Source organism: Podarcis muralis, chromosome 9, assembly GCF_964188315.1.
Source record: "Podarcis muralis chromosome 9, rPodMur119.hap1.1, whole genome shotgun sequence".
NCBI classification, from domain to species: domain Eukaryota; kingdom Metazoa; phylum Chordata; class Lepidosauria; order Squamata; family Lacertidae; genus Podarcis; species Podarcis muralis.
In genome coordinates this window covers 54,972,997-55,082,571 of record NC_135663.1, presented here as the reverse complement: position 1 = coordinate 55,082,571, position 109,575 = coordinate 54,972,997, and the positions used below count along the sequence as shown (strand labels likewise).

The following is a 109,575-nucleotide window of genomic DNA, read 5'->3' as shown; positions in this document are numbered from 1 at the left end:
CGGGACAGCGGAGACTTCTCCGCTGTCCCGGGGCGATCTTAAAATGCTGGCGGGCGGCAGCGAAGCCGGGGGCTTTTAAAATGCTGGCGGGCGGCAGCGAAGCCTCCGCTGTCCCGGGGCGATCTTAAAATGCTGGCGGGCGGCAGCAAAGCCCTCCTGTCCCCGGAGCTTGCGCAGCGCGCTTCCCTGCTATCCCGGACCGCTTTTAAAATGCTGGTGGTGGGGAGCAAAGCCTTTCGGCCCCCGCCGGCCTTCCTGGACCTCTTCTGAAGGCCGGAGGGGGGCGAAAGGCTTTGCTCCCCACCGCCAGCATTTAAAAGAGGTCCTGGGTGATTTCCCTATGGGCTTTCTTCTTGCGAAGCAAGCCCATAGGGAAATTCGTCTTGCGGAACGACTCAAATACGGAAAACTCTTTCGTCTTGCGAGTTTTTCGTTTTGCGAGGCGTTCGTCTTGCGAGGCACCACTGTACCTCTCAGTTTAAAATCTTGTAGCACCATAAAGGTAAAGGGACCCCTGACCATTAGGTCCAGTCATGAACGACTCTGGGGTTGCAGCGCTCATCTCACTTTATTGGCCGAGAGAGCCAGCATACAGCTTCCGGGTCATGTGGCCAGCATGACTAAGCCGCTTCTGGCAAACCAGAGCAGCACACAGAAATGCTGTTTACTTTCCCGCCAGAGCGGTTCCTATATATCTACTTGCACTTCGTGCTTTCAAACTGCTAGGTTGGCAGGAGCAGGCAGCAAGCAACGGGAACTCACCCCATCACGGGGATTCGAACCACCGACCTTTAACCCACAGTGCCACCCGCGTCCCTCAAGCACCTTAAAGGCAAACCCTTTTATTGGTACAGAAATGGATTCTAGCCCACAAATTTTATGTCGTGGAACTTTATTGATCTTCAAGCAACTAAGAAATTCTTTTGTTATTTTTGCTGCAACAGACTGGCCTCCCCAAACCGTACATTTAAAGCACATGGGGCCCCCAAAAAATCCTAGGAGCTGCAGTTTGTTAAGGCTGCTGTTAAGTGGGGGGGGGGGTGACCTACAGTTCCCAGCATTCTTTGCAGGAAGCCATTACTGTTACTAAGTGCTATAAATGTGCGTGTGGGATGTTGAGAATAAACAACCACAGAAAGACCACTCCCTCCATGCTGTTCTTGTGAGCTTCCAGAGGTATTTATCCTCCTGCTGGACTGAGCAAATCTTGCTAGCAGGGCAGATGCTTTGTTCTTCACTATACTTCCAATTGCATGACCGAATGAGTAAAATGTACCCAATTCTGGCAGTGCTTAAGAGCATATAGAGAGACTGCTGAATAGCTCATCTGGTCCAGCACCCTGTTCTTACAGCCAGATGACTGTGGAAAGCCTGGAAGCAGGACATGACCAGAACATCACTCTGCCTGCCTGCAGTTCCTAGCAACTGGTATTCGGAAGCATACGCTTCTTTAGATGCCCTGCCAGTGAAAGGTCATGGCAACATTTCTAGATTTTCTCTTCTATCTCTCACTTTTTATACAATTGTGAGTCACAACGAAAGCCAAAAGAATGTAAGTAGGTGAGTTTGGGTTAACAGCATGGGGATGGCAATGACTAACCTTTAGTCCTCCTTTTTATATCCCCAAGGACAAAAACAAAAAGAAGCCATTTAGGCAAACCAAAATTGATTGTCCACCCAAGTTAAAACATCATTGTGTTATCAGGTTTTCCATTACAGTGGTACCTAGGTTCCCAAACTTTTTTTAAAAAAAAATTTATTCATTTTTCTTTTTCATTCATTACATACATCTCAATTGCTTAACATTCGCTATATATTCCTCCCTCCCTCCCCTCCAGGGTTTCCCCCAACTTCCGCTTCTGGTTTGTTTTTCTTTTCACCCACTTTGCTATCTTCTAACAGAAAAAGTTATTAATAACATAACCATACTTAATCCTGTTCCAAAACCAAAGCGTTCTAAAACCAAGGCATGCTTTCCCATAGAAAGTAATGCAAAATGGATTAATCTGTTCCAGGCTTTAAAAAACAATCCCTAAAACAGCAATTTAACATGAATTTTACTATCTAACGAGACCATTGATCCATAAAATGAAAGCAATCATCAATGTACTGCACTACAAAATAAATAAGACAGTATTTTAGATGATAAAAAAAAATTAAAAAATTCTTACATGCACTGATGATAGTCATTGTTTGGATGGGGGGCTTTTATCCATCAGTCAGTAGCTGAACTGGGTTCCACACAGTCACAAAAACAAAGTCACAAGCCACAGTCACAAGTCAGTCCCATAAAACAAAGAACAAGTCACAGTAAAAAAAAAACAACACAAAAAAGCCACACAAACCAAAATGCAAAAAAATAGCAAAAACAAAAGCTCCAAATATCACCTCTGTGTTACATGGGTGCTTGGGACTCAACAGCCAACAGACTCAACAGGAAGCCTCTGATTAGCAGCAGGAAACTCAAATTACAAATGGAACATGTTCTGCTTCCAAGGCAAAGTTCACAAACCGGAACACCTACTTCTGGGTTTGCAGCGTTCTATTTCCAAGTTGTTCATAAGCTAAGCTGTTCTAAAACCAAGGTACCACTGTAGAAGCATTAATGCATCATCCTATATTGGGAAATATGTACTTGTTGTACTTGTTATATATTTATACAGAAGTAAGGATCAGCATGACTTACTTCCTGGTAATTATGCCTAAGATTGCAATCTTAGTTTTATTTATAGACCATCCTGCCCCAAGGATTTAGAGCAGTCGGCAACTATTTCATATAAAATCAGAAGGATACTAGACATAAAATCAAACACACAGAACTTCTGACAAGTTTAATGTGGGGTGGAGGGAGGGAAATACTAGGTTTATGCATTATATGTCCTCTTCCAGAACTATCTGGCTCTCCTTCGACGTCTAAACCACTCCACCAATTTCTTTCTTTTATCCACAGCATGCAGTCAATATTTAGCTTAGCTTTACATAAGGTTTGTTCATGTTAATCTATTGCTCCATTTCCATTAAGCAATCAGTGGTGTGGTTCAAAGCTCGAAAGGCCATCTGTGGCATCAGCTGAGCATGTGCATGATGGCTAATTCTAGGGTGTTTGCTGTCTCTTATTCCATTCATAGCTCCATTCAGTTTCAGCAGAAGCAAAAAATGACCCTGTAGATGTGTCCAACACTGTGTTAAGCTACATACTGGACTGCAGTGAGGGCAGGGATCGGGTGAGAGCTCTGTTCCCCGAAAACTCTGTAGCTCAATGTCAGAAAGCAACTCAACTTCTCTCGCATGTTAAGGTGAAACAAAGCCGCACAAAGCCATTGGGTTAATTTGTTGCAATGATGCGGGTCCTCAAGTTGGGGGCTACAAAAATGTTCTTTCATAGGCCCAGTTTCTCCTAAATTTGAATACAGCAGTTGCATTAGCTTTGCACTGAGCGGCACACAAGTTCTGTAGGGTAGCACGATGTCAGGATTTATTTATTTTCTACTTTGCACAAGGCAGCCAGGAGGTAGCTGTTCCAGCCCAACCACTTATTAATCTGTTACTTTGCCAGACACAGGACACCAAAGAAAGGCAGCCCAGAAGGTTTACTAAAATGACATAATTCAACCCAAGCTAAGCACATTTAAGTGTAATTGATTTTAGCAGGAGAAAATTAAGCACGGAGCTTCACTTTGGCAAAAAGTGATGTTGCATGCATGCAACACACAACAGCCCCCCCCCCCAGTATTGCAACCAATATCAAGGGGGCCTGAAGACATCTCGGCCCCCTAGGGTTGGCACACCTGATACACATCTTTTTCTTCTTGGCTTCTTTGGGGAAGACTGTAAAGGTAGTGCTACCAGTAATGTAGATCATTAGAAAACCACTATCAAATTCCAGAAAGGGTAGCAATAAAATTCACAGCTTGCATCTGAAACACACACACACACAAAGAGACCCATTCTATCAATATTTCATTATTCGGGATTTTATAGTTCAAATATGGAAGAAATTCATATTGGCAAGCACAAGAGGTACTCCTGGTTTAGAAACCAGCCAAATTGCAGTCAAATAGGTCCAGGCACTTTTGTGCTAGGCACTGTTAAAGTTGTTTTGGCGGGGGTAGGGGGAGAGAGCTGAAAGGAATTTGTTTTCCAGGTAACATCATTCCCTCGGATTAGAAGCTTGGCCCATGGAGCTCTCTGTGTCCCCACTCTGGTGGTTTTTCTCCATTCCACCATCAACCCACCCTGGTATTATGGTAAGTTTAGAGCAATGGTAAGAAGAAGTTGTGGGACACGGGTGGCGCTGTGGGTAAAAGCCTCAGCACCTAGGGCTTGCTGATCAAAAGGTCGGCGGTTCGAATCCCTGTGGTGGGGTGCGCTCCCGTTGCTCGGTCCCAGCGCCTGCCAACCTAGCAGTTCGAAAGCACCCCTGGGTGCAAGTAGATAAATAGGGACCTCTTACTAGCGGGAAGGTAAACGGCGTTTCCGTGCGCTGCACTGGCTCACCAGATGCAGCTTTGTCACGCTGGCTACGTGACCCAGAAGTGTCTGCAGACAGCGCTGGCCCCCGGCCTCTAGAGTGAGATGAGCGCACAACCCTAGAGTCTGTCAAGACTGGCCCGTACGGGCAGGGGTACCTTTACCTTTACCTTTAAGAAGAAGTTAGATGAGTATCTCTGAGTGGGTGATCTGCCATAGATCAGCAAGGGCTTCTGACACCCAAGTATCTAACAACAGCAATAATAACAACAACAACAATAACAACAACAACAACAACAACAATATATTTATACCCCACCCATCTGGCTAGGTTTCCCCAGCCACTCTGGGCGGCTCCCAACAGAATATTAAAACCACAATAAAGCATCATACATTAAAAAACTTCCCTAAACAGAGCTGCACCCGCTGGAGTTTCTGGCTCAGTCTCAAGGGCAGCCCCACGTAGAGTGAGTTACAATAATCAAGCCTGGAGGTGACCGTCGCGTGGATCACAATGGCTAGGTCAGGGCTAGGTCTACAGGGAGATGCCGCCAACTCTGGCTCTTGGATGTGCCAATTGTACACCTTTCCAAATCTGTTTATCTGACTTATGCATAGAGCTAAAATATATAAAAGGCAAGGTGGGCCTTGGCTCCAAACAATGATGTTTTGCGCTTACAGCTAAGAGCCACATATGTCCCAAATCCAAAGCAGTTGAGGTCAAAACTTTTAAAAATAGCAGGAGACATCATCAACAGTTTATGTAAGATAGAAGCAAATAGAAGTTTCAAATCTGTGGTATGACCTTCATCACCATGGGATGAGAAGTATAAAACACCACTCCGTGCTGGAATGTCAGCAAAACACAATTGGACTCAGAATTTATTTCTCCTGTATTCTATATTTGCCAACCCTCCTGCATGCAGGTACGACCATCCAGGTTCATTTAAAGACCATAAATGAATATATATGTGGCAATTTACAAATCGAGCTCCTGAAAGCATGCATTATTCATGCATCAGACGGTACTGAGTCATGCCCGGTATAAACTGGAAAACCGAAATGAGAAATAGGGCACGGAAGGAGTTTTCAGACACCCAGAGTTATTTTTAAATTTAATCCTGGCCTCAGGGGTTTGCAGTCTTATTTTATGTTTTACGTCAGAGCAGAAGCATTTCACGCAGGAGAAATGGCTTCTTGCTGACTTACTTTGAGAATTGTCCTCTGCCTGGCTTGCAACGCTGACATTGTAGCAAATGAACGGCAAGGGGAATGGATTCTGCTTTTTTAATGATGCTGTGCCTGCATATTATCAGGTCAGGATGGCAAATGAATTTTTATTTTGGGTGGGGTGGGAGGGAGAATGGCATATGGCTCTCGGGAGTGCAGTGCAATAAGAAGAAAAATGCATTTTAGATGTATGCAACTGAACCAGAATTTTGCAAAGCCCCTTTAGCTTATGCAACCAAAGAAGGAGCAAGGTGGCAGGGGGACCTTTTTAAAATTTGCATTGTATTGATTTTTAATTATTAAATATTTTATTGTGCTATTAATTTGTATATTTCTCCAAGCCCCATTTGTAGAAGACTACAAATGTAAGAAATTAATAAATCTGATAGATATATGTATGAACTTTTGTGCAACTTTCTTTTGAAATGTCTTTATATTTTCAGCTACAGTCTTTTTTTGCAGGCTAATGTGAGACCGACTTTGAAATAACAGTATATAAAGCAATAAACAAACATCAGGAGAAGGTAGATCAATAAGGCATAAGAACAAACAGCACAAAAATATCTGTTTGAGTACACATATTTTTAAAAACCCCAGTAACAAATTCACATCTTGAAATCAATAACATCTGTGTGGCATTTTGAATCATCAATAAGCCATTTAGAAACCAGCAACATTTTTTTTAAAATATCATCATTGAATATTGGATTGGCTGTCAGTTGATTAAAAAAAAACCTTATCCATGGATAATGTTTCCCAGAGCTTAATGTATCATTATTTGACAGTAAGTTGTCTATTTTTCTATTTAGCTACCTTTTTGAATTTAACCACTATTACAATTTGTAATCATCAAAAGGCACTCAGGATTCTGTGATTTTCTTAATGTGAGCAAATATCTTACTTACCGTATTTTGCGCCCCATAGGACGCACCGGCCCATAAGGCGCACCTAGTTTTTTTTGGGGGGGGGAATAAAGAAAAAAATTATTTCCCCCCGACCCCAGCCCCCAGAACAGGCTGCTCTGCGCAAGCTGCGGGAGCCCTCCCGCAGCTTGCGGGAGCTACCCGAAGCCACGGCGTGACTGCTGAGCGCGCCAGGGCTTCGGGATAAGAGGCAGCTCTGAGCAAGCCGGGGGAGCCCTCCCGTGGCTTGCGCGGAGCTACCCGAAGCCACGGCGTGACTGCTGAGCGCGCCAGGGCTTCGGGATAAGAGGCAGCTCTGAGCAAGCCGGGGCAGCCCTCCCGCGGCTTGCGCAGAGTTTCCTGAAGCCTGGAGAGCGAGAGGGGTCGGTGCTCACCAACCCCTCTCGCTCTCCAGGCTTCAGCGAAAGCCTGCATTCGCCCCATTGGACGCACACACATTTCCCCTTCATTTTTGGAGGGGGAAAAGTGCGTCCTATAGGGCGAAAAATACGGTAATATCTTTGAATTTTAGTTCACCCCCAGCAACATTCATTTATTACTTTATATCTAAGGAGCTCCAGGTAGTATTCAGTGTTTCCCAACCTTGTGCCTCCAGATGTTTTTGGCCTACAACTCCCATCATCCCTGACTAGCAAGACCAGTGGCAAGGGATGATGGGAATTGTAGGCCAAAAACAGCTGGAGGCACAAGGTTGGGAAACACATGATCCCAACACCAGCATTTTATCCTGACAACAGCCCAGTGAAGTTCGTTAGGCTTGAGAAACAGCCATTTGGCTCTAAAGCTGCAAACCTATACACAATGTACACTTGTTGAGCTTATTTCAGAGCAGGCATGATTAGAATTGCGCTACCAGAGGGCTTTGTGGCCGAGTAGGATTTGAATCAGAGCCTTGCCACGCCTTAAATAAATTTATTGTGCCATAAGCTTTTGAGGACTCAAGCACGTTTGTCAGATGCACCACTCTGTAGGATGTTGTAGTTGCATCCTGGACTGAGCTGAGACTCTTCCAAAAGTTTTCTTCAACCTTGGGGGTTGGACTGCAACTCCCATCATCCCCAGCAAGCATGGCCAATGGTGGGATGATGGGAGTTGTAGTCCAACACAATCTGGGGACCCTAGCTTGAAAAACGCTAGAGGGCCGCCAAGCCAACATCCCTTCATACTTTCATTATTTTATACCAGGAAGTAGAACATGTTTTAAGATAAGTCGTGCCCCTTACATCTCTTTCTACATATAGCTTTCAAGAGAGGATTATAAATCAATATAATCCTTAGCCCCAATCTTGTTATCTGAATGGAAACAGAAGGCCCCTTTCCACATTTTTAAAGACCTGGCTATATTCATACAAATTTCTTGAGTGTCTAAAAATGTATTATGGGAAGATAGGAGTATACAAAGCTGATCATTGGGGGTGGGGTTTGTTTCACAGTTTATGAGTGTAGGACAGTTCCTGTTATTCTTCTACTGCATCCCATACCACACAAAAAAAGATGTGCTCTGATGCAGCTGGCTCCAGCTAGAAGGATAATAAACAATCAGCAGCATTAAATGGATCTTGACTAATGTTTGAATTGCTGAGAGACTCATTTGGAGTAGCTCCATATCGTGAATATGCCAGCCGTGTGGCTAAGAAAACAGCTGACTGCCTCTGAGATTATAAAAATCTGTTTGACCCATTTTATTTTTAAAAAATCAATGTAATCCCAACCAGAGCAAAAATAAAAATCAAATTTATTTTTGTGACTTTGGCACTTCTGCAAACCCTGTACATAAAATAGTACTTTTAAATCAGTCAGCACATATATAATACCTTCTCACATGACTTGGGGCAGGGGACCACCCATGAGCTACATGGGAGGTGGTCTTTAAGCCACCAAGATTGATAGTAGTGGGGAACATGCAACACTTTCCCACAAAACTTCATGTCTGTTTCAGTTATAGTAACTAGCAGGAGTCATAGAAGCTTCATTGTCTGAGTCATAGAATCACAGAGTTGAAAGTGACCCTGAGGATCATCTAGTCCAACCCAGGAATATGCAGCTGGGATCGAACCTGCAACCTTGGAGTTATCAGCACCACACTCTAATGGTTAACCAACTGAGCTATCTCAGCTTTGATACTGGCTCATTCTATGTTATTAGGTCAGACTTCTTGGAAGAATTCTGAAATGTCAGGCTAAGAGATTCTGATGCTCCCAGGACTGGATGAGACCCAGGTATGTCCAAAGTCCGTTTCGGGGGCCTAATTCGGCCCGCTGGCCCCCGTGGCAGTTTATTTCCTGGGGTAAAATCCTAAAAAAACCTCAATCCTAAAAAAAGCTCAACAACTTAAATCCTTAAAAAAGGTCAACAATGGTTGGCCCTTTGGTCAGCCCTCACGGCCCTTCATGTCATAAAATCTGACCCTCTGAAAAAAGTTTGGACACCACTGGTACTATGCAAATTACCATCACCTGATGAACAAACATGCAACTATTCTTCATTTCTCTATCAAGCTTTTTTGTCTCCAGATATTATACATTTTGACAAGATGGGGGCCTGTATCCAAGCGGAAGTCTTCCAGATGGAGGAAGAACTTGTGTAAAGCCTAAATTCGTTGCATTTGAAAGTACGGGGCACAATCCTATCAGCACAGCACTTTTTAAATCCACATCGTTCTCAATTGTAGATTTAAGAATGCTTTTAAATCCCTCCTGCTGAGAATCAGTAGGACTTGAAAAAATATTTTGGCTGGACATCTTCCCAAGGTGGTGAGAAATTTTAAGCCCCAGTCAAGTCTTACTTTATAATTTGAGAAAGTGGAATATATACCAATGGCAGGCTGGGAAAATTGAAAGGGTAAAGGGAAATGGATTTCCAAATACACTGAGACAGAATCATAGAATTGTAGAGTTGGAAGGGACCACAAATGTCATCTAGTCCAACCCCTTGCAATGCACAAATCTTGCCCAACATGGGTCTCAAACTATCCCAGAAGGCATCTTTTCAACCTTACAGAGAATTGGGGTCAGTGTGTGAAGCCAACGGCCACAATGCCATTCACACATATCCCTTGTATTCCCAAAGATCTTTATAGGACTAGGAAGAACCATATTGGTCCTTTGTATCACACTGAGCTGGTAGCTTCTTTCAGTTATGGTTCCCTGTTTGAGACCCCTGATTCTTTACATCAGCATATATGGCGTACCCATTGCTTACAGAAACCATTCTCGGCAGGAATTCATTCTTGCACTGCATCCAACCACCAAAGGAGAAGCTCCCTGATTCATCTACCCTGAGTCAACTTATAAGGATCATAAGCATTCTGAACCGTTAAGTGGTTTTTAACTAACGCTTTAATAACAGCACCAGATCGTGCATATGCCAACAGCATGACTCATAAAATGCCTGGGGGATGTTTAATATTCGACATGGCCCATTTAAATTCACAGCCCAGCCCAAAGCAGAGCAGAACAGAACAGACAAAATTGGTTTTGTACAGCTAATTTTGTATATCCTTTACTTATCACACTCATGAGAACGTATAGCTAGCTTTGGACGGTCACAGATCAGCTGCCTGAATAGTTTGGATCTCCTTTTCTGGAAGAATCATTTGTATAGTCTTTGTTCCAGTAATTCAGCTTTGGAGGAGAGCATAACTCATCACCCACATGCTGTACTGTAGTTCACATGGAGTGTATAATAAACAAGCTATAGCTTTCCAGAAATTGCCTAACATTTCCGCTTACCAAAACATTTGATTAACCACACATGTCAGATGTCCTTCAAGGATGAAATCCCCCGGGGCAGCGATGGACAAGCAGCCCCTCATTTCAGATCAGGTGGTGTTTTTTCCAATGTTTCTGGTCAATTCACTGGTTCTACACAATGAGTAACTATTGCTATGAACCATTACATTGTTCAATCAATGCACATGCTTGAGAGGCACAACTCCCTTTGGTTAAAAAACAAACCACACACCCCAAATGTTTACCTTGAACTGATACGATTTCTATTGTTTTTATATAAGCGTGGTGATTTATGCAGCATAGAAGGCAGGAAATGCATCATTCAGGAAGGTGGAGCACAAAAGATGACAGATTTGCATATGTTCATAGCGTTGGAAGGGACCCTGAGGGAGATGTGCTAATTTATATGTATGGAAACATAGTGAGGAAGACTGACGTGTAAGCCTGCAAAGTCTGCTATCCAGGCACAGTTGATGAGCAACTTCAAGTCCCCTGCTCCATCTTTTGTTCCTTTAAACTGGACTTGGACTCGCCATCCCTTCAAATAGAGAATGCCTATTGTTATGCACTGAGTTGAATAGGATCCAAAAGGCAGCAGTCTGATTGGTCCTAGAACAATAGGATTCAGAATGCAGCAGTCTGATTGGTCCACAGGAGCCACCCAATCCAGCTCCAGGTGGAAGGGAATCCGCAACCTGATTGGCTTACAGGAGAATCCCGGAATTAGCCAATCATGTGGGGTCCATTGTGTAAATAATGTCTATAAAGCAGACATTCCGGGGGAACTTCCATTCCACCTCACCACTATGAGCTGAATAAAGAGCATGAAATCCACTCTCAACTCCAAGTATATTTCACCTATAAACAGAGCAGGGGTGGCAGACTTGAGGCTTGCCTGATCTACTTTGTTTTTTACTAGAACCCCAGCAGATCAGATTCCGTTCCAAGATGGCGGCGTGTTCATACGCTGCAGCTCTGAGCTCCTAATGTGTCATCTCACTGTATACATGTTGTACAAGTGACAATAAAGTATTTCAATCTACCAACCAGACCACGTGCAAAGGGCATGCAGTTAGAATTTAAAACAACAGGGTGCCTCTTGTACACTGAGCGTAGGAATTTGTCTCCAGCGTCGGAACCAAACTGAGCTTAGTTCCTTCATGCAAAAGTCCACTCCTTCTTAGCTTTCAGCAGCCTAATTTGGATCATTTTGGCTGTGTACACACAGAAATTTAGTGGGTTCAGTGCATCCCACATGTGCCTGTTTTGCATGTTGACCACGCAACATTGTCCTCATCCAAGTGGGTGTCCACACTCCTCCCCCATTTATTTAGGATTTTCCCAATCCATGGATAAAGCAGAAAGTGGGGAAATCCAACATAAAATCACATGCTACTGTGTACTTTGAAGTGCATTGTGTAGGTGGTTTCCCCCCCCCCCCATGTGTGGTGATGTTTTGCTGAGTGAGATCCACCACCACGTCCCCTACTTCTGCTGCCAACGTGCTCCTTGGTGGGCTGATGGTGAGGGCAGGAGGGACACACGCTTTTTGTTTTTTAACCAGCTGTTTCATGCATATGTGGTACATTGGGAAACGTGCACCTCTAAAATAAAATAACCTGACCACAGGCACAGGTAATCAGACACCTGTGTACAGTGGTTTTTTTTCTGGGGGGATGCAGAGGTACGCATACCCCTAAACATTTTGTGAATCTTTGTACTTTTGTCCATTTACTGTATTTATTTTCCCCTGATTTGAACTATAAAATGGTGATTTTTTGAGTCAAAATGAGAGTACCCAAACATTTTTTTTAGAAAAAAAGCACTGTATGTGTACATGCCCACATGCACTGGTGGAGGAAGAGGAGGGGGGAGTGCACCGCCCCGGCAGCGCGATCCTGGCAGGGGGCCGTCGCAGCTGCCCCCCTGCCACGCCCCCAGGATGCGTGCCAGACCCGCCCCTCCTGCTCTCTGTCCCCCACCCCCCGGTGCCGGAGCATGAAGCTCCGCCACTGCACGCATGGACAATGTGGAAGTACCACATGGAGGATGATGGCAGGGTGGTGAGGCCCCCTAGATTTAGAGGCCCGAGTTGCCCTGCCCTCACATGAAGTATTGGGTTTGCAATTTTGGGAGAGGGGAGGTTGCCTGCTGGGGAGCGGGCAGGCTGGCGAGGCCCCCTAGGCTTCAGCCTACTTAGCCTATACATAAATCCAGCACTGGGTAGCAGCTATCAAGCCTGTGCTTTTTAAAAAGAAAAGAACATTTTCCCAATAGAACTGAAGCACCACTAGGTGTCAGCACTTACACAAAGATAATGAAGTAACTCAGAGCTAGGGCAGAAAATGAAAAAACAGGAGCAACTTAAACACTGACTGCATTGAGAAAGATCAATACTGAGGAGGTTTTGAGGAGGTATTGATAAGATTATGAATAATATGTTGGCAAATAGATTAAATCAATTCATTTCTGGGGAAATACGTCAAAGATGATCAGGCCGGATTTGTGAAAAGGAGAGTCTTAAGAATCAAAATAGTGGTTAATATAATTTATGAAAACCATTTTTTAAAAAAATCAACCAGCCATTTTGGCATTGTTAAAAGTGGAGAAGGCAAATGACAGAAGTGGTCTCAAAGTAGTAAAGAATTAAATTAAGAGATTTGTGCATATAAACATCCTGGGAACAATAATTCTGCTATTATGGCACATCCATACCGCGTATTTAAAGCACTATTACACCACTTTCACATCCATAGCTTCTCCCAAAGAATCCTGGGGACTGTAATTTGTTAAGGGTGCTGAGAGTTTTTAGGAAACTCTTATTTTCCTCAGCAAGCAAGAGTGGATTAACAATGAATCAGCTTTTGTTGTTGTTGTTTCATTACCTACTCAGACTGTGGTGATCAGTTAAAGGGTAAAAGGGACCCCTGGCCATTAGGTCCAGTCGTGACCGACTCTGGGTTGTGGTGCTCATCTCACTTTATTGGCCAAGGGAGCCGGCGTACAGCTTCCGGGTCATGTGGCCAGCATGACTAAGCCGCTTCTGGCGAACCAGAGCAGCGCACAGAAACGCCATTTACCTTCCCGCCGGAGCGGTACCTATTTATCTACTTGCACTTTGACGTGCTTTCAAACTGCTAGTTTGGCAGGAACTGGGACCGAGCAACGGGAGCTTCGAACCACCAACCTTCTGATCGGCAAGTCCTAGGCTCTGTGGTTTAACCCACAGCACCACCCGCCCCCTTCATGGTGATCAGTTAGGAGCTTTTAATTGTGGTGGAACCAAAACTTCCAATTCTGGGTAACTCAAGTTGGGCAATATATTAGGATCATTTTCAATCTGTAGTTACTGTGTTCCAGAGATTCTTCAGAAAGATTAGACAGAGGAGATGGATTTACTCATAGTTTACACAAGCCAAATTGACAACAGAGCCCAAACTGCTCCCTCGCGTGTTCCTAAGGCATTGTATCAGATGTTAACTTTTCAGAAACTTTGGCTGCAATCCTAAACACCTTTGCCTCTGCTGAACACAATATGAAATATTTCTGAACAAACATGTAGAGAAGTGCATTGCACAAGGTGGTGTTGTAGAGCTATTATTTCATGTGGTAGAAATAGCTCTGATTAAAATGGCTTCCCAAGCTTCGCCTGCTATCTGATCAAGGCAATTTATCATTATCATCATTTTGTAATCCACCTCTCCAAAAGTAAAGGCAATTTACAATATAAAATAAAATAAAATTGCACAATTCGCTCTAAATAAACCTAACGTTTAAACAGACCTAAACAATAAGCTGGTGAAAACATCTCAGCAAATCAAGGTACCCACATAATTCAGAACAGTTTCTAGCAAAAAAATAATAATCTTGGAAATTTAATCTTGATCCCAACAAAAATTCTTAAACACCCCAATCTGATAGTGTCTAGACATCCTGAGCAGCAGGTTTTTCTGGATTAAAAGCAAGATGGTCAGCAGTAGTAGACTCATTCGTCACCCTCGCAGGCGGAAATAGGTGGAAATAGGCCAGTAGAGTCATAGGTAACAGAGACGGTTTTAGGGTAGTGTGACCAGTTTGGCTGCACTGAGCGCCACCCTGCAGGGCACTCCACAACAATGCTGTAGAACTGAGCATGAGAAGCACGGGGTGACGAATTTTAGCGTGACACAGGGCACTGCTGAAATTTGAGAGTCCAAAGTCCACCACTGCAGGTGAGATGGTTTCTAACCACTCAGTTGGCTTTTATAGAACTTGGGCGGCAGATGGGAATGGCTGCAGTTAGGAATTAACAAAAAGGCCGTTTGTCTAGAACTGGGTTTCCCAAACTTGGTTCTCCAGCTGTTGTTGGACTACAACTCCCATCATCCCTTGCTAGCATGACCAGTGGTCAGGGATGATGGGAACTGTAGTCCAAAAGCAGCTGGAGACTAGGGCTGGGCGATAACTGGTTTTCAGTATCGTAATATATCACCAGCTAAACATCGCAATATATTGATATATCACAATATCTGAAATAAAGAAGGAACTACGCAGAGGCGAACAGGACAGTGTCCTGGCAACTGCTGCTACTTAAGGGTCTAAAACTGCTAAATGATGGCATTATCAATCACCTCACGGTCACTTTCAGCAGCAGGCAAGCCAAAATGCATCCGGATTAAGACTTTTGGTTTGGAGCTTGGCTACCATATGGTGGTATTCTGGCTAATCCAAAGTACGGTGATAAATCATAGTGAATACAAATAATCTGCGACTGCCAGAGTGTCAGCCAGTGGCGTAGCGTGGGGGGTGCAGGGGGGGCCGGCCGCACCGGGCGCAACATCTGGGGTTAGGGCAAATCCACAGGTTAGGGGGCACGAATCCACGGGTTAGGGGGCGCAAATTACTTGCCTTGCCCCGGGTGCTGACAACCCACGCTACGCCACTGCTGTCAGCAGGCCTACTAGGTGGCAGAAGCGGCGGGAGCCTGGTGGCGGCAGAATCAACAGGGGGTGGGGCAAAAGCAGTAGGATGAACTCGTGAGCAGGATTCGAGCTATGAGCAACAGAAGTAATTAGATTATAATATTGTGGTTATGATTTGATAAGAGATAGGGTGCAGCAGAAGGGAAAAAAGAACGACTCCATGGGAAAGGGGGTGAGAAGTCAAAAAAATAAGAGAAAATATTAAATTGTGTTTTGACTGTACAGTGGTACCTCGGGTTACATACGCTTCAGGTTACAAACCCCGCTAACCCAGAAATATTACCTTGAGTTAAAAACTTTGCTTCAGGATGAGAAGAGAAATTGTGCAGTGGCGGCGCGGTGGCAGCAGGAGGCCCCATTAGCTAAAGTGGTGCTTCAGGTTAAGAACAGTTTCAGGTTCAGAACAGACCTCCGGAACGAATTAAGTACTTAACCTGAGGTACTACTGTATGTCAAAACTGTTGAAACTTAATAAAATATAATTTAAAAAAATAAAATAAGTAAGTTGTTTCTGTACCGTGGTCCAATCAGTGTCCTCTTCAATTTACAGCAGGAACCTCCTTGTCCCCCTCAAAAGCCTATCCCAGTATCTCTGGAACCACACCCTAGGACAGATGAGTGGTGCCCACATAAAATATCCTCCTCAAAACAAAAATGTGCTGTGTGTAAGCTGGCCTGGTTTCACCCAGTAATGCACTTTATGACCTAAAACTTGAGATGAATACTTCTTCTGTTTTTATTGTTCTTCCCCGAACCATATAAATATCTGGTTTATTCTAGTGGTTGCTATGAAAAGAGCAAAACAGCACAATAAAATGGGGGTGGGGGTGGTTTTCCACAGGATTGCGAAGTAAACCTTGCTGCAAAAAAAAAAAAAACATTGTGCAAAGATAAATACGTCGCTGCCAACATGTGGCGACAGAACTGGCATTCTGCAGAATTGGGACGCAAGGCCTGTGCTTCATATTTTAAAAGTTTGGCAGGAACACAGCAAAGAGTTGGATAAGGACTCCGGCAAGAGCCTCACAAACATAACAAGTTTAAACAGGATTCAAGCAGGCTGGTGGTTTGCATTGCATAAGCATATTTTATAACCACGAGCAGAAATTGTTTAGACTCGAGGACGACAAATAACACAGGCCTTCTGTGAAGCTGGAGATACAAACGGTGATTCATTTATACCTTGGCAAAACAATAACGTCTTAACGGTGGACTAAAGGTAAAGGTAAAGGGACCCCTGACCGTTAGGTCCAGTCGCAGACGACTCTGGGGTTGTGGCACTCATCTTCCTTTATTGGCCGAGGGAGCCGGCGTACAACTTCCTGGTCATGTGGCCAGCATGACTAAGCCGCTTCTGGCGAACCAGAGCAGCGCACAGAAACGCTGTTTACCTTCCCGCCGGAGCGGTTCCTATTTATCTACTTGCACTTTGACGTTCTTTCAAACTGCTAGGTGGGCAGGAGCTGGGACTGAGCAATGGGAGCTCATCCTGTTGCGGGGATTCAAACCACCGACCTAGATTCTGTGGCTTAGACCACAGCGCCACCCATGTCCCGTTAACGGTGGTCTACTCATCATTAAATATGAATATAACTGGATGAGGCTTCAAAAATAGCTACATAATCACAGTGCTTGACAAGGAAGTAGCCTTTTCAGATTAATGAATTGGGAAATTAAGCCAGTTTAGCTGATTTGAAGAGAGGAAGAGGAGATTTTCTTCACCAAGGTCCTATCTTCTTTAGCCCTGTTACTGCACCAGGTACACTGATGGCACAAGTCAATGCTTAAAAAACTACCAGTTTAAGACCAGCGTTAAGGCTATCTTATGATGGCTCAAGCCCCACAAAGCAAGGAAATTGGAAGATAAGGCTAATGGCTTAAGAGACATGCCCCATGATCAACAAGGATGTTGTGTGATGTAATGTGCTTACAGTTTACTGTGGTCTAAACCACTGAGCCTCTTGGACTTGCCAATCAGAAGGTCAACGGTTTGTATCCGCATGATGGGGTGAGCTCCCGTTGCTCTGTCCCAGCTCCTGCCAACCTAGCAGCTTGAAAGCACAACAGTGCAAATAGATAAATAGGTACCACTGTGGCGGGAAGGTAAACGGTGTTTCCGTGTGCTCTGGCTTCCATCATGGTGTTTGGTTGTGCCAGAAGCAGTTTAGTCATGCTGGCCACATGAACTGGAAATCTGTCTGTGGACAAACGCTGGCTCCCTCAGCCTGAAAGTGAGATGAGCACCTCAACCCCATAGTCGCCTTTGACTGGAATTAACTCATAGCTGTCAAGTTACAGATTTGAAAATAAGTGACCAGCAGCCTTGAAAAAAAGGGACCAGCAGCCAAAATAAGGGACCTGCAGCCTCACCTGTTCCAGGCACTCCAGTCTTCCTGTCCTCCTGCAGTCTGGTCAAACTCATGCTGGTAGCTTCGAGAACACTGTCCAACCAACTTTGTAACCAGAGGTTCAACTGAATAGAATCTGAATCACATGCACCACAAGGCCTATGCAGCCTCAACTTAAGATGGCTCCCCAGCCTGGCTTTGCACTGCAAAGTTTGCAGCAGCACGTGCAACAAAATGGCGTCCAGCATTCAAAAAACCCCTCAGCTTGCATTAACTAGCCACACACACACAGCCTCCCCCCCCCTCCCACGAGATCTCCTTTCCTTTCCCCCCACCATGTGCCCCTGCTCCAGACAGACCTTTTCACAGGCAAGGGTGAGTGGGCCTTCGATGACGTATCCATCCAATTCTGATCCGAGCACTCAGCACAGGTATGTTCAACTTCTGAGCCCCTCTGAGCCAAAGGCAGAAAGCCCAGCCAGCAGCCAAATGAAGCCTCAAGGAAAACAACCATCACCTCTCCGCTGGGAAGCGCTTAGCAAAGGCCGGCAGGGAGGGAGGGAGAGGAGCTGCTTCCTTTGAAATTTAAGGGACATCATTTAAGGGACATTTAAGGGACATCCACCAATAAGGGACAGCAGTGTGACATGGCGCTGGAATAAGGGACTGTCCCTTCAAATAAGGGACACTTGACAGCTATGAATTAACTGTCCAGGGGTCCTTTACCCTTTTTTTTACCTTCCATGCACCCACACTTTTCCTTGGTCTTTCAGGCCCAAATCCTGGTGGGGAGGATGAGGGTGCCTGAGACCAGCCAAGATGCCCCTTGTTGTCTTTCTCCTGTATTGCCTTAGGAAGTACCTTAGCCCTACTGTACTGCAAGAGAAATCTGCCCGTGAGTTGACCCAGGTCTGTAGGCTCCTTATGTAAGTTAAATGTGTTATTTCTGAGTTGTGGTTTGTGTGCGTCTGGGTATATAGGGTTAGGGGTGTGGGAGTTGTCAGAGCATGTGAAGTTAGTGTGTGTTGGGGTGTGAGGTTGCAGGGGAGTATTGGGGTTGTGGGTGTACATGTGTCAGGGTATGGGGGGCAGAGGAACGGTGTGTCAGAATGTGTGGGTCTGTTTCCTGGAGAGTGTAGAGTTGCAGGAGGTTCTGTATCAGGGGGTGGGGTGGCTGGGAGTGTATGTTGGGGTGTGGGGTTGTAGGGTGGAGCAGGGGGTGTGGGGTTGCACTGGGAGGGGTTGCAGGGACATAAGGTGTTAGAATTCCTGCTCCGTGATTGCAATCATGGGATTTTTGTCTATCACATGACGGTGTATATTTTGACTCCACAAAGTGGGAAGTGACGGGAGACAGGATGTTTGTGTTACTGTGTTCCGTGAAGTGGGACTATTGTCCTTTGTTCTCTCTCTTTGCTGTCTGATGCTAAAGAGAGAGGGAGCCATGTTGCAGTACTCCGTGTGTGTTTATATGTAAATAAAGTAGATTAGCCAAAATGCTGAGTTGCTGAGGTCTGTTACGCAAGCTGCGAAGACTCTGCAGATCCCTAAGTGTGCCGATGTCTGTTGGCATCGGTCGCTGTGATATTCAGGCTGAAGAAAGCTTTTGTAGCTCCTGAACGATCGACCAGGAGGGAGGGAACATGCCAGTGTCTCTGCCAGGGTCCTACTCGAGAGTAGGATGAGCTCCTGACATAAGGGGCATGTGGGGCTGTGGCAGGCACCCCCTCCCACAAGTTTTCTCAGGTTTCCACATATGCCCATGGGCCCAAAAAGGTTGGCACCCCTTCATCTAACCACTGTACCACATAGTTATAGTATTTCATAACTAAAGAAATAGGCAATGCCTCTGCGACCATTGAAATACTGGCAAGAATCATACCATAATACTGTGTATGCACCATATTATTTGTCCTTGCTGCCATAACTTTAATGGATAATAAATTGGCAGTTTTGCCGTCCCTGCCAAGTGGATGGCACTACCTTTCAGCTTTTCTTTCTTCATCTCAGTGTCGGCCTTGTAGCATTCAACGAGGAGGAAGATGGGGACAAAATTAGAATTAACTGGCTCCATCTCTCATTAGGTTATGCCTGTCTTTGGCTCCATCTTCACCACTGCTGCAGGTTTTGCATTCGAAGAAAGAATGATAGTTTCTCTGCCCAAAACTATTTCAGTTCTAGGGACTGGGAAATGTGATGCTCATCAGTGCAAAGCAATTGCTTGTAGGAAAGAATCTGGATGTGACACAGCCAACGAGTAACAACTGCAACATGCTTCTGTTGCATGTAAAATTGCTCAAGTGGTTAAAGGCTAGCCTCTCCGCATACCAAAATAACAGCTCCCTCCATGGCTCTGTTTCCGTTTCTGTAGCCTCTGACTTTATCAGCCAGTCCACTTTTTGCATGCTTAGCGTGTGGAAAGGATTATACCAATAAACCAATTAAAGGATTGGAAGTGAAGGAGCAATGCAGAATGAGCTAAATTGGTAGTTAACGGAGTAGCAGGCTTTTTATACACTGCAGGAAACATCTAGGAATAAGATTCTCTAATCTAGTACATCGGCATTATGCAAGAGATGTGAACTAGTTCTCTCCCTTTGGTGGTGGCAAATCAAACTCAGATGCACTGCAGCTTTCAGGTTCTCCATTCACACAGAGTGAGACCATCTGCAAGATGTGACCTTGTTGTAGCAGGCATGCCGAAATAAAATAATTTACTAAAGCATCCTCCTAAATGTTACAGTGTTCAGAATTCCAGACACTCTGTTCCATTCCTCCCTCGCAACAATCAACAGCATGCTCTGAACTCACTGAACTGCTTTGCAAGCCTTGCAGCTGAGGTTCTCTCTCTCTCTCTCTCTCTCTCTCTCTCTCTCTCTCTCTCTCTCTCTCTCTGTTGCACATCTTGGGGTCCCCCTCTCCAATGCCTGCTGCTGGTAATGCTGTTTTGGCTTAATCAAGAACAGCATGCAGAGAACTGAAAACACCATTAGTGTACAGAATGATGCCGTAAAACAGCAGCATTGATATTTTTCTAATCAGTCTGAAAGCCTTTGGTCTGCTGTCTGGAAACTTATCAGACTAAGGGCGGATCTACACTCACGGTTTTTAACATTAAGGAATGGTTTTGATAACGCAGATGGACACATGACGTCCTACTTTTTACTTTCATAATGTGTTATTACCGTGTCTTTTTTACCGCTTGATTTTTAATCGTTTTATGCTGCTATATTGGTGAAACACTGCTCATATGTCCCTATGTAGTGTTTTACCTTTGTTTAGTTTTTTTACTGCATTCAAACGCCAACTCCCCTCCAATGCTATTTGAAGGGTGATGTTCCTTCTTCAGGAAGGAAGAATTAAAATGTGACACCAAGAGGGTGGAACGGAGCAACCCGCGATCAGCTGCAAGGAAAGAAATAGCATTTTGAAAAATGGTGTGGCCAGGTATTACTTTACATTTGATGGGAAGGGAAAACCAAAGTAAAAAAACATTTTAATTAACAAGTATGCCCTGTGATGTTTTAGAACGATATATCTAATATCATTCTAATACAGTGGTACCTTGGGTTACATACACTTCAGGTTACATACGCTTCAGGTTACATACGCTTCAGGTTACACACTGCACTAAGCCAGAAATAGTGCTTCAGGTTAAGAACTTTGCTTCAGGATAAGAACAGAAATCGGGCTCCGGTGGCGTGGTGGCAGCAGGAGGCCCCATTAGCTAAAGTGGTGCTTCAGGTTAAGAACAGTTTCAGGTTAAGCACGGACCTCCGGAACGAATTAAGTATTTAACCTGAGGTACCACTGTAGGGGGAAATAATGTTAAACAGTCGGTGTAGAACCAGACTAAGTTACAAATGAGCAACCCTTGCGAGAGCATTCAGTAGTCATGATGCCATTACTTTAAAAACCCTTTTCTCTGGTTGCTATCCATAGAATCTTTGACAGTGCAGACTATAAATTATTTTATAATTCGGAATGTCTTTAATGTGGCCTTTATTGGATTGTTAAATTGGAATACTTAATAAAAAATTTTTTTAAAAGACAGTGCAGACTCGCAGAGAAAGGACTCTGGTTATTATCTTAATGTAGTTTCAAATGGGAGGTCATATAACTTTTTAAAAATGTATTTGTTTATTTTCTTGCTTGCTCGTCATTAAAAATAATCACAGAGTTGGTTAGCAAAGATTAGAAATAGCCAGCATTTACTGACCATTGCCACCTGATTAAACAAGCCGATTTTATAAGCCTGAGTCTGAGCAAAAGGACCAGGTTACCGTTGTCCAATTAGATAGACTTACATGTTTCAGAGAGGGATCTGTGGTGCAGTCCTCTGTGTGTCTACATCAGGCATCCCCAACCTGCGGCTCTCCAGATGTTTTGGCTTACAACTCTCATGATCCCTAGCTAACAGAACCAATGGTCAGGGATGATGGGAATTGTAGTCCAAAACATATGGAGGACCAAAGGCTGGGGATGCCTGGTCTACATGGACGTAAACCCCACTGAATTCCATGGGAAAGAAAGTGCATATATGAATGCAGCCACAATCCACTGAGATGTTCTCCTGTGCAAACCTCAGTAAAGGTAAAGGGACCCCTGACCATTAGGTCCAGTCGTGGCCGACTCTGGGGTTGCGGCACTCATCTCGCTTTATTGGTCGAGGGAGCTGGCGTACAGCTTCCGGGTCATGTGGCCAGCATGACTAAGCCGCTTCTGGCGAACCAGAGCAGCGCACGGAAATGCCGTTTACCTTCCTGCCGCAGCGGTACCCATTTATCTACTTGCACTTTGATGTGCTTTTGAACTGCTAGGTTGGCAGGAGCAGGGACCGAGCAACGGGAGCTCACCCCGTTGTGGGGATTTGAACCACCGACCTTCTAATCGACAAGTCCTAGGCTCTGTGGTTTAACCCACAGCGCCACCCGCGTCCCTCAGTAAATGAGAGCAAACCAAGAGCATGGTTGTGTTGATGTGTGGAGAAATTTTGAGCAGTGTTATGGAGCCCAAAGGAAGGCGGTGCTTTGAACCACTGAAAGAGTACACAAAAGTCAGTTTAGAAGCATGGCTAAGGAAGTGAAACGCATTCTGAGAATGGAATCTGTCCGCATCTGTCGGAGATTGCTCGGGGCATTTCGGTGCTTGGAGAAAATCCATGGCAATGAAAATATGATAATAAGGTGAATTAAAGGATGGCCAACTTTCTGTCCTAAAGGCAGGGTGGGGCCCTGGTTTCAGGTTTCTCAGGAGTCCTCAGATGACTTTACCACCCAAAGAAGAAATCAACATTGATCGGCAAGTTTTAATCCTTTGTTGTTATTTTACATTTAAAGTTCTCAAACGTTCACAACATTAGTGCCATTCAGATGTTCTAATGCACACACATCGAATAGCCATGGAGAGGGATGTGATCATGACTGCAAGTGGTACCTCTGCTCTGCACAAAAGGCAGGACTCCCCCCACCCCCATCACATGTACGAACCTGTACAGTGCAGTGTGTAAGCACACAAGCAGGCTGCAGATGTGCAAATTAATACCTTAGGATGGTGATCTTGCCAAAGCAATTCCGCTCCTCCCTACACTGTGCATTGTCTATTGTAATCTTCATCCGGGACAGTTCTAAAAGCACTTCTACTGAGGTGTTGCAATACGTAAATTTGATTGGTGCACTTGGTGGCCTTCAGAGAAATCTGGGCGGGGAAGGGGGACCACTGGAAGCTTAGCGACAAAATCAGAAGTGGCAGATAAGCTTCCCTGAAAGAAAACGTTGCCTACTGAAGTGTAGGTGAGTTCCCATGAGGCAAGACACAGCAAGAACTTTTACTGAACAAACAGAACTAGACAACAGGGGCAAAGCAACTGCTTATATACATTTCTGAAGGCCTGGGCCACTCCCACTCCCAACGTGATTGGCTATCTAAACTTCCACGCTGCGAATCATAACTCAGAGTTTAAGGGCCAATGGCAGAGGCCCAAATCCTGGACTGGATATCATGTATCGAATCAGAACACAGGGGCTCAGAATCCTTAGTCCAGACTCAAGCGGCGGCAAACACAGACTACAGTCATACCTCGAGTTGAATGTGCTTCGGGTTGAGCGCGTTTGAGTTGCGCTCCACGGCAACCCGGAAGTAACGGAGTGCGTTACTTGCGGGTTTCGCCGCTCGCACATGCGCAGACGCTCAAAATGATGTCGCGCGCATGCGCGGAAGCAGCGAAACACAACCCGTGCACGTGCAGACACGCCGTCGCGTCTTGCGTTCTGTTTGGGATGCGAACGGGGCTCCGGAACGGATCCCATTCCCATCCCAAGGTACCACTATACAGTGGTACCTCAGGTTACATACGCTTCAGGTTACATACGCTTCAGGTTACAGACTCCACTAACCCAGAAATAGTGCTTCAGGTTAAGAACTTTGCTTCAGGATGAGAACAGAAATCGTGCTCTGGCGGCGCGGCGGCAGCGGGAGGCCCCCATTAGCTAAAGTGGTGCTTCAGGTTAAGAACAGTTTCAGGTTAAGAACAGACCTCCAGAACGAATTAAGTACTTAACCCGAGGTACCACTGTACTGAATACATGCCTACCACCACCAAAGGTTTCCTAAAATGCAAGGAGTTACGGGGAAGCGTTAGGTTGGGCTTTAGGGTGAACTTCATGTGGAGCAAAGTCAACCCCAGAAGGCCAGACTATGTGTAAACTCAAAACACATCCTAAACAGGTAACACTCCTTCTTAAAAGATACCTGATCTGGTGAGTGGAAAGGAGGGAGCAGTGCTATTTTTCTGGAAAAAAGAGGTACCTGACCTCACCATGAACATCTCCCTTGGTCTCTTAGAATGGCAATGGCACCCACCTGAGAGGGACCAGAAGTGAGTTCCAGGGACTTCGAGCTGTAAAAAAAGCCCTGGGAAGGAGTGATTTCAGTAGAATAGTACTGACGGCTAGGACTACAACACCCATCGCGCCTAACCATTGGCTATGCTGGCAGGGAATAACAAGAGTTATAATCTGAAACAAGAGGCATGAGGCAAGGGAAGGCTGATATACACACTTACTTGAGAGTAAGTACAATTAAACTTAGTGGGATTTACTTCTGAGTAGACGCCCAAAGGATTGTTCTGTAGGGCTGAAATTGTAAACATACTTATTAGGGAGCCAGGCTAGTAAGACAGAGTGGAATTTACTTCCAAGTAAAAATACATTGGATTGCACTGTAAGCAGTGGCGTAGCGTGGGTTGTCAGCACCCGGGGCAAGGCAAGTAATTTGCGCCCCCTAACCCGTGGATTTGCGCCCCCTAACCTGTGGATTTGCCCTAACCCCAGATGTTGCGCCCGGTGCGGCCAGCCCCCCCTGCACCCCCCACGCTACGCCACTGACTGTAAGGCTGCAATCCTATGCATTTCTGCTTTGGACAGTTGGACTTACTTCCAAGTAGATATGTATAGGATTGGACAGAATATAATATTAGTAGTCTATGGCAAGATTGCCCTTACTAGCTTCTAATATATTTTCCTTCCCGTGTCTTATAAAACATATTGCATAAAGAGTTTTGCAACTGTGTGTGTTATTCAATGAACTGGAACAATCAGAGTACAGAAAATTACACCACAGTTATGGCCTAAAATGTTGTTAAAAACAGGATTTTTTTTATTGATGACAGTGACAGTACGTAAAGGAGGTCTGGGAAATCACCTAAAGAAGGTAATGATCCCAAGAATGTTTAAAAAAAAAAAAGCAGAAAAGTTTAGTCAATTGTTGAGAGGGCAGGACTCACTCACTCAGCAGAGAAATCTGCAAAACAAATCCTTTACAAGTGAACAACAAGAACATTACGTCCAGTAATGTGCTTCAAGGCTACACCTCCTGAGCAATGTTGCAAACGTCGTAACAATGAAATTTATTGTTTACTTTTTAGTAGGGATCTGAGAGAAAAGATGCCTTCCAGTAGAGCGTAAGTAGAGTTTATCAAACAGATTTGTCACAAGGACAAGAGGTAGAAAGAAAACATAGTGCCTAGAACTTAAGGGAAAGTAAAGTGTTGTTCAGCTATTCAAGACAGTACACGCAATCGTTTATTTTTAACTTGGTCAAATAGTACATGCTATCGTTCATTTTTTACTTGGCCCTTGTGATAAAATTTCTCTTCTTGGTTATGTAACCTGTTCATATGTACGATTCTTTTTTCCTCTTTTTATTATTATTTTAAACAAAAGTGTAACCACAGAACAATACTGATGGCCCAGTGATTCACCAACCCTCCTCCTCACCTGAAATGGGAAGGTTTGGAGCACTATGAGGCCACCACTTTTCTGAAGCAAAGCAGGCCTGTGCCTAGGCTGTGCCTGGGTAAGCAACTGCCTGGGTACCACATCTCTGTCACCCAGGGTTCCCTCCAATCGTTGCTAGACTCCAACTCCCATATTCCCCAATTATTGGCCATGTTGGCTAGGGCTGATGGGAGTTGGAGTCCAGCAACATCCAGAGGGAAACACATTGGCTGCCTCTAAAATAAATTAAAGGCCAGGGAAGGAAGGAAGGAAGGAAGGAAGGAAGGAAGGAAGGAAGGAAGGAAGGAAGGAAGGAAGGAAGGAAGGAAGGAAGGAAGGAAGGAAGGAACTGCAACAGCAAAGTAATCCAAGTAACAATGGAGTCACCGCTCAAAGAGACAGCTAAAATCATGCCATATATAACCAGGAAGATGGCATTGATTATAAGCAACCATGTCCTTAGAGTTTTTTTGACATCTGTCTGCCTCAAGAGACAATAGAGTGTGCCTCCGTGGGTGAGGTGACCTCCTCAGGGCACAAGCCTCAGCAGTGTGTATGGAAGTCCTGGGCTGTCGAGATGACAAGACATCCACTCACTGATGGGGTCCAAAGGAAAGCGGAGCAATACGTTTGGCATCAGTTCAGGAGTTGCCAGAAGGAGACATACAAGGTGCCATCTAACCATCTTAGGGATTCCACTCCAGACTTGTGTAGGGTTTATTCCTTAGCCTCTTCTTCTCCTGAAGATATCTTGCAAGGCAGTGGATGCCCAGATTGGAGTTTTCCTTCTCCTAGATGGGCAACCTTTGCAGGTTGATGTCTGTCCTCACTTCCTCTTCTGTCCTCACTTCCCTCTAAAGCATGTGCAGAAACTGCCTTCTTGACCATTGGACCCACTATTGGTCTTGTCGACTCAATCCTCTGGAGCCTTTCTTCACATGCAGGGGAAGTCCCTAATCAGCTACCCTTACCTGGTTTAGCTGGCCAGTAGAAGCCATTCCCGAGGTGTGGCCACTGCCGTATGCTTCTAGGAGCCACTGGTGAGAACTGAGTGCAGGCTGGACAAACTGCCCCAGAAGGAGCACAACATGTCCCTCACCAAAGTTACTACCCATCCCCTAACATCCCACACATCCTTAAATCTTTAGCATACCACTAACCTAGAGGTCCACTGAGGGGACTACATGTTCCAATACAGTGGACGCTCAGGTTGCGAACGTGATCCATGCGGGAGGCACGTTCGCAACTCACAACCCACGAACACGCAGGTCACGATTATGCACTTCTGCGCATGCGCAAGCGCTGAAACCCAGAAGTAACCCGTTCTGGTACTTCCAGGTTCGGCGTGGTGCACAACCCAAAATCGTGCAACCTGAAGCGTCTGTAACCTGAGGTATGACTGTACTGTGAAGACAATCCTTTTTGGCCACCAAAGCAGATGATGTTAAGGGTGTGGCCAAATAACAGGTATCATATCACAGGATTAAAGTATTAACTTGGTGGTTTAGTGAAGAAAATGATTATTTTTATCATTGACATCCTCAGGATTCAGACTTTGTGCAAGTGAGCCTCCCTGGATCAAAACAGGAAAAGGTCAAAATGAGGAGTGAAGGTAGGCAGAAATATCCGTTGATGTTGTTTGTTTTATATTTCCTGTCTGGGAACAGAAAAGGAAGATCCAGCATGCAGATGGAAAGAAAAAATACTTGGAGCAATGAAGCTGAGGGAAGCATTGGGTCAGGTGAGGAAATATCATTCCCACTCACCCATGTGCACCTTTTGTTAGGTTTTCTATGTTAATCAGGTTGGAAAAATGTGGCTTCCCCACATAATGTTTAATATGACCCTCAATTTTTTTTTCCATTTTAGAAGTGAAAGCAGCCAGTAGTAGAAATGCTCACCTACATTTTCTGTGGTGTCGTGAAAGGCTGCGAAGTAGTCACCTGACACCTGTCTAACCTTTAGCAGAACTTGCCCTGCTTGTCAAAACTGCACAGAAGCCGAAAGTGTATAAGGAGCTCTGCTTTCATCCAGAAGCAAACCTTTCTGCAGAGAAGCTTCTGGGTTCGGCAGTGGCCACACCTCGGTCCACGTTTAATTGGGTTTGTTTGCTTTGTGGCGAAACTTTTTTTTTTGCATAGCTTAACTTGCAGAAGAAGTCTGTAAATGGGCTTTGTTTGGAACTTAGCAAGCCTGCAATTTGCAGTGTTTATTTGCACTGCCCTATGTTTATTGATTTTATTGATTGTATTGATGGAGCGCCTTACCAAGATGTGATATAAAGCAAAAAAAACCTAGGAATACACAAACCAGGGAGGTTCAAAAACTATGTCTTGCCATAGACTTATGGATGGCTTAGAAATATGCTCTTGCCTTCTCTCTACATTCAGATCTGTCTGGTAGCCTTTTCTCTCTTCTCCTCCTTAGGGCAAGATGGTTCTTGATTTGCCACTGGGAGGGGAGGGGCTGCCCCACCTAGAAATAATAGTGAACCTCAATAAAGAAATAAACAGGGGCTTTTGATTCAACTGTTGGAGAGGTGACCCAATGCAGAGCTGGAACAGATCAAATCAAAGTAGCAAGGTAGTAAGTCTTAAACACACACACGCAAGTGTACATATTGCATAGCGGTTGAGTGTTACGCAAAAACAGTACAATGGTACCTCGGGTTAAGTACTTAATTCATTCCGGAGGTCCGTTCTTAACCTGAAACTGTTCTTAACCTGAAGCACCACTTTAGCTAATGGGGCCTCCCGCTGCCGCTGCGCTGCCGGAGCACAATTTCTGTTCTCATCCTGAAGCAAAGTTCTTAACCCGAGGTACTATTTCTGGGTTAGCGGAGTCTGTAACCTGAAGCGTATGTAACCTGCAGCATATGTAACCCGAGGTACCACTGTACTAGATCATGTGGAACACACTGTCCTCTCTGCATCCTGGACATACAAGTCATAAGATAGGGATGAGGTCACACCTAGTCTCCCATCTACCCATACAACCTTATATAGGCTCATAAAAAGTATGTGGTACTGATGGTGATGGTGTTTAATACTCACCGTTAATCAAAGGGGCCCAGGGCACATAGTTCTCTGTCCCCATTTTATCCTCACAACTGCCCTATGAGATATCCCAAAAGAGATAGTGGCAGACACCATTAAACATAATGGCTGAGTAGAAATCCGAACCTGGGTTTCCCTTCTCCTAGTCTGAGTTTGGGGGAATCATACAGCTGAAAATTCCCACGTTTAAAAACAACAACAACAAACCACTTCACACACACAAAAACCCTAGCATGCTATGGGTTAAACTAAGGAAGAAGCTTCCACCTGACATTCTAGTTTTCCACACTGATGTTGGAAAACATTGAATCATGTGATCCCTCACATGCATTATGAAGCAGCCATAATCCCCAGAGGGCTGTACCATGTGGTTGTTTTTGTTTTTTTCCAAATCGGCAGATCAGCTGTAGTAACAATGCTTTTAAAACCATGGCTCTTAATGGTATGCTTAACAGCCTTGTTCCTAAACCAATGAATCCAAAATATTCAGATTTCCTGGAATATACTTGCCCTTTTTTCAGAGGTTGCTTAAGAGGCTAGCCAATCTGCCAGTCGGTGATAAATGAATGGATTTACAACGTAGGATTACATTTTTAAATACTTTGGGAATCAGGGTGGCTATTCAAGAACATTTCTTAAAACGTCGAGGCAGGAAGCAAAAACAAGCATGTTTTCTACATGGGGGCAGGGGGGAAATGCTTCTGTGTAGCCTTTAATCATTGATACAAAGGTTATCAAAGGTTGTTTTGAGTTTAATCCGGGCAGCCAGAAGATCACAGCAAAAACAAAAGTCTCATTTTTTATTATTATTACTTCCTTATGTAAGTGAATGGCAGAGATCCAGCTCTTCCTTTCTAATACATTCCTGAGTCAACAGCGCATCAGATGCTTTGGAGAAATTATAAGAAAAGAAATGTGCAGTCATCTTCAAAAAAAAAAAATTATGGGAGGGAGATACTTTGCTTCTTATAGTGGGGGGTGCAAGGAGGAGGGAACAGGACATTTTCCATAGCAGGCCAATTTATACGTTCTCTCTCTCTCTCTCTCTCTCTCTCTCTCTCTCTCTCACACACACACACACTTTCAAAACAGGATGTTTCCCCCCAATGATCCATTCAGAGACTGATTTTAATGCCAAATGGCAGTAAAAATATATATATTGGGGTGGGGGAAGAGATGGAATCTGAGAATGATGGGAAGAATTTGGATAAAAAGGATAGAAAAGAAGAAGCAAGAACTGCTAGCGGGGGAAATCTTTGGCAGTGAATTCAGGCTCTGGAATAACAAACTTGCGAGAGTTCTGCATCAAGAAGATAAAAACATACTGGTATTATTATTGTAGAGTAGAAACAGCTTAGGCATGCATCTCATCTAAGTAATTCTATTACTGAGACACTGACAACATCAGATTGTGTACCATACAGTGTGGCAGAGAGGACACGGTTTATCTCCAAAAAATAAATAAAATTGTCTAGAACAAAATATGGAGCACATATGCAACAGCTTCATTTAGAAACACTCAACAAATCTCTTGACCATATCCCTATAGTGAAAAGGTTTCCAAATTTGAGAAACTATCATGGGTACACACTACTTCCTGCCCAAAAAAACAGGTTGGAGCCCAGTAAGATATGTAGGGTATAAATAGTAAAATTATCATTATGGAACGGGACGTCCCTATTTTCACCAGAGAAATGTAGGAGGGTATGCACTCCCACAGACATAACCAGGCAATTTCCCCCCACCCAAACATGACCAAGCAATATGCATCCCAAAGGACAAAACCCACACAAATACACTCGGATAATTCTATAGATCCAAAAGCCACACTACTAAACAGGCAACACACTTCAGTGCTTCCCAGGCTTCCACCAGCCTAGGCACCAGAGGATCCTTTTTTAATTTCCCCTTCCCCTTCATGCTCTTAAAAACCACCCCCAGGAATTTATCTGGGCTGCTATACAGTGGTACATTGGGTTACAGACGCTTCAGGCAACAGACTCCGCTAACCCAGAAATAGTACCTCAGGTTAAGAACTTTGCTCCAGGATGGGAACAGAAATTGTGCAGCAGCGGCGCAGCGGCAGCAGGAGGCCCCATTACCTAAAGTGGTACATCAGGTTAAGAACAGTTTCAGGTTAAGAACGGACCTCCAGAACGAATTAAGTTCTTAACCAGAGGTACCACTGCACTATGGTTACCAGACGCCCCCTTTCCCAGGGACAGTCCCCGGATTTACAAATCTGTCCCCAGACAAAATCCATCCCCAGAATGTCCCCGGATTTCATTTAATGTCCCGAGATTTATATTTTAAGTGTTGTAGAGGGAGGCAGTGGAAGACAGGAGTGCCTGGTGTGCTCTGGTCCATGGGGTCACGAAGAGTCGGACACCACTAAACGACTAAACAACAACAACAACTCTCAGACAAAACTACAGCTCCCAGAATTATTTATGGGAAGACATGACTGTTTAAAGTGGTGTCATAATGCTTTAAATGTACAGTGGTACCTCAGGTTACATACGCTTCAGATTACATATGCTTCAGGTTACAGACTCCGCTAACCGAGAAATAGTACCTTAGGTTAAGAACTTTGCTTCAGGATGAGAACAGAAATTGTGCTCCGGCGGCGTGGCAGCAGCAGGAGGCCCCATTAGCTAAAGTGGTGCTTCAGGTTAAGAACAGTTTCAGGTTAAGAACAGACCTCCAGAACGAATTAAGTACTTAACCCGAGGTACCACTCTACAGTGTGACTGTGTCTTAAAACAGCTATGCAATCTACACTGTGCCAACTTGTTCTCTAATGGAATCATTTTCTCAAATATGGTCCAACAGCTGGTTTTTATGCAGAGAATAGGAACTCTTTTACAGTTTTGTAAGAGTTAATATTATATCACACATTTTTTTAAAAAAATGCTTATGTAAAAGGAAATTAGAATGCTTAAATATGCACTCCTTGCCTGTTTTACCTGATAAAAAGCCTTGAGTGCATTTTGGTTATGTTTGAGTGCCCTGTACATTATGCAACCCTGCTTCAAAGGAAATAAACCATTTGTATGCTTTATATAACAGAGCGAAAGGCTGCAGTCTCAGTTGACAGATCTCCATAAATGAATTGTATTCTGAGTGTAAAGCAAAATGGTTAGAAGTTGGAAACTGCTGTCTTTATGACATATACATACAATCTTAATTCTTCATGTAGGGCTTGGAAGAGGGGATGTTGGGGGAGTTCCCACGGGATCCAAAGCTTCCCCATTCACTTGAGCTGACCCGGGCAAAGGGAGAAAAACTACACCATCCAAAAGAGGGGGGGAATCGCCATCCCTCCCACCTCCCGCTCTAGTCAGCATGAGCCTGGCAGGGGTTAGGAAGTGGTGATTCATTTACCACTGACACACACACCCAGCCTCCATGGGATTGCTCTGTAAATGGCATTCTGAGCTCTGTAAATGGAATTCTGGCAGCACTAACAGACTGAAGTGCGTAAAAAAAAAAAAAAGCATGAATAATACTTAATAGGACTGGGCACAGGTATGGTCCTAACGTAGTTGGAATGACCAACCAACCAGTAAACACATATATATGCACACACTCCCCACTAGTCCAGATTTAGTTATGAACATGAATTAATTTAGGACAAGTGTGGCAACTGACATAATTCTGCAAATCTTCCTCATGGCATTTCCATGTGCTAGATTTTGTTAAACATTAAAGCTGCCTCTAAGGATTGTTCTCTGTGTGCATTATCATTAGTAACGTCACAGACACTATCCAGTAGGTGCTCATGGTAGTCATGCAAGTACCTGTTGTAGAAGTATTTGACACACAGTGGGGGCTAATTTTGGCTCTCCCCCCTCCCAAGAGGACTGCTTGAACAGCAATTTACAGATAATTGTAAAATGAAACTATGATAGGGCAGAAAAGGGTGTGTTTTTTCAACTTTCTACTGGTTGTTTAATACTAACTGCAAAATGAGGGCCTATCAATTAAGACAGAAAAGTATGATGGAGGAGGCCAACCTATGAATCCAGCAGCAGGCACGTTAGTGTCTTTGCCTGCCTTTCCTCACTTTCTCATGGAGAGAAGTTGGTCACACATAACCATTATGGTGCAGGAGAGGACACTGGGCTTGGCTGGGTGTGTCGATCCTTGGTTCACACTATTTTTGTTCTATGGCAAGCCTAAGGGCCTGATACAGTTAAGTGTAAAAAAAAGTTTGTATTTTGTTTTTAAGGGTTTGAAGGTATAGCTGGAGTTACAGGCAAACACAAATAACAGACAAAAATGTTTTTGATACTTGCTAAAAACAAACATTCTGGTTGTTTTAACCTTTCATTTTTTCAAAGGTTTTAGAACATAAGAAAAGCCATGCTGGATGAGGTCAAGGGCCCATCTAGTCAGGCACCATGTTCTCACAGTGGCCAATCAGATGTTCACAGGAAGCCAACTAGACAGATCTGAGTACAAAAATCATCAGTGGCTAGTATTGCTTCAGACAGTGGCAATGGAACATTTTCTTCCTCCACGAATCTAATGCAAATTCTGTGGTTTAGCTAAACGTTGTGCAAAAGGTACTTTCTTCTGCCAATTTCGAATCTGCCCAAATTCAGCTTCACCGGTTGTCCCCTATTTCTAATATTGAGAGACAGAAAGAAATGTGGGTGTCATCCCTTCTCAAGGACAACTCGAGCTGCCATCTCTTTCTGGCAGGGCTCTTGTGTGTTGCAGGAGAAATCCTACAGGTTGAGTTTTTCCTGCTGCAAAACCTCTGTAAAGGAAAATACAGTAATAATAAAAAAGGGGCATCGGGTATTTCCCCCCTGCCTTTGCATAGTGTACAGCCCAGGTCCCAACCCCGGCGTCAGCGGATCATTGCGCGTGGGAATGCAAACTAGTCTTCAGGAAGTCAGCAGAAAAAGAGGAGGAGCGTTAAATTCCTACGACCCACCCCTTCCCTATCAGGGCCGACCATCCCGCCCGCCAGCCACGCCCCTCACCGCTGCCATCCGGCAAAGGAAAGTTATGGAACAAGCGCGAGCACGTGGCCTTGTTTTATAATTTCCTCGCCCCGCCCCTTTCCTTTGTCGCGCTCCTCGCGGCGGCCCGCCGGCCAATCGCAAGTCAGCCTTGCGCGGAAAGCCGGATGACGCTCCGTTTTATGTAAGGCCCTGGCGTCGCCCGCGACGCTCTCGCGCTTACAGAGAAAGAGAGAGAACGTTGGTGGAGTGGGGGGCGCGGAGGCGGGGCACGTTGGAGAGATGGAATCCGGACCTTAAGGTTGGGGGGGGGGGAGAGTGCGAGGTGCGGTTGAGGGGACTTGAAAAGAGGGCGGAGCCTCCCGCGAGCGCGCTCAACCGCCAACAACGTCCGAAAAAGCCTGTCAGAGGAAGGAGGGAGTTGAGGGCTGCGCGCGCGCGCCCGGCCTCGTCAACCGCCAGCCGGCTCCGTCGTCGGTGCTGTTACCTCAGAGAAGCGGCGGCGCTCGGGGGTCGCGCGCCACACCCCCTCCGGTGAGCCGGACGTGGAGTGGAAATGGCGTCTTCGCCGGTTCCTGAGTCGGCCCCCGAGCCGGGGGGCAGCGGCACCCATTCGGAGCGGGAGCTCCTGCTCCGTCGCGGGGAGCTCCTGGCGCTGGGCAACCACCTGAAAGAGGCTCTGGAGACTTACTCGGCGGCGCTGCGCCTGGGCTCGCCCAGCTCCCGCCGCCGCCTGGGCGCGCTGGTGGACTGCCTGGTGCTGCACTACCGCCTCCGGCAGAGCGGCGAGAGAGCGGGCGAGGCGCCGAGGGAAGGCAGCGGAGGGAGAGCGGCGGCGGCGGCGGAGGAGCAGCAAGGGACCGCCGGCCGGGAAGACGGCTCCTCCGCGGCGGCGACGGGGCTCTTCCGCTGCCCCGGCTGCGAGGGCTTCCTCGGCGAGCCGGTGGTGGCGCCGTGCGGGCACGCCTACTGCCGCCGCTGCGTCCACGAGCACCTCCGCGCCCGCTGCCGCCGCTGCGGGGACCCGCTGGCTTCGTCGCCCGTCGCCGTCGCGCTGGGACACCTGGCGGAGAAGTGGTTCTCGGAGGAGTGCAAGAGGGCTCGCACCTGGCGGCGCCTCGGAGAGATGCTCGTGCAAGGGCAGCTGCGGGAAGCCAGCGAAGCCGCCAGCCAGGCCCTCGAAGAGGGTAAGAGCCACGGCCGCTGCTCGGGCCTCTGAAGCGGGGTGGGTGGGAAAGGGGGGGGGGTTCCTGTGGGGTAAAAAGGGGCCTTTGACTACAATCGTGCGCTTTGGGGAGCCTGATCGAACCCGAATGTGCCTAGCGCTGGGCTCCCGACGATCGGAATCGGTCCCGTGAAGGAATCTGTGGGGATCATGCATGTAGGCATGCACAGGTGTGCACGCTTGCTTCGTACCCAGAAGCTTGCCGGTTACTTGATGGCTTGCAAGCATAGAGGACATTTTTCGTAAAGAGGCCAGATGCTCCATATCGCCCTAACGCAATACTTCTGGGCGAGCTGAAGTCACGCATTCAGCCGGGAAGTGAGTGTTGCATAACCTAAGCGTGATCCAGATTCCTGTATGTGAAGCAGGCCCCGGCGCGCTTCAGCTGGAAACTGTAGCTAGTTTTCCAGTAAAATTGTGCACATCAGTTTGCGAATTTAACATGGCCCTCAAAGGTGGCAACCTGTATGCAGGACTTTTGGAAGTTCCTAGAAAGTTGGCTTTTTGCAAGAATTTCACAAGTGAAACTCATACTGCAGATTGTCTTCCACATTTTCAGTGAGTACTTAAGGTGAACCCTGATGGTTTCTAGGGGGCATTATGGGTTTGAGGTATCATGTTGGTTATTTTGCATAATGTGGATAAAGGCTTTGTTGTGAGTGACCTGAAGAGAGTGGCTACCTTGGAGCTGTGAGTTTCCTGTTACACTTTGTTTTGTAGGGAGGTAAAAATGCTTGTTTTGTTTTTCTGATGCTCTTGCTGTAAACTTTTCCAGAGTTTCCAAAAGCTGGCATTTAGAGGTACAGTGGTACCTCGGGTTACATACGCTTCAGGTTACATATGCTTCAGGTTACAGACTCTGCTAAACTAGAAATAGTGCTTCAGGTTAAGAACTTTGTTTCAGGATAAGAACAGAAATCGTGCTCTGGCGGTAGCAGGAGGCCCCATTAGCTAAAGTGGTGCTTCAGGTTAAGAACAGTTTCGGGTTAAGAAGGGACCTTCGGAACGAATTAAGTACTTAACCCGAGGTACCACTGTATAAGCAAAGAGGAATATTTGAAGATGCATTCTATGGGATTAGCTTTGTTAGTTGATGAAGTGCTATGGGACTGTCATTTTCTGAAAGGTAGTGAAAAAGTTTCAGCTTCTAAATTTTGGAACCCATTTTCAGAGCATATTACATAAAAATAGGAACCTTGAATAAAAACCTGTATTTCTAAAAGAAGGGATGCAGATATGGGTGAAGAAGCACTCATTCACTTGGGCTTAGCAACTGTGTTTGGGAGGTGGTGGTCAGAAGAGGCTTGGCTGTGAAACCTGTAACACTGAGGACCAGTAATTACTCATGATGAATTCACTTTTACCAGAGGCCTATTTTCAGTCTCCTAAAGTGTTACTGAGACAATTCGCAGGAGGCAGGCTAGTTGCATAAGCAGATGGGGGCGTGGAAGGGGAAAAGGTTGTATAATGCTGGTGACATCACAGATGGGAGTGTTGAGTCTTTCACAACACTGTTTAGAAAATACTTGTATGGGGAGGTCTAGAGATATGACTAGGTTAATATTCTGGGAACACTTCACAGAATGTTCAATATTGAGTACTACTTGTAACACTGTATGGAATAAACTAAGGAAAATTTAATTGTGTGTATGCTTTTATATCTCTGAAAGATGTTGAATCTGGGCTTGGTGATTGTGACCTTTTTGTAACTATTCTGGTTTTCTGCCTGTTCAAATCATAATAGGTGTCTAAATTCTCATTCTTTGAGAACACTATTCCATCTTGCACTTGTGCTTCTGTGGTCCTGGTATCTTACTTTTGAGATGCAGAGCAATGACCAGCTAAAATCATTGGGCTTCCTAGTTTCTAACTTGAAAGCCTAATCCAAATATGTTAGTACTGCTTTCTGATGAAAGTTTTATCATTGTTTGAAAATTGTCTAATTTGTTCAAGAGACTGTAATATTCTTCTTTTACTACGCACCAGACCAAGGACATTTGCCTGAAATAAAAATGGGTGTGTTGGAAGTATAGTTACAGGGAATGAAATGTTTATTTTGCTTTGAGACAGAAACTTTGCAGAGTTAGAGGTTTGCATAGTGCACCACATGTCTTTAATTTCGAGTCAGAATATGGGATTGAACCTCAAGGCCTAGTGCAGAAGTCTTACTCTTGATGCTTTCATCCAGTAGGCTAGGCTAAATTTGGGAAGTGGCCTATTGTGCTGTATTTATATGACCTTAGATTCAGTTCCTAATCTCCAGCATGTGACTTGATCAGCAGAAGTGTCTGAGTAGTATGTGGGGCATCTGATATAATGGAGCTATAAACAGCCATAAAGACTTAGAAAGGACTTCAGCTGGACTTGTTTGAGTTGTTTTTGGTCTTGTGCACTAGGAGAGTGTCTCACTGTCCATTCAGATGCATATGAATACACAGGATGGGAAATGCTAGATACCAGCATTAATTACTGTATTGCTATAGGCAAAACTAGCAACTTTTATGCTCTAGTTCAGCACGGAGTTGAATTTCTGATGTTTAGTTTCTTGGCCTGTCTAGTGCCTGAAGTTCATTGTTCTAATGTTGTAAACTTGTCTGCTTCCAGCCAGTACCTCATGAAAATGCTACTGTGTGACTCAGGAGCTTCTTTTCTTTTTCCCTGTAGTCTCTCTCCCACCCTAAAAACCACCCCACCCAATATTTTCTAGAGGGTTATGGGACCCTTTGGAGCAGATTTGCAGAGCTGTTAAGGGACAGAGAGGAAGCTGAAATCTAATCACACGAGAGGACACTTGCACAACTTTGAATCAACGTATAGGGCAGTATCTACAGTATGTTGCAGGTCTTAGCAATGAGCTGATCTTTTAGACTGTGTGTGCCACTCAGTTGTGCAACCTCAAAGTGGGGTTAGTTTCCCTTTTATATGATCTGTGTTGGCCCCTTTCAGTATGTGCAAACTAGCTATTAAACACTGGTGTGGCATATTAATTTTAGTAATAATTTTTTGGAATTGAATTTGTAAGTCATAGAAAGGAAGGCATCCCAGAATGGGGGCTTAATCCTTTATGAAAATTGGATAATTCTTTTAGGAGAGTTAAGTTAGGAGTTATTTACACACATACAGGGAGCAGGGGTATAGCAATTAAATATTTTTTAATATGCCACCTTGGTGGTACGTTTGCCTCCTAGATTTAAAAATGTTATTATAACTCATTCTACAGTAATTAGAAAAAGCATACATTAATATAAAATAATAATCATAAAGTGTGTTTACTCAGCACCTTGCCCACATAATCAAAGAAAAGAGAAACTTGGAAGCAGTTGATCTACTTTCATAATTACATGATGTGCCTAGATGCACTTTGGGGCATGATTAAAATGTGTCGTAAGATGTTTGGAAAACTGAGACCATATCCAGTCAGCGTCTAAAACTCTTGAGGTATTTCAAACTGTTGGAATTTAAGAGTTAGAAACCAAAAAGTTGACATCTTGCACAAAAGTAGTGTTGTCGTCTTGAACTGTCAAGCTCTAAGGGAGTTAAACAGGCAACTAGATGTGACAAGGTGATATCCACAGTCTGTGTGGTTTCAAGTAGTTCATTTTGCTTTCAGAGTGGAAGATGTGATTACAAATTCACCGATGTTGCATCTACTCTGGCCATGCCAATATTATCCTAATTTTAAGCTTGTAATCAGTCAATATCTTTGCTTTCACGCCTAAGTAAACTTTACTGCTGCAAGTATAAAGGCTTGAAATACAGTGCCAAAGCACTAGTAGACAGAAAACACTGAATTCTCTCCTTTTCTGAGGGCTTTCTTTAATTTATTTGTCCTATATTTCCTTTCTTATCTATAGACTAGGGTGGTACAAGGATTTGCAGACTGCCCCACTTGGGAGAAGAGTGAAGGAAGACTAGTCTTGTCTTACAAACTATGTCTATACAGATTTTAAGACCACATTGGGTCCACAAAGCCAACCTAAACTTCAGTTTGGGCTTTGGACTAGCATTCAGATATTTTTATTGGTCTCTAAGCATATAAATAGCTCTTGTAGTTAGGTTAATTGCATTAGGGTCTTTCAGGATCTTTACTATCACCTTATTTGCAAGGGTGTTTTAACATTTAGTAAGTCATAAATCTTTACTAACAAGCTTGTCCACATCAATAGCATGAAATGATGAACTACTTCTCTTAGAAAGTTTTGTTTTGTTTTTTGTCTGGCTTCTTGGAAAATGTTATTTTCCATAGGTGCATATTTATTTCTAAGTCTGCACTGCATGTGTATTTTGGATTATAAAAACATAAGCAGTTTCTATTCAGCTACATGACAAAGTCATTGGTTTTTATTTTAGATCCTAGTGATTTGATACTACGGGTTTATAGAGCTGAATCCTATGCTGGCCTCCAAGAATTTAAATATGCCCTGGATGACCTGAATGCTGTTACTGCTAAAATGCCAAATTGGTCTGAGGTAAGTCTATAAAGTGTAAATGCTTAAGATAATATCCTATTAAGTCATCCACGGAGTTGAACTTATTAAAGTTGATGAACTAAAGTCCATTGATTTCAGTGGTCTTACTTTTAAGTATGACTGATATTGAATATCACGTACAGTGTACTTGTATTATGAAAAATACAAAAACATGATGCTAGAAATTGCAGCAGCATTTTCAAACCCAAACCCACCTTTATCCCAGGCGTGCATTTGGGAACCATTTCTTATTTTTTCCCATGCATTTGCATGGTGCTAGTACTGCTGTTTTGACCCACCTTGGATCAGGTTCACTACGTGGATTGAGTCTTTCAGCAGGCATAGTACTGCACACTTCTAGCAGAAGCCCTGTTCTGATTGTAATTATGTTTTCAAGCACAATTGTGAAGTTGAAAAGCTTTTTCATGATAAAAAGGCGGGAGTGTTTAAGCTTCATTATAAGCACTTCAAGTCAAGAGTTAAATGATCCCTCCACCTCCAGTTCTGCAACTGGTTCTGCAGTTGGTTGGCTTTGTCTATGTGCACATGCACATACATATAAACAAGAATATAAGCTGCATTCACACTATGGATGAATAAATCAATTTTGCATGGTGCAAACAGGTGCTTTTCAACAGTAGCTGTACGTACAGTGGTACCTCGCAAGACAAAAAACTCTCTAGACAAAAGGGTTTTTTGCTTTTTGAGCTGCTTCACAAGACGATTTTCCCTATGGGCTTGCTTCGCAAGACGGAAACGTCTTGCAAGTTTGTTTCCTTTTTCTTAACACCGTTAATACAGTTGCGACTTGACTTCGAGGAGCAACTCATAGGACGCGGTGTGGTAGCCTTTTTTGAGGTTTTTAAAGACTTTGGTGATTTTTGAAGCTTTTCCAAAACTTTCCCAACACCGTGCTTCGCAAGACGGCAAAACTCGCGGAACGAATTAATTTCGTCTTGCGAGGCACCACTGTATATGGTGCAGACTAAGGGCTTGTTTGCTCTTACGTTTGACCCATTGCTTTCCCTTGGGGAAACCTGCAGTTTAGTGCTGAATCGGAGCAAATGGCAATCTCGTTTTCCGTGGATTGCCATTTGTTCTGATTTATCACTAAAGAGGGGGTTTTCCAGGGGAAAGCAGCAGGGCAAAGGCAAAACAGCTTGGACCTGTCCCTAGAAAGCATGGGATAAGCATTTGCTTTCTAGGCACAGGATAAACAGAAGTGTGGATGAGTGCTAAGTATGAAAGGGTGAAACAAGGTCTGAAAGAAGTGAATGGAGTGTGTTATGCCTGTATACTGTTTATTCCAATTGGTTCTATGGACTGGAGGAAGTAGTGATGGTAGAATGCATAGGATGTGCCATCCTTTTGTTTGAGTTCTCTGCTGTTATTGTGTCTCATTGCATAACATCAGGTATTACACTAACTCTTAAAACCATTAGTGCCATTGTAGGTTCTATCGGTTTCACTGAGGCTTTCTTCTATAGCAACTTGAAAGATCCCAATCAAATAATTCAGTGGCATATATAGCTACAGGAAGCAAAAGCTCTATTGTACCCAGTGGGGCTAACTTCAAAGGAAATATGCTTAGACTCGGGCTTCTAAATCTTTCTGTGATGCAAACCAAATGATTAACATTTAAATACCTTTGAATCACTGTTTTTTTAGGTCTACTTTCGGAAAGCAAGAATACTTAATAATGCTGGGTCTAAAGATGATGCCTTACAGCTCCTTCTTCACTGCCTAGCCCTTGATGAAGAATTTATTCCAGCAAAACTAGAAGTTGAGAAGGTATTTATATATTTTAAAGCAATGCTTAGTTTTTGCTTTCAGTTCTAATACTTTTCAAATGTAGTTACTTCCTGTGAAGAGGAAGTTACCAATGTTCACGTAGAAAACAAAACTTGCATTACAGTTAATTTTTCCAGAGATCTGAAGCCTGGTGAACTACTGAAAAAGCTTGGCTGGTTCACCCTAGTATCTTAAAAAGTTAGAAGATTGGGATGATTGAATTTACAAAATTTTAGTAATAGCTGGCTTATTCCTTAATATTGTCCATTTCACAGATGCTGTGTGATTTGTTATCACCAGAAAGTGTGAGAAAGAGTCTGAAGGAATCTGCTATGAATTCTTCGCATGTTCGAAGTAAACCATTTATACATGGTTCTGAAATGGAAGAGTCTTGTGAAAATTTACAGCACAGTTCAGAGCCAGTAAGTAATGATTATTTTTCCCCACACATGATCTTTCAAATGTTGCTTTGCACAATATGTAGGTTGTGCTGTTGACTGATTCTTGTTTCATCTTAATCTAGTTTGATGCCATATAATTTTGAAATTTCAGGGTTGATAGGGAATGTGGAAAGAATCTAGAACAATGTTCAACATTGTAGAGAGAATGTTATTTATATTCTAATGAAAATTATGGGAATGGTTTTTAAAATGACAATTGTGAAGCAATTTTTTTTAAAAACAAAACAAAACCCTTTTCCTGTATGTGCTTCTGCTCCCACAGTCAGAGTTGTTTAGCAGTGCAAGTTAAGCAAACAATGAAGCGGTTTAGAGCCAAAATTTTAAGTTTGCTTGAGTTCTGGATTCCAAACAGTTCTTTGTGTCTAGGGACTCCTGAGGTTCTATTTCAGCACAGTAGAATGTTGTGCAAGTCTGTATTTTTAGGATATTGCTTTTTATACTCCCAGGTCTGCATTCACACACAGAAGTTGTGACATGGTAAGGTTCCATCTAATGATGTGCCTAGTTTCATAAGTGAGAGTGGAAGTAGAATTTTAGAAATACAGAATGACAGCTAATATTCAGCTAGGACCAGATATTATTAGTTCCCTGCAAATCATACTAATAATGTGAAACATTCTAAAGTAGTCCACAGAAATTTCAAGGTGGCCCTTTGCACTGGGAAATGTGCCTGTTCTGGATAACAAGGAGGGTTTATCTGAAAAATTGTGATTCTGCTGGCAGATATTGTTGCCAATTTATCTGAAATTTGATAAAGATTCCATTCCTCCCACCCATTGTTTTTTGGTAGGATTTAGAAATGCAAGAGCCTGTTGAAGGAAGCCTGCATCGTGCACAGTCTGCCCATTCTCTCCACTCAACAGAAACAAATGCCAAAGACGATGGATTAAAAAGGGTTTCTTCTGAACCTCTGCTTTCCAGCCAAGATAAAGGTGCTTTATTAAAAAGAAAGTGGTCCCTTTCAGAACAAGATGTTAAAGTTATTGAAGATGGAAGAAATAAACATAAAAAACAAGGAGGTAACTATTTAGTCATTCATATTGATGTCTATTGATGTCTGATAAATTCAGTATTTCATGCTTTGATAATATCCTGTATTGTTTATTTAGAAACTACAAAAAGGGATGCCACCTTTCCATTCAATCATGGACCAGTTCCAGAGGATTTGATTGATGTTTCAGACTTTGAGTGTTCATTGTGTATGAGGTAATACAGTGGTTTCTTTAATCAACCTTTTTATTACCCATTTGATCATCTTTGTCTTTGATCTCTTCTTCATCTTAGGGCAGCTTTTATGTTAAGATTCTTGCTCTAAAGCTGCTGAAAATTGCTTCTGTGTGCAAATTGCTCCATGCTGTGCAAAGAGAGAAGCACAATGTTTGTGTCTTGCTACATGTGCCAGCCTTTTAGCTCCCAAACTGTGGTCCTTAGACAACCAGTGATTCATGAACTTAATTCAAGTGGTCTGTGGCATGTCTTTGGAAAACCAATAACAAAAGCAGTTAAAATAATATTGCATGTAACACAGTACATTACAATTCCTACAACAAGCATTAAAATTAGTAAGTGGTCTGACAAGACAGCAATGTTCCATCAGTTCCATCAGTTAAAATGTTTGGGAACCATTGGTAAACGATAGTATTAATGTCAGTTGTGCATTTTTGGCTAGTGCCAATGAGTGAACTCTTCACTCAATCAGGTTGGTACACATGGTGGAAGGCTCACAAATATTTCTCTTTGGCAGTAATGTGTCGTTTCATAGACATCATAAGGGAATGTCTGCAAGAGAGTTAGGGTTTAACCAAATATTGCCAAAAGTACAGTTTTGGCAGCTTCTTGTCAAGCCCTGTCAAGAACCTAAGTCTGGTTAACAAAACATAAACAGTGAATCCTACAGGTTCTGTGCAATTGGTTTGCATCTGACTGTCCAAGACATGACTCCATGACATTTGCTACATTTATTTGGCACTTTTTTTGCGTCTTGGGGGGTGCATGTATGGAACATATTGAAAGCTGCTATTCAACACTTCTACCACACAGACATTTCATAGAGGACTGTCTTCTTGGACAGTCACTAATGCCAAATGTCTGCTAGGAGGAATAACAGATCTATCGTATTTCTTAAGTATTCTAAGCCTACAACAGCAAGGTGGTTACAAGATAAAAGCATCCTGGTTTGTTTTGTTCTGACCTGGCTTAATTTACATGTTTTAATGTTTATCACTAAAGTGACTGTAGCATGATTAACTTCTTGAAATTTTTTTCAGGCTTTTCTTTCAGCCTGTGACAACACCCTGTGGCCATACTTTCTGTAAGAATTGTTTAGAACGATGTTTAGACCATTCTCCTCAGTGTCCTCTCTGTAAAGAAAGCTTAAAAGAGGTAATATTTACCATACACAATGTTGCTGTCTTCTAAAACAAGTATTTGTAATACAGAATATATACCATTAAATAAAAACTTGCTGGAAGCTAAGTATTTGTTCGGATGTTTTTCTGCAATGGAAATGGTTTTCAGTATTCCAGTTTCAGAAGCTTCTTTTGTTCAAAGTATCATCAGTAGGAATTAGGGCTGCTAAGTTTTGCTCAAGAATAATACATTTTATTAGCCATAGAAAGTGAGTGCATGTGGTAGTATACGTGATTTATATTTTTATTTGTAAACTGCCTTAACTATGATTTTATCATAGAAAGGCAACATATAAATGGCAACACGAAAAACCCTGTACACTGATGTCAGTTGCCAGAGAGAGAGAAGCAAACAACAACAATTTTATTATTTATACCCCGCCCATCTGGCTGGGTTTCCCTAGTGTCACTCTGAATAGTAAAAGCACCCAGCAGAATAGTTAAAAGCACAATAAAATATTAAACATTATAACTTCCCTAAACTTCCCTTTTCCTATGTCCATCAGAAGCCAGGTAGCTGATTTGAGTGTGATTTAAAAATGTATGCATCACTTTTCTTTATAAAGTTCTGTTCACAATAATGAACACAAGAACAGTCTTGCTTGATCACAGTATGGTCGCCTAACCCAAATGAGTGGCAGCATATGTTCCCAGCAACAGCCAACAATTACATACAGAATAAACTACTGCTGCCTCTCTTCTCACCCTTCCTGCAGAAATGGCATTGCCTACCTTGCAAAACAAAAAATGGTCCCATTTAACTGTCACTTCTGGTTGAGCTAGCTGAAGGGCAGAGCTAGAAAGTGAAACCTTAAGTGTGCATTGTGAGGTCTATGCTACAAACAGGTTGTTGCACAGGATGGCCATATATTGGGCCAAAATTTTGATTGAGGCATAACTTTTTGATTGATTGAATTGACTAATTATGTTGCTAATTAACCCTAGTAAAAGCTCTGTTGAAAGAAAATTTGAGGTGCAGTGGATTATTATAAATAGTTCTAAAGTAAAAACTGTATTCAAGGGAAACAAAGTAGTCAGCGCAGGATTGTTTTATCACCCTGTTTTCTGCTTGATATCTAGAAATTGAACACTGGTATAAAATAATAATTTGGATTAGCGACATCTTTGCAGTAATTAAGCTATAATGACGTAAGATTTTATTTTTACTTCTAGTATTTGGCAAGTAGACAATATAGAATTACACAGCTGCTGGAAGAACTAATAGTAAAGTATTTACCTGCTGAGCTATCAGAGAGAAAAAGAATTAATGATGAAGAAACAGCTGAATACTCCAGGCAAGTTTATAAACTGACTTATTAACAAGTTTAGGAACAAGTAGTAAACCTTTTCGGTTGTGCCTGCTTTTGAAAAGCTTTCTTCCCTCAACAATGTTTTTATTTACCTCATTTTTTGAAGTGTAGTCTCGGTCTACTTCTACTAGATGGATTTGTTACTGAATCACCTCACTGAAGAGAGCAAACAGAATAACATGAATTTGGTACAAGCAGGTACACTGACCTGTTTGATGCTTGCAAGTGCAGGTGGTTCATCCTGCTTTTTCTTGCAACAGTTCCTCTAAAGGAGCTCAACATCATGTGTTAACCTCACAGCAATGATTCAAAAGAATCAGTGAACTTTATAGCCAGGTCGCAATATCTCAGGCCCAAGCACTACATAATAATGGCATATTTTTTATTTTTAAATACAGATCTGTTCTAATTATGTATAGAGCAAGGACTGGGGGCTTGATTTTAAGAGCAAACGGTATGCATAGAGCAGGGGATGTGGAGTCTCTCCCTGTCCATGGCTTACCTCCTTGTTGTCTGTCCTCTGGTGTCACAGACAGATTTGCTTCTAGTATTGGATTCTGGCTCGAGGGATGGAGAGAGAACATCTGGTGGGAAGGGTCCAGCACATCCTGCCCATACACTTCCCTTTCTAAATCATATTCTACCTCCTTTTTATACATGGTTGGCATATCATCACATAGATGTTATTAAAAATCTTTCCTGTTGCTTTTTGCTGTTGCTTAGAAACTTGAGGTCATTCTAAAGTAGTTGTGTTTTTCTTTATTACTGAATTATTTTTTGTAAGCCACCTTAAGGTTTTTCACAATCAGTGGTGTCTAAATTTTATGAAATACTACTACTACTACTACTAATAATAATAATAATAATAATATAGTACTTCGGTTTAGAATCGCAACAAACAGATGAGAGAATTTTTTTATGCTAATTGAATATCCACATTCCATTTGGATGACTTAAAAGAACTTGAATTAAATTATTTACATAAGTCTTAACAGTGCTTTTTTCTTGGGGGGACACATACCCCCAAGCATTTTGTGAATCTTTGTACTTTTGTCCATTTACTGTATATATTTCCCCCGACTTGAACTATGAAATGATGATTTTCTTGAGTCAAAATGAGAGTACCTTTAAACAATTTTTAGAAAAAAGCACTGAGTCTTAAGCCCTATTTCTCTTCATATTGTATACATCTTCATTCCTACTGATTTCAGGCCTTTTGCTATAGCTTAGCTTTTGTAAGAGGTTAATGGAGTATATGTATTTCCCTGTATCAAAAGAGAACTGTTCGGGCAATGTAGGTTTTAAAAATACTATTATATATTTTTCGTATTTTGTCTTCAGCTTGACTAAGAATGTTCCAATCTTCGTTTGCACTATGGCCTATCCAACTGTGCCTTGCCCCCTCCATGTGTTTGAGCCAAGGTATCGACTGATGATTCGAAGGAGTGTGGAAACAGGGACAAAACAATTTGGGATGTGTATCAGTGACCCTAAAAATGGGTATGTATGTGTTCCACAGTTTATATATATATATATATATATATATATATATATATATATATGGGACGCGGGTGGCGCTGTGGGTAAAAGCCTCAGCGCCTAGGGCTTGCTGATCGAAAGGTCGGCGGTTTGAATCCCCACGGCGGGGTGCGCTCCCGTTGCTCGGTCCCAGCGCCTGCCAACCTAGCAGTTCGAAAGCACCCCCGGGTGCAAGTAGATAAATAGGGACCGCTTACTGGCGGGAAGGTAAACGGCGTTCCGTGTGCTGCGCTGGCCCGCCAGATGCAGCTTTGTCACGCTGGCCACGTGACCCGGAAGTGTCTCCGGACAGCGCTGGCCCCCGGCCTCTAGAGTGAGATGGGCGCACAACCCTAGAGTCTGTCAAGACTGGCCCGTATGGGCAGGGGTACCTTTACCTTTACACACACACACACACACACACACACACACACACACACATATATATATAGTATTTCCAAAGTGGATACTGACACAGTGCCTCTTTTTCTAGCTTTGCAGATTATGGCTGCATGCTGTACATTAGAAACCTTGACTATCTCCCAGATGGACGGTCTGTTGTTGATACAGTTGGATTAAGAAGATTCAGAGTTCTGCAAAGAGGGATGAAGGATGGCTACTGCACTGCAGACATTGAGTATCTGGAAGATATAAAGGTATTGGATTTCACATTCACTTATTGCTTAAAACAGGATTTTAATAATGCATTTTGTGAACATTGGATATACAGATTATAGCCTACTTGTTCAAATGTAAAGCTACTTTGTATATAAAGCATGTGCATTTAGCATCCTCTTGTTAATTAGAATGGAAACTTGCAATTTGCAATGCATGGTAAGAGGTTTTAATTCTAGATTTTAGGTGAAGACATGTTTTAGATTAGCGTTGCAAAAATAAAAATTAGGGAGCAGGTGTCCATTTCTGCTTGAAAAACTTGCTTTTCTGACGTGTGGCTGATTCTGGCTATGGAGGAATTATTCTCCTTGCAGCCCAACCAATTTCTAGCTTTAATGTTGAAAGGAACACACATGGTCGTCTTACCATTTGAGTACTTTTGGATACGTGAAGAAAGGGTTATTGTCAAGATGCCACTTTAAGCATATATATCGAAGGTTATAGTTTTAGGTTACATTAAATGTGTCTTAAAACACTATTGATCTCATTCATATATAAGAGCAAAAAAAATTCCTTCCAGTAGCACCTTAAAGACCAACTAAGTTGGTCTTTAAGGTGCTACTGGAAGGAATTTTTTTTGTTTTGACCATGGCAGACCAACACGGCTACCTATCTGTATATATAAGAGCTTTCATCTTGAAAGTGCTGTTTAGGTGCAAGAATCCCTTGTATGCATGGAGAGTTGCTTTTGACATTGGAGCTCATGAACTTTCATGAGAACTCTGTGTTTTACCTTACACATGGTACTCTGAATATGAAAGACCTGGCTTATTTGGACAATCCTCCAGGCTATAGTTTTGAAAAATCACAGGTTCAAAAGTTCTCCATTCTTTTCTATGCACAGCTTAATATGTTGTTTTCTGGTCTGTTTTCCTGTTTGCCATTTTACCCAAACAAACATGCTATGGTTTCATCTTACTGTCCCAAATAGGGTTGCAGACCACTGTTTGATTGTAGTTTGAGAGGCAATCCTGGAACCATAACTTGTTTAGATGTAATGGCTCTCATTTGGATTGATTGATTGATTATTTAAGGCAGTAATTTCTTAAGCCCATGCATGAAGGCAGTGGGGGGCGGGGGAGGCTTGGGCCTAGAAGCTGATACCCCAAAACATAGTTTGAATTATTGACCCAATCTAGTTTTTTGTCTGAGATGCTTTGCTGTTGATGGCAATATTTTGATGAACTACTTCAGCACTGAATTTTCCCCATTCTCTTTAAATATAGACTGAACTCAGACTTATGATTTTTTGCTTTTTTATGCAAATTAGCTATGAAAGTCTTCACATACACCGCTTAATTGTTTTGTTTTGTGACTATACTGCACTTTCTTCATTCATAGGTTGAAGATGAAGGTGAGATGAAGAAACTTGGAGTGCTCCATAATTTTGTATATAGCCAAGCTTGCAGTTGGTTCCAAAGCTTAAGAAACAAATTTCGTAGCCAAATACTTCAGCACTTTGGTCCAATGCCAGAGAGGGAAGGAAACATACAGGTATTCAGACACCATACAGTATCTCTCTAGCAATTATTGGCATGATATGGGTTGCTTTGTTAGTAAAGGAAGCAGTAGAAAGATTGGTAGAGTAACTGATGTGGCGGTGGTAATCATTAGGGGGGGAAATGGACAGCAGCTAAAAGAGAGAGAAGCCTAGATGGTCCCAATTAATATTTATTCAAATAACTGCAAAAAGCCCAGTGTGTATTTTAAATATGTGGTTGTGTCGGACAACGAAACCAGGCTTTTAAAAAGCCAGTTCTTGAACTCCTTCCTCTAGAATATTATTCTATTTACACTTAAGGAATAAATCTTTCTCAACACTATTTTGAGGCTGTTCACTTTCTGTGGCAATAGGCAACACAGCTGACAAAGCTGCGTGTCCCTAGTGGGATGGACAAGTGCTGTTGTCACAGTGGCTGTCAGCGCAGGCAGACTGAAGCTTTGCATTGCCGAGCGGCTTTGAGATGTCAAAGACATTTCTACTAAAACATCTGATGGATAGTGTCAACCTGTCTATACTGTAATGGTAGTGAAATTTACAGCAGGGATACACTTGCCATCTTGATCTTGTGCTGTAAGACACAGCTGCCTTAGGGCAAACACTTTCAATCACAGACAGAGAAGACAATATTTAAAACTTCAAATCGAGATTACTGCTGAAAGTTGGTTTTGTGTAAGCTAGCTAATAAAACCACCTCATTTTACGTTATCAGGAAATCTTGAATTCCTAGGACCTGGTGGTTGATAATGGCAATGGAAAATGAAACAATGTATTTTGATCTCTAGAACCTGCTCATTTCACATCTGTGATGTAAGCCATTTGTTACCATTAGTACATTCTAATTTTTTGTTCCTTATTTTTAGGAAATGGCTAATGGACCCGCATGGTGTTGGTGGCTTCTAGCAGTCCTGCCTGTGGACCCTAGATACCAGCTTTCTGTGCTGTCTATGAGATCTTTGAGAGAACGACTAATAAAAATTCAAGATATATTGATGTATTTCTCTAGAAACCAGTCCAAATGACTATCCAGATCTAACTGAAACAATACCCTCTTCTAGCTGTAACTACAGCTGGAGTTCTTGCAGCATTTGCACTTTTAGTACTGGTCTGAGAACCGTATCAGAACTGCTTCCTTTCTTCCTTTATTAATCAGTTCTTCACATGGGTCCCCTCAACTTGAAGGGCACCACTAAAATTGCACACAGAAAAATTAAATCCGGAAAAAAGCTATGGGAAAATTCTACTTTATTTGCACTATAAACAAGTGAGAATGTATCATCCTGTGGTGTATTTCCACTGATTAGTTATGAAGCATTGGGAAGTGCAAGATTTAAAAATGTCCAAGTTTACAATATTAAGGATGCATTCAAAATCTTGCAAATCAGAACTTGCCTCTGATACAGCACCCTGTTGCTATTTGCACAAAGTATTTAAAACGTAGTATTGAATGTTGCTATAAAAAACTTGTTTTGTGAGTGTCTTAACTATAAATATGGCACAAGTTAACTTTCTTGCATACTTTCAAAATAAAAATGATTGTATGAATTTGGAGCCATGTTAAAGAACAATTGAAAAATAGGTTGGTCAAGAAGTTATTGAAACTGTGAAGACATTACCTATAACTGTGCATTGTGAAAGACTGGATTAGATACAGATGACTACTAGATGACTCTTTGGAGTGGTTGCTTTGAGCACTAGTCTTTCCAATACATAACAAAAAATTGATTTAATGCACTAAGCATACAACAGTGATTCCTAAACTTCTCTGACAAATGAGCAGATTTGAAAATACTATCAGTGACTGCTTCTCTTTGCTCCATGAGTCAGCTGCAGCTCACTCCCATACCCTTCTAGGCAACTCATGAAAGTTTGGGAACTACTGAAGCATTGCTACAAAAGTTAAGGGTCTAACTAGTTTTTGAAAGTTCAAAAACATTTGGTGCAAATAGGACTTCCATGCCTTATTCATATCGCTATTACACAGCAATGCAAAGGTTAGCATTCTGCTTGCCAATAGGTACTTTTGTAGTTTTCAGTTTGTGACTGTCTGACTTGTATGTGAAATCATTTTGTAAAACTCTTGCTTTTGCTAATATTTAATTTTCAATAAACCTAAAACTTATATTTTTTTTAACTTACAACTATTATTTTTTTCTGTCTCTGTTGGGCTTTTTATAGCACCTCTGCCCTAAAGGATAGTTATCAGAAACCTGAATTGTTATATATGGATCACAGTAGTGTCTGATCCCTACAGCTTGGCTATGTTCTCTTATTGGCTCAACATACAAAAAAATATTTGGGGTGGGAATGAAGCAGTCTTTGGATTCTGTTGTTAGTACTTCATAATCATTAAGGACCTCTTCCTGTATGAGCCCATATCACTGTTTTGAGGCATATTTTTGATACACTATCCTGAAATATTAAGGCCACATCCATACATAGCTTTCCTGCAATCTGGGAGTTTTGGAACTATTTTAGTGCCATTCAGAAGACACATTTGATGTTGATGGAATGATCTCTTGGGAGTACAGTAATCTCAGGAAATGCATGTCTCTGAAAGTGCAATGGAATAGATTGGCATCAACTTTTCTGGATAATCTGCAGTGAGCAGGTTCCAAGAACAATTGCAGTTCTTGATACAACCCCATTTGGCATCATACCTACTGTTGCAGGCAGAGATCAAAAGATAAATATGGGCTTATTCCAGCAAGCTGAGTCATGATAATGTTATGCCTCTGCTTATTGTTGGAAGAACTCAGGCAGGTACCTGGATCAGATTTTTTCTTGTTCATATCTCGTGCAGTTATATTGTATCCTTTTGTATCCTAGAATGAGATTATTTTATCCTTTCACCAATCCTAATGGGTAAAGTCCTTTATGATGGAGCAGGAGTGTATGCTCCATTTTAGAGTGCATTGAACTTCTCATCCTATAATGTTGCTCTTTATTGAGTCCTTTGCTACTGAATGAGTTACCATCAAATATTTCTAGGTGCCAACATGCTATTTAGTAGTAGGTGACATGGAACATGCTGTCAGCAGTGCTGTTTTTTGCTCCCTGTCTTCAGAGAGCAACATGGTGGCTTATACTTTAATTCAAAGCTAACGATGGGAAAGAAGTTTAAATGGAACTAGGTAAGTAACACTGCCCTTCTCATGCCACCTTGCCAGCTGCTACGATGCATGCACCATGGCTTACTCTTCTGTTGCTCCTGCCCCGTGCATGTGAGCGGAGAGATCATGGTAGCTGCCTCTTAGTAGCCAACAAGGTCCAATCAGACATGTGGCCTTACCTTGTTGGGTCTATTGTTCTGTAGTCTTGACTTCCTGCCCATATCCCCCAGGTGCAGCCACCCAAGCCTTTAAAAGCATGTTTTAAAGTTTAAGGGCCCTGGATATATGATTCTTCTGTTGAGGCTGAGCAGATTAAAAACAAGGCAGCCCTGACGTTTGAGCAGACCAAACCAGTCAACAGTGAACCCTGCCTCCAGGTGGGCCTATTATGTCTGCACTGTTCCCACGGACTTCAGTGACTTCAAAGTCCATCACCCTACTGGGGACAGGAAATGTCTTAGGTTTTGTTACAGGAAGAGGATGCTACCATGAGACCTGAGATCATGCATCATTTTGACTCTCTTCAGACTTCTGGTGAATTTAGTAACTCCTGCTCCTTTGCTCAAGCAAATTGCTCCTCAATTTGCTCAAGCAAATTGCACAAATAGTCTCTGCAGCTTGCTCCCATTGTTCTGTTTCAAATCAAGGGAGGCCCTACTGGGTTCTATTTCCCCTGAGCTGTTGCAGGCTGCATCACAGCCACCTCGGGTGTTGTCAGCTCAGTCTTCCCTACCTATGGCCTCCCCATCTCCAGAGTACCTCTCAGCTTGTGCACAGGGACAAGGATGGTTCAGGGGTGTGGAACATAAGGGGGTTCACAGTATAAGCTGCAAGCAATCTTCCTCACCCTTCAGGCTTTCAGTTGACTTCTGGGTTTTGTTAGCTTGTTTGCCAAGTCTTGGTCCCTACAGTCAGTAGGACAGCAAAGGCGCATCTGAACATCTCCTTGTTTGACCAAAGGCCCATCTCTTTCCCTCAGAAGCCCAACATGCATAAGCGTATATTTTCTAAGCTAAGCATAGCCAAACTGGTACATTCCAGATGTTGTGAACTGCAGCTGCCATCCCTGATAAGTAGCCAGGGTGGCAGAAGCTCATGGGAGCCCTTATTGAAAACATCTGCAGGGTTCAACATTGGCTACCCTTGTTCTTCTAAGCGCTCTTTTCCAAGGAAGTCATTGCTAGGTGGACAGTGTATTCATAACCCTCTAGCAGCAGGCAGATTCTTGAGAGAGGTGTGATACTGAACAGCTGACAACTGCTTTCCTACTTGATTTACAGTGGTACCTCTGGATGCGAATGAGATCTGTTCCGGAGGCCCGTTCACAACCTGAGCAGAACGCAACCCGCGTTTCCGCATGCGTGGGTCGCGATTTGCTGCTTCTGTGCATGTGCGTGACGTCATTTTGAGCGTCTGCGCACGCACAAGTGGCGAAACCCGGGAGTAACCCATTCCGTTACTTCCGGGTTGCTGCGGAACGCAACCTGAAAAGATTTAACCTGAAGCATCTTTAACCCGAGGCATGACTGTACTGTTAAGAAGAAGAAAAATACCACACTAGTGAAAGCTGCTTTTATTCCTATTTGGTAAACACTTTCCCTCCGAATACAGATTTCACAATACTATCTTGAAATAATGGCTAGCCTTTCTTTCCTCTGCAACATTGTTGCATGTTGAACAAGTTCTTAATTAGAATCTAGGTTAAGACAGTTGCTGTTATTGCTAGCTGTTCAATAGAAACTTTGAGAATTAACATTCTGATCAGGATTACAAATCAATACAGGTAACTAGCTCTGTTTAATAAGCTATTGAGATGGATCAGTAAAAACTACTCCATAATACTGGTAGCGTTTGTGAAGTTCTACAGCTTTCAGAAAGCCACAAAGATTAACCGTATGTGCTTGGAACCTGAAGGCTCATCTGTTTATGATAGAACTGGTGAGTGTGTTCTTGAGTTAGAAATGGTATGCCATATTCTGATAGCTGGCAGAACACAGAAGCGGTTTATAAGTTGCATTCTCTCATCTTTTTGTCAGCCTGCTTGAGCGAGATCCATGTATTCAACATACTTGAGCGCAACTTGGCCCACACAAAGTGGTTATTCAACCCAAATATCTGAGCAGCAAACTGGGCAGCACCTTCGGGTGAAAGAATTGTGGAACAGCCAAGACCTGTTTAAAAATAAAAAGGGAAATTATAGCCTTTGTTTTGATTTTACAGCTGTCCATCTGTATATGACTGCAGGCAAATGCAGTTACCATAATTAAGCTAAACCCTGAATTTTTCAGTTATAACCAAACCTCAGAAAAGTGGGTTTGGGAGGAAGAGATTTCCAACCACTAGAGGGCAGTACAACACTACTCAAACTTGTCCTGGTCCAATTCTAAAACTGCTCTGAAGAGCCATTATGTATAATTTTAACTTAAGTTTCGAGTTGTACAGTGCATCTAGTCTAATGCAGATCTGAAGACTCTGAAAGTCCCGCTTTTCTGTTTGTCAAGGATATTTGGAGCCCTGATAGCTCTATTTTAAAAATGTGCCAGAAATAATGCTTAACTGCTCAGACTAGGTATGGTTTTCAGGAAATGCACTGGGACTCTCTCTTCAAAAAGCTCTCTCTCTTGCTGTCCTCCTTTTCTCTCCTTTCCACTCCAACCACTATTCAACACAAGTCGTAAACTACACAGAATTAAGCAGATACGCCTTATTAACATGACTGGAAAAGCCTGAGCAGAATATACACAGCAATGGCTAAAACTCTAAAATCTAGAGTTGGGCAATACCTTTTATTAGGCCCATTAAAAGGCCATAGATTGCTTAATTAGCCACAGGCCTGGGAGAAGGAGGAAGTTTTTCTCTGGTGCCTAAAGATATGTAATGAAGGTGTCAGGCGGGCTTCCCTGGAGAGAGCATTCTAAAAACGGAGCCACTACAGAAAATGCATATTAACTTTGAACTAAGCCCCGATTAAGTGACAAATGTGTCTGGAGTGAACAGTTTTGATCAAAGCAACGGCATAGCTATGCTTTGACTTTGAAATATGTACTGCCTCTTTGCAAACAGCAGTTTATTTCAAGGGCAGGTAACTTACCACTGGGCAACCTCAGAGATGACCATATATCCTGAGCACCCCAGTCGGCCGAGAGTGGAGGACAGTTTACAACAGGATATGCTGTGTTTCCAGACATCACGGGTCCCAGACCATTGCTTCTTCCAGCTACTGCTACAAACACTGTAGGAATTCCATCACCTAATAATTGACACAAAAATACCTAGCATCAAATACTATGCATGCCTTCCTTTTTCCAGGAAAACTGTTTTGTTACAGGAATAGAAATAATCCCCCATGTTAGTTATAGTCAAGAGATTTGACTTAAATCAGTGCATTTAAGTCCATTGATTTCAATGGGTCTAAGCTAAGTAACAATGACTATCACTAGGTTTAAATAAAATCAGTTTTACCTTCATATTCAGCTTTGATCCTAAGTGTCTCATCTGGTCCCTTGTGAGCAGAGGTCACTCGTAATTCACAAGGAATGCCAAAGTTTCCACAAGCCTTTTTTATTTTTTCGCAGTGGGCAAGATCTGAAGTGGATCCCATTAGCACAACCACTCTGCCTTGGCTCTGTGGTTTCAACAAAAGCTAGCAGAAAGGAAAGTCAAAGGACAATTTTAGGTACTTGCATGAGAGGCAAAGAGAATTATCTGTCTCATGAAGGTTAGCGCCAATACCTCCACTCTTTCAGCTACCCATTCAAAGTTTCTCTTCACCATCTGCAGTGCTTCAGGAGTCACTTCTTTGAGATCGCGGTAAGACTAAAAGAAACAGGAAACAAAATACATTGCACTGGTTACAGCATCCGACTATGAAGGCAAGCCAAGTTGAGTCTTAATTCAATTGAGGTGCCAATAAACAAACCAGTTTCACATAATCACACTAATGTGTTTTATTTATCATTGGTAAATTTGAATTTAAGAAAACCATTCAAATGAATTCCATACATTTAAAAATTATTTTCATATTTATTTCACTATTAAAAAAATCAATTACTCACATGGGATTGATAATAGCATTATTTTATTAGTTACATGAGGGTTATTTGGATTTTTTTAATAACAAATTATGAAAATTACATTTGAATGTGCGGAATTCATGACATTATGATTATTTTAAGCTATACTCCCACAACCAGCAGCCAATCCTGCACACCCCCACAAGTTGGGCCACTTTGTGCGAAGGTAAGAAGAGTTGAAATTCAAAACCTCAGTGGATTTAAAAGCTGGGGCTGGGGTTAGCATCCTATTCAGCTTGTAACAGGTGCCCGAGATAATAAGGACATTTCTCAACAGAGCAAGAATAACAGTTTTAAAAGACGGTGCCAAAACACAAAAAGCCAGCTTGCTGTTACAACACCAAGCAGATGTTTTTCAGTCACTGTGAGAATAGAGCTTCATGGTGCCTTCACTCTCCTTTCTCCCTTTAAATACTTTTGGAAGACAGGTGTCTAGTGCACAGTTTCAGTGGCACAGTTCTGCCCCCATGGAGGAGGCTATGTACATTCTGGCCCCATGCTGAGAACATAGCACTCTCTTTATAATGTGCCATACAGGTCAAAGCATAAGTAGGTCCCTTCACTATACAGTGGTACCTTGGTTCTCAAACGCCTTAGTACTCAAACAACTTGGAACCCAAACACTGCAAACCCGGAAGTAAGCGTTCCCTTGAGAACGGTTTTGGAAGCTGAATGTGCTCCGTAACAGTGTTACGCTTCCAATTTGAGTGTTACTCTTCCGATTTGAGTGTTATGCTGAGGTCTGTCTGTTTTTGCTATTTATTTTGAGTTTTTGCGGCTCTTTTGTTTTTGTGACTGCGTGGAACCCAGTTCAGCTACTGATTGTGTGACTGCAGTACATTGTTTACTGCTTTCATTTTATAGATCAACGGTCTGGTTAGAGAGTAAAATTGATGTTAAATTGCTGTTTTAAGCATTGTTTTTAAAAGTCTGGAACGGATTAATCCATTTTGCATTACTTTCTATGGGAAAGTATGCCTTGGTTTTGGAACGCTTTGGTTTTAGAACAGACTTCTGGAAAGGATTAAGTTTGAGAGCCAAGGTACCACTGTACTTAGGGCAATCCAGGCTATGAAACTGCAAGCACAGAGTTTCTGCAGCAGTAGGGAAAGAGCAAAAGATAGGAGCTCAGAATACTGGCTTAATAGTAAAAGTAACAAAAAACAAACAAACCATAAGGATAGAATTACCTGCTTGTCTTTCTGTTGTTTTCTGTCTCCAGATGGCCACAATCGCCAAGAATCATTATCAATGACATCAGCAAGAACAATCTCTTTTGTAGCGACATTCACACCAAACTCAACCTAATAATATCCCAAAGGAAGGTGGGGAAAAGTTGAAGTTAGCTAATTTATTGTTGCTTTCAAATTGACACACGCTTTTAAAAGATCACTTCATTATACCTTCATGTCCACTAAAGTACAGTTCAGGGGCTGCCATGCTTTCTCAAGTATTTCAAAAATGGCTCGAGTCGACTGGGCCATAATGTCAACTTCAGTCTGTCCAATTTCAAGGCCCGCAAACTTGAACTTAACTTCAACGAGTTGCTCTTCAGACCACTGTGGATCATTGGCTGCATCATCCTGGTAAACAAACAGTGCATTTTAATTAGAACAGCTTCACATTTCCACCAGGCACCCAGTTCAAAAAGCACACCATCATTTTGTGGGGGGAAGAACTGGAAATTTCTGTAACGTGTTATTGACTCAAGTACATCGTTTTTACTTGATGCATCAACAAATTTATTTTGAACAAATCCTTAATCTGTCAATACCTAACAATGAAAAGCCACCATCAAAATAATCATTCTGGCTCTGACAGCAGTATAGACACAGCCATCATTCATATTTATTCATTATCTTGCTCTTCCTCTCAAAAGTAGTATGTTTCTGTGGCAGACTTATAATGGGAAGTTTAGTTTTACCACAGTGGTTCCCAATTAGCTAAATACTGTAGCCACCCTGTTTTTCAAAAGCCAAGCCATGGACCCACTACTTTTGAAAAAGTTGATATCTCTGTGTTAGGGGAAAAAAACTGGATGTACATTTCCAAAATATAAGATAAAAAACAAATAAAATAAAACCTACATATAGCAACAGTGTTTTGAGTTGTGTAGGGTCCTGTGATGTGAGTAATGGGCCCTGCCTGCTAGCCTGCTCCCTAAAATATCACTGGTTTGCTCATTTCTATATATAGGGTGCCTACATTCTTCATGGACTGGTTGCATGGCAACATGCACAAATGGCTTTAAATACCTATTAGGTCCATAAATTACCACATAGCATATATTCAACACAAAAAACAGTGACAATTTGTTGTTGACAAAGGGCAGCTGGACATATGTGGTTTAGCCTGGAGAAGAGGAGGTTAAAGGGTGATATGATAGCCATGTTCAAATATATAAAAGGATGTCATATAGAGGAGGGAGAAAGGTTGTTTTCTGCTGCTCCAGAGAAGCGGACACGGAGCAATGGATCCAAACTACAAGAAAGAAGATTCCACCTAAACATTAGGAAGAACTTCCTGACAGTAAGAGCTGTTCGACAGTGGAATTTGCTGCCAAGGAGTGTGGTGGAGCCTCCTTCTTTGGAGGTCTTTAAGCAGAGGCTTGACAACCATATGTCAGGAGTGCTCTGATGGTGTTTCCTGCTTGGCAGGGGGTTGGACTCAATGGCCCTTGTGGTCTATTCCAACTCTATGATTCTATGATATAAAGGGCCCCATTACCTTCAGTAGCTTAGGGCCTCATCAAACCTAAATCTGACCCTGCACGGACCACCAATTTTACCATAAAACGGTTTTAACGTATTACTGAAGTGGAATGACTTCAGTCATTCCCAAAAGTCTATCAGAATCAGCTGATGTCTGATATCCCATGACCACCATTACAGCCAAGCCATATCTACATTACCCACCTTATAAAACATCTCAATCTTAGGTGGGTTAAAGCGGTAGCCTTCCTCGACACCAGGGTTTCTCTTCAGGAAAGAACCTGTAGCAATTCTTCTGCAAACCCATTCAATTGGAATCATTTCACAGTGAGCAGCGATGAATGCCGTGTCACTATGCTTCCTCACAAAAGCAGTTTTAATTCCTGAAAAAGGAATTAAACAACACATTAGTCCTATGACTGAAACATGCTTCTAAATCCAAGAGTGGTGGGGGGGGGGGGACATAATCTATACGCCTATAACGCAGAAAAGACATTTCAAGAGTTTGGCACAGCAATCTCGACCTGCACAAAATTGGTGGGCGAAGCATACAGAAACAAGCAATGTTAGGAGACAAATACTATAGATAGAAGAAGCAAATAGCAGCTGGGGGAGACACGACTTGGAGCAGGAAAATAAAACTTAATTTCCCCCTTTAATCTTTGTACAGTGGTACCTCGGGTTAAGTACTTAATTCGTTCCGGAGGTCCGTACTTAACCTGAAACTGTTCTTAACCTGAAGCACCACTAGCTAATGGGGCCTCCTGCTGCCGCCGCACCGCCAGAGCACGATTTCTGTTCTCATCCTGAAGCAAAGTTCTTAACCTGAAGCACTATTTCTGGGTTAGCAGAGTGTGTAACCTGAAGCGTATGTAACCTGAGGTACAACTGTAATGTCTGGAGTACAGTTATGGATGGTTCGAAGCCAAGGATGTTTTAAAGTGCAGCAAGCTCAAACATATTAGCTTTAGAAGCCCATCCCATTGTGTCCATGAGCTTTACTTCCACATGCATAGGATTTCAGTCTCAGCATTCCATGCAAGTTAATACAAGATGTTTGGCAACCACTATGGCTCTCTGAACTCAAACCTGTTAGTTGCTGTCAAGGACCAGGTAGCAGGAGAATATTATGAATCTTTGAGAAGGAGCAGGTAGTATAGTAAATAAAGCTTTAGAGCCAGTACAGTGGTACCTCGGGTTACATATGCTTCAGGTTACAGACTCCGCTAACCCAGAAATAGTACCTCAGGTTAAGAACTTTGCTTCAGGATGAGAACAGAAATCGTGCTCCAGTGGCACGGCGGCAGCAGGAGGCCCCATTAGCTAAAGTAGTACCTCAGGTTAAGAACCATGTCAGGTTAAGAACAGACCTCCGAAACAAATTAAGTACTTAACCCCAGGTACCACTGTATCAGTTGGTGGAAACTGGGGGAGGAGAGAAAACTCATGTCCTCCTTGTGAGTTTCCCACAGGCATCTTGTTGGCCATTGTGAGAACAGAATGCAAGACTAGATGGACCATTGGCCTGGTTCACCAACTCTTATAAGGTTTTTATATTCTTTGAGGAAGAGTGGGGGGGAAAGGTTAAATGACATAGTTTACACAGCAATCTCTTCCCAAAAGGAACACCACCACATATTCTGGGAGTGCAGCATTAAGTTCAGCTTGGGAATCTGCAGCACTGATCTGGAAGAGATACAGACGTTCTTGCCTCCAAAAAGGTAGGCAATGTTTAAACCAGCAAAGTTTCGATGGTTCAGGGGGGTTCACTTCGAAGCAGGAGAAAGGGCTCTAATCGAGTTAATTTTTAAACCAAAGAGCTTGCTCAATACCGCCATTTCCTCACAGCACACTGGCCTGAAGCAAGTTTGAAAAGCACACTCTAATATAATGATGCAAGTTTTATTAGCACTTTTGAATAACCTATAGTTTGCAAGGGCTATTCTTTGTCCTACAAACTAATGTACAAAGGTTGTAACACCAGGCTACTGGCCACGACTGCAATCATGGCCCTAATTCTTCAGAATAATCCACACACACACACACACACACACACACACAGATAAGGCATAAGGAGCCTCATAACACTCACATATGCCACAGAAATTTTCCTGTGCAATGGGATCTTCAGTTTCTTTTCTCGCTCCTAAAATCTGCCCCAGAGCCTCCACCAACCCTTCAGATATGGGGGGGATACACCAGGTGATGGGAGAAGCCTCGCTGTGCTAGTGGATCTTCAACTGCACTGGCATTTGGTCTCACCTGAAGTGTAGTACCTGGGGAGTCCCTGCCTGGTTCAACTCTCTCCTCAAGCCACAAACCCACTAGGTAGCTTTAAAATACTTCCCCCTCAGCCTCTGCTATCTCCCCATTAGCAATATTTGGATAATACCAGGATACCTTCTATGGCGCTTGTAAGACTTAATGTATGTGAAGTAGTTTGAACACTCAAAATGTAGTAGGAATACATTTTGGGTTGCATCCGTTTTGAACAGACAATGCGGAATGCTTTAAACTGCTTAAAACGCATTTGGTCACAAATAAGATGCTAAAGGCTACTGCCTGAGCAAGGCCTTTAAATGACATCAGTGGTACTGCAGGACACAGGCATTCCATGTAACCTACATGTAAGGAATGAGTAGCTTTATCATTTTTACATGGGTGATTTCCCCCAGAAACGTTGGTGTTGCAATCTTGAGAATGCATCCCATGTTGTCAAAATAGTACTTAACACATACTAGATTCCATATTACCGGGTGGACAGTGTATTCATAAGTTGCAAAGTGATGTAAACTCATAGCGACTGATTATGGTTTTATTGCTTTAAACTGTTTTGCCAGTAAGTGGGTTTTCCCCAATGCAGCTCCATAATTCCCACCACCTACCAGCCTCCTGGAGCAACTGAAACACACAGCTTGTTGTTGTATTTGAGATTGCGGCCTTCCCTTCCATGAGATCCCTTCTAGCTGCATTTCCGGCCGTTATCTGGTCTTTCGATTGAAGCAGAACACATCCTGGGAGATTTGGCAATTCATAGACTTCTTTTGTTTTCCCCTCATTTATTTTTTTGCCAAGTTTAAGTTCTGGAGGCGGATGGAAAAATACAGTTTAAATTGTTATGTTCTGAAAGCAGCTTTGCAATGCAATTAGGAAACTTAGCAACTTACAACCATTCATCTTGGAACCCTATTGTATGTTGTTGCTTTTTCCAGAAGTACCGTATTTTTTGCTCTATAAGACTCACTTTTTCCCTCCTAAAAAGTAAGGGGAAATGTGTGTGCGTCTTATGGAGTGAATGCAGGCTGCGCAGCTATACCAGAAGCCAGAACAGCAAGAGGGATTGCTGCTTTCACTGCGCAGCGATCCCTCTTGCTGTTCTGGCTTCTGAGATTCAGAATACTTTTTTTCTTGTTTTCCTCCTCCAAAAACTAGGTGTGTCTTGTGGTCTGGTACGTCTTATAGAGCGAAGAATACGGTAATTTGCACTTTATTCAGTGGATCTTACTGTGAGGTAAACCTCAGTCCCTCCACAAAAGCAGATGCAAATCGGATGGCAAGGATCCCAGTTCAACTAATATGCATGCAACTTTCACTGTAAGGCTAGATGCATTCACATTTTCGGATACACAGTATTCAAAATGATAAAAGAGACAAATATTAGAGACTATGAAAACTTCCCTGGAGCAAGATCTTGACAGAACTTGCTTATAACCATACAACCGAACATCAGATGTAATTCTGAAGATGGTCCAGAAACTGCAATTAGTTCAAGATATGGCTGCAAGGGTGTTAGCTGCTATTGAGTGTTACAGCCACATTGTACGTGTGGTTTGCAAACTACACTGGTTCCCAGTTTATTTCCAGACTCGCTTCTGGAAATAAAGTTAGATATTGAGTAGGCCCTTTAGATTTTCCTGCCGTCTGACATACAAAGGATGGCTGCAGAGGAAAGGGCCTACTTGGTGATAAAACCCTCATTATAAACTGCTCTCCCTGGGAGGGCCTATTTTGATGTAATTTCAGCACCAGGGGCCTTTTATATTACCAGGTTTTTAATACTTTTTAAATCATTTGTACATTCCTTTTATTCTTACTGTTTGTTTCTATTCCTGATGCCTTCTTTTTTTATTACTACTTTAACATTAGCTTTATTCCGATTTCAACTTTTAGTCCACACTGGGAACCTTCAGAAGGATGTGGTATAAATCCCTTAAACCAGGCTTCCTCAACCTGCGGCCCTCCAGATGTTTTTGGCCTACAACTCCCATGATCCCTAGCTAGCAGGACCAGTGGTCAGGGATGATGGGAATTGTAGTCTCAAAACATCTGGAGGGCCAAGGTTGAGGAAGCCTGCCTTAAACCAAATTATATTGTACAAGAGAAACTTCATCCTTCACGTGTGGATCCTTATGTAGTCCATTAAAACTTGGCTGGCTGGAACTCAGGGCATGAGCGCTCCACACTGCAACATTTTGTTGCAGGTCACAAGAGACAGACACTCAAATTCCAGTAATATCTATGAAAACGCCCAAGGGCATTTTAACCTGCACCTCCTGCACAGAAAGCATGCAGAGGATCGCATGCATCAAAGCAACTGCATGCACTCCTTGTTTTATAGAAAATTTCAGCTGCTTGCCCAGCACACACAGACTGTGAACACAATCCGAGGCATGTGAAATCAACACAATTGCAAGTGTTGCTTCTTATACAAAGGAACTGGGGGGTGGGGGGAGCACTGGATTATTCACCTTAGTCGTCAGTAGAGCTTTTGACAAAAAGATAAGCACAACTGAAATGAAATCTGACTAAGCAATATAAAACTTTTGAAACTGCCCTTTCTCAAGCAGTAGATGTGCACAGTGCCCGCAGAAAAGAATCTCAGGAGAAAATGTCCTCCATGAAAAAAGGAATCTGCCTAGAGGTATAACGCACATTAAGGCTGTGTACCAGTTTCCTCCCGCAAGAAACTTTTGAAACAAAGCCGGGGGAGTACCGAAGACACGATTTCCCTACAACCCACATGGGGAGGTGGGAATACTATTATACTACGCGGGCAGGTCCCTGGCGAGGGGCAACTGCTGGACGCTGCTGCCGCCAGCTCTTTCCCTCCGGCGGCGCGGGCGAAGCGACTCACCTGAGCGTATGGGAGGCATCGCAGAGACCGCCTGGATAGACGCCTAGGAGAGAACAGAACCAAGTTAGCAACGCGCGAGGACAAGCGCAGCGCGAGAGGGAAGCGACCCGAAAAAGAAGCGCGTTCGGAGTCCGGAGGCACTTTTGGGGCTGCGTAAGAGGGGGGGGGGACAGCGGAAGGGGGCGGCCAAGGGGGGCGGGGCGCGGTTGCAGAAACCCGCCAATGCTTCCACCTCATTGGGAAAGGGAAGGGGTTGGGCCACCTAAAACTCTCCGCCGGGGCCACATCCTGCCTTCCAGCCCCCTTTCCTCCACCCACGGAGGGAGGGATGTTTTTAACACACACACAACCCTTTGGTAGCGTTTCTCCAATCCGAGGCGAGCGCCCGCCGACGCCCCCTTCCCCCGCGCGAAAACCGAAGTCTCCTCCCCACCCCTTTATTCCCTCAAACCCCGTTTCCAAAAAAAAAGGGGGGGGACCCTTCCGTCGCGCGCAAAGCCCAGCTCCCTCCGCCCTTCGTGGTCTCCTCAGCACTTCAGCCACCCATTTACACTGAGCAAAACTCGCCCTCAGAAGCGCGCGCGCGCGCGCAGAGAGAGGGAAACAAAGTTAACTTGTGGAGAGAGAGAGAGAAAGAGCGAGCGGGAGCTAACTTGTGTCCAAAGGCAGATACAAAGTAGCCCCCCCTCCCCGCCCCGAAGGCGACCTCTCTTGCTCTGCTCCTCTGGGGTGGGGAAACCAACTCCACCACGCGGGCGCGCGGAGCAGCCCCGAGGCGGGGAATTTCGCCCCTTCGTAATGTATGCATGTAAATGAGGCGGGCGCAACTAGGGGTGGGCGCGGAGAGGAACTCGCGCCTCTGAGGCCGCCGCCTCCTTCTCCTCCTCCTCCGCCCCCCCCCCCTCAAACCCAGGCGGCGGCGGCAGGAGGCAGCAGCGGCAATAACAGAAGCAGCTGCGCTGACAACAACACGTGTTCGCTCGGGCACCATGGAATTCGAGGAGCTGGGGATTCGGGAGGAGTGCGGCGTGTTCGGGTGCATCGCCTCCGGCCTGTGGCCCACGGAGCTGGACGTGCCCCATGTGATCACGCTGGGGCTAGTGGGGCTGCAGCACAGGTAGGGGACACTGCGGGGGGGGGGGGAGGCGGTCTGGGGAAGCGGGGGAAGGGTGGGTTGCTTGGAAGGCCTGGGCGCAGGTTGTGGGGGCTCGATGCACCCCGTTAGGGCAAGCTCCCTACAAAGGCAACTGTTGCATGCAACTGCACGCCAGTTCTGTATGCAACTGCTGGGGAGAAAGTGCATTTAAACCGGTGGGATTGGGGGTTTTGGATTCCTAGGATCGGGCTGCGCCGAGAGGCAGTAGAGAAGCGCACAGCCGTGTCCCACCTCCATGCACGCGTGTGCTGAGTGGAATTGATTCCTGGGTTTTGCCTTTATAAATGTATGCAGGATTGCATCCTACGGCCCTCGCTTTTTGCTGCAGTTCCCTACATTTAAGTCCGGTAGTTGCAGGTAAGTTTAAAACTGCAGCGGTTTGCAAAACCAGGGCTGGCATCATCCAGATCCTAATTATTATCATACTCAGAACCGTGTGAACTCCCATTATATCCTGCCACAAACTCTATTGTTTCACCTAAGCACTTGGAACAGCTTAATTTCCTTCTTGGCTAATGCATGCTAGAACACAAGCACTCTTGTTTATCTTATGATGTTTTTACATATATAGATGCAGGGCAGGAACTATGCAGAATGCATCATTGTGGCTGTGAACACACCATGCATTTAAAGCCCATTGCCTCCCCCAAACATGCCTGGAAACTCAGATTTACCCTCTCGCACCCTTAACAAGCCACAGTCCCCAAGATTCTCAGAGCTACAAATCCTGGAGTAATTTAACAATCAACCCCTCTTTTGAGGGAACTCTGGAAATTGTAGCCCTGTGAGGGGATTGGGGGGGGTCTCAAAAACTCTTAGCTACCTTAATAAACTACAGGTCCTAGAATTCTTGGGGAAGGGAGAACCATGACTAAACATATAAAGTGGTATAGAATTTTAAATGCAGGTTGTGACTGTAGCCCAATTGCTGTTCATGGGAAATTAGAGGGCTGCGAAGAGAGATACATAAAACTGTAGCAACAGCAGCTCCAACTCTTCCATCAAGAAGTACCCATTTAATTAGGCACTGCACTTCCAATGTGCTGACCATATCTGACAATGGCTCGTAAGGTTCTGAGCACCTGAACACTGCAATCTTGTGCACATTTGCTGGGAAGCAAATCCTAGGAAAGTCAGCGGGACTTGACTTTTGAGTAAATGTGCATAGGACTGCGCTGCACATCTCTGCTTGGGGCTTGCTTTGTCATCAAAATACTCGCTAAACATTGGCTTGTCTCATTTAGCCAAATATGACCAAACACCCTGAAAATAATAATGGCACACACCACAGTGGTAAAAATAGAACAATATAATAGTTCATTTTGTGTATGCGCTAATTTTACCCTAAAACCGGAGGTGAGCTGCATCCCTCTATTGATAGGCCCTACCCCTACAAAAGGGGGACGTGGGTGGCTCTGTGGTCTAAACCACAGAGCCTAGGGCTTGCCGATCAGAAGGTCGGCAGTTCGAATCCCTGTGACGGGGTGAGCTCCCATTGCTCGGTCCCAGCTCCTGCCCACCTAGGAGTTCGAAAGCACATCAAGTGCAAGTAGATAAATAGGTACCGCTCTGGCGGGAAGGTAAACAGTGTTTCTGTGTGCTGCTCTGGTTCGCCAGAAGTGGCTTAGTCATGCTGGCCACATGACCCGGAAGCTGTCTGCGGACATACGGCGGCTCCCTCGGCCTATAGAGCGAGATGAGCACGCAACCCTAGAGTCATCCGTGACTGAATGGTCAGGGGTACCTTTACCTTTACGCCTACATATAGCTCACACTTCCATAGCTGCCTGACCTTTTCCCCTCTCTACTGACTTGTCAGTCCTTAATATCTCTTCATACTTGTGCGTGGACCATTTAATGTGCCGTGGCACCCTGGGGTGCCTTGAATGTTGCCATGGGCAACATTGGCCTCTGTCCCTCTTTCCTTCGCTTCCTCCTCTAATGCCCTCTTGCATCTCTGCCTCCCCAAGACTTGCACAGCTGTTTATTGCAGCTGACCTGGCTATAAGCTCTGCTGGCGAATAGTGCCTCTGGGAGGCACCTCTCTTTGGGGCAAGGGGGGGGCAGCTCAGAGACCAGGGGCAGCAGCAGTAGCTGCCCAGAAGACTCCCAATGAGAGGGGAGAGGAGAGGAGGCTGAGGGAACACTCTATAAGGAAGGGTGTTTGAAAATGGGTGAGAGGCTGCCAGCTCTACAGGCAAGGGGTGACATAACAGGAGTGCTGCAGAAAGAATGTAATTGGTTAAGGGAGCTGTGGACTCAAAAAGGTCGAAAACCTCTGTAGTAGAGTATATGTCAACTTGACAGAGCAATGTATCCTTGGATGCATTCACACATTACGCCAAATCATAGATTAGTACCACTTGCACAAGAAACAACACTAGCTTGGTTTGTGACGCAGTAAGCCAAGCTTTAGTAAGAGCATGTGGACTCCTAGAGAGGAGCTCACAGACACTTTGCTCCACAGTCCTCTTTGCTGCTGTCTTGCACTAGGCCAAAGTTTAGTTTAGCATGCACACCATCCAAACAGGGACTCATGATTAAGCTCTGTTCCCCAACCACAAACTGGTTAGTGCTAGCCATGGTTCAGGAAAACAAAATAGTTTCAAACAGTGGTTAATGGTCCTGGCTTGTTTCAGTTTCCTAAACCATAAATTACCTTGGCTGTAGTTCTTGGCTTGAACATTATGGTCTGGTTTAAATGATCGTTCCATGATTTTTAAAGCCAAGAACAAGTATTGAAGCAGACAGCCCATCCCCTTACTTTAGCACTTCATCTATGGTTTGCATTAAGCCAGAATTCCCTGTTAGCCCAACCTGGGAAATTCTGACTTATTTTCAATAATCAGTCCAGGAATACAAACCAGGATGGTGATGCAAGTCCGAAGCAAAGCACCAAAGAGGTGCAGAAGGGCCTTATCATTTTGGTGGGGCTTGCCCTTGGCCCCCAATGCTCATTCCAGGCTTTACAAGCAAGAAGAGGCATCTGGGGAGTGCATGAGCCCAAGAATTGTGCTTGCAACACTAAACTGTGACTTAGTATTACGTATGAATAATCAGGCCAATACGTTTACATAGTTTTAGACATGAAGACATTTCGTTTTTGGCAACAGTGATGTATTCACATGAATCGGCACTAACAATCTGATCTGTAAAAAGAGTGTACAGGAGGTGAGCACCCCCCACTCCTGTTTTTCACCTCCCTGCTGATGGTTGGTTCTCACTTGGACAGTGAGACAAGAACAGAGAAAAGAGCCTGGTGTGGTGGGTTGAGTTACGGTGAAACAGGATGGGACGGCTCTTGCACGGTACTTTTACTGTGCAAGACCCAACACTACCTGCTTGCTTCATATGTCACTTGAGCAGAGAAATGAAAGGCAATGGCCCCGTTGCATCTAGTTTGGCCCTTTTGAATGAAATCAGGGTGCAGTTTGGAGAAAGACCTCTTAAAATCATGCTGCAAATTACCTGTTGTATATGTTGCTGCTTCACACAAAATGGCATTGGTTCTGCCTTAAATCATATGATTAAACTGAATATAGTGAAACGGGGAAGGGGACGTTGAAGACATCTGATTTGAGAAAGGCACATTAAAATAATGCTTGCTTAAGTGTCCAGAAACTTTTCCATATGAGATGGCATAGGTTTCAGTCTCATGAAGTGCGTGAATAGGCCTTTCAGCCAACAACAGTGTCTGATTAGGAAATAATATGATACTCAAGGTTTGGTATGTTAGGAACCTTAGGACACATTCCCACAACAATTAGTGTTTGGCTTCACCATGTACCTTATAACGGGAACAGAAGCTTTTCAGTGGGGGCACATCTTAACGGTGTTTTCTTTGGGGTAAGTCCTTCTAAAGTTTTGTGTTGAGGCCAATTTATACAAAAAATGTCACAGGTCTCAACCATGTACAGGTAGTAACCGATTTATGTGCATCCAATTTATGCATGACTGTGTATGCGCACATCATGGTCGACCTGGAAGTGGCCAGAAAAATAGGTGGGGCAGGCTTATGCACAGTCCACCATTGTGCATGGTGACTCAGAACGCAACTCCCATGCAAACAGGGAGTTGCCTGTACATTAGGATGCAACTCAACATACTTGAGGAGTTCTTGGGGGTACCCTAAAGCCTAAATACGAATAACATCCTTTATAGGATTCATGCTTCATGTGTTCATATACAAAAGCTGTCTGTTGCAATTCCTGAAACATACATACTTCATCTGCTATGCAAAACCACCACAAGCTGTTGATCTATCAAATCTAGCCTTTTTGTTACTTGCAAACACGAGATAGGGTTGGTTAGTTATAAAACCTGTTACAAAACTACGCTGTCCAACAAAGAAAGAAGGCTGAGCAATATTATGAATATCTTGATCCAGTCACTTAATCCATGTTAATTAATAAAAGTTTGGGGCGGGAGGGAGACGTCATGTGAGTCCTTGACCCAGGCTGTTCTGCAACATGCCTTTTGGAACAAGCTTTGGGTTTGTTAATTTTTTTCCAACAGACACTCCATTTTGAGAAATACTTTGGCAAGAATGGGATGTCCACAGACTATGGGAGTTTCTGAACACATTCCACTTACTCCCAATCAGAACATTTGCAAGGCTGCCTCCCAATCTGAACATCTGGCAGGCAGCATGCATGGTAACATTTTAATGGAATAGCCATGAGATTCGTTACAAGGAAAAAGGAGGGAAGCGGTGCCCTCACAGTTTGCATTAACCACTGTTGCAAAATATAAATAATTCTCAGAGGGTTATGTTTTGGCCCTTTTTGCTTTCTGTCGTTGTAGAGTATATAAAGAGTTACTTCATTTCAAAAGATAAGATTTCTCGTGCTTTCAGAAAATGTGCTTTATCAGTTCATTTCTGGAGAATAAAAATCCTCCCCTGACCTCGCCTACATAACTTTTTAGGTCCTTGGGGAAATTGCTACAATTTTTCCCTCTGGCCTGATTTTTAGAGGGTCGTTTTTGACATTGAGGGTGGTGTCCAGGTTTTAAGTCCCAAGCACTGCAACATTTCCTTGTGGGGGAGTCGCTCCACCCCTTTGATCATTTGCGTTGTCCTTTTCTGAACTTTTTCCAACTCTACAATATCTGTTTAGAAGTGAGGAAACCAGAACAGTACAGAGTATTCCAAAAGCAGTCACACCATAGATTTGTATAATGGCATGATATCAGCAGTTTTCAATTACTTTCCTAATTATCCCTAACATGGAATTTGCCTTTTTCAAAGCTGCAGCACATAGGGTTGACATCTTCATAGAGCTGTCCCCTATGACCCCAAGGTCTCATTCCTGGTCAGTTCAGACCCCCACGAGCATATACCGGTATGTGAAATAAAAGATTGCCCCAATGTGCATCACTTTAAACTTGCTTCCCTTGAATTGCGTTTTCGGTTTTACCACCTACAGAAGACTGTAGTCTGAGACCTTTGAATTACTGTAGAATGGGAAATTTTACTAAAGGATGAAGTCTCATACCATATAATGGAAAGTGGGATGCTGGAAACAAATTTAGACGTGCATGGGCTTCTGACAAACTGATGTATTTGAAATTTTAGGAATGCAAAGCACAGAGCAGTTTTGTTGTGATAGCCTGTGTAATTAACAGCAAAACCAACAGTTCACTGGCAGCTTAAAGACTACAAAACTATTGTGGCACGAGTGACTGTGTGAAGTTGAACTGGCTTTGTCAAATGTGCTTTTTTGTGTGTGTTTTCTGATCCATGAAAGGTTCTGCCAGGATTCTGTGTTAATTCCTTATTTAAACAACAGACTAGCACAATTTACTACTCTGGGGGAAAACTACAGGAGAAAGCAGGGATTTCTTCATTTTTATGAATTTTCTATGCAATTAAGTTTGTTAATCTGGCCAATAATTTCACTGTTTATCTGGCAGCAGGTGTGTGTGTGTTTGATTTTGGATCATTGGCTACTAGCTTTTCATTGCTGTCAACTAAGAGTCGCTTTACTTCTAAGCATCTTTTACCAGCTGTGCAAAAGCTGGAACTGTTCCTGGGTCAGGAGAACTTGACCACAGCAGTTCAAGCATTGGTGACCTAAAGATTTGATGAATGCAATGCAGCCTATGTGGGGCTCCCCTTGCTTCAGAGATCTGCACTCATTGCAAATCTGTTCCTGAGCCAAGTTCAGCTATTGGTATATAATTCCCCTAACAGCTTGGGACCAATTGACTGGCAGGATCGCCTTACATCATACGTGCCCGCTTAATGGTTTTGATGTGTGGACCCAGCACTGTTACAAATGCCAAATAATACTTGTTCCACACTTAATAATAAATTATTATTATTATTAGAAATCATTCTTTTAGTGTAGTAGCACCTATATTCGCTGCTCCCTGGCTATTGACATCAGAGAGATAGCTTCACTGCATTCTTTTTGGCATGTTCTTTAAATGTTTTTCTTGTTTTCAACTGTTTGCTATTTGCAACGCTAATATTTCTAGTAAACTGCTTAGAGAGGTTTGCAACTTTTTTTTAAACAAACATGTTTATCTTGGGGGGGGGGGATTAAACCAACCTGTTTCACTGCAGGGACGCTGCTATTCATCTGTGTTCTGCTGGTATCTTGCATTTCTTCCTGCTTGTAAAATCTCTCTAGAAGCATCCTTCGGCTCTTGATTACAGTATGCATGCTGTCAGACACACCTTGCGACTGGATTGTTAAGTTATCAGAAACACTTTTCTTAAACTGAATGGGTGAGGGGTCTAGAAAAGGGGGGAAAGCAATTTAAGAGATTAGTGACAATTTGAATTGAAGAGATTAACTCATTTGAATCTAGCATGCGTCAATAGTCAAGTCATGAGGACCAATGGAATGATGTATTTGTTAAACTTGCTAGAGGGTGAACAGTAACATTTATTTATCACGATTGTATCCTGCCATTCCTCAAAGGAGCTCATAGAGGTAGGTACATGGGATACTTTTGTGAGTGGGCTCTCCAATGAAAGGTTGCCATGTGGACTGCTCATGTACAAAGTGCCCTCCAGCCATAGCCCTTCCATTCCCCTTCTCCCTAGTTATCTGTTTCTTCCCTCCACTGGCCAGAAATCTGTGGCCATGAACATGCTCAGTTCTCCTTGGGTTATGTTGGGGTTATGTTTTTTCTTTTTTTAAAATAAATATATATTTTGTACTTCTGCAAACTTTGGGATTTTTTGTTGGTATGCCGTTGTCTTTTTGAGCTTGCTTGTTAAGTTAGTTGCATCATTGATGTAAATCACTGCTGCTTATATAGCTTCATGGCTGCGTTTGCATGTACAGTGGTACCTCGGGTTACATACGCTTCAGGTTACAGACTCCACTAACCCAGAAATGTTACCTCGGGTTAAGAACTTTGCTTCAGGATGAGAACAGAAATCGTGCGGCGGCGGCACAGCGGCAACAGGAGGCCCTATTAGCTAAAGTGGTGCTTCAGGTTAAGAACAGTTTCAGGTTAAGAACGGACCTCCGGAACGAATTAAGTACTTAACCCAACATACCATTGTAACGCTAAATCATGGTTTTTCATGCTATGTGCATGAGTGTCAATGAGTCCAAGCAAAGTACTGGGCTCACACACTACACCCAATGCAGCAAAGAAGTAGATTTCTGCTAAGAATAATGTCTTAACATTATGGACCCGGCTGTGTAAGGTGAGGAAGAGGGAGTGTGGGAGTGTGCAATCCTGGCACTTTCTTGGGCATGAACCAGAGTATACAGTGGCTCTAGACAGCATATGAAGATAAGTATTTACATCTGCTGTGGAAGGCAGAGGAGCATGCGCACCATCTTTTGTATTCTGCTTGAATGATGTGGGCTGCTTTGGATAGGGTTGCATGTGATTACAATTCAGCCTCATGAATCCATAGCTATGTTTGTCAGGCAGCTTACCTGCACGCACAATAGCATCCCTTACAACCTGTACACACAAAAGGCAGATTTCTTTATCCATCCTTTTTTTCCTATCCAGATGTTTGTTCTCTTTAGGTTTAGTGTGCACAAAGCACTTGACACAGATGAAAATGAACGCATTAGAGATCTATTCTCTTGTGGATTTGTGTCATCAATCTACCCTTCAAAATAGTGTAACAATGCAAATAAATTCTTACCATCTTGAGAGGCTTTTCTTTTGACGCTCAGTGGGGCTGTGTCTGTGGTAACTTCTGCAGCTGTCTCTTTAAAAAGACAAGAAGTGTTCTGTGACAAAATGTTCAGAAAGATGGATCCTAATAATAAATACATAGCTAAAGTGTTAGCTCGAAGAAGACAACTTGAAGCCCTAAGGAAGAAGCAGGCTGGGACATCAGTTTTTATTAGTATAATGGCAAAATGAATACCATTCTTATTTATATGTAATACTGTTGGTCCAAGTTCAAAAAGTAGCCAGACAGATTCTCAGTGTAAAGTGAGGTGGGTCTCTCTTCCCACAAGTTTTTTCTTAATATGCCAGTGAACTTGAAGGTCTGAATCTTTTCCATCTATGCAGAAAACCTGGAGTAGGGAAGGTGGATCTCTCACTTTGTGCTCCAGTCTGCTAATGAAGAACCACAACCACATGCCTAAACTCCAGCTTCACTTCTTTGTAGCTTTATTCTTACAAAGAATGGGCTGGTTCAGACAGACACAATACCCCTGGATAATGTAATCACAGCAAACCCAGGCACTGGAGTTAGTGCTAATCAGACTTCCAGCTTAACCCAAGATCTGAGTAAAGTGGTGAGCAAGATTAATTCAGCCTTGTATTTACCAGCTTATCTGGTAGCTACAGGCAATAGGTAATTCCATTCCATGAGTGGGTTGATTGAGAAAGAACAGATATCTGCATTTCTCTTTCCCAATTCCATTTGGTTTCCATGCTGGGTGTGGAGAAAGGGAAGCCTGTCCCTCTGATCTACTCTTCCTCTGCCAGCTGCTTAGTAAAATGATTAATGGTCTGTTTGTAGGCTGTATAACCATGCTCTCATTCTTCTGTATTGGTCATTGAACTACAACTTACTGTCACCTTCCTGTAATATTAACTTGTATGAGGCATATAATATTCAAACGAACTTTTACACATTGCTGCTTTAGTTAGTTATGTCCTCGGTGTCTTCACCTAAAATTAGTTTTATCAGTTCTGCAGGTATGCTTACCTGAGGGCTGGCTTCTCAAAATGCAGTCGATTTCATCATAAAACCTCATCCTCTTTCTTGCATTGCCAACCTGGTCGTTTTCTTTCTGCAACGCACGATACTCATATTTTAAGTTTTTGTACTTTGTGCGGCACTGCTTCCAGTCTCTGTCTATTCCAACCTTCATTAGCCTTCTGGCAATCTCCTCAAATATTTCTTTATTCCTTGTTGCTCCTTCAAGCATTTGCTGTATCTCCTCATTGGACCAAATATTTATCAGAGCTTTGACTTCATTGTCACACCAGTGCTTTCCTGCTCCTGTGTCGTTAATCGTAATAACTCTAAAGTGATTCTGTGCTTCGTTTAAGGACATTTGATGGTCTGAAAGTTCAAAATAAAACAAAGAACCGATAATAGATTAATATTCAGAAACTAAAACAACCACAACTTTATTTTTCCTTTTTAAAGCAGAGGTGAAGTACCTGTGGTCCTTCAGATATTGGACTACAGCTCCCATTATCCCTAACCATTGGGGCTGATGGGAGTTGGAGTCCAACTGCATTTAGAGAGCCACAGGTTCTCTACCCTTGTTTTAAAGCAGTGTTTCCCAAACTTGGGACTCCACCTGTTTTTGAACTACAATTCCCATCATCCCTGACCACTTGTCTTGCTAGCTTGGGATGATGGGAGTTGGAGTCCAAAAACAGCTGGAGACCCAAATTTGGGAAACACTTTAAAGGTAACAGAAAATGTTCTGAATTAGATCCACCGTGTACCAACACGGGAAAGATCCAAACGGGAAGAGTAAACTTGCTTTCTGAGTGTGCTGTAGAATATTGCATCTTGTTTGGCATACTGTATTACTTTGGCACAGAAATCTTTCTGTATTGAACAGGGTGCTTCCGACTTTGGCTATCCATATGCGAGAGGGGCATAGAAGGCTGGAGTGCATTTTGGTGGTGAACCAATTGTCTAACCATAGCATATGGCCAGGTTTTCAGAATCTGAGCATCCGCCTTAACATAGTTCCTTAGAGCTGGTTCACACAGGAGAAACTGGGAAGAATTAAGAGGACGTGCAGACACAGCTATAAGTACCACTTCTCTTGCTCATGGACGTACTCTACTTTGTAGGGGTAGGGAACCCCAAAAGAATCAAAGCTTTTATCCAAGGCTGCCAATACAACCCTAGCCATGTTTACTCAAAAGTAAATCTCACTTTGTTCAGTGGGGTTTACTCTCCACATGTGTGTTAAGTATTGTAACTTTCCAGTTATTCAGCAGCAATTCAGCTTTGTTAAGCTGAGCGAGACTTAAGTCTCAGGGAAGTGTGTCTAGAACTGTGGTCTTCGTGTCTCAGAAACCTCCTTCAGACATGTAATATAATGTAATGGGGGGATGGAATCAAATGTGACTTTATAGATATTCCCTAATCATGATAACGACTAGAGTTGAGTGTGCTTCAGGGCAGCAACAGAATTATAAACTGCCCAGGAATCTAGAATCCTATTTGAAAAAAATTCAGGTTCTGCATTGGGAAACATGCATGCTAACACTGAATGTTGCAACAATTTTGTTTGTTACGAATGCACAATACTGAGAACTAGGAATGTGCAGAGGCATAAGACTAGGGACCAGAATCCATGAAGGAGGGTCTTGACAGCCTCTTCCTCCCGCTGCCCCCCAACCCAAAGCAAAAGACCAGTCACTTACCCGCCCCTGTTATCTGTTTACACATTGAAAACCCAGGTGTATCCTCTGAGGTTGTACTGATAGAATCATCATCTATTTTTAAAAAGACAATTTTTGTTTAAAAAAAAATGAAGCATAGTTTCTGTTACTGGGCCTTTCTCATCAATCTGCATCTAGAATTGCAGTTAAAACAGCAATAATCAAAATAAAATTTGAAGCTGTGTTTCCCACACGTCTACATTAATATTCTTGAGCAGGATGAGCGGTTTCAGAAAAAGACAGGAATGGTAAGCCTGCCTCCTTTCAATTCTCTCCATAACTTCCCCCACCTTCTTTTCAAAATGTTGACCTGAACATGCAAAGTTTGTAGGTACTATCGTATGTAGGCACAATCTGTTATTTCAAAAATAATTTATCCACCTTGCAGCCTTTGGCAAATAGCATCATAAGCTAGACAGAGGGCTGCCAAGTGGCCCAGCTGTAGGCCTGGCATCCTACAAAAGGCTGCATTGCAAAAAGCCAGTGAGGTTCCTATAACTGGGCAGAGCCGCAAATAATGTCCACAACAGTTGTGTGTGAGTGGAGCTGTAGCCTGGACTGTCATGGTCAGGCTTAATTTGTAGCTCCATGGCAGCCTTCACTCTTCCTTTGCATCCCTTTCACTTGTAATATTAAATAATAATAATAATAATAATAATAATAATAATAATAATAATAATAATAATACCCTGCCCATGTGGCTTTGTTGTCTTGTAACAAAATTTCATATTTCATTTGGTAAACAGCTGCTTTCTTAAAAATCACAAAGTATTACCATTACTAATCTGGTCTGAATCTCACCTAAGAGTTTTGTGCAGCCCAATCCAATCTATGCATGCTTACTGGGAAACAACTCCTACTGGATTCAACTGGATTTGCTCTCCGTTCAGTGTACAGAGATCTGCAGCCTTAAACAGATACCTTGTCTTACCCTTTTAGAGGGTCATTATTTTCCAAATTCGCCTACATTTCTGATCTGATTATAACAAGCTCTGTTATTATGCTCTTGGTATGGTACAGTGTATGCTTGATTTCAGTATAGATGTCCAAAAGGGTTTCTGGCACATGATGTATGGTTTGTCCCTTAGGAGGAGAAATCTGTCTTTCAAGTTGAGCTACTCAAGTGTAGGATACTTCAAAGCACCAGAGTCCAATTAGTTGCCTTGGCTAAAACATTCGAAAAGCCTCTGAATGGTGTCTTGATGACTTTTTGTTTGAAGCTTCTACTGCTCAGAGTAGCTGAATATAAAAAACAACAACACACCAGTATTTGGGGGAAGGCGAGAAAACCCACTTTTCATTCAACTCACATCTGAGTTCACATTAATCTGTCTGAATAGAAACATCTTATTTTCGTCTACTCCCAAGTACACAGGAACTGTGGAAACAACTGGGGGGTTCCTTTCATGAGCTGAAATGACACTGTTAATGTATAAAGTAAATTAAAATATTGTTTCCCTGTTAAAACTATCCCAAACAAAACAATATTGGCTGTGAGTCCTGGAAGACCTGCTCCCTGCCTTGCAGGCCTTATCAGCACCTGGCCTGGGAGGGCAGGGCAGGGCCCTGACTGACTCCAGTCACAAAAGCTGAGGCTGCTCAATGGACTGGGGTTGGGGTTGGGGGGGGGGTTGTTTAGAGTGTGTGTTGCTGTTTTTAATATTAATATGTTTCCCCTTCCGCTACTTGCCAGAATTTCAAATGCAAAGGTTGCAATTTGGGAGAAAACATGTAAATTGTGTAACATTTACATAAGCCTTTTAGATTGCATAACCAAATTCAGATGCTTTTGGCATATGATATATGCAGCTTCAGTTATACTGCTTCACAACTTCTGAAATCAGGACAGGGGAAGGCATGCACAGAAATAGTCACAAGTTAGACGCTACAGGGAGAAGCAAAGTTACAGGGAACCAGGCAGAAGGCCTTCTCGGTAGTGGCGCCCTCCCTGTGGAACACCCTCCCATCAGATGTCAAAGAAATAAACAACTACAGTGGTACCTTGGGTTAAGTACTTAATTCGTTCCGGAGGTCCGTTCTTAACCTGAAACTGTTCTTAACCTGAAGCACCACTTTAGCTAATGGGGCCTCCTGCTGCTGCCGCGCCGCCAGAGCACGATTTCTGTTCTCATCCTGAAGCAAAGTTCTTAACCCAAGGTACTATTTCAGGGTTAGCGGAGTCTGTAACCTGAAGCATATGTAACCTGAGGTACCACAGTATATGACATTTAGATGACATCTGAAGGCAGCCCTGTTTAGGAAAGTTTTTAATGACTGATGTTTTAATGAATTTTTAATGGGTGGGGTAGAAATAATAATAATTATTATTATTATTATTATGGATTTGTTCATATAATCACCCAGGCATGGACAGTACTTTCAATTTTGTTCTAGATTGCACCATGTGTATGTAAGGTGGACATGAATGCAACTTTACAGTCCTCCATAATCCTTCCTAAAGTGGCTTGGGAAGTGGAAGTGTTTAAAACAGCAGTTTGTACTTGTGACAGACAGCTTGTTCGCTACGCGTTGGGTGTAATCTGGGCCTGTATAAATTTAGTCTCGTGGCCACTCAGCACAGAAGCATTCAAGAACCAGGGATCCATCTATTTGGGAGCCTCAGATCTCTGCTACCTCATTTCCCACTTCATTTTGGTGCATGGGTAGAAGAGGCCTCTGTTGTAATGTGGGAAGGGGCTTGGGGCTCTTGCCTGTGTGGAGAGATATGTGAGTTCCAAATATCTCGGTCCTCTCACAGATTTTGCTCCACGCTCTCTTCATACGGCACAGTAGAAGTGGCACTTATTTTCCCGCACTTGCAGTTCCCAGGCCTTGCTGCATAATGCGCCTTCATACCACGCTCTCCAAGTCAAGACCATTAGAGATCATGTTGGCAAATATATGGTCCTGACCACCCCTTTCCTGAAAATCATTGTAGATGCAATTGTGGGCCACTTATAGGGGAGGACTGCAAAGAGGAAGAGCTTAAAATATTTCCCACCTTAGGGAAGGCTTTCTCCATGAAATGCTTTTGGTTTCAAGACCAAGCTGGTGGGAGGTATGACAGACTGCAGCAGGGGAAGGCATTTGCAGAAAAGAATTGGTGAAGCCTGCTGACTCTCCTTTGCAAATCCTTCGGCCCAGCCTACATGTTTGCACTATGAATGAAGTACAGGTCTGGGCCCCATGTTTGCTTTGTAAAATTTTGTTTAGCCTTCAGTTTTAGAGCCCAGAACCGGGTGGGGGGGGATGCTTGGCTTGTTCTGAAGTACTCAGTAGTGACCCTTTTTTTGAACTACTACTTATGCTTTCTTTGGGCAAAGGAATTTGTGTGCTGCTGATTTCATGCAGCTAATTTCCTCAAATGGAGTGTACATGTCCAAAACAGAGCAGGCATTTTGCAGAAAGGGAATCAGTTCACATGATACTTTATCATTTGCATTACTACTGTGTGGAATATTTCATTGCACTCATGTGATGTGATTCTGTCTTTCAACTTGCACAGATGTTGTGTTCCCTCTATGGAAGCAAGGCTGCATTGAGTCCAATGTTTCCTTCGCTGAGCTATTTTAATGTGGTATTTCACCATAGCATTTATGTGATCTGTACACATTGCTTATTGGTTGTCCCTAAAAACACCAAATTTGTCATTACGGTCCTTTCACCCTACATCAGTTCCTGGATTTAAGGGGTCGAGAGACAATAAGTATAGATAACAGAAAGCCGTATTGTAGATCCCTAATCCAGCATGCATTTCTGTGCATGTTTGTGTGGAAGTAAAGTTGATGGCATGTACAGGCGTCCTCCCATTCATGTGCAATTGACTCGTTTGTGACCGCATATACCTGCGGTGCCAATAAATAAATAAATAAATAAATAAGTACCAGGAAATGGGAGAGAGCTGGAGAGTCCTTGTGGCTCACTAAGAGACCCTCCCCAGAGCCCAAAGAGGATTTCAGTGAAGGCAAAGGAATCCCCAAAGAGCCCTGAGAGCTACTCAGCCTCTCTACCTAGCAGTTGAAGCTCAGGGTAGCACAACCACCACTGCTCATGTGACCTCCAGCTAGTCCCAGAGCTTCAACTCTGGTTCTCCACTTAAGTGATTTTCGCCTATGTGCGCGGAGGCCCAGCACGTAACTGTACAGGGTTACGAACTTAATTTGTTCCGGAGGTCCATTCTTAACCCAAATCCGTTCTTAACCTGAGGCGCACTTTCACTAATGGGGCCTCCCGCTGTCCGCCGCGCCGTGATTTCCGTTCTCACCCTGGGGGAAAGTTCGCAATCTGAGGTACCACTTCTGGGTTACCAAAGTTTGTAACCCAAAGAGTTTGTAACCTGAGGTACCTCTGACTCCTTTAGTAAGAGTGCTTGGGGTTGAAGATTAAGGTGTCTTGCATGACCATATTTAAGGTCTCTCAGTCTTGATTTCCCATGGAAGTTCACTTCAGGAATTCCCTGAGGTCATGAACAAAATTGTCACAGAGAGCTAAGACTTGGAAATAGTCTTGATCATAGGTGTGAAGTCTGTGAACGCCCATTCTTTGTTCCTTTAGCCCAGGAGTGGCTCACCATTTTTGTCCCAAGGGCTTCATTTGCTCTTGATCAGTGCTCTCAGAGTCACATGGCTGAAGTGGGTGTGGCCCACTGTAAACCAGGATTACTGGTTCGCACATCATGCTAAGCCAAGATTTTTTGAAACTGAAAGAAAACTCAGCAGAAATCCTCCTCCTGACGATTTGGAATGAGATTTGCTGAGGTTCATCCACATACCGCTGAACCACAGTTTAGTGTTGCATGAGAAGCACACTGAGTTATACATATAAAAAAGCTAAATGGTTAAAGCTAACTATCTTTTAAAAGTAAAACCTCAGTACTGGAATGAGGATGGAAGAGTTTACAAATTCACGTGGCAAATGGTTGACTTACCTACGTCAATCGGCTCTTGCTTTATGTGTGAGAGCTCTGTACCTTCGGGAGTACTGTGGATGGAATCGTCGTCTTCCGGGATTTCTGTGCAAATTCAAAGTAAACTTTAGAAATGTATTTACTAATAATTATTGGGTCCAAGATGGCATATGAGATTTCTAGGTACTTTTGTATAGCACATTAGACATAACCTTTCCATGTGGGACTAATGCCTGCATATGATGGGGTCCCAATATGGCCTAAGACCTAGGGTCATCTCCCATGTAGCCTGTCCAGTTCTCACTCATGGCTCACCTGCAGGTAGTGGGCTGCACACGGGTATGGGATATGTACACAGAGTTTCCAGTTTTCTTAATAGTTTGGTGTCAAGGTGGGAGGGGAGGGGGGTATTTGGCTTTGTGATGATGGCATATGGGGACCTTGCAAAGAAGTGTTGGAAACTCAGATACATAAGCTAATTGCCAAATAGCACCTTAAACCCGGGTTACGGTTGTCACAACAAAATGTCTAGGTGCCACCCCCCCATTATGTTTATTGTTGTTATTGTTGCTGTCGTTATTTGTTTATTTTCTATGCTACTTTAAAAAACAATCTCAAAGCCGTTTACAACACATTAAAACATCAAATAAACAATCCAGAATAATAAAAATTAAAGCTTCAAGGAGATCCTTCTCTAAGTGACAAATTGCTTTCCCTATATTTATGTACCTGCTTAATTTATATAGCGGACCCATAGCAGAAGTACTCTAGGAAGCCAGGGTGGTGTAGTGGATAGAGTGTTGGACTAGGACCTGGGAGAACAGGGTTCAAATCCCCACTCAGTCATGAAACTCACTGAGTGACCCTGGGCCAGTCGCAACATCTTAACATCATAGGGTCATTGTAGGGATTAACTGAGGGGGGGGGGTGAACCATATACTCCTTGGAGAAAAAGGTGGGATATAAATGCCATAAATAAGCTCTTCTGCTTCCCTGCTTAAGGAAGTTGGAGGAGCCAGCCCGGTGGAGATGTCTGTCACCAACCTGGTATCCAGAGATCTCCACTTGTTAGCTATTGAACCCACGCCAGTCGTGAAATGCACCTGGCTAATTTCTAACACTGTCGCACAAAGGTGTTGTGCGTAAAAAGGCCTGGTTTGCATGTCATGCTGAGCCAAATCATGATTTCACTCATGACCATGTAGCAGCAGGAGGACCAGGTGAGGAATGCAGTAGCCTCATGCTCACAGCTTTGTGCTAAGCAAAACTGATCGTCGAAATGGTTGTGTCCCCAGAATTACATTAATTTAGTAAATGGACCAGTGTGCTATTATACCTTCTCTTTCATTTCTGGGGGGAAACTGTCCACCAAATGAATTGTGAAAATCATTTTATTGACTGCCAGGGGTGTCAACTTGAATAAAATATTGGGCAGGGGGCAGGTAAGCCCCGTCCCACAAAAAAATTGATCACCTGACATAGGACATACACATCATTTGAATGGCAGTGCCCATAAACTTCGGGGTGTGGTCCTCTCAATTATTTTATTGAGGGGAACCGAAGACCCCTTGGAGTTGGCTCCTATGTTGACTGCAACAGGTTGGAGTCACCATCAGAAAAAACACAGTATTCTTCCAATATTGTAGAGCTATACTCCTGCATCTTTTGATAGCACTGATGACACTGAGAATTCTCTAATAAGATAATTAATTGAAGGAAGACATTTTGGCAGCGCAATCGCAGTTATTCCAAATTGTTTGCCTCTTTCTCTATGCTGTGGGCGTTTCATCACAGCGAAGTGGGTGGAATGCTGACCTTTAATGTAATTGGTTTCTGGCTGTTTGATGATGCTCCCCTTGTGATAGATAGGATGCGACGGATCATTTTGTCAGTTACGTCAGCAGAGGCTGACCCAGCAAAGAGGTAAATGTCCAAGGCTGTGCAGAGGGGTCAGTGACTGCGTTATCTAACTCCAAGCCATGGTCTCGGGCTGTTAGATAATGCTGTCAAACATTGAGCAAGAAAAGATCACTGGCAGCCATAGCGTTTCACTAAAGGAAATGACTCAAATCCTTTTCTAAATAAGACCTTTGATAAATAATTGCTGAATTTGGTATCTGTTTAAAAGGCATTGCTTAAATTGGTTTCTTACCTACTCACTGACAGCATGGGATTTCTGAAATTGTAGCCAAGTTTTGCTGTCATCAGTTAAAGTTCCTTCACACAGAGCAAACAGGCAAGCCCATAGTTTTTTCTCTTGCATTAGAAGAGTGGGACAATTATACAGATTTATAGGTTGTTATGGTAAAGTAACTTGGCACCCTCTGCTGGTGCCAGCATGAGGCTGTTTAAGTAAGCTATGTGTAGTAACTATGCTTTTTTTTTCTTTTGGAGAAGTATCTCAGAAATCTGCTGTGTTTGTAGGAAAATTTGAAATGCAACCAGGTTTTGAGGGTTCAGGAGACATACTGTACTCTCCAGCATAAACACTCAAGGGCCTTCTGTAGCCTCTTCACTCATCTTTGGTGTTGCTCAGGCACTGACTGGCAATTATTGGTCAAATACGAACTAAAGAGATAGACTTCATAACCATAATAAACAGTAGCCTTCTATTGAGTGCTCATTGCCAGCTAGGATTCATGATCTTAAGAGTAGTAAATAAAATTTAGGGTTGATATGCCTATTGCATGCATTCTGATTGTGTGCGCACACATCATCTCCCCCCTCCCCAGGTGGCTTCAAAGTTTTACATCTCTACCCTGGGCAGAATTATAAACAGTGTGGGGAAGGAGGAGTGAGAGTGGGGATGCAAACTCAAATTGGACATGATACATAAGGCAACCTGTGACTGTCTAAAAGGTACTGTTTAGAACCAAAGGAGAACATCTAATGATTTTGGCCACATTCAAAGGTAATGAAAAGCCTGTCTTACCATGATTTACTGTGACTGAGCAGTGTGAGATGCAGCCAGCCTAGTTGCTCTCACTTTGCCCTTGCCCTGACATGAGTGGGAGATACAAGGAAGCCACATTTAAAGCATGTCTTGTTTTGGCATCTGAGCCGGTGATCCTGGTGTTGCAAACAAGCCGGGATCGTAAGCCATCCGGAAACCTTGATTTAAGCCTAGTGAGCCAAACCAGGGATCCAGGTTCAGAGAGCCTAACAAGCCATGTGTAATTTCAGCTTCATGGTTTGTTCACACAGGGGATGAGCAAAGTGTTAAGTGATCAGGCTGCATGCATGAGCACGATGCTCATTAACAATAAACCAAGATAAGCCAACAAACCTGGCTTATCGTTACAGGCAACCTTTGCATGCAAAAGATTGCCCTTTAGGTTATTCCTCACTTGACCTGCTATGTTTCTGCTATGGACAAAGTATCCTCATCAGGATAGCTAAGAACGAGACTCTTATCCTCAAGGTTGTGGGTTCAAGCCCCATGTTGGGCAAAAAGATTCCTGCATTGCAGAGGGGTTGGACTAGATGCCTCTAGTGGTCCCTTCCGGCCCTACAATTCTATGATTCTATCGGATGGGATTTGTACAAGTCTCCTCCTTGCCCACCTTTATTGTTGGCCATTGAATAAGTTTGGGCTTGGCTCACAGTTTTAAATTGTCACCTAACATACACCCTCACACTTAACCTTCTGTTGTTTAGTAGATTGTAACTGAATGCTGCTCACCTAAGTCAGTAACTTCTTCTTTTATGTCTTCCTTCACATGTGTGGTAATGGGCTCTTCCAAATCTCCATTTAGATAATTAGTTCTGTCTACTGCGCTGTGGAGCACTAGATGCACAAAAAGAGATAGTTATGCAAATGCTGACATCCTACTGCAGTTATATTTTACTTGTATTTTAATCGAGGGATTCACAAACAGTATCTCTGTGTTTACCTGGGTCTTTCACTTTCCTTGTGTCTGTGAGCTGCAGATCTCCTGACATACTACTAACAGAATCTTCCGCACCTGTGTCTCCATGTAATTCTGAGTGAAACGATACAGGTTATGACATTAGGTTGTGAAATTATTATAAGGAGTCTTACTGCAGTTATTCTAAGGAAACAGTTTTTTTTTAATTAAAAAAAAAAACAATAGTAACATGCTTAGGCATTTTCTAGATGGCCCCCAGAAAATCAAAAGTGAGTTATCCAATTTTATGTAGCACCAACCATGCGGCTTAATTCTGCAAAGTAACTTAAACAAAACCAGGACTCTTGTCCGTAAGGTCCTTGCAACCTACATTTAAATGAATTAGATACACTGGAGTGGGGAAAAGAATGAAAGAAGCAAAGATAACAAGGGATGGGACTTTCTATTAGACAAACTTCTATTGTTCCCCTCCTAGTCCCTGCCAGCTTAATACTACGTAAAGTATAACTATTTATCTCTACTTTGGCCTCCAAGCCATTCTGATAAATAAGGTTTTGTCCCTCAGTTGAATCATATGCTCTTGCAAATGTATTACGTGGAGGTCAGGAAGCACAGAACTATAGCTAACTATTTATACTATAAATACTTGTGTTTTTCATTGCCTTATCAGTACATTGTAAATGTGTTTCCAGCAAATGACCGCTGGCACCTCCATTTTTAAAAAGGTAATTAAAGGTATTTAAATATTCCCAGGTGCTTCACACACTAAAACATCCTCCACGCATAGAGTTTTTGTCAGAAAAACCAATTGGCTGGCTGCATTCATGTCAGTGAGCCACAAGTTACTTAGGACTGGGTGGCGAGGAAATGGGGGCACAATATAGGTTAGTAGCAGTGGCCCAAGGCTCCACCCCCCACCCCAATGATACCTGTGTTTCCATACAATCCACTAGAGACCATTTTAAGAGTACAAATTCTACCTTATCACCATGTCATTGCACTTTATGACATTTAGAGTTATCATAAACAGTAGTTTTGTATTTCTATTCAGATTTTGTAATGGAATATCCTCTTTATGGCACAAGGCAAACCTCATCGCAGTTCACATTCCTTCTTAGATTTTGCACTTATGGTTTTGTTTGGTTGTCTTCTTTGACCTTTTAATTATTATTTTTAATTTATTTGTACTTTGAATTAAACAGACATTTGTAAACAGACTTTTATATATAAACTTTCATATGTATATATATTTACTAGTGCAAAACTGATAAAACTAATTTTGATGGCTTAGAACTCTTACCTCTGAAATTCTTTTCTGTTTTAGTTTCTACCCATTCTACAGGCTTCTCGCTGTCATCATTATCCGACCTGCTTGTTTTATCTGCATTGCTGTGGCCCAGAATAGCATCCAGCTCTCTGAAAAACTTCATACTTTTGCTTGTGTTGCCTGAATATTGGGCATTTTTTACACTCTTATATTCATGCTTTAGATTTTTATATTTTGTCCTGCACTGCTTCCAGTCCCTGTCGATTCCAAATTTTTGGAGTCTAGCAGCAACATGTTCAAATATTCTTTTGTTTCTCACCGTTCCCTCGAGTTGTTGCTGGATGCTTTTATCTGACCAGACACGTATTAGAGCTCTAACTTCATTAATAGTCCAATGTTTTCCTCCTTCATTTGCTACAGATGGAATGTATGGCAGACTTCTGGTCGCATCTAGTATTGGGGTTGGGTTACCTGCATCAGGCAGAATAGGGGAGAGACTCAGATATGTGTTACCTGCATTGAGTGGGATGGGGTCAGGATAAGGTAAAATAAAGGGTGGGAGGAGAGAGAGAGAAAAAAAATGGTTTTGGTGAGCTTTTTAATTCCTGTGCACATTTAGACTGCAGTCTTATACCCACTTACCTGGGAGTAAGGCTCAGTGAGTTTTATTTCTGGGCACTGTTATAAAAATAAATTCAAGGTAGAAAACAAATTGATTCAGCAAATAACAGGGTTTCCCAAACTTGGCTGTCCAGCTATTGTTGGACTACAGCTCCCATCATCCCTAGCTAGCAGGACCAGTTGTTAGGTATGATGGGAACTGTAGTCCAAAAACAGCAGGACTGCAAAGTTTGGAAAACTCTGACATATAAGTTCTCTGATTTAACAAAAGCCAACATTACATACATTATCAGAGCAAAGCCGTACTGACTGCAGAAACAGAATCTGAGATAATGGCGCAGACCCTCCAAGCGTCCCTATTTTCCAGGGATGTCCCTGATTTAGAGAAGCCGTCCCAGTTTCTGATTTGATCCCGGAATGTCCCGCATTTCCTTAGGATGTCCCTACTTTCACTGGAGAAATGTTGGCGGCTATGGAGTTATCCAACCCCCAAGCCATCTGAAGGTAATCCTGTATAGGGAAGTTTTATTATGTTTTTATATATGTTGGAAGCTGCCCCGAGTGCTGGGGCAACCCGATAAGATGTGTGGGATATAAATAGTAAAATTATCAATATGGGATGGGACGTCCCTATTTTCAACAGGGAAATGTTGGAGGGTTTGATGGCACCAGATTATCAGTGGTGCTCTCATTCTTCTGTGGGGCTCATGGTTTTAGAACTGTGTATAATATAAAGTGTGAAAGATCAGTGCAGCTTTGAAATCAGTGGTAAAAATCAGTACCATTTTTAAAGATTCCGTGCACTACCCTAATTCAAAATGATGTCCAATTGTATCCAAACATAGGTGAAGACCTGCTCCTTCACTTCAGGAACATAATTCAAAATTTGGTTAAGATGTCTTATGAGATGTCCAAATGCATAGCGAGCAAACATCTTTCCAAAACATTTTAAGTAGAACTTAGTGCAATGCTAAGGCAATCATTCTGGCAGCAGAAGGGTATATGCTGTGGAAAGTTCTCCTCTGAAATCCATTCTAGGGGTTCCTCCAACCCTATGGAACAGATTTGAGGAGTGGGTGTGTGGCATATGTGGGGAGGGAGGGGAGAAGTCTCACTGCACAAGCAGAAATTATTGTTCTAACCAGGACTTGTTAGTGGAATACCACCCACAGTACATAAGAAATAAATTTACTCCTATCGTTTGATATGCACCTGAAAGCACCATTCATAGTCTGATTCCTATCTCAGAGTTTGTTCCAAAAACATGCTAGACTGACTTCTTCTGCTTCAACAGAAGCCTTCTACCAGATGGCTCTTGAAGAGCCCTGGAAAAGTCAGAAAACCTTTGCAGCAGCACTCTTAAGAGGTTTTTTTCCTGAAACAATGAAAAATAGACACACACACCCCTTATGCTTGCGCACACAGAAGCACTTTCACACTCACAAATAGTCCTCTCTGGATCTCAGCTGATGAAACAGAAGAGTTTGACAATTTTATTTCATAGCCTTATATCAGTGCCCATGAACTGCATGTTGAGTTGAGTTTCTACTTCCTCTGCCTTTGATGCACACAACCATGTTCTTGTTTCCAATCAAGAACCAAATTGCTGCATAAAATAAATAATTTTGTTTTCTTGTATTTTATGTAGACGTTAAAGCAAACACCACAGAAACTGTGCAATAAGAAACCACCCCTAAATGCTCTAGCCTTTCCAACATATTTGTTCTGTCCCTCTGATACAATAATATTCCATTCTGAACGAGTATGAGAAACAGAGAGTTTGCTGTCTCTCGTTTGCCATCCTTTGTTACCTAGTTGAATGGGCCTGCAGTGGGACATAAAAAGTAGTGGGTTTGCAGGAGGATCTTCCTCCTCTTCCAGTGTAACTGCAACTTCACCTGGGATGGGGGGGGGGGGAGAGAGAGAAAAGAATTGTTAGACATAGGAAAGGCATCAAATACCGTATATTGTTGTATGAATTATGAGTTGCTATAGATATTTCTAATGCGAACTTCCTATTGAAGCCACAACATAGTACCTTGAATATATTAATTTCAAATAATATTTACAGCAAATCTTACCCTAACATATCACAGCATTTTAAAATGTAAAAATGAAAGAAGAAGAGGCAGAAATAAAGGGTCATTAGATAATGATAGATAGATGATAGATAGATAGATAGATAGATGATAGATAGATGATAGATAGATAGATGATAGATTAGATAGATGATAGATGATATAGATAGATGATAGATAGATAGATAGATAGATAGATAGATAGATAGATAGATGATAGATTAGATATAGATATAGATATAGATAGATAGATAGATAGATAGATAGATAGATAGATAGATAGATAGTGTGGTTATAATCCAAAGAATCTTGAGCAGAACTTTACTCCTGAGATGGGGCCTTTCCACCTTCTTCTGTCTTCCAAAACCCACCCCAGGGAACCCACCCCTCGGATTTGTGGAAGATGTGACTGATCCACTTATCCAAGTGTTAGATCCAAGCCAGTATTTTCTACATATCAATTTAGGCCAAGAAAGGACAGGATCATACAATCTTCATCTAATGAAAGGCTATTTAGAATCTGTGCATTTTTATATTGGGAAGTGATTATAGGACTGAATCTGGAGTGGTGGTGCTATTAGTAGCAGCAGGAGCAGCAGCAGCAGCAGCAGCAGCAGCAGCAGTGGTTGTTGTTGCTATTGTATAGTTATTTATACTCTGCCTTTTCCCCTGACGGCTTACAGATAAAATAAGAACAGCTAAAACATTTTTTTTAACTTTTTAAAAATATTTGTTTTTTAATACGCATGCAGTTATGGGACATTGATTTCTGTGGTACAAGAAACGCATGTAAGCGAAGCAAGTTGTATCACGTTTTAAAAGGAAATAAAAACTACAGCACAATTCATTGTTAGCCAAGACTGATACTCTTACTTCCCATGTACTGGTACTTCAGTGATGAAAAAGCTAGAAGAAAGATCTAGTCTTCTATTTTCCCCACAATATTTATGCATTACAATAAATTTATTAAATATGAAAGTAATAATTTAATTGTTCCAATATGTTCTAATCCACGTAGCATTAAACTATGGCTCATTGTTGTGTGTGAATGCAGCCCCGTGTTTATTTGGCTGCTCACTTCCTACATGCAACATTTGGGAAATTACAATGTATGAAGAGACTAAAATAGAAAGCAACCCGATGGCTGGTTTTCAAAGATAACTGGCCATGTTCAACTAAATTGTGGTAGCAGAAGCCAAGATGACAGGAATTTCCCCTTGTTTCCCCTCCCCACTTGCACCCTGTGCTGTATGAGAAATCTGTGTTGACAGAATCTTAGCCTTAGCGCTATGTGGAATACAACAACCCACTGCATTTTGACTAGACTGTGGGACTTAAAATGGGGGAGGCAACACGCTGATTAATTGATTTAGAACAGTCACCATATCTCAGAGTAACCTCCCTAACAAGACTGTTGTGCAAGTTGCCCATAGCTTCTTAGAGGGTCAGTGGGAAAATATTATTTATTGTTATTATATATTATTGGATAAAAAGGATATATCAATAAGTTGGTGAGCATTTAATTCCTATTTATTTTCCATTAAATCTCTGTGAATATGATCTATAGTCATAATCCTTTTAGAGTGCGGGGAGGCCAGTGTTTTCGTCATTATCATCACAAAATAATGTTTCGTACAGTGATTAAAATGTGCCTGTGAAAGCAGAACAGGAAGATGTTGGTGCTGTATTTCATGCTAGACCAAAAAAAAAGAGATAAGAGTTAGCTAGGACAGATGCTTATTGTCCATATTTATTGTTTATGTATTTTCAGTGGACGTTGGCTTTCTTTGGGGTGGGCAATTCTTGCGTTACACATGCCCCCCTTGCAAAATGTAAGATTATTTAAAATTTGTTTTTTTATAGTCATTGTAGTGAGTTTGTCCTTTTTGCATTTAATTTAAATATGTGTTGCATAGTATTTGGGGGGGCGTTTCTGGCCCTTACTGCTATCAGTGATTGGACTTAAAAAGATAAGATAGTGCTTTAAAATACGCCCTAGCTAAAGTCTGCTGCTCAGACATCAGAATTCCAGGAGACTGAAAACACCCCGATATGCCTAAAACTGGCTATCTGTCTCTTTCTCAGTCTAAACTGCAGTCTTCTCACACAGACACCTGAATTATCTGATTATTAGTTGGGAGGGACGTCTGGCCCCCCCCCCCCTTAATCTTTTCCTATTCCAAACATTCAAGGAGCAATTGTCTAACTATTTAGTTTCCACGGCAACATATCTCTTGTTATTTACATAACAAAGGATGTGCCTGGCCAGACCTGGCCAGCAGGTTTGACCAACTTTAAGCATTAAACAGGAGAGGCCCATTAACCCTCTCCTGTAGAACCTCCAGTCTCTCAACTACATACAAATTTCCTTTTTTATATATAATAAACATACTTTCATATTGCAGATTGTGTTTGCAACGTTTGGCCTTTCCAATTTTAATTCTCTGATTTTCAGGGACAAGCAAAATATATCACATATCATCATACAGGCCTCTGGAAAACATATAATATTAAGCTGCCTTGCAATGCATATGACTTACTGCTATTATTTAAAGCGTTTTAAGCCGCTTTTTAGAGCTACAAGCTCCGAAAGGGACATACAGAGTAGCGACAGATATGACACAAATATTCACAGCTGAACAAGTTAATAGGAGGAGCTGTTCTGAAGACTACAGCTATTTTTATTATCACTGTGAAAAGTAAAGAGACTCCCACCCCCTCTCTATATATATTTATCCAAAGGAATATTCATTAACCGCTACTTCAAAAAGGGACATCATCTTTCCATCACTACAAATATCTGTCTTTCGACCTTGGCCCTTTTGTTTTCATTCCACCTGAGCATAAATGCATCTCTGCAGCATTTCAAATTCTATTACAATAGCACAGCTCGTTCCACAATTATTATTTCCCTTTGGTATGAGCTGGATAGCTGCAAAAAATGTATATGTTATTATATGAACAGTGACAGATAAATCCCAATTAAAAAAGCAATAGAAGTTTGGAAGCCCTTGCTCTGAGGTTTTTGCTTTCCTTTACAGCAAAGGCCTCATGAGTCTAAGCTAGCTCCAGCAGCTGGTTTAACTACCATCATCAGGCTTATGTATTTATAGAAAAGCTGGTGAGCAGAACCGCCCTCCCCGCCCCCCTTTCACACATACATACACACAGATAAGGAGAGAGTGCATTAAGTCAGTTTGTTCTTCCAACTGTGCCATCTGTGGTGCAAAGTGGGGACTGAACCCTAACAGCCTCTTAATTTATTTCAGGTAAAGATAATACAGAAACGATTTTCATATATATATTTTACCTTCATTGTTCTCCCTGGTGGCATTTATGATGTCATTTGCTGAACACCTGCCGTTCTCTTCCTCTGTTAACTGTGTGACAGGTTCATGTTGCAATATGGCATCCAATTCGTGGAAAAACTTCATGGTCTTTGTAGCATCTCCTGAGTTGTGGGCATATTTAACTGTCCTATATTCATATTTCAGGTTTTTATACTTTGCACGACATTGTTTCCAGTCTCTGCAGATCCCCAGCTCCTGTAGCCTTTTAGCAATGTAAATAAATATTCCTTTATTCCTTAGTGTTCCATGGAGTTGCTTTCTGATGTTTTTTTCTGACCAGACGCTTAACAAGGCTTTAACCTCCTCCTCAGTCCAGTGCCTTCCTGCTCCACTCTCCATGTTGAAAGTGACCTGGAAATGATTCACTATTTCTAGCCAAGATTTTGTTTCCTAGGAAACCAGACGGCTGGTTGTCAGTAAGCTCCACAGAGATGAAAGGATCTAGTTTTACTGGCTCAAGCTGCCTGAGGGGAGTAACTTGAGAAACTGCCAAATAAGCAGGTTCCGTATTAGAGGCAGGAAAATAAAGCAGCTCAGGCACAAATGATTACAAAGTATGTTAATAATTGGCACTCAGAATAAGCTGTTTTCTGCTTGACAAAATGCATTCTTTAACCCTTGTTGTGCGCAGTGCTTTAAAATGAAAATTGAGACTCTAAATATATGCCTCAGACTGAATTGCAATAGCTTTGGACCCTCGTGCTGTGATACTTACTAGCAAGTAAGTGCCTTTGATTTCAAAGTAGGTTCAAGTATATTAGGATCGCTGCCATAAACCTGTGATTCACAATTTGGTGTGTTTATACGTACAGTGGATTGATCTAGTCTAACTGCAAATTTAGCAGTTTAAGTAAATTCTGTATCCACATGTTTAGGAATTTTGTAATTTGTAGCAAACAGAATGGTTGTAGTTTATATTTTGAAGATTTAAAGGTACGGTGGTATCTCGGGTTACATATGCTTCAGGTTACGTACGCTTCAGGTTACAGACTCTGCTCACCCAGAAATAGTACCTTGGGTTAAGGACTTTGCTTCAGGATGAGAACAGAAATCGTGCTCCTGCGGCGCAGCAGCAGCAGGAGGCCCCATTAACTAAAGCAGTGCTTCAGGTTAAGAACAGTTTCAGGTTAAGAACGGACCTCCAGAACGAATTAAGTACTTAATCCGAGGTACCACTGTATTGGTAATAATTTCATGTGGGTGACATTTATTTGAGTTTACCAACAATGCACAAAAATGAGCAACCAAAAAAATAAGAACAAATTAGTCTCGGAAAAACTATATTAGACTTTTTTATTGTCCAGAAAAGTAGATTTCTCTTTTCCAAATAAAAGCCTTGGTTTTTCTCAAAAATAACAAAATAAAAATACATATTGTATTGAATTCAGACTTAGTCACACTTAGAGTTGACCCATTAAAATCAGTGGAACTTAAGCTGATCATGACTAACCTGAGTTTCATGAATTTCCACAGACCTGCTCTAGCTATGGTTATGCCTATATCCAGCCCATAAATGTTGGTTGTATATAATTAAAACTACTTTAAACAGCTCTTCATTTTATTTTTATACATTCCTGTCAGCATTGCTCCATGTAGATACAGTATTTTGCAGTAAGTTTGTTTTCTCCCACTTAATTGTCAACATGCACACGCAAGCAATTTAAAAGATGCTTCAATACCCGTAGAACCAGGTGCATGTTGCAGATACTGATTATAGGTGATATTGCTATGGTATGGTTTGTTGTTTCCAAATCTTCTCTTCTGTTCCTGAGAAGGGCACGTGTATATTTTATGTCCTTGCAAATGCACAAAGGTTTCTAGGGACACACTTTGGTAATCTGGCACCCTGAGCAAGGCCAAAATTTGGCGCCCCAAAATGGATCTTCTCGATTATGAATTGTCTCAATTTTGCTCCTCCTTCGCTTGGCGCCCTGTGTAGGGGAGCCGCTCACTGCCTTAGGATTCCATTCCCCCTTAAGATTCCTTGTGCTTTTGCAAACCTGGCACTGTGGGTTTGTGATGGGTGAAAGCATTTCCTGTTGGGTTGTACATAAGTCCAGCAAGAGAGTGACCTGCTTCAGGCTATACCTTGAAGAGTGGGGTGATAGATGAAGACAGGAATCGTTGCCTAAATGGTCTTCTTAGAATATTTTACATGGTGTCCCTACCTGGGATGGGGGATTTGGACCGTGTTCCAGGGAGCAAAACATCTTGAGTCAGCACCGGTAAAGAAGGGGATGCCTTGTTGTCAGACAGTGAAAATGTCAATGAATGTAGGCTTTTTTTATTTATTTATTTATTACTTACTTACTTACTTCCTTACTTACTTATACCCTGCCCATCTGGCTACGCTTTCCCAGCCACTCTGGGTGGCTTCCAACAGGATATTAAAAACACAATAAAACACCAAACATTAAAAACTTTCCTAAACAGGGCTGCCTTCAGATGTCTTCCAAAAGTAAGATACAGGTAGTTTCCTTGACATCTGGTGGGAGGGCGTTCCACAGGGCGGGTGCCACTACCGAGAAGGCCCTCTGTTTGGTTCCCACAATTCTTTTATGGAAGCCAGGTGCTTTCAATGTTTGGATTTGGCAGCCTTTATGGCCTCGGTAAATGACCAACTGACTGAGCTACAACAGGGGTGGGGAAACTCGAGTCCCGATATTGGTTGGGCTCCAGTTCCGACCAGCTGCAGCCAGTGTGACCAGTGGCCAGGGATGATAGGAGCTATAGTCTAGGGTTGCCATATTCCAAACAGTGAAAATCTGAACAGAAATTTTATGGATAATTGGCAAAAAACAACATTGCCAACATGGGCTGCCATGTGTACAGATTTTACTGGACATTTTGCAGATTTTCTGCCCAGACACCACTGCCGACTACAGTGTTCAGAATATGTCTGGGAAATTTTCAGGCGTATGGCAACCCTACTATAGTCGTGTAACATCTGGAGGGCCACAGGTTCCTCATCACTGAGCTACACTTTGAAGAGAGAAGATTTTTACTTTACTTTTTTTGAGAGTCCAAGGGCTGTCTAAAATGAGGGACCACTGCCTATGGTATGTTCCGCTCTCACATCTGGCAAACAGGTTTGGCAGGGTGTTCTTGTTGTCTCAAAATCCTGCAGAACCTTCCCAGAAGGGAAGACTAGGACTACAAATGTGGGTACACCTTGGGAAGTAAAACCTTCACAGCCATGGGCATAGCCAGGAGGGGCAGCTGTCCCCCCCATCAATTCAACAAAAATACATATCTAACTGAGGTTCTGCGCCCCCCCCCCCAACAAAAGGCCTGCCCTGCCTAACAAAACTCCTGGCTACGCCTATGTTCACAGCCCTGCAATTCGTTTTTAGAAATGCCACCACACTTCTTCATCCTTAGAAAAGCACAATACAGTGCAGTGCAATATAGACAGGAAAGTGTATTAGTGTCAGCAGAAACAAATACAAATTAAAAACAAAACAAAAGCATATTACGTATCCGCTATCACACTGAACTTGTTTGTAAGATTTTGTGTTTCTTTGTGTCTCCACCCCAATACTGCACTTCCTTTCTGGAACCAGAGCCTTGTACCTGGATTTGGTCGTTGATGAGGGAAGGTGAAATTCAGGAGGATGGGGTTTGTCTTGCCATAGGATTTCCCCCCCTTTAAGGTTATCTGTTTGCATACAAATATGTTCTCTAGGCATTTTGATACTTCCATATTGTGTATGGATGGTGCTGCTTTTGCTACATACGAATCCACACTTGGATAATGTGAATATATAAATGCCATTTTGGCGCCATCATCTGCTTTTGCTTTTCTCCTAGAGGCCAAGAGAGTGCTGGGATTGTGACAAGTGATGGCGAGTCAGCCCATTCATTCAAACTACACAAGGTAAACTGGGAAGCTTGTTTGCTGTTTATATAGTTAAGAGAAGGTGTGGCTTTTGCATGTAGAAACTTTCCGTTTAAGACTCTGAGATGTTAAAAATAATGCTGAGAAGCTGAAAAACCATTCACTGCATATATACCTGAGGTAAACCTTGCAGAAGCTGCATAGCTGAACAAGGTTTTGAATATAAGTTTCTAGTATCTAAGTTATAAATTGTGTATAGCAGCACTACATGCTACTTCAGACACAACAGTTTTCCTGAAAGAGGAGCAGGGAATGTGAGCAAAAGGTATACATCATCACATGTACCCATTTTTTTATTATTTTTTTGGCAAGAGTACCATGTCTATGGAGTCACTAAACCTTTAAAAGAAATGCAGTCTAGCCAAATTATATTATACAGTATCTGTGCTCAGTGGTAATGCAGGGAAGATGTGATGGATAAAGTAGGGTTGCCAACTTTCTCAGTTCTATTTTGTCCCTGCCTTAAAAATCTCCAGCTGTTTATTTTCTGCAGATCAAGCTGCTGTTAAGGACACAGCGATTGAATATGAGGTCAATGCCCCTGCCCCAGCCCCTTATGCTGGAGATCCTAGCGTGAAGCCAAGTGGTTTGACAGTCAGTTCAGATAGACAGTGATTTGCCCTAGGCCAGGCAGTGGTTTACAAACCAAAACTATTGCTACTACACCACAATAGCATAACTTTATTTACTTATTCCAAGTGCGAAATGATCACTACATGAAAATTTGTTGTTGTTGTTGTTACTACTACTACTACTACAACAGTTTGTTACTTGCCTTTCATACACTTAAAACACAACATTGATATTAATATAAAACAGACAGCTTTCTGGGTCATGTGGCCAGCATGATTAAACTGCTTCTGGTGCAACAGAACACTGTGATGGAAACCAGAGCGCATGAAAATGCCATTTACCTTCCTGCTGCAGCGGTACCTATTTATCTACTTGCACTGATATGCTTTCGAGCTTCTAGGTTGGCAGAAGCTGGGACAGAGCAACAGGAGCTCACACCGTCGCACAGATTCAAACTACCGACCTTCCGATCAGCAAGCCCAAGAGGCTCAGTGGCACAGCGCCACCTGCGTCCCAGTATTGTGCTAGATGCACGTCTGTGGAAAGGGAGTTCCACAACTTAGGGGCTACCACGGAAAATGTGTTTTCCTAGACTGCCACACCCTAAGCTTCTGAGGGTGGTGGAACAACTAAGAGGGTAGCCTCCTACGATCTTAGCATCCCAAAGGGTCTGTAGGAAAGGAGGTGGTCTTGAAGACATTTGGGGCCTGAATCTTTTTAGGGCTTTAAACGTTAACATGAGCATCTCGAATTGGGCCAGGGAAAGAACTGGCAATCCATGCAGCTGTTTTCAAACAGGGCTTATATGAAATGTGAAGGGAAACTCAGCCAGCCATCTAGCTGCTGCATTTTGGGCCAATTGAAGTTTTTGAGTTGTCTTCAATCTGGAAGTTTGGGAACAGGAACTTGTTTGTGTTTGCACGCACATGTAGATTAATTTTAGCTTGCTAAAGTACTCTGGGCAGTATTGGAAACTGCTCTTGAGAGCATGTAATCATTTCCCATTCTTGTTTTGCAGGGGATGGGTCTGGTTAATCATGTGTTCAGCGAAGACAGTCTGAAGAAGCTGTACATTTCAAATCTTGGAATTGGCCACACAAGATACTCTACCTCCGGAGTCTCTGTCTTGGATAACTGTCAACCATTTGTTGTGGAAACTCTGCATGGGAAGATTGCTGTAGCCCACAATGGGGAGCTGACCAATGCTGCACGACTGAGAAGAAAGGTACAAGTTTCCCAACCTGTAGTTCTTTTGGTCTACAGCTCTCAAGGCCATTGGTTTAGAAGGATGGGCAGGGCCAGCTGACTCATGAGGCAGGGTGAGGTGACTGCCTCAGTGGGCAGGATCCACAGGGCAGCAGATTCTGATGTAGATCTTTATTTTGCCCCCCCCCCCCCCGTTCCTGATGTAGATCTTAACTCACCCCTTCTTCCCTAGCTGGGATGGGGGGCACCAAAAGGTCTTGGGCAGCCCCGAAGATGGGACACAACATCTGGAGGGCACCAGGTTGGGGGAGGCTGCCCCAGGATTCAGGATTCTAAGCACGAAGAAGCAGAACATAATAGTAAATTTGCATTTATAAGTGGCACATAACCAGGTCTTTGTTATATTTGACGGTAGGAAAATAGTCAAAACAACAGATCATTAGGATGATAAGCCTAAAGGTGAACAACTGTTTTCATGATATTGAGATCATCCACAGATCCCAGGCAAGTGCCGCATTGCTAATTGTGAACACCTATCCTTCCCCTTCTGCAATGTACCAGGTCCTTAGTTGTCTTTTATTTGCCCTTCAGTTGATTTCTTATCGTCTTGTAGTTCATCCTCTACCATATGCATAATTGTGATATATATAAGCATAACAGTTTACAGGGATCAGCAAACTTTTTCAGCAGGGGGCCGGTCCACTGTCCCTCAGACCTTGGGGGGCGGAATGAACGAATTCCTACGCCCCACAAATAACCCAGAGATGCATTTTAAATAAAAACACACACTCTGTTCATGTAAAAACACCAGGCAGGCCCCACAAATAACCCAGAGATGCATTTTAAATAAAAGGACACATTCTACTCATGTAAAAACACGCTGATTCCCGGACCGTCCACGGGCTGGATTGAGAAGGTGATTGGGCTAGATCCGGCCCCTACCCATGGTTTACAGCAATGTTTTAGAGGTACTTTTTCCCCCTTCCATGACTTGCTCATGATTACGAAGGAATGACCCAAGGATTGGCTTATTTTTCACAACTGAATACGGAATGAAACGGGGTTATGATTTTATACCATTTTATATTCCAAGGATTCTTCACAGCACTCACAGTTTAAATCCTGAAAATACGAAGAGGAAGCTGGAATACCAAAGTGACATGCAAAAATAAATGTACACCTACCTCCCATCACCTCTTTCTCTTATCTATATTATATCCCAAATTTAGATAAAGTACCCATCTCACTGAAGAGCTGATCTCTACACTTAATGTAGTAGCTCAGTCTTCCTTCCCTTGCCAAAGGTGCAAACAGCTCCTTCCTCTGAATGTATAGGATTGCTCTATTAGGCTCGAACTTTTAAGTAATGACAACTTCCTGCAAAAAAATCGCAGTGCTCAGAAGAATCCTGTTGTCAGATGTGGGGTTCTCCCTCTCTGGCATTTTCTTTCCCAGAACTACTATTCCTCAGAAGAAGGAATAACAGTTTAACCCGTTCAAATGTGTGGTGTAGATGTCCTCTTTGTGCCCTTCCCCTTTGGATACCACTTCTTTTGATTTTAGAGAGCAGAAATTGGCCGATGTCACTTCTATTTTCTAGACCATTGGTGTAGTTATGCATGTACTCATGTGTGTTTCTTCTACAGATAATACGAGAGTTGCATATACTTGATTAATGCTGCATTTTGGTCCTTTGTTTAATAGCTAATGCGCCATGGAGTGGGACTGTCTACCAGTTCTGACAGTGAACTGATCACTCAGCTGCTGGCATTCACACCCCCTTTGGAGAATGACGACACCCCAGATTGGGTAGCAAGGTAAAGCAATTGGTTTGAAGGGAAATAAGCGAAATAAGCAGCACTAAGCCAAAGGAGTACAGTGGTTATCTCTGGTTGCGAACTTAATTCGTTCCGGAAGTCCATTCTTAACCTGAAATGGTTCTCAACCTGAGGTACCACTTTAGCTAATGGGGCCTCCCGCTGCCGCCACACCGCCAGCGCGTGATTTCTGTTCTCATCCTGGGGCAAAGTTCTTAACCAGAGGTGCTACTTCCGGGTTAGCGGAGTCTGTAACCCGAAGTGTTTGTAACCCGAGGTACCACTGTATATTAAAAGAGCTCTCATGTTCCAGGATAAAAAATCTGATGAATGAAACACCCACTTCATACTCGCTTCTGATGATGCATAAAGATATTATCTATGCTGTTCGTGATCCCTATGGGAACCGTCCACTCTGTATTGGCCGTCTTGTTCCAGTAGGTGATATTAGTGGAAAAGGTAAGACTTCATATTATGTTTTAATTTGTTGGGAGCTGCCCAGAGTGGCTGGGGTAATTGTTGTGGTGGTGGTTGTTTAAATCTCTAAGCTGCACCGAGTTCCTGTGGGGTATAAATAAATATATCACTATCATTATCATCATATTTGATATGTTTATATGTGAGCTATGCTTTGAGTTAACTTCATCAATGTTCATTTTGAAACACTTACCACTTGTACTCTTTATGCTTTTAATGTTCAACTACATAGATAAACATTGGATTTAGTGGAAGAACAGTAATCCTACATGAAAAGAGGAAACATAAAGTGGAAAAAATGCATAACTCAGGAGAAAATAGGGTTCTAGTTACAATGAATGCAGTCTTCAGTAACAGTGATAAAAGCCTAATACAAGTTGCTATTATATCAAATTACTAGGGTTGCCATATTTCAAAAACTAAATGGTAGAATAGAGGAAATCATTTTGTTTCTTCTGCTTAAGTTTCTGGCTCAGTTTGCTTGTGATTGCATCATGAAATTTTATATAATATACACCTGAAATAAAATGCTAAATTCTGGGTAATAATGTTATTATTTATCCATAACACCTGAGATTTGGGGAACATATAGGCAACCAATAAATACAACAAGAATGTGTGTCTGGTTTCATAGGTACATCTTCAGAAACGCTATAAAGATTAATTCTAAGCAGCTCAGTCTAGACTGAATTTTTGGGACATCTTTTGGTAGTTAGATCAGCCACTAACTTGTGTTATTATTTTGGAGCAATGTCATACTTTACATAGCAGTTGTGTTTGCTGCGGTTACATCCTGTGTTGCATCTTGCAGTAACCATGAAAAATGCGAAGGAAATATTAATTCCTAAACAGACAGTTGACATATGCTGATTAGCTATGGTTGTGTCATGCTTTCACAGACAGGCCTATTTAGGGATGCTTTTCTGCCCTTCACAATATATATATGTGCTGTAGCAAACACCAGTATAGTTTACAACAAACAGAATTACTGTTGAATGCATGACTTGAGTTTCACAGTCATATCACTCGTGGTTGGCCATCAGTCAGATAAGATGTTTTACAAGCAATGTCACCACTGGAGTAATACTTTCAGATGCTTGTATTCTATTTGACTGTTGTCGTTTGAAAAAGGTAATGAGCATTTGCAACAGATTTTTAAAGACCTAGTAACAGAGTTAAGATGGTACACTGTTCTACTGTTGTTACTTTATTCTGCAACTCTGTATGACTTTTCCTTTGACAAAAAATATATATCAATTAGAAGGGTTTTTTTAATGCTGTTATTACTGTTTTAAACCTTATTACAGGGAAAACCAATGCTGAAACTGAAGGATGGGTAGTTTCTTCAGAATCGTGTAGCTTTTTATCTATCGGAGCAGAGTAAGTTCGTTTGTTACGTATAGCTGAGTTGGTAGAGCATGAGACTCTTAATCTCAGAGTCGGGGGTTGGACTAGATGACCCTCATGGTCTCTTCCCAACTCTACAGTTCTGTGATTCTGTGTTTCCTTACAAATCAGATTATTTCTGCTATTTTGTACTACAACAACTTGAAGAAAAGGTATTGTTGGTCTGAAAATTAAACTTCCATTGAAGTCAACGGCCCATTGCTTTGAAGGGAGCTGAGTTGTACACCATCTATATTTAGAAGACAAAACACTGACAAGTGATCTTTGACAACCAACTAACTATTAGCCAGTTAATTATTTACTTTTCGTTTTCATGCTTTTGTATAAGTAAGTTACATTTTAAAAAAAGCACTCATCATATTTTTGTGTTCAGAGAGCCATGGAATCTCTCTTGCTCCCCAGACTTCTAAGGTTAGCAACAAAATGTGTCTCTAGAATTTGGGGGAGAGAAAATGACAAAAAATCTTTTGTTAATGATGTGCAGAATAATGACCAGCAGTTTGTGAGAAAAGGCAAAGGCCATTTAGATTTCACTCGGTATCTTTTCCATTTGAGGAGAAACTGCACATTACAGGAAACATGGGATTGCTGGTAAACACTGCATTCCTGACTTGAATTCTTCCCTTGATCCTTTATAATAAGTAACAACACTTCAAAAATGACTTCTCAAATTGCATGTTTCTCTGCCTCCACTAGTCTACAGGTGGAATGGATGCAGAAAAATGCATGACACCATGACATAACACACAATAAGTGACATATTACAACAGTGGGAAGAAAACTTGATATGGGAATCCTATCTTCTGTGTCACCCTCATATAGTAGGTAACTTCTGCCCACAAAGAGGAAAAAGGGGGAAACCAATATTTCACAAAAAGAAGCCTGTGGATACCTGGAATTTCCCTGTTAAGGCACCTGTTTGTTGCCAGATTTTAGAAAATGGCAGACGTGTGTAATTCCATTATGAACTATTAGTCTAATAAGAACTGACAATATATTTGACAAGTCTGCCATCAGGCAAGCATGAAGGTGGCAGCTATAAATAGATTATCAAAGAAGATAAAAACTGATTTAATAATGCCACTATTTTCCAAAGACATTTTGACACCTTCAGTCAGTTCACATATGACACTAAACATAAGTAGTGTTCCGTAACTGAGCCTTACTGTCGCCAGCTCCCTCCTTCTCTCTCATGTCAGCTGAATTAGTTATTTCCCGGTTTTTAACAAGTTTTACATCCAGACACCCAACTGTGGGTTGCATTTATCTTCCAAATCAGTTTCACATTGTGATCTGCAAACCTGGTTGGACGGCAGCAAGAAAACCCTCATAGGATAGTGGTTGGCTGCAACACAAAGTAAGGAAGAGGAGGGATCAAACTGTGTGCTTCCAACAACATGAAACAATGGTTTGGCACTGCATGTGAGCCAAACCAATGTCTTTCAGTTCGCACGTGTATTAGTGAACTTTTAATATTCGACTTTTGCTTGGTTAACAAAACTATTTTGTGAAACTCAGGGATTTTTTTTGCTCTGTGAGATCAACATTTGTTTATTTCTCTAAATCACAGTAAATGTTAGTTATAGTTACATATCTGTACGATCTGGGCTAATTAAAATTAAAATTCTTCACCAACAAAGCTGACTTTGGTGTTCTGTATACATTTTCCCGATTGATCACATTTTTTATAGTTTTCCTAGTCACTTTCTCCTAGATAATTAGATACTGAAGGATACTAAAGGCCTGCCTCTAACCTCTAGAAATCTCATTAAGTGTAATCTTATGCACATAAGATTGGGAGCCAGTGTGGTGTAGTGGTTAAGAGTGGTAGTCTCGTAATCTGGGGAACCGGGTTCGCGTCTCCGCTCCTCCACATGCAGCTGCTGGGTGACCTTGGGCCAGTCACACTTCTTTGAAGTCTCTCAGCCCCACTCACCTCACAGAGTGTTTGTTGTGGGGGAGGAAGGGAAAGGAGAATGTTAGCCGCTTTGAGACTCCTTAAAGGGAGTGAAAGGCGGGATATCAAGTCCAAACTCTTCTTCTTCTCTTCTTCACATATACTCCAGAGTAAGCTCAATTAAGCTCAAATGGACAGTGTCAGTCATTTTTTTGCAACTGGGATTTCAGGTAGTACTGCTTGAAAACATAATCTTCACAGCTACAAAAGGACTGAAAACTGAATTTTTCAAATGAGATTTTCCAAAATCTTAGTTCTAGATCACATTCTGAACTTATTTAATATGTCTGAGAAATTGTTGCACACACAATATTATTGTGGTTTTATCAGCCACCAAGGAATGCACATGCCCCCAGGTTTTTCCAACCCAAAGGCACAGTGTCTATAATAACTAATGCTCTTACAATTGCAATGTTTCTAAAGATCAGTTTTATGAAGATTTATAATATCTAACTTTATTTTCCAGATATTACCGTGAGGTCATGCCTGGAGAGATTGTGAAGATATCCAGATATGATGTCCAGACATTGGATGTTGTGCCAAGACCTGCGGGAGATCCATCAGCATTCTGCATTTTTGAATATGTGTATTTTGCAAGGCCTGACAGCATCTTTGAAGGCAAGCTATGAAATTTGGTTAATCAGTCATTCTTTTAGATTGATGAAAATTATACCCACGTATTTGAATCCAGATCCACAAAAGCATTGGACAAATTTTTTTCAGCAATTGAGGGTACATTAGGAAAGTCTCACAAGATTGATTTTATGGCTATGTTTAATGTATTGTGAAATCCAGTTAGGTCTTCAGCATCTATAGGGAGCAGAGTAGGGCTACTTGGAGAGCTGTGAGCTTTCCTTACAGATTCTGTACAGGGACAGCAAAATAATCTTCATGATTTTCTGCTAGTTTAAATCGTAGTAATAAATAAATAACATGGTGTTTTTTTCAGTGCAGTACCAGAAGCTGTATTGTGGTACTTTGTGGGTGGGTAGCTGGGTTGAAAAGGATTTTTGGACCAATGGCCTGGTTGCCTATTTGCACAATACATTTTTTAAAAAGATAAGATAGAGGAGACTATTTGGTTAGTTTGTGGAGCATCATAATGAGTGCAGTGTATTTCCCTTTACAATATCTATGGTCACACGCATCTCCCCCATGCTTCCTACTTTTTCTTTGAATGTTGCTTTATTTCATGGGTAGGCAAACTAAGGCCCGGGGGCTGGATCCAGCCCAATCTAATTCTAAATCCGGCCCGTGAATGGTCCGGGAATCAGCATATTTTCACATGAGTAGAATGTGCCCTTTTATTTAAAATGCATCTCTGGGTTATTTATGGGGCCTGCCTGGTATTTTTACATGAGTAGAATGTGTGCTTTTATTTAAAATGCATCTCTGGGTTATTTGTGGGGCATAGGAATTCGTTCTTCTTCTTTTCCTTCAAAATACAGTCCAGCCCCTCACAAGGTCTGAGGGACAGTGGACCGGCCCCCTGCTGAAAAAGTTTGCTGACTCTTGCTTTATTTGTATTGTTAAAAAAAATCATTTCAGTAAAAGGAAAGAAATAGTCCTTGTTCACAGAGCAAATGCTGAAGAGATTGGGTAACAGGAGTGAGCCAGCAGTAAATCACACCGAGCAAGTCGGAGTTAACTATTAGCAAAAACAGGATCTGCACAGGAGTGTCAGGCCTATTGAGCACAGCAACGGGTCTTGCCTCCATGAAGCAGTTGTTGAGACAGAAAGTCCCTGCCTCCCCACAGCTGCCAAAGTCTTAAAGTTTTCCCCAAGCAATCTGAGACTGCGCCTGCATTAAGCTAGCTTCTCCTCTGCCCTCTTTGTGCCTCTCCTGGTTCTGGGAGACCAGGGAGGAGAGGAGCCTGTCACAGCAGGAGGGGGAGACACCCATGCCTCTTCACTAGCCAGACTCATCTCTGCCTTTTGGCCTCCCTCCTCTTCTGCCTCAGCTTCTGCCTCTGATTCTGGGTTTCTCTCTGCCACAGACTCCCCCTCCGCCAAGCCCTGTTACTTCTCCAGCTTCTGATACTTCCTCCCAGTCTTCTCCCTCTGACCACTCATTATCACCCCACTGCCACTTCCTGGGCTCTGAGCCTTCTTCCCTGCTGGCTCCTCCTATCATTCCTCTCCATCCAACCAGTCCGTGACACTGGGTTTAAACCTTTACTCTTGCCTTGGATTATAAAAGGCAGTAGGGGAAAAAATCAGTTGAAGATGCTGGAATCAAAACTGTACAGAACTAATTCAATTTTTTCCTCATTCTCCACAGGTCAAATGGTCTATTCTGTACGGAGGAGATGCGGTCAACAGCTTGCAATTGAAGCCCCAGTGGAAGCTGATTTGGTTAGCACAGTCCCAGAATCTGCAACACCAGCAGCCCTTGGCTATGCTCAAAAGGTAATGTGCCCGATTCTTCCCTTTAATCTGAAATCTCATATTTTTGTTGTAGGAATACGTGGTTTTTTTATTTAAAATTTTAATTGACATAATACCAACTTGCACACCAAACATTTTAATGCAGATGTTTATCTTGTAGCACTAAAAGTTTCAATCTTGCCTTCCTGAGAGCAGTTCAAGCCAGTTTACAAGAAAAAGATAAATACATCAAACTAATTAATTACTTTTAAAAACAACAACACAGCATTAACATAGACTATAAATACACATGCAAATAAAATTCAACAGTCAGAGAAAAATATTACCACACCCCCTCACCGCCAACCCTGTGTGAATTACTAGCTTTTTACCATTTTCCAAAGGAATTCCCCAGACACCAGTGAAGTTCACGTTTTCTCCAAGAGATTGCATAAGTTTCTTTGGCTGTTGTAGTTGAACTGTTCCCACTTAGTCAACTCTTTTGTGTATAGAAAAGAAAAGGAACGTTGATGGAGAATTGATCTTAGCCACTTCACTTAATATGGTACTTTGACTTTTACACTCTCTCTTTTTGTCTAGTGTGGACTACCATACATTGAAGTACTGTGCAAAAACAGATATGTAGGAAGAACTTTTATTCAGCCAAACATGAGGCTAAGGCAGCTCGGAGTGGCCAAAAAATTTGGAGTCCTGTCAGACAACTTCAGAGGGAAGCGTGTTGTCCTTATTGACGATTCTATTGTACGAGGCAACACCATTTCACCCATAATTAAACTACTGAGGGAATCTGGAGCTAAAGAGGTAAGAAAGTATTGCTGTCGGTTTTTGAGGAAGGCCTGACTGAGGGACAAGACTGGTGCAGTTTCAGCTTTATAATAGTCTCTCGAGAGTCTTGATTGAGGTGAAGGTAGTACTCTGCTCCTCTCCTAAGAGCAAAGCCAAATTTATTGGCTCTGTTGCCAACCAATCAGACCTCACTCGTCCCTTGTAGTGACTTTGAATTTTGCTGGTGCTGCCTGTTGGAATTGTGGGTGGTGAAGTGGGTATTGTTTTTGTTGGTTATTAAGATAGGCATTTTGTGTTTTTATATTGTAAATCACCATGTGATCTTCGGATGAAGGGCAGTATAGAAATTACATAAATAATGGTAATAATACGAATGAATGGCATAATTGAAACAGTGTCAATATCATAATAGCATTCCCCCCCCCCTTCCTCCCTAGGTGCACGTTCGTGTAGCTTCACCTCCAATAAGATTTCCTTGTTACATGGGAATAAACATTCCAACGAAAGAAGAACTCATCGCCAATAAGCCCGAATTTCATGACCTAGCCAACTACATAGGTAAAACATTATATTTTCAATCATTGTCAATAAAGGTATACATAGAAACATGGACACTCTTTGTGTTAAACAGCTTGGGTGGTGATTACCCTCTGGCAGAAGCGAATCTACCAGTGAAACAGGGAGAGAGACAATTGTCAACTATGCCTCACCCTTTTTAAAGCTGCAGTAGAGATTGGAAGATCATCTGGGGCAGATTTGGGGAGGGTATAGGGTGCTTCAGAAAGATCACTGAAAATTGCCTCCTTTCCTATTCTGCTGACAGATTTCCATCCGCTAGTCTAGACTAGAGGACCTCACCATTGGGGTACCACCTTCTTCATCTTTAGGGTGTGTACAGTGGTGCAGCATTAAATAATAATATTTTTTTTTGTCTTCTTTCTCCTCCTAGGAGCTGACAGTGTTGTTTATCTTTCGGTAGAAGGATTGGTATCATCTGTGCAAGAAAGCATCAAGGCGAAACAAGATAATGAAAACAACCTTAAGTCCAACAAGTTTCGGGCGGGGAAAATTGGCCATTGCATAGCATGCCTTGTTGGAAAATACCCTGTAGAGCTAGAATGGTGAATTTCCAGAATACAGTTACCACTGAATTAAAGTTGGAACTGACAAGATGTATCACACCCAAAGGTGTGCCGTAAATTGCTACCAAGGAAGTTATCAAACCACTCATTTTAGTTCAATCTTTATTTGGGATAGTGAGGACTGTTCAAGAACTTGAAATAAAATGCAAAAATTATGCAGTATGATAAACATTAGTGCTGTAACTTGGGGTGGCAAAGTTTCTTGATTCCTTAGCTGGCCTAATCCTGCCAAGAAACTTGATCACTTCTCAGGCTTTTATTCACAGCCTTGGTTTATTACAAACGATATTCTGAAAGAAACTGCGAGCCATTAAGTCATTTCAATTTTTTGAACAGGGTTCAACCAGGGCGGGCAGGGGGGAAATATGAAATTTGGTTTTATACACAGTGGTACCTCTGGTTGTGAATGGGATCCGCTCCGGAGGCCCGTTCACAGCATGAGCACGTCTGCACATGCGCGAGCAGCAAAACCCGGAAGTAACCCTTTCTGGGTCGCTGCGGGACGCAACCTGAAAACATGCAACCTAAAGCAAACGTAACATGAGGTATGACTGTACATGACAAATTCTGAATTCATAGAATTCTGAATTCCATGCTTCTCTAGAAATTTTTATCTAGCTGTTTGAGTTCTGTTTAAGAATGAAGTAAGTGCCTGTATTTTTGCTTATGTAACTAAATTCATGTGTAATAACTTGCTTCCAAAGAGACTGAATATTATTTTTATACAATATGTTGCTGAGACTGGGAGACTCAGGGAAGTACTAAACCAAAATTTTCTAATACCTTGAGCCTTAACGAATTCAAACCTGAATATATATATACTGTCTTATTGTGCTTTCATTGTGCGTCAAAGGGATTTGACAGGGAAAATTAGGCTGATAACCATCCTGAGTGTTATGATTTATTTTGCTAATTTTCCTCACTATGTTTTCGTTGTGAAATCTTAACTGTAATCTGAGTGAATGTTTTTACTGAATGTAAGCCTTCAAAGAAGACTCAAAACATTGAAAAATTATCATGTGGACTTATTTTGGTAGAGTATTTTAATGTATGGTAGTGTTATATATATATATAACTCTTTAATGTATATATATTACTGCTTTGTTCAGGGTTTTTTTTTTTAATGAATGAAATCTAAATAATTCTTTGGTGGTTGTAAAATGGTGACCTAAATATCTGAGTTGAATTAGAATTGGAGCTAATTCTAACCCAATTCAAAAATCACTGTTCATGCATTGAATTGACATATGAGCAGAGCCTTCTCCTGGTGTCACCTAGCCCATGGCTCCTCAGAGTGAACATGCATGTCTGTTTGGAAATCTTCGTATAGCATGAAGCCTTTGTACATTCGCACAGAAGTCTGTGGATGCAGCCTTGCCTTAACACATGAAGCCTTGACTTTTCAAGACGCTTAAGAATTTCCATAAATGCAGAGCTTTGAGCTTAGCATACTGTTGCAATG

The 109,575-nt window shown here is 42.5% G+C and overlaps 3 protein-coding genes across 5 annotated transcripts; 2 read left to right on the top strand and 1 right to left on the bottom strand.

Moving 5' to 3' along the window:
• The first annotated feature begins 34,273 nt into the window (after window positions 1–34,273).
• On the top strand, window positions 34,274–51,460 carry LONRF1 (LON peptidase N-terminal domain and ring finger 1). Its single transcript, XM_077934296.1, has 12 exons — window positions 34,274–35,155; window positions 39,544–39,662; window positions 41,331–41,453; window positions 41,729–41,875; window positions 42,705–42,933; window positions 43,024–43,120; window positions 44,182–44,296; window positions 45,496–45,617; window positions 46,974–47,132; window positions 47,644–47,806; window positions 49,167–49,319; window positions 50,190–51,460. Exons 1-12 carry the CDS (start codon window positions 34,525–34,527, stop codon window positions 50,346–50,348), a joined length of 2,217 nt encoding a protein of 738 aa, XP_077790422.1. The 5' UTR covers window positions 34,274–34,524; the 3' UTR covers window positions 50,349–51,460.
• Window positions 51,461–53,997: 2,537 nt separating this feature from the next.
• PAICS (phosphoribosylaminoimidazole carboxylase and phosphoribosylaminoimidazolesuccinocarboxamide synthase) lies at window positions 53,998–92,815 on the bottom strand. Of its 3 annotated transcripts, none has more exons than XM_077934292.1 (19): window positions 92,422–92,815; window positions 88,845–88,931; window positions 86,446–86,925; window positions 85,170–85,259; window positions 84,959–85,063; window positions 81,298–81,381; window positions 76,353–76,424; window positions 74,662–75,021; window positions 73,639–73,755; window positions 72,068–72,255; window positions 64,358–64,400; window positions 62,109–62,306; window positions 59,428–59,606; window positions 57,916–58,095; window positions 57,703–57,816; window positions 56,172–56,255; window positions 55,902–56,082; window positions 55,531–55,689; window positions 53,998–54,610 (listed from the first exon to the last, which is right to left on the bottom strand). In XM_077934292.1, the coding sequence occupies exons 1-19, from the start codon at window positions 92,798–92,800 to the stop codon at window positions 54,444–54,446; spliced, it is 3,267 nt and encodes a 1,088-aa protein (XP_077790418.1). In that variant the 5' UTR covers window positions 92,801–92,815; the 3' UTR covers window positions 53,998–54,443. The 3 variants fall into 3 exon arrangements, with proteins under 3 accessions (XP_077790418.1, XP_028598684.2, XP_077790419.1); XM_028742851.2 differs by having other exon boundaries at window positions 73,639–73,704; XM_077934293.1 differs by having other exon boundaries at window positions 86,446–86,883.
• Window positions 64,955–109,221, top strand: PPAT (phosphoribosyl pyrophosphate amidotransferase). Its single transcript, XM_028742853.2, has 11 exons — window positions 64,955–65,474; window positions 96,272–96,338; window positions 97,951–98,157; window positions 99,843–99,955; window positions 100,269–100,414; window positions 101,740–101,812; window positions 104,263–104,414; window positions 106,079–106,206; window positions 106,765–106,986; window positions 107,409–107,529; window positions 107,921–109,221. The coding sequence occupies exons 1-11, from the start codon at window positions 65,347–65,349 to the stop codon at window positions 108,094–108,096; spliced, it is 1,533 nt and encodes a 510-aa protein (XP_028598686.2). The 5' UTR covers window positions 64,955–65,346; the 3' UTR covers window positions 108,097–109,221.
• The last annotated feature ends 354 nt before the right edge of the window (window positions 109,222–109,575 follow it).

What these genes read in the sequence shown, in the direction of transcription:
- LONRF1 (XM_077934296.1), top strand. Translation starts at nt 34,525, where the DNA reads ATGGCGTCTTCGCCGGTTCCTGAGTCGGCCCCCGAGCCGGGGGGCAGC. An exon ending in CAAAACTAGAAGTTGAGAAG is followed by an intron (nt 41,454 to 41,728) that starts GTATTTATATAT and finishes TCCATTTCACAG; the next exon opens with ATGCTGTGTGATTTGTTATC. An exon ending in GAGTGTTCATTGTGTATGAG is followed by an intron (nt 43,121 to 44,181) that starts GTAATACAGTGG and finishes AATTTTTTTCAG; the next exon opens with GCTTTTCTTTCAGCCTGTGA.
- PPAT (XM_028742853.2), top strand. Translation starts at nt 65,347, where the DNA reads ATGGAATTCGAGGAGCTGGGGATTCGGGAGGAGTGCGGCGTGTTCGGG. An exon ending in TTTTTATCTATCGGAGCAGA is followed by an intron (nt 101,813 to 104,262) that starts GTAAGTTCGTTT and finishes TTTATTTTCCAG; the next exon opens with ATATTACCGTGAGGTCATGC. An exon ending in GCCTGACAGCATCTTTGAAG is followed by an intron (nt 104,415 to 106,078) that starts GCAAGCTATGAA and finishes CATTCTCCACAG; the next exon opens with GTCAAATGGTCTATTCTGTA.
- PAICS (XM_077934292.1), bottom strand. Translation starts at nt 92,800, where the DNA reads ATGGAGAGTGGAGCAGGAAGGCACTGGACTGAGGAGGAGGTTAAAGCC. An exon ending in TTTGAGAAGCCAGCCCTCAG is followed by an intron (nt 73,756 to 74,661) that starts GTAAGCATACCT and finishes ATTTATTATTAG; the next exon opens with GATCCATCTTTCTGAACATT. An exon ending in GTACTTTAGTGGACATGAAG is followed by an intron (nt 57,817 to 57,915) that starts GTATAATGAAGT and finishes GGATATTATTAG; the next exon opens with GTTGAGTTTGGTGTGAATGT.